This window comes from Solea senegalensis, linkage group LG8, assembly GCF_019176455.1.
Source record: "Solea senegalensis isolate Sse05_10M linkage group LG8, IFAPA_SoseM_1, whole genome shotgun sequence".
NCBI classification, from domain to species: domain Eukaryota; kingdom Metazoa; phylum Chordata; class Actinopteri; order Pleuronectiformes; family Soleidae; genus Solea; species Solea senegalensis.
In genome coordinates, this window is record NC_058028.1 from 21,033,809 (window position 1) to 21,155,469 (window position 121,661).

Below are 121,661 nucleotides of genomic sequence, written 5' to 3' on the forward strand. Positions count from 1 at the left end.
TTAAATACACACACACACATTCAACCATTTGTTAAGCTACTAATCATGAACCTTGGAGGCAGCCAGTCACCAAATGCAACCCTTCAGTTGCAGATAGATAGTGTGCTGCACATGTACAAGTGAAAGTTCATCTGCCGCAAACAAAGGTCAGTGAGCCAAGTGGAAGTCAAAACAAGAGTTTCATTCTCTCATACAGTTGCATTGCTAGAAAAAGTCAGGCCATGGTTTGCTATGGTCTTCACAAATGTTGATTTCAGTGTTCTATAAACATTACATCTAATCAGACTCCTTTTTAAAAATATTTGTTTTTGTAGGCTTCCGGTGACACCATAAAATACTTCTGCTTTTAGTATTTGTGACTATTTTTAATTACAACACCAGCACTTGTCACATTAACCTTTAACAGAAACTTAGTTCTGTCTTCTCAGCAGAATCACAGTCAGTGAGCTTGGTACATGTGACAATATAGGCCACCCTTTGTCCATGAGCTCACATGAGGTGGGCATGGAAGCCAGAAGAACATGTTTCAATTTACCACATTTGTGTTTCTTTTGATCAGAATGCAGACATGGGGTTACTGAAACCATTTGACTGATTGAAGAAGTTGCTTTGTTATGGAATTAGATTTGTGTCAATATTTTCAAATAACACTTTTCACACTTTTTCATAAACAAAAAAAAAATGTATTTAATCATTCAAAAATATACTATTTTATTGTTTGAAAATACATTTGTTTTTTGTGCTCCCTAACTTGTTCTTTGCGATCCCTAACTTGTTGTTTGCGCTCCCTGACTAGATGTTTACCCTCCCTGACTTGATGTTTGCGCTCCCTGAAGTGTTCTTTGCGCCGTGGATTTTTGTTTGCGGGCGGGCCTTAGGAAGCTGTCTGTTGATTGGCTACTGAGTTTTGGAGCAACAGCTCAATGCCCCGGAAGTCGTCACAATCTTGATTGTAAATCAAATATTGATCAAAACAACTTCACAATTGACGATTTACGTCCTGCAGGCGTACAAGAGGAGAAAAAAAACACCGTTGTGGTCGTAGTCATTGTAGCACGGCTATACAGTTAGTTCCTCCCACTAACCAGGGCAACTGCTCATTTGGGTGACACATCCACAAACCTGAAACTCCTCCCGCTTCTCTGAAATCCCTAGTGTGGAAATATTTTGCGTTCCCTGTGAGTTTTGTCGACAACGTTGAACAAGGGTGTGTAAGCTCTGTTGTGACCATGTAGTAAAGAACAGGACATCTCTTTCTGCATGCATCATAAGGACATAGACATAACTACAAAAACAACTCTTTTGTTTTCATTTGGAGCTTCCTGACTAGCGCTATAGACATGTTTGTAGCATCTGACATGAGATATTATTCAGCTGGATTTAAACATTTAATTAATGTACAGGAACCACGCTTTGAAATGCCAAGCAGGTCGCAGAGCTACATGACTCTATGACCTCTCTTCTCTTCTTTTTACAGTTAGTTTCCAAGTTACTGGTTTTTGTTACATACATATTGTTGTATCATGACCTTAAAATCGAATAGAGGATTCGGAGAGTCGTGACACCTCATAGATATGCTAATGATTAAGTAAAGGCACACTTTTTAAAGTGTTCTCTGTCTTTCTGAGCCCACATCAAGGTTAGCGTGATTGGCAATGATGACACTGCGCTGCGTGTCCTGACCTGCCTCTCTGGTAAAACTGTTTTCCCCCCGTTGTTTTTCCTGTCGTTTCCCCTTTCCTCTCGAGTGTTTTTAGGCAAGGAAAGGATGAGCTGGAGGAAGAGGGCTAGGCAGGCAGGATGGCAGGCATTAGAGGACAGGCCAAATGTACTGTGTAACAATTTCACTCACTCTCTGTCACATTCTCACCCCCTTGTGCACAGTTCTGACACACCATCTTGCTTTCTCTGTTTCACAGAACCACACAAAGGCATACTTGTGTGTGATTTCTTTTAGGTGAATATATGTGTTTACAGCTGCAACTAACGATTATTTTCATAATTGATTAATCTATCGTTTATTTTCATAATTGATTAATCTATCGTTTATTTTCTCGATTAATCGATGAATCGTTTGGTCCATAAAATATCAGAAAACCTTAAAAAATGTTGATCGGTGTTTGTTTGTCAAACCTGGAAATGATGATGTTCTCAGATCAAATGGTTAACTTTTAATGATTTCTTTGTTATCCAGAGCAAAGAAATGAAGAAAATATTCACATTTAAGAAGCTTAAACAATCAGAAATCTTGTTTTAATCATGAAAAAAGACTTCAAACCTATTATCGATTATCAAAATAGTTGTCGATGAATTGTTTCAGCTCTATATGTGTTTCTCCCTCACTTCTTGCCCCACATTGCTGCATTCACAAGGGGAGACAGTTCCAGAGACACAGCCCAGACATAGTCATGGTGGTATGATGGAGAAAACTGAAGGCTTCATCACTATTATTCTGTAGTGCACGTATGTCTGTGTGCGTCACTAAAGGCAGCCGTTTTTGTCCATGTAGCTCCATTGCAACATAATAGAAACATTACATGCCAGCAAACACTGTCAGTTAGAAAATCACAACTCTACCAACTACCAGCATCTTTAGCACCGCTTTTTGTCCGAGGCGATTGTGTGTTTCCAAGGCTCCTGGTTGGGAAAGGTCGCTTGAACAAAGTGACGCTGGTTTCCATAGTAATGGGGATAGCTCCAGTCCTACCAATTCTGAATGGAGGTGACTTGACTGAGCTTTTTTCTGTCATGAAAATGTCTTATTGACAGGTTGCAGATGCAACACATTTCATATTCTGAGCTTGAATTTCCCACCTTTAGTGTTATGGACAGGCTTGGTCCTTGACATTTTTTTCCTAATGAATTGATTACTGAGTGAAGATGGTGGTTTGCAATGCTGATGTAATTCTTTCATCTAGAAGAACCGTTGCGCTGTGATAGACAAGATCTGAGGTATTTGTTTGATTCTGCTGCTTTGAAAATCCTTACTAGGATTAAAAACATGGCCTGTGCATGTGTGGGCCATATGGATACATTCACTCGCAGAATACGGAAACCTCAATCACAGTACAACTCTATCTTTAACAGTAGAACATTTTTATTCAGGTTTGGTTTCAGCTAATTCAACAACGTTAAGTTTAATCACTATTGTACTGATCAGCTGGATAATATGCTTAGTAGTTAAGTTCTCAGTTATTCATTTGAAATGATCCTCTATGCATTGTAGCTGTAGCATGAAGTCAGTCAGTGATGATGGAGGACACCTGAAGACAACAAGACTTGCTTCAGTCTGTGACTTAATTAATTGCTGTATGAAGATCATGTTGATAAAATTTTGATGAATTGTTTAGCTCTACTGGGTACCAATAGTTACTTAGGGTCGGTCATACTCTTTCATGTCCACGTGTCCTCTGAAGTCTTCCGAATACTAGATAACACAAACTTGAAACTTAGTCGTCTTCTGTGCATGAGGAGAAAACAGCATGGCAGACGAATGTGTGGTGTCCAGTTTTTCCACACTGTAGTATGTGTCCCCCGTCTTATACTCTCAGCCCGACACATTCAACTGAGTCATTACCACACAATCTCACAACACAGTTCACAACACACCAGTAGAACATCTCTGAGACGCAATGTGCTGACTCACAGTGTACGTACACATGCATATTATTCCCAGAAAGTGGTCCAGCTAGTGGTGACTTGCAATGGTGTTTCTTTGACTTTTTCTTAAACACCCATGTGCACATATGTGCGAGTTTAAGAGTCTCATGTGCTCATGTGAGTTAAGCCGGAGCATTATGTTCCTGTGAGTGTTATCTGTGTCACCTCTTGATGAAGGTTAACCTCATACATTATATCACTGCACCGCTCTGTGTGTGTGTGTGTGTGTGTGTGAGTTTGTGTGAGACACTGTAGACATTGCACCCTATATATACATATATACATCTGTTAAAGATCCCTTTTATAGTTGAGTAATGCATGGATTTTGTCCAGTATTAGAGCTCAAGAATCCTTGAAGGCGGAACACTGTGGCTTTTCAATAATTTAATATAACAATATGCTCTCTAGTGCGATATCATTTTATAGTTTTAATGGCTATATAAAAAAGGTTCAGTTTGTACCGACAGAAAGGTTATGAATTGAACAAACAAACTTTGGGTCATAAAATGTCATCATTATGAATCATTAACCTTGTGTGTGAAATGTGAAACTGTTTGTTGTATTCTGCCTATTCTAGATGTTTTATGTCATTTGAATGTAGCACTGTAGCAACTTCATCACTTCACAAATACCTCTGGTCTTTTTCGCCAGCTACAAGCCTTTTCAGAGGTTGTTGATTACTTTATTAATTGTTAGATTTGATATGATTGGTTGTGTATATATACAGTATATATTAGTGCTGGAGCGATTTGTCAACTTGCATAACTTCCTTAGAAGTTAGATGCTGACTCCTGGTCAAAGGATGGAGAACAAGCTCAAAACTCCCTCGCGATCATCTAAACTGTGGGAGTATTTTAGACAATGTGGTGATTTGTAAGCTCTGCAAGTTGGGAATGGCGTATCACAGCAGTACAACTGCTATGCAGGAACACCTGAAGCGAACTCATCCCGGAGCAGTTAGTCAAGGCGGTGGTAAAAGAGCACCACTTAACCGCTTAAGCAGAGATGTTTTATTAATTTGTCATATCTTGATATACATATACCACATTTTTAAATGTCTTGCCTCAAATGATCTTAAAACTATGTTCTGCAACACAGAAAGAGTTTTATTTCAAGTTCTGAAATAAAAATCTAATTTCAATATCACAGGCTGAGGTAACGCTGCTCTGTGCTGAACACTGTGAGCACCGAGTGCTCGCCTAAACGGAGATCTTCATCTACGACAACATTCACTGTTGAACTAAATATGTCAGATCTTGATACATATACTTGAATTAAACATGCTCTTGCTTTGCTTTATTTTGGAGAGTATTATGTTGGACTGTAAAACAAAGATTTCCAGAGTTAACACTGGGCTATGCTTTTTGTTTGTTTCATCTTGTTACATTGTTATTTGTAAGAGAACATGATTGAACAAAATATTGAAATATTAATGAGACAAGTTTTTGATATTTGTGTTGGGTTAATCCATTGTTATATTTATTAATAGAGTAATAAAATAATAATTTTTATTAGTAACCTCGAGAATATTTATTTTTCTCTTCAATTAACACCCCACATAACAAAGTTAATGTAGAGAAATAGAAAGTTAGAAATGAAATATCCTCACTCGTATTGCAAGGCATTGACTTGCAGCAGTTGCAGCACTGCTTCTTCAGTGTTCCTGGGCATGATGCCCCATCAAGCTTTGCACACCTGAGTTTGGGGATTATTTTTTTGCAAGGTTTTTTTTTTACTGCAAGTTCCCTCTACCTCTGTAAGGTGGGATGTAGACTGTCACTGGACAAGTCTCTTAAGATGTTTTAAAATTGGTTCAGGTCATAGCTCTGGCTAGGCCATCAAAGGAAGTCAGAATTATTGCTAAGCCTCTTGAAAACCTTGAATATTATAAGCCCTAATCGACATGATTGGAAACTGAACATTGATAGTGCTAGAATATATACATTCAGGGCAAAGTTTTTTTTTATGTTTAACTTTGGCCCTGTGTTAGTTTTGTCTCATACAGTCTCTCACCTCTTCAAGGTGTAAATAAGTTTGTGTCTATTGCTCATATTTTATGCTGTTTATCTTGCCTGTGTGCTAATGATAATTTCAGTCTTGAAAGTGTACCTTCACCCACTGTTACCCACTGATTTATTTCAGTTTGTGGACGTCAGACTACAGGATTGAAAGATAAACTCATGTGAGCATATCATGACACTCAAGTATTCACAAGTGAAAGTATTGTGTCTTACAAGGATGGCTAAAAACATCATGGACGACTGTGTGAAAGTGCAATGTTGTGAGTGAGCATGGGACAACAAACAACAAAACACTAACTAAAGGAAAATTTATACTTTAATGAGAAGCAGTGGTGGAACAATTTAGAATATAGTGGACCTCCCTAGTCTAGATAATTATTGACAAACATCCGTTCTGAGAACTCTTCATCTGGTTTTCGATGAGGAAATCTCTTCACATTCTACACTCATTCTTTCCACAACTCTGACCTGTGTTCCAGTCCCTGTGCTGTCATCAGCATTCTATACCATTGAGGTGGTAGTTAATAAATGATGAGTGGTACAGGGGTTTGTCAAGACATGATGCACATTAATGCAACCTGACTGTTCAATCAAAATGTTATCAGACCAGAGAGACTTGTTTTCTCACTGAATACACTGCAAATGTTTATACAGAGGTCATCTTCGTCCTCTCCGTGTGTTGCCGTGTGAATAAGTCTCTAACAAGCTCCCAGTGATCAGTCTTTTAAACCTCTACAGTTTACATTAGTTGAATCGCTGCCATGTGCATCCAAGTCACATAAAATCTTATGATGTGTACTGTGAAGCTTGTGTATGGATGTGCGTGGTTAAATGTACAGTAAATAGACTCTGCTGCTGGGCACCAGCTGCTCTGTTATGGAGCTATGTTGATGTCACAGTCTTGTGATCAGAGGGGCTATGTGACACTTTATCTCATTACAGCCAGCCTCCACGGAGTGTGTTTGTGCATGTGTTTGTGCATGTGTTTGTGTGTGTGGGTGAAGCAAAATCTTTTGACAGTCATGGAAGCAAGTGCAAAGGAGATGGCTGCCGAGGTACACACTTAAAGTCTCAACACATTGTACTTTGACTGGTGCTAAACCTGGATGCCCAACATGGTCACATGTTTGTTTGTGCAGTACAACCACCCAGCTGCCATTGCCACTGATGTTTCTATGGTAAGATTAGGAGCAGTCGATTTGTCAAAACGGTGTGTGACATGTATTTGCTGCTCCAATTAATTTTGTTATTTAGTCCGTAATCAAATACTTTGGTCAAGGTTTTATATTCAGCAACACCAGGAACTTATTTTAGTTTGAAGAATATTTTCAGAAATCAGAAATACAAATGCTTTACTGATCCAGATGACACATTTTCAAACTATGTTTGCTTAATTTCAGAATAGAACAAATATGAGAAATTACATTTTGCATGTACGTCATTTGTTCTCTAATTTGCTTGATCATGTCGGCAGAAGCTGCATATGCAAATATTGCCTAGTTGGATCAGTTCCTCTGATTTACCTTTTTAGAGGCCACAGAACACCAAAACAATAACAGTGTTACATATACTTACAATGACTAGAGCACACCGACTCACCTAATTCGCCTCATGGACAACATATATTTATATCACGTTCAACGGTCACTGTGAACTCGCAAAATGCATTTTTGGACACATCTTAAAATGATGATAAAGTTAACTCAGAGAAACACAACGATTTGGATGAAGGCCACTGTCAGACTAGTGATGGAATAAGAAGTACTTTTCAATGTACTGAATCATTAGAATCTGTTAATTAAAAAGATTTGCTCACTGAATCATTTCGTCGGACAGTCACTGAACTGGAATACAGCTGAACGGGTTGTGATTCGGCTCACTTGCCAGCTTTTGGCAGTGCTGCCTCTAAATACACCAGACTGTTAAATATGGAGATTAATGCATGTTTTCAGTGTTTTTAAATATTTAAAACTGATCTACAGTTTGGCATTGTTCTTGGATTTGCTGAGGCTGTTTCTGAGAGTTTAAGCTGCTGAATATCACTACACGTTCAGTGTACGAGTAGCCAAGTTCGCTGATTCATTCACAGTACTTTCAGTGAACGAATCACTTAATGTACCAGTACACATACCGTTCCCTCACAGTGAGAGGACCTGAGAGGTCTCAGCCTGCTGTTTTTTTCATTGCAGGTTTCTCAATGCAGCCGAAACTATGAAAGGTGGCGAGATTAGAGTGCAGCACTCTGGCCATTCGTTTCCATATGGCCAGAGTGTAGTTTAAAAGTACCCGTTCTCCACCTCCTCATCACTGGGCAGCTGAGCTGCAGCATTAATGAGTCTAAAACAGCGGAGAACTTGACTGTGTGCGTCAGTGTTCGAACAAATCGTCTGCGAGCAACACTATGTCAGACGTTATGTGCTCTCTCAGGAGCCCCCTCTTGGCTTTCCCCCACTTCCCCTTCCTGTCTGTAACAGGAAGTCGACCTTGTTGGGCTTCAGTTGGACTCATCTTCGTGTCTGCTTTCAGGAAAAGGGAGCTCAGGGTGGCACTTGTGTGCTCACTGGTGCAGGACACATGGTTTATGTTTTTCCACACACAGACAGACTGCACTTGTTTATTTTTGGCAGGAGCAGTGTTTCGGGGCAGTCCCATTAGCTTTGCTTGGTTAAGTCATTAAAGTCGTCTATCCATTCTTAAGTGGCACAGCAAAGCTCCTGTCACACATCATCAACATCCACACTGCCGGAGCCATTGTCAAGGACTCATCAATTGTGCAAGATACTCTCTCGCAGTTGCAGGTCTATCCAAAGAAGGTCAAATGTAAAGGAAGCACAATGTTTTGTAATTCCCAGCTTGGCTTAAAAAATGCGAGTGATTAGGAAAATTATTTTCTTATGGAACTTTTCCATTATAGAGTTCTAGCACTGCTTGACTCTATTCATTTATTTTGCTTTTCCATTAGGGATAGTACCTGATACCTGGTGCTTTATTTGGTACCTGCTCTGGGGAGGTTCCAAGCGAGCTGAGACTATACTAAAATGTGATGTCAACAGACTGTCGGCCCCTGACGGAGTGTGTCGTCATCGGAAGAGTCATAAGCACAATGTCTGACCCAAGAATCGAACCCGCCATTTTTAAAAACTGTCAAATGAGTTACAGACTCAAGCTGGCCTTGTCTTTTGCATATGCAAGTGTTCCTACTAGGAATGGCTTGATAATTACTTTTTTGTGCCTGCTCCTGATATCACAACCATGTGTATCTAACTTTGTCTATCTATCAGTCCAATACAGCCAACTACAAAGCTGTTGGTGCTGACACTTTTACTTCTTGTCCATTTCAATCCATTTCAAAGATATAATTCTTCAACTGTATAACATGAATCATGTAATCTAATACATTTTTGGATTCTATCAGATTTTACTTTTTTTTTTTACTTCACGGATGGTAGGACTCAGGTGGAAAATACTGCATAAGCTAACAAATAGCTGAAAGCTAAACCAGTATCTGCTGGTCACTTACAGGCTGGAAGAGGGTTTATCACCACTTTGCATAGGCAGTCACTCTTTAATTCGATTCCTCACCAATTTATGTATACTGGGACAAGGTACTCTGCTTCATCAGCATGGTCCAACTAAAACCTTAGTTCAGCTTAAACTTTGAATGGAAATGTAGTGTCTGTACTCGGTCATTTTAGGCTTCATCTACATTATTCCACGTTTATTTAAAAACTGATAAATTCTGCTGTACATAGGCAGGTCGTCCACATTATTCCAACATTTTCAAGCCCCCAAAATTAAGAAGTTTCAACTGACTCTGTTTAGTTTGAAAAGTCCAGGGCTGCATTTTAGCTTACATAGAACTTTGAAAGCTACCATGGAGTTACCCTCATTCACTTCCTGATTCCTATCGGTCACACTTTCTTCAGTTTCTCCTTGTCATCTGTCTCGTAGTAGAAATCCATGCTCTTACAGTTTTTAGTACTGTTTCTCATTGGTGTTACTTCCTTAAAATAAGCAAACAACTGCAGAGAAGATAATCCGCTTCCTGATCACACCGGCATGTGAATGCCCTGTAGACCTGACTGATTTTGAGGCGTGTTAGTTTGGATGCAGATGAAAAATGTAGTTTTCAAATGAAAGCTTAGTAGTGTGTATGTCGTCTTAGACTTGATCTGACTCGCACCTTCTTTCCTCAATGATTTCGTAGCACTTGTCTCCTCTGTTTGTTGTGTCATCACAGTGATACTGCAAAGGTGCTGGGGCCATGCCCTGGAATTATTGCCGGTAATTTAAGTGTCAGCTAAATACCATTAACATTAATTTATTGCTTGTTTCTATAATGGCCCAAGATCTTGTGAACACTTAAAGAAAACCGATAAAAATAATTTATCTTTTATCTTTATTTCTGTCTTTCTGCCTTCCAAATCTTACACTCTCCACCACCACTTTACTCTCTCTCATCATTTATTCTTATCTCTCCCTCAATCCTTTTCTTGTCTTTGTGTCTCTAGGTGGCTATAAAAATAGTGGATAAGACCCAGCTGGATGATGAGAACCTGAAAAAGATCTTCAGAGAGGTGCAAATCATGAAGTTGCTGAAACACCCCCACATCATCCGCCTCTACCAGGTACACACTCGCACACAAAACCAACAAGAGACTAAGATCTTAAACCCGAGAGCTGTTGCCCAGGAGAAAACAAATGAAATATGTGTCGGTTTAACAGGATCTGATGTGTTGTTGTGCTTCAGAAATGTACTGGGTTGACGGCAGAAATGTCCCCATATGCTTTCGTCTCCCCCTCACTTTTCCAGATTCATGGGCATCATAATTAAAAAAAGAACCCTTCCCACACCTGTTCCAGCACTTTCACAACCCAACTTGTTTAGCAAATCATCTGAAACTCCTACTGTTTCAATCTAGTATGCCACATAATCACAAAAATGTACTTGAAATATTGAATGATTAATGTTGAACTTCAATGCTGTCAGATACTGTACATGCACTGAACACCTTACTGACAGCGTCTGTTCTATATAAATCCTCTTGTTTCTATGCCAAACTGTGCTTACTCATTCGGTTGCATAACGGGTGAACCACCCATCACTAGATGTTAGTCTGTCCGAGGGTCTGTTGGTCAACGTTTGTCATCTTTTTGCTTATCTCCTCAGGTGATGGAGACGGAGAGGATGATCTATCTGGTAACGGAGTACGCCAGCGGTGGAGAGATATTTGGTAAGGGGAGTTCCCCCCTCTTACCTTGTTGGATTGCCTCTGCTTTTGCAGCTTGCTTTTCCAGATCAAATTATGCAGAATGTGCAACATTCCTTTCCACATGTAACAGCCACTCATCTTATAATGTGATTTTGGTCATCCATCATGGTTTTCACTGGGGGTGGGAATCTTTAGGTGCCTCACGATTAGATTAGGATTACGAATCAGGGGCCACAATTTGATTATAAAACAATTAATGCATCTTGTCTTTGTATTTGTGAATCAATTCAGAATCATCCACGTCCAAATCGAGATGTAGCTAAGAATCGATGTATTGTCTCTTCTGTTACTAAGAGCTTTTATTGAGTTGAAATGCATGTTTCCAATGGTCTTTTCCACTATACCTAGTATTTCAGTCATGTAAATCATGATTCAAACAGAATCTAGTCCATTTAATGAAACTTGGAACAGCAGATGACACTGTGGCCTGAGAACCAGTGATACATTTCTGAACTGTGCTCTGTGTGTGTGCGCTGTGTGTAGACCACCTGGTGGCTCATGGGCGTATGGCAGAAAAAGACGCCAGAAAGAAGTTCAAGCAGATTGTGGCAGCGGTGCACTTCTGTCACTGTCGCAACATCGTCCACCGAGACTTGAAGGCAGAGAATCTGCTCCTGGACCACAACCTCAACATCAAAATCGCAGGTGCGTGTTTCACTGGGTAAACTTCATTTAGTGATTTCGGGCCATCTTGGCAATTGACAGTATGTGCTTTGGGGAGCATTTTTCCCTGTTTGATCCAATTTTCTCCTTTTACTCTGTTGAGGGGAACAAGGAGATTAAATCAACACCTTGTCTCTTGCCACCAGATTTTGGCTTCAGTAACTTGTTTTCTCGAGGCCAGCTGTTGAAGACATGGTGTGGCAGCCCTCCCTATGCTGCACCGGAGCTTTTTGAGGGGAAAGAGTATGATGGTCCAAAAGTAGATATATGGGTGAGTACTGTAACATTTCAAGAAATAGGAATCCTAAATGTCTTTGCCTTTTTAAACTATAGTACTTGAATTGAATTGTTGCCTTTAAATAATTATAACATCGTTGGAAAAACATCCCTTTCACTCACTTTCTTTTTTCTTGCTCTTTCTTCTCACTTCTTTCTTTTCTTTTCTTTGTTTCTACAGAGCTTAGGTGTGGTGTTATATGTTTTGGTGTGTGGCGCCCTGCCTTTCGATGGCAGCACTCTACAAAATTTGCGGGCACGTGTCCTCAGTGGGAAATTCCGCATCCCCTTCTTCATGTCCACAGGTAATAATTTCGTTTACCGGCTTCCAATATCTCGCTACCTTCTCCTTCAGTCCAGTCCATCAGTAGCTCAATATGCCACTGACTGAAACCGCTCTTGCAAAATAAATGATATAATGATGGTATAAAATATTTTTACTGCATTACAGGGTTTAAACATGTTTAAAAAATGCCATTAATAAACATCATGCTTGGGTGCAACAACAACTGTTCTATTTTCTCCTCTTCATAAAATCATAAAATAGAACAACCACATTCAACAATCTTGAAAAAACAAACAAAAAACAAGCAAACATATGCTTTATGCCTTTTTAAGTGGAGTCGTCGTGTGTAAGGATACATATGTTTGTGTACCTGCAGACTGTGAGTACTTAATCCGACACATGTTGGTCCTGGAGCCCAGCAGACGGTTGTCCATGGAGCAGATCTGTAAGAACAAGTGGATGAGACAAGGAGACCCAGACCCAGACTTTGACAGGGTGAGAATGTTTCTGTCTCAGTATTGTGTAATTGTATTCTTTTTCTGTATTTTCTTTTTTTTTTTTAAATGTGCTCCAAAGGAAATGTTACGGAAGTTGTTCTTTTGACTCACATCTCCTCACCTTGTTTTTCGTCCCCCTCTAGTTGATAGCAGAATGTACGCAGGTGAAGACGGAGAGAGAGACGGAGCTCATCAATGAGCAGGTGCTGATAGCCATGTCTGAAATGGGCCTGGACAGAGAGCGCACGCTTCAGGTTGGACACAGATTTGTAGCTTTCTTCACGAACTTGCTCTGTTGTATTTAAAATTTCAGTACAGCACTAATGATTTATATTTCTTCTTCTTTTTTTGCACTTCAGTCCCTTCAAACTGATGCGTATGATCACTACAGTGCCATCTATAGTCTGCTGGCTGACCGCCTCAAGAAACACAAGACGCTGCGTGTTGCTCAGCCTCCCCTGCGTTCCATTAGCTACCCCCTTAATGCTGTACAGGTTAGTTACTGACTTTTGAAATCACTAATAGAGGATTGCATCTAATATGTCAATTTTGACAATGATTGATAGTGTTGTAGAGTTTTTAAATTAACTCTAATCCCTGTTTCTAGAGTCAGTGAGTCACAGCTTTGTCTCTGCCTGCAGTCTACTGAATCATGTGTGCTTGTTTACACCGGGAATTGAATTCTTGTGGGTGTTTCTTCATTGGTGTAATATGCTGAATAGGCTACAAGGCTGATTGTGAGACCATGCAGAAAAGTGGATTTGTTGAATGTGGTCTGATTTCTCAGATGGTCTCTGAAGTGAAAAGTGTGGTTAACACGACTGTTTCTTCAGTCTACCTTACAGTAGTTGTCATGTGTATCCGCTGAATAGAGTTCATTGGCTTTAACCCACATCTGCCAATCCCCCTGCACTAAGAAGATTATAAGGAAATTAGTGCTGTCCTCACCTTGTGTGTATGTGTGTGCCCAGCAGACAGATCCACAGGGTAATCCAGTTAGCATGACCGTTCCCCACGTCCAGCTCATCAACCCAGAGAACCAGATTGTTGAGGTGAGTTGAGGTTGTCCACCTAGTTGAGTCACTCTGGCCTCACTACCGGTTCTGTTGTAATTGTGCTTGATAGCAACCAAAGATGAAAATCCCAATCATGGCTTTTGTCTTGCTGTGTTTGAAGGGTGAATTGCAGCATACGTCAACAGCACATCAATGGTCTATTGTGATATATTTCATATTGTGCATTTGTTTAGTTGTTAGTTGTTTGTAAATAATTTACACTTGACAAATACAATTTACTACTGCAAGTGTAACACAGGATTCATCTCGGACTATGATCAGACCCAAGCGTTCACACGTACAGTACGTGTACACACACACAGCCTCAAAGCTGACTCACAAACACTGTGAAACACAAGAATGTGTCAGAGTGCTGCATTGCAGCAGGGATTTTTTTAAGAGAAGACCTGGAATTGCTAAATGATAGCATTCGAATATGTTCAAAAATGTGTATTCTTTTAGATATAATTAATGCCTGCAACACACAAAGGCAAATACAAATGACTACATGCTGTATGTATGTGTTTCTCTTACTTAGCCGGATGGCAGCATGGCACTGGACAGTGATGAAGGAGAGGAGCCGTCTCCCGAGGCCATGGCTCGCTACCTTTCAATGAGGCGGCACACTGTGGGGGTACCAGACCAAAGGTAACACACGTAGCTTTAATTATTTGAAATTCATTAGTTTGATATACTGAACAATTGGTCACACAAAGTGATGGTTCACTTAAATAATCTATGACATATAGCAGACAATAGTGTAAGTAATGATAATAATAATAATAACACAACTTGACATTGAATGTTTGTATCACAAAACATTGTTGCCTCTATTAAGTTGCATATCAGCTTTTTATGTGCAGGTAACTCACTTTTAAACAATCAGAAGAACAATTTCTACTAAAATCAGTGATTTCTACTGTGATATTGCTGACTTCCTGTGCAGTGCTCTTTACATCTATGCTTTACACACACATTAAAACATTCTGAATATTGATTTTAGGGTGCTTTTAGAACAACATAAATGGTGATTATGTTTTGATTTTTTTGTACCTAAATCGTTTAAAAAAATAATAATGAAACAACCATTATTAGACTAAAACATTGAAATATGCCAATTCTGATATGTTCATATACTCAAAACGGACGGAGCAGACACGTCCACTTCACTTTGTTTCTCTAATGTTTGCATTTGAATTTGTTTGCTCAAAACCAAAACCATTGACTCCTTTCATTTCCTATCCTCTGTCCACAGGACAGAGATGCAGGAAGACCTTCAGAAACTGCCACCAGGTTTCCCACGAGGTGCAGTGCCCCAGCCCCCATTCCCTCTATTGGCCCCCAACATGGGCCAAATACACACTCTCATGCCCACACAGAGCCTGCAGCCCACACAACAACTGGAGTACAAGGTACAGAGAGTTGGTTTAGATTTTCAGTCTTTCGCATTGTGATTTGGAATATTTGGAGGTTAATTGGTTTACATACAGAAACCTGAAGTGTTTATGGTGCGAGGCTCTAAGTGTATTTGACTTTGTATACCTGCTGGTGCTACAGGAACAGTCTTTGCTTCAGCCACCCACACTTCAACTCCTCAATGGCATGGGGCCTCTCGGCCGACGAGCTTCCGACGGAGGAGCTAACATTCAGCTACATGCTCAACTCCTAAAAAGGCCCAGGGGGCCCTCGCCTCTTGTCGCCAGCCCGGTGAGTATAGATGTCATTCCTGAGGTTAAGAATTTCTGTATGTAAACTGTTGGAGTCCTGACCAGTATCCACTTTTCCTCTCACAGCACCCCATCCCTGCTGTAGCTCCAGTAGATGAGGAAGGTTCGGATGGAGAGCCAGACCAAGAGGCGGTACAGAGGTACGGTGATGGTTTTGGGTGATGGGATTTTTTTCTATTTTTTTTTTTTGCAAAGGTGCTGTCTAATCTGGATCCACTGGAAGACCTGTGACCATAGACCACACTTATATTTGGCTGTCAAAAATCCAAAATAGTTTAATTGTAATGCTGAATAAATGTCTGCATCAAAATTGTATATGTCAATATTTTAAAGGCCTTAACTACAGTAAGACGATAAGACGTGCAAAATATGGACTTTTGTATGTATTTAGTCACTTTAGTAAGTTAATTTAAAACAAAACACAATTCTATATTTAAACAATAACAGAGTTATGCAATGGAGGTTTTTTTGTTTGTTTTTTTAGACATTTAGAAATTTTAAGCTAGCCACAGGTGTGGAGTAAAAATGTGGTCCATGGTCAGGGTTTTCCAGCAGCTCCTCTTCAGACAGCAGCCTCCGCAGACTTCGCTGGTGTCCTGGGTTGCTGGGAGTGAGTGCCTTTAGGCTGCTCTGCTTTTTTTTCCCCCTGAGAGGTGGCCACTCTGCTGTGGTGCTTATCCCATCTCTCCTCCTTTGTCCATCGCGCAAGTGCCTTCCGCCACAATTCCAAACCAAATCTCCCTCCAAAATCAGCCCTCCTATCGCTCGAACTCTTTGGCCAAACACCTTCTTTATCTCCCTAATTTCAGCAAGTGCCAAATTATTCTCCTGACTTTCTCACTCTTTTCTCACACAGCTTTGCTAACTCTGAAGCTTGCAAAACCAGTGATTTCAAATGACAACCTGTCCAGTCCTTAAATTGGAAGCTGGGGGGTTGTGGAATCACTTTAAGCTTTAACATCCATCTGTGGTGTCATTTTACTTGTTTTTCTGATTGGCTAAGTTGATATGACTGATGGGCCCCTTGGCAGAGGTGGAAAGGGGCGGGCTTCCCCCCTCCATCTCCATTAGTCAATGAAGACAGAGAGCTGACCAGCGCTGCTTCCTGTCTCCCACCCTCACCCCCGTCCTCCCCCTCCCTGCGGCCCAGGTACCTGGCGAACCGCTCCAAGCGGCACACGACGCACGCGCTCATGAGCACATCGCATGGCGAGCCCTCGGCAGACTCACAGCGGCCCCAGGGCCCCCGCCAGAGGGGGGGTTGGGCCCCCGACATACACACCCGGTGAGGGGACACGCCCACTCCGAGTTGTATATGCACAAACACAACACACAAAACCTTACATAAACTTTGGGGCACATTAAGCCTAACTCTCTCTATCTCTCACACCAATACTCAAACACAGCTCATCTCACACACACACACACACTGCAGATGAATTGGTGAAGGTTGTAGGGTGTTTGTGCCTGTGAAAGTGTTGGAGGTGGAGAACATCTCCACACCACCTGTAAACCATACTTCATATTAACTGCTTCTTCCCTAAAAGCCTGGAAATAGCAGGTATGTTACTGGTTCATCCAGCAGAGTCTTTCTGTGGAAGCGAACCCTCAAACCCAAATTATGTTAGTCTTAAAGGAATACTTCACCGAATAGGGGTAGTATGTTTGAGAAATTCAAATATCTTCGTTCTTTTCTTTGCTACGTGGCCACCAGTGACACTTGGTCCTGTTAGCGTAACTGTTAGCAAAGATGGCGGACACTGTTTACATTCTAGGAATGAGGTCCCGTCCCGAAATAAGCGTGGCAGTTTCAAGCCTTGGAACAAGTGTCACTGGTGGGCGCGTAACTAAAAAAAGAATGAAGCTATTTCTCGACTCAGGGGAAACTGAGGTTGGGAAAAATACTACCCCTATTCTAGTAACGCAACACTAAATGCAAATCAGTGAATTATTCCTTTAAGTCTTAGTGAACATGTTTTATTGTGCTTTTTTTCCTGATCCTGTTATATTTACCTGTCCTTCATGAATATAATCTCCTTCCATCTCTGAGTAGAAGTGTTGCTGTGTTTAGATGCAACGGTAGGAAGGACCTGTTCTCTTATATAGTGCTTGTGCCTGTTATTACAGAAAGCCTACCATTTAGCGGTAGAATTGATGGTGTGTAGCCATGTCTTTGTTCATGGATTACTTGTCTTGGAAATGATGGATGAAGCCGATTTATGTTTTGATCAATAATGGATCATTCGTTTATGTGACCTTTACATCTGTATACTGTCAGTAAGTCAGTCAAAAATAACAAGCCGAGGATGGAGAAAGAAGTCTTTTGACATTTAAGTTGCAGTTTTACCCTTAGTCAGTTGTATTTATCTAATAATTAATCTTATCTTCCCGCCTACTGATCTTTTGGTCATGGTTATAATTATTAAGGATATATTCTACATGAATTTATTGCTCGTATCAGTTGTGTCAATCTTTAAGTCTTAATATTTCCTACAATTTGAAATATTTTACTGTCATACTTGCTGTAATGTATTTTGAAATCATGTGATGTGTCTTGTGTGTCTGCGTTTCGTCATGTTGCGTCTTTGTGTGTGTGTGTGTGTGTCTGTGTCTGTGTCCATGTGTTTTTGTCTGCTTCTTGTGGTCCCCCTCCTCAGATCCAGTTATAAGGACTCGAACACCCTTCATCTCCCCATGGAGCGCTTCTCACCTGTCAGACGGTTCTCTGATGGCGCCGCCACCATCCAGGCTTTCAAGGCTCATCTAGAAAACAGCAGCCTCATTAAGCAACTCAAACAGGTAGATGTTAATATCAAGGCGTGCCAGGTGAAAACAAGGAAAAACCTCAATGCCCTTCACTACTTGCCCATAGAACACTGACTTAATGAGGAATCTTCCCCCAATTTGGCTGTGCTACAAGTATTTGGTCTACACATACTTTGAGTCTCCATATTTTAAGATCAGTTGGTTTACTTACAAATTTAGCCTCTATAGTATGTCCCTAATTTTTGTAGGATCACATTCACAGCAGAGGTGAAGGACCTGATCATCCTGTGAGATTGTTATATCAAAATAACAACCAATAAATATTTTTAATGTAATTTTATCTTTTATCTTTGTGAAAGGAGTGGTTGATAACGTTTTTGATTAATACTTAAAAGAATCAGCCAGAGGATGTAATGGTTTTACATTCATGGTGATGATCATTGATATGAGCCGGTATGAAAACTTTTGTTACGGCTCTGAAAGCGTTTTGCATCACGTGCATCTATACTATGTCAACTACTGTCTATACTAGTGATATTAGCGTAAGAACTGTTGAGGAATATTTAGATTATTTGGCTCTGTGCATGTCCTGGCACAGAGCGAGACTCAACATAGGAGCTCAGTTCGCGGCTGAGACACAAACAGACTGCTGCCGTTGTTGCGGGATTATTAGACTAAAACATTGAAATATGCCAATTCTGATATGTTCATATACTCAAAACGGATGGAGCCACCTAACGCAGAGTTATCTTACCGTTTTTATATGATATGCCGTGTCTGTAGTCGAGCTGTGATATGCAAACTGTTGCTGGCAAACATTTCATGCAACTTTTTTCCCGCCATCTATTTTTGTAAAATGCTGCCACAGTGCTGATGTCTTTGACAAGGAAGTTAGTGGAGGACTGACTGTAGCCTAAAATGAAACGCTCATTAAATAAAAATTAAATAGAACCACCGCATGTTTTTAATCTATCTGTCTCTACTGGGTTGGGCTAAAAGATTGAAAACAAGGGGGGGGTGTTCTCTGAAGACACACGGTTACCTGTGAAACAGGGGTGCTCTTAAAACACCACCATTAGCACTTGGTACATTCTTCCTGATGAAATTAATCATAGACTGTATGAAATTATCACGGCAAAAAATCGACCATTCAGAATTGCAGTGCAGTTTGTTGTCCCGTCATGAAGCTGAAATTTTAAATTTAATTTTTTAGTTTTAGGCCAACAACTACTAAAAGACAATCTAAAGGTTTTTGATCAAGGTTGGAAGTTTTTGTCTTGAATTTTATATGTAAGCTTATGTTTTCACAGGTTTTTCTTTATTTGTCAACCGGAATGTTGTTACACTTTTGAGGCTCACTGTAATCCTGACGCACTGTGAACAAAATGTCTTTAAGCTGAGGTTAGTTGAGGCCCATCACCTGAGAAAACCTCAACGTACCTCTTCAGACATCACATCATCTGCAGGGACACTGCACTGATATTATCTCACCCAGAAGGAGGCTTAGGTATAGGGAAGAGACAATCGTCATCAGCGCATCTTTTTTTAGTGAGTGTTTTGTTTTAGACATGCACTGACGTGCCAGGATTATCTTAACATTCAAGGGTTAAGGGGGTTAATGAGGCTTGAGGAGAGGGTAACACACTCGACCTACATCGAGGCAAAACTCGCCAAACACACGGAATCCCCACTGCACTTTCTTCCACTAAGAGCGTGCAAGAAACTGGGTGTATACAAGCGTAGGGATGATTATATGACCTCAGAGTATATTATACATGTTGTAGCTGGTCATACAAGTCGGCAAGCCTGTTCTTTTCATAATTTGGGATTTCAAAGTGCTTGGGGGCAGCAGCTTTTCCTGTCTCACTTTTTTTTTTATTTTTGCAAAAGGAAACTGGTTCAGACTGGAACTCGGTGAAAAGATGTGCTTTAAGCATTTGCAGCACAATTAGTTCGTTTTTAATAAACGCAATCACTGCTGTTATCCAATGCTTATTTGTATGAATGCACATTTGAGCAGCTTTAGGCAAACAGTCAGTCAGGTGATTACACATGGAGATAAACCCAGGTTGCACTGGGAGATTTGGGGAAAAGTATTGCCTCTGAACACTCCACACTGTGAGACATAGGGTGGCAAAAGCATTGGCAAATACATAGATATTGCTCTTAAGTTCTGTAATCAACGTTATCCATGGCTATATATTGTCCCTTATTGCTGATGAATTGGTCTCTTGCTGTTGATATTTATCTTGCATTGCTACATTGCTTTGATGGATATAGTTCCCCTCTCTTTAAATTTTGATTAAGTTAAATAACTTGCACTGAATTCAATATTTTTGGTCGCTGTCTTTTGTTTCCAACAGGAGTGTGAGCAGCTCCAGAAAAAGTATGCTCTCCAGCAGGATGAGCATCTCCTGGAGCACACCCAGCAGCAGCATATCCTCTACCAGCAAGAGCAACAAATCCTCCACCAGCAAATCCAGGTATCTGAAGTGGACAAAAGTCACCATGGAGCCAGAATTACACTTATTTCAGGATGGTTTCACTGCTTTACATTTCTTCATGCAGGACAGAATGAGCTGCTTTACTCCCCAGTTAGTTTGTTAACAAATCACGTTATTCTGAACCTGAGAGGTAATGTATTTATCTTTACCTGCAGGGTCTGTCTTTAGGCCATGGAGAGAGCCAGCCGAGTCATCTAACCCACCAGCTTCAGAGGTGAACATGCGCACACGCACACATTACTCATCGGCCATTGAACAGTGAAGAATGAACTTGATACTGTGGTGCAGCAGTATCGACTGAAATGCTACATCACATAATTCTTGTGTTTTTTTTTTTCCTTTTTCCTTTCTTCTCTCCTTTGTCCTCTCTCAGATTGCGTATCCAGCCCTCCAGCCCGCCGCCAACACATCCCAGCAACCACCTCTTCAGGCAGCCCAATCAGAGCCCTCCGCCTGGCTCTGCAGGCATACTGCAAGGGCACGGTTAGTGACACCATTAAAATGCTTAAAAATGAGAGCGTACAGACAGTTTAAACTATCGCTTCACCTACAGTAGCTCCAAATTTAGCAACATTTACTGATGAAGTCGCATGTTGCAGGCTGAACAGCCCTCACTTTGTGTGGACCCTATGTAGCCTTCAATTAGCAACACAACTCAAAGGATGTGAAGTCCGTATGAAGTGGGCTATTGTAAGGACATGGTGGTCCAAAATGGCTGCCTTCAGAGCTGATCCGGCTCCTAATATGAATATCAAAGGCTCATTCTGGGGTAATGAAAAACAACTCATATAATCGGGTGGTTGTTTTTGCCAAATGAAAATAATTACATCTAAATTTACACATTGGACCTTTTAAATTATTATTAGCTTTTTCTTTCTTTCTTTTTTTTTTTTTAATGGATTTACCTTTTTTAACTGCATGCATTAGAAATAGTAGTCAGTTCTGAATTAAATAGAAATGTTTTGGGTTTTTTGCCACAGCTGAGTTAACATGTTGGTCATTAGAACTTATGGTTACAATATGATTTTATTGACTTATTGTAATGGTACATTAGCTATGATGCCATGTTATTGTTGGGACAGTAAATACAAAACAATCACTTGAAAGCAGTAGCAAGAAACTTAGTTGGTGTTGATGAGTGACTTTTTGCTCTAGTCATTTTTTCTCCTTGTGAAAATTCCAGCAGAAATTTGGTAGGTCATATCATGTCAACCGTCTGCTGCCTGTTCTGTCCTCTCCTATAGGTGGTCCGTCACCAGTGCAGTACCAGCACCAGCATGGTACTGCAGCACTGTACCAAGGCCAGAGTGGAAGCCCACCTCCCACAGGTTTGCCTCGAGTCGCTCACACAACAAATCAGCAAGCACCATCTGTCCGCCCCACTGTCCCATTGGCACAGGGTGTACCTCAACAACAGCAGGTGACAACAAGGAGCCGTTTAACCGTTTTCCTTTTATGTTTGTGCTGATGTTACATGTGTGATCGTATAACGTATCTATGCAAGTTCTGTAACTATTATGGCGTATTTCCACCAGGTCTACTCGCCTCGCCATGGCAAGTAGACCTGTAGCGTTTCCACTAGCATAGCACCTGGTACCAGGTACTATTTTAAGTACCTGCTCCGGCGAGGTTCCAAAAGCGTGCTGAGTAGGTACTATGTGATGATTGGTCGGACTGCCGGCCACTGACTGGTCAGAGTGCTGTCACAGAGGAGACGTCCGACAGAAATCAAGCCGAGCAGTGCATGTATAAAACGAAGTCACCGCAGTTTCATGCAGCCGTGCAGTGATGACTCCGCCCACATTGAGTAGGCAAACTAAACCGTGTTGTGCCGAGGCGAGGAGCCGGTGGAATACGCCATTAAATACTGGGCAAGAGGTGTACCACACACCCTGATGATAAAGATAATAGTGATGATGATAATTATTATCATTAATGATACAGGTTTTTAAATGCTCCCCGTCTCCATCTTCCTCTCTCTTTTCCATTCTTCTTTTCAATCAACTCACCTCTCCTTCACTAACCCCCTTCCTTCCTCCTCTCCTTTCTCGCCTCCCAACCCGGTGGAGGCAGATGGCGTTGTACTCTGAGTCTGCTTCTGTCAGATATTTCTTCCTGTTATAAGGGAGTTTTTTTTTTCTCTCCACTGTTGCCAAGTACATGCTCATTGTGTTCCTGTTGAGTTTCTCTGCAATAATTGTAAGGTCTTGAACTTACCAAGCAAAGTGCCTTGAGATAACGTTTGTTATGAATCGGTGGGATGCAAATAAATTAATTTGACTTGACATTGGTGTTAGAGCTGCAACTAACGATTCTTTTCATAATCGATTAATCTGTCGATTATTTTCTCGATTAATCGTTTGGTAATATCAGAAAACCTTAAAAAAATGTTGATTGGTGTTCATCAAACCTGGAAATGATGATGTTCTCAAATGTCTTGTTTTGTCCACAAACCAAAATGATTCACTTTTAATGATTTCTTTGTTCTCCAGAGCAAAGAAATGAAGAAAATATTCACATTTAAGAAGCTTAAACAATCAGAAATCTTGTTTTAATCATGAAAAAAACTTCAAACCGATTATCAAAATAGTTGTCGATTAATTTAGTAATCGATTAATCGTTTCAGCTCTAATTGGTGTAATGTGATTCTTTGAGTAATAGTTAATTTCAGCGTTGACTGTTCATACAGGTGACCATCCAGGTGCAGGAAGTGGAACTGGGAGGTGTGGCGCAGAGACAAGGTAGCTTTTTGTCCACACCAGGACACAGAGTTCTTGGGAAGCAGCTGAGTGCAGACAACGCCGAGATGCACAGGTGACCTCACCCATCCTGTCACCACATCACCTGATGGCTTTTACACCCTCCCAGCATTACCATTGGACTGTTTCTGTGTCATCTCCTTCCATCTTTTTTTTTGACACTCTTGATGATCTCACCTCCCGGCAATAATAGACACCTGCATGCTATTCTATGTATATATTTTTTTAAAACTTTTTTCTTCACTAATTTGTTTGTGTTTCCCCTTTCTGTCATGTTCACTGATTTATTTTCTGATTTTTAATTGTATTTTTAAGGTCTAATGTGTAATAATTAGTGACACCTGTTGGTGCGACTGCAGATTGCAAGAAACAAAGGACTCTTTCCCTCACCTCTCCCTTTCCCAAGGGTGACGGCGAACTACTGTGGCCTTCATTTGCCAAAAAGGATGTTTGTCCTCAACAACCTTGTCTACTGTCAACTGATGGTGATGCAGATCTTAGCTACATTGTGTTTCTTTGAGTTGTGCATCAGGTTTATGGTGGGCAGAGCAGTTCTTCAATTTCAAATTAAGCTTCTGCTTCAAAACTTAAAATGTACGCTCTGGCTGGTTTGTCCCCTTAGGCTGTCGTAAAAACATTATACCATGGATTAGTGAATTCGGTTAAAGCACCTAATGCTTAAAGGACATAAAAAAGGCTTGTTCTGAGGCTATGAAAACCAAATGATTTTTGTTTTGAAGCTATTTCACATTCATACAGACATATTTATTAAATTTCTGCCAATAAACTCCTAAATGTTGGAACTTCCAAAACCTTAGACAGTAACACTGATACTCAAACAGTACTGACAGTTAACTGAAATATAACATTGAGTTTTTCCCAAGATGACTTCTGAACACTTTCTCCACTACAGCACAACCCGGTGAGTTGTTGGATGTAGTGTTAGAGGTACAGTATGTGTTGAGATCCCAGCAGTTGAAGTAGGTGATCGGTCGTCCTGTGACACCTGATGTCTTCGTCCCATGAACGGTCCCCGTACCCAGCAGTGGCTTCACTAAGAGCGCACGCGATGGTCTTCAAAAAACAAATAAAAAAATGCATCATTTGGAAACATCTTAACACCGCTTAGTGAATTCTTGAACCTGGATCCAATGTGAAGTGTTTGCTAGGCTGCCTGTGTGTGGTGATTTTAACGAAGGCCTCCTGTAGATTGATGAAAGTGAAGGTGATGTAGTGGCATCCCAACCAGGACTTGGGTGTATGTCGCTATTAAACAACAGATGGCTAATTCAGCTCTACATTCCCTCTTCTTATCCAGTCGCAGCCTTGGCCGCTTCACATCGGGCTATGAACAGGCCCAGTTCAATGCCCATCTCATCTCTGGCGACGCTGCCTCCCGGGGCGCCTCCGGAGTGCTCAGCTCCTTCAGCCCGTACCTACAGGGAGCCTCGCTCAAAGTCCCCAGCCTAGAAGGGTACCAGGGCGGGGTGGTGGGGAGTGGCAACTATGGTACTCCCTCAACACTACAACAGGCCCTGCTGTCCCCAACTCCTTTGGACTACCGCCCCCCACAACAGCACGTCACCCCCACCCTGCAGGGCCTCCTCTCCCCCCGTCACTCTTTAACAGGGCACGCTGATCCCAGGTTGCCTCCCCAAGACCTGGCCGCCCTGCTGAAGAGGCACAGTCCCCGGCCTTGCCCAGCGCCCCCCACACCACCCAGCGGTCCGCCCCAGGAGTATGGAGAAATGTTGCTTCTACACCAGCTGAGCCAGGGTGAGAACTTGGAACCACCGACGCCACAGGGTGCCCCCGGAGGCCCGCACTACCTCCACCTCCTCCAGATTCGACCACCTGATGTCCAGCCACAGCAGCACCCAGCCCAGCCACCGTGCCCCAGCTTACCTTACTCAGAGAGCATGGAGGAGGACGAGGTGCCACCTGGCTACCATCACCCACACGAGGGCCTGCTGACCAAGGCAGGGGAAGGTCATGAGCTCCTCGGGCCTCCCCGCGGAGGCACCCCGCCCTATAACTCCCCGACACACAGGCATGGCGGCTATATAAGGAGTCCTCCAGCAACGAGAGGTAACATCTGTTTTATTGTCGCCGTGTAATTTACTTGCATTAAAAGAACTCTTCTCAAACAACTGAACACACGCTGTGTACTGAGCACACTCTGCTTTCTGTCAGAATCTGAGTGCGTGGAGTGTAGGCCCCCAGGGCAGGCCATGGAGGTGCCTGATCATAATGGTGTGGGCTACTCTCGAGGTCCCCAGGGTGACGCCTATAGGTCCCGTGGACAACTACAGCGCCACCACACCATTCAGACCTGCGATGATGCTTATGTGAGCTAAAGTCTATTGATGAATTACTTTGAGCAGATTGACCACATTCCTTTTGAAGGGCCCAACAATTAACCAGAGAATTAGCAAATCACACATGTTACAATTAAATTATTCAATTTTTGATTAAATAAAATATTTGGTTAAATATGAAACGATTGAAATGGATGAATGTTAGAAACAATATCTTTATCTTTTTAAGTGCCTGTCCTCCCATTACAGTGTAGTAGTCGATATATTGATGAAATCCCACGTGATAATGCTCTGTCTTCACTTAAAAAATGGTGTCACAATTCATTACGAGTAGGAAAGCAAATGCACCAGGGAGTCATGTTTATTTAGATGTTGTTTTTGAGGTATTGGTGCATGTTAATCACATCTGATCTTTAAAAAAAACATCAATGAGTCTTCATAAGGATTCATTCAGAATTCTAAAAATGGTTCCCTCTCTGGCTGCTCAGGACCAGGTAGAGCCCATGTCTGGAATGAGCCTGTTGGCTGGAAAGGCATTAAGCTCTGCTCGCATGTCAGACATCCTCAGCCAGACATCATTGACAGGAAGCCAGCAGCTGCACCAGCGGGAAGAGTCAGGTCAGTGTGCGACATGATATTAGCTGAAATACAGTTGTTGTTGTTTTTTTCTTTGGTCCATATCACTAAAATCTGTGTGCTCCTCCTAATGCAGTGTGTGATGTCGAAGGGGAGCTCCATGCAGCAGCGTGCTACCCCTCCTCCTGCACCAGTGACATGCTCCTCAGCTACAAGCCCCCAGACCTGCAGTACAGCATGGAGCAGGCTGGGGTCTAGCACAGGTACACGCACACAAACAGAACGAAGGGTTGACAATGAAATGATTGAATGCAGATTAGTTGTTATCTGGTGATAGAGACACCGGAATACAGAGGAGGGGATTTGGGATCTTCAGGTGCAGCAGGCCTTTGGTGTGAAAACCTTTTTTACATCATTAAAAGTTAGATTATACACAAAAGAAAAGGAGAAATGGTGGCTAGCATGAGTCGAGCAGCTCCGTGTACAACCACAAATTCAACAAGTGAACTTTGCTGTAGTTTGTGTGTGGCCTCAAACTGAATCAACTCCTCAATCTGGGAAAATCTGGGATTGGAGCCAAATCTTCTCAGGCACATTCCTTTTGGCACATCGTCACCTTATAAATCACTTTCCCAAACAGATTTTTATGGTTCTGTAGTAGTTTATATAGTAATCATTCATCAAATGCTTTGACCTTTTATGGGTTACTCAATATTTATTATAACAATACAGTGTTTACCCTCTTGGTTTGTTTCATGTTTTCATTTTACAGCACTGAACTGGTTAGCTTTTGAGCATCAAACCACATCAAACTTTCAACCAGTCGATCAATTAAATGAGTTCACACATGAATATGGCTCTTTAAATCAAGGGTTGTGCTCATCCAATCATGCCGTTATATTATTGAGGCACTTGAAACAGAAGCCGTCATCAGGAGTCTATGTGCTCCTGTAGTAGCTTGCTCAAGATTGTTCAACCCCCCCCCCCCAATCATTAAGGAAGTGCAAGTCGCTTGGCAGGTCTGACATATTCCTTTCAAAATTAAGGGCTTAAGCAGGATTATTTGATTTTCTATAAATAGCAAAATATGTGTGGACGACTGGTGTGTGTAGACTTTTTGGATGTGCATGCCTTAGCACACTTTCTGGTTACGTTCTTATGTGTTTTTTCCAGGAAACTTAGCTCTTGACCTGCCACTCAACATACAGACGCATTTAAGCAAGTGGCAACTGGTTGTGACATCACTCATATTGATATTTTGCAAGTGGAAGTTCCTACAACCAGCACCTATTGAACAACACTAGCTGTTATTCACACTGGTGTCCATGTCATGTGCTATTAAACAAGATCTGGAATGTTATAAATCAAGTAGACCTGCAACTAACGATTATTATCATAATCGGTTAATCTGTCGATTATTTTCTCGATTAACCGATTAATCGTTTGGTCCATAAAATATCAGCAAACCTTAAAAAATGTTGATTGGTGTTCGTCAAACCTGGAAATGATGATGTTCTCAAATGTCTTGTTTTGGCCACAAACCAAAATGATTCACTTTTAAAGATTTCTTTGTTATCCAGAGCAAAGAAATGAAGATAATATTCACATTTAAGAAGCTTAAACAATCGGAAATATCTTGTTTTAATCATGAAAAAAGCTTCAAACTGATTAATCGATTATCAAAATAGTAATTCAGTAATCGGTTGTTTCAGCTCTAAAATCAAGTGTGAATTATATAACCCTAACCCTTAGACAATTCCATTCAAAATGACAGCCGAGTCACGCTCTGACTCAGAATCAGACACAATGAAGTCTAAAAGTATGGTCTATAACATGTCTAAATGTTTTGTTGTGTATCAAAATCATTTCTGCACCCACACTAACACACTTGCAAACATACTGTAATATCCCACTGGACATGTGTGTGCCAGTGGAAACAGAAAATGCAGATTTCTTCTATTTGATTGACAATGAGGTTAAACTAAAATTGACAGTTGTGGTTTTAATTCATTGCTTGTAATTAAAAAAAAAAGTGTGGTGACTGATAAGAATCAGGTTGTTAACTGCCTCATCAGTGATTTTGGTTCATTCAGACCAAAACAAGACTTAAAAAATGAAGCCTTCAGCGTTTCAAAAGCTGTCATAGTGTTCGGAAAGTCCAAAGTGGTGTTAACAGCAGGTGTAACCTGAGCAATTGCAATGTGTTTCACTTTGTATATTTGGTTAACTGGGTACGTCATCAATTTTATGTTACATGAGAGGGATTAGAAAAAGGAATCGGCAAAATGAAAATGGCGAAAAGCCCCAGGACAAAATGACCACAATGACACCAGCTGGGTGATTTTTGCGCATGCCACACAAGATGTGCAGTTTTTCTCAGGGACAAAGTTGTTTTTTGATAAATGGAGATTTATTCAGTAGAAATTGTGACATTATTTGACTAATTTTATGGCAAGCTTCAGTTAAATTTTCACTTTATTGATTTAACACTGGATTATTTTCTTGGTTAAGTCATTATTTTTTTAATCAGAGATATAAAAATAATCAATTGTTCTCTCTTAGTAGAAATTATGACAAAAATATGACATCAAATAGCGTCAGATAAGCTATTTATCGCATGCTACTTGGTTTGCGATATAACCTGCGATGTAGACGGTTCAAAGTCCAGGTTCAGTTCAATATTCACTGTGTGATGGATTTCAAATGGAAAAAAATAACAAAATCTCTTGCTCCATCTTGATCTAATTTCAGTATTCCAATGTCTGAAGTATATGTGAGGAAGAGGAGGATGACGAGAGAGCGAATGATCTTATTGGGAATAAATCTGCCTCCTGTGCAAAGTCTGTAGCTGACTCTGCTCGCCCTATATTGCACCATTGTGTCGTAACGTTGGAGATGATGGTGTTTGAGACTTTGAGAGAAGAAAAACTAACCCCAAGCTAATGGCGTAGACACAACTGTTGAAAATGCTGTTTCTTCTGTTCATGTGTCTTCATGCAGGAAAGGATGTATCCTGTGTACAGCGGTCCATATCAGCCATCCTGAGTTGTGTTGACTTGAGTTGAGCAGCATCACACCAAACCCACCACCACCACCACCGTCGTCTTTTGTCCAACCTGGGCCTCGGGAGGGAGGGAGAGGGAGGGAGGGCACTCTACGTCCATCTGTATTGTCTCCGTCTGTCCCCGGGAGGGGACTCTGTATAAGAGAGGGAGAGTGTGTGGGTATAATCTTCAGTTGGGGAGCACAGGTGGGGCTGTGGGGGTTTCAAAGGTCAAAGTGCCAGCATTTTCTGCACAGACCTTCAGCACCTGCTGCTGGTCATCTCTTCTTTTCTTCACCTCCCGTCGCGGTTAGACTGCAGTTCCACTCCTCCCTCTTCCGGCCCCACAGCCTCACCCCCCCTTCACCACCTCACCTCACCTCGCCCGGCTCCCACCTGCTGCCGCCTAAAACTCCCGCGTCATCATTTGTCCTCTGTTAACTGTCGGCACACTTGGTCATGCGCCTCGTCGGCTAACGCAGCGATCCAGTCACACTCGGCAGAACATGGAGTCTAACGTAAACACACACTGCTGCAACAAATCCAAAGTATTCACGTTAGGTCTGAGTGCGCATGCGTGACTGAAAAGACGGGGTGAGTTGACTTGAAGTTGTCTGTGAGAGTTGGTCAGTTCCTCCCTCTCTCCCGCTCTCTTCCCCTCCATCCCCCATCCGCTGGCCTGCAGCAGATAATTCCAAAACGGGCCGAGATGTCGACGGTTGCGGCCCCTTATTGGCCGGGTGTTTTGGATCTCTAACAAAGCCGCTCTCCAAAGATGGAGCTCAGTGACATCGCACAGGACAAACCAGCTCTCATAGTTTTATAGTTTTTTTTCTGTTTCTCTTTTATTTTTGTTCTGGTATTTGTTTTTTTTTGTTTTTTAATTTTGAAATTCATTTTTACGGCTAATGTCCAAGCAGGCATTATGGTCAATATTGTTACTCTTGTTGTTACTGTTTTCTGTAAAATAAGTTTTATTATAATGGATATTATTATTATTATTATTATTATTATTATGTTATTAATGGAAAAATAGTTCTGTGTTGCAAGGAAGACAACTTTGTTCTTTGATTACTTAAATCTGCACTTTCAGTTCAAGCTGTCCTCTCTTGTCTGTTTCCACCCTCTGCACACGGCTCCTCGCTCTCTGTCATGCTGTTCACCTGTCTTTCAATTTACACGCCTGTTCATCCAACTCGTCTTACCTTTCTCTCCATCCTCCTCCCTCCTTTTCTATGTCAGTGACAGTGTATTGCATTGTGGGTAGATTTACCAGACATTTGCTCCTTTCCTTGTACAGTGATGCCATGTATAGAACGCTATTGCAATTTCTGTATCAAATCTATTCTTTTTGTTACTTATTTTCTTTTGTTTTGTTTTTAGATGTCGTTGGGGAGGCTTTTTTTTTTATATCGGTATTGTTTTTCATTTGTACTTTTGGATGTCTTCAAAGTGTTGTTTCTTTTTTCTTTTTCTTTTCCTTCGTTTGTTTCTTTGTTTTATGAATCGTTGAGATTTCTAGCCAAAAATGGACAGAGAGAAGAGAGACGCTGCTCTTTCTGTCCCGTAAAAAAGATTGTTCTTATTTGTTTTTAAATATTATTATTATTATATCGAGACACTTGAATAAGAGGAGAGTAATTATTTTGTGTTGCTCTTTAAAGTATCATTTCAGTCGTTGATGTTGTTGTGACTGTCATTCTTGTTGATGTGGGGCCCGTTTTTTGTTGGCGGGGTCGTTGGCGGCAGGTTATACAGGGTCAGGCTTCGGGCTTTGTCGGGGTTGGTTTGGGTGCTACAGAGACTTGACAAATAAACAGAAAGAAACGGTAAACCACCGGTGGAACAACTTGTAATATAGCCGACATATCGTCCCAAACGTCACAAGTGTGGGGACGGACAAACCCACTTCTCGTTCCCTCCCGTGCTGCCCTGCCATCCTCCCGCCGTCTTTTACTACATCGCTTCTGATCAGATGAAGCATTGCGGACAGGACGCCTCCTCGCAAGTTAACCTGTTACTATGGCAACTAAGGAGGACTCTACTACTGCTATTACTGAACAGCCCTCTTTTGGTTTTGTTGAACTTATGCCAACCCCTACCGCGAAAGGGGAGACATTTATGTCAGGAGGTGAACGCAAGACTGAATCGTTGAAACATCTTCCGCAGTGAAGGATCACTCGATTGCGGCCCGAGTGTGGATAAGTGTGCCTGCCTTAAAACACGTCCACCAACAACATCTGTGAATCCTAAGTTGAGTCGAACTACAGCGCAGGCAAACGGAGGCTTCAGCATACTGGAGGATTAAATATCAGCTTTTTAAACAACATTTTTATTCATAAACCTCTATTTATCCTCCCATATACAAGTACACCTGGATGTTGAGGTGGGCCAGCAAGGGGGGGGGGGTGGGGGTTGTCAAGATTTCTGCTTCACTTGTTTGTGTTTAAAAACTGATTGCACAATAACCTGGCTGCATGGCTGGCATATTGTTCGCTGTTTCCATCCGAGAGCTGCAGATGGTGTCATGCGGCGCTCGTGCTTTCCATTTTGCATCATGTCACTTCCTGTTTACCGGCATTTCGCTCTCAGACTCTCAGACTCATCATGGTTAGCCCTAGATGTTAATCTGTGAAAGCAGAGAGGTGCACACGCGGGGTGGGATGGATTCATGAAATAACCTTGATTAAATCTGTTTTGGTGCGTTTTCCCCCCCACAAAACGAAACCTTCTCACGTATGAAACATTTCCCTCCAGATCTCATTTGTTCCTCATGCAGATCTTTCCTGCACTTTTCTTGTTTACGCCAAGCCCAAACTTTGATCTGGTGGAAAATCACTTCTTTTACATACAGGAGAGGGAAATGCCTGTAATGGAAGACGGTGCATGTCTCGTGTCCCATGGCAGTATAGAAACTCTAAAATTAAGACCTAGAGGCTCCACTTTGTCTGATATTGTGACCAGTACCAGAGCCGTTGTACGGAGAGCAAAGGCACACAGGAAAAAGACGACATGAATTCAGAGACAATGGGGAGGAGAGCTGCTTTACACATCTCCTGCCTCTCTCGACTGAACCTTTACCCTCCTCTTCTCTTTTCTGTCTTAACCCTTCCATTCCTGACTTATGTGTTTTTTCCCTCTCCATCCCAGGCTCATTTCTCGACAAGCCAGCTCTCTGCTCCACCCCTTAGGTTTGTTTTTGTTCTTAATTGGCTCTCTCTCTGTCTCTCTCTCTCCCTTTATTTCTTTTTTTTTGTCATTTTTTTCCCATTTTGTTTTTTATGTTCATTTCTGTTGAGTACAAAAATACTAAAGTGCAACAACGATGATTAAAAGAATATCAACCAAACTGAGATGAATAAATAAATATATATAAATAAAGAAATAATTTAAAAAGCATGCGACTCGTGTGTCTTCTGTTTTGAACACAGCCGCCTTGTTTGCATCACCGCAAGTTATCTTTTCCATATTGGACCACGACTGGCTGCCGGACTAGTTTTCTCACGTAAAGTCATGCGCGTCTTCTTCCTGTTGAAGCTTTTTGTTCTACTTAAAGGCCAACAATGCTGTTAAGATGATTTGTTTATATTATATTTATTGTCTCACGCATGCAGAGCAGGATGTGTCACAGTGCCTAACATGCCGGCTCTCTCTGGTGGACAAAGTGTGTAATAAAAAAAGTGTACTAAATTTAACCTCCTTTGACATTTTGTCTTTTGCAGTGTCTTGTTACTTATCGACATCATCTCATCTGCAGTAAGCTGACGGTAAGCTAATTATGATCAGAAACCACAGCTTTGTTTTTGTTGTGTTTGTAGTGTTCTGGATTACATATGTGGACTGTGTGTTTGTATAATCTTTAATGGAACTCTTTGCTCGTCAGTCTGGGACTGAAATCTCTGTGTCAACACATATTTGGAGCTTCATCTCCAGGTTAAAAGACTGGAGTTACCTGTATGTCTTGTTTACAGGCTGAATCTGGAGGTGTGCAGGCTGCACCTCATCCATCCATTGTCTACCACTTTATCCTCCACATGAGGGTGGTGCTGCTGCTGCTGCTGCTTGTGCCAATCCTCAGCCTCACACAGCTGTCTTTTAATATTTAAGCTGACGTTGCATGAATATTGTTCAATCCTTTGCTGACGTTCTAAAGAGAACTGATGCTATGTGGAAGATGAACACAAGGGTTATATGATATTAACCTTCCCATTATACAGATGAACAGATTACAGTTGTGACTGCAGTGCTCTGAGTGCTGCTACTCTGGTCTGTACAGCTGCACTGCAGAGTCTTTCCAGTCTGAAGTAACTGAGCTCAGAAACGACGAGCCTTTGGAGTGTCAGCTTTTGCATCTCAGCAGTGGTTTTAGGATGCAAGAGTGACGGATGATAGGGAAAACACGCGTTTATCTCTCTGAACTGACAGATGACTCTTCTATTTACCATAATGACATTCAATCCCCCTCTCAGATCATTAAAGATTGATGTTTTGCACTGAGATCCTTGACAACAAACCTACATAGCCTTCTCTCCTCTCTTCTCCTCTCCTCTGCACCTTATGCTGCCCTAACATGCTTCCTTCACCTTCTCCTCTCACCCCCTTCCCTCCAGCTCCTCAGCTATCTGCTTCTCACCTCTCCTCCTCCTCCTCCTCCCTTCCCACTCTCACAAAGTGGCGACAGTGTGACTGCCTGCCTGCGTCAGACAGCCCTTGCCAGCTACTGAACACTGCTACTCGAGTTGCCGCGTATACCCTGCAAAAAAGCTCTGTGTGTGTGTGTGTGTGTGTGTGTGTGTGTGTGTGTGTGAGGTGTGTAATTGCATGAGTGTACGCAGATGGGAAAGCAACTGAGTCAGGGAGGGCTGCCTCTCATCTCTGCTGTTACCACCATCCTTCACTCTCCCTCCTCTCCTCTGCTGCCATGGAGCTCGAGCAGGCTGAATCACAACAGCATCTGCACAAAGAGCTGAGGTAATTCTCGCTGTGTGTGAGATGTGGGCTTTCATTGCTGTATGAAAGTGCACACATCTGTACTGAAATGCCTGCATGCAGCATTGTAAAACGTGTGTGTGTGTGTGTGTGTGTGTGTAAAATGTCTGGTCCTCAGCAGCCTATCAAATTGCCCTGATTGTTATTATTGTCAGAATAAATACAGGATCCTCAGCCTGATTGTAAAGCACTATCACATCATATGTGCAAATGGTATGGATGATTTTACCAGTTGTATGTGTAGAATTTCTTTGTGTGTGTGTGTGTTTGTGTGTGTGTTTGTGTTTCCTTGATGCATCAGTTCCTGCTTTCGTACTCTGGTCACATGACCCAGCAAGCAACCACACTAGACATAACGTATTCCCCTGCACTTGCTGTATATAAATGTATGTATATGTATGTATATATATATATATGTATATATATATATATATATATATATATATATATATATATATATATACGTGTGTGTGTCTGCAAAAGACACGTCTGTTGTTTTTTGTCTTTATTGCCGCGTTTGGAAAGTTTCATTTCACGTTTCAGGATTGTTTTTCCAATAACAACGTTTAAGATTCTCTATTTATAATCTCATGTGCCCACAGAGGAATTGAGTCATGCCGGTTTGATGTCTCTTTTGCAATATTATTCGTCTCTGAGACTGCTGCTACTGGTTGCTCAGCATAATCGATAGACGTCACCGTGAGAGTGTTGCTCTGAACAGTCCACAAAGTAAGATAGACTCAGAAGAGTAAGTGAAATAGTCATCGAGGGAGTTCACAGTTTCAGTGTATTACTCCCACAACATTGTTAGACTGTGGAAATAAAAATCAGTTTATGATCTTTTTAATCCTCCCCTGGTGCCTACCTTTGGTACGTGGACCTTACGCCTACATTTCAGTTCAGCTGCAGGCGCCTTCATCAAAGTTTCTGGTGCATTATACTAATAATGCTTTTAAAGGCTGAACTGGCTTCCAGCTCATAAATCTCAAGTCCAGATAAGGATTTCGGTTTTATAAGCTCCACCTCTTTCCAACTCTGCACCTCCAGATCTGATAGAAGTTGACGTATAGTCTAATGGTATTACTGGTATAGTGGAGGATATGTAGATAGTGGAGTTTCCCTTTAAAGGAATACTTCACCGATTTGCATTTAGCTTTGTATTACTAGAATAAGGGTAGTGTTATTGAAAAATTGTGCTTCCCAGCCTCAGTTTCCCCTGAGTTGAGAAATATCTTCATTCTTTTCTTTGTTACGTGTCCACCAGTGACACTTAGTCCTGTTAGCGTAACTGTTAGCAAAGATGGTGGACACTGTTTACATTCTGGGAATTAGGTCCCGTCCCCCGTGTGGAATTAGCGTTGCAGTTTCAAACCTCGGACCAAGTGTCACTGGTGGGCACGTACCAATAAGGGGAAACTGAGGTTAGGAAGCACTATTTTTCAAAAATACTACCCCTATTCTAGTAATACAAATCTAAATGCAAATTGGTGAAGTATTCCTTTAAGACACAGTATTGCTGAGATTTCCAGATATTATGCTATTATTTTATTATTCATTTTGCCTCAGCTCGGGTAGAGTGAACCTAAAAACCCTACGTTATGATAATTGTTGTTTTCCATTATGAAGTATGATGTTAAGGAAGTGTAATGCTGCCACACGTACAAAAAAAACGAGATTTCTCGTTATAACAAGATAGTTTCTTAAGATTAAGATTTAGGTTATGGTATGGGTAAAGGTAAGATAAGATTGTTTTCTCATAACGAGAAATGATCATGTTATAACGAGATAGTTTCTCGTTATAACGTAATACTGAGCACCCCACTTTTTTTTGTATGTGTGGCAGCATTACGCTTCCGTACGATGTTTCTCACAGTAAAAAAAGAAGTGTGATTTCTTCCTCAATAGGTAGATGTGTGTTTACATGTGGTGCTCCGCTGGACCAGTATGAAGTGTGTGTGTCTGAGGAGGTGGGCACAGGGCTCTGCTGTCGTGTTCCTTCACACACTGGCCTTATCCTGGACAGGTGAGCGTCGCCTATTATACATTTATGGCATGTTGACGTCGTTACATCTGTATCAGGTCACTGGCTCAGATGCCGGGCCTTGCTCTGTGGAGTTTATATGTTCTCGCTGTGTGCGTGTGGGTTTATTCCAGGTACTCTGGCTTCCTGCCACTGTCCAAACTCATGCACAGGTTAACTGGTCACTCTAAATTGACCGTAGGTCTGTGTGTGAATGGTTCTTCATTTCTGTACGAAGAGATATATTTTTATAATAAGTACACACCAACAAGCTTTAGCATCCATAAATATAGAATTCATCATTTATAACAATAATAAATGGCTGCTTTAATCCCTCAGCTCGCTCCAGCAGGAGGATCCTCTGTACTCAAGCTGCCAATCAGCCTCCAACTACATACTAATGAGTATTCATGCGTTCTAAATAATGAATTCAATATTTATTAATGCCTAACTAATGCCTGATAGTGTGTACTTATTATAAAGTGTTACCAAAACACATGATTAATGCTTCTGACCTTTGCGCTGCTGCTGTACACACGCTAATGCACCCTCGGTCAGGTCTGATAGTATTGCTTGACAGAGCCTGTTTTCAGATGAGGGACGCAGCATACAAATGATCTTATGTTGTTTCTGATCGTGAAGGTGAGACAAAGGCAGAATAATAACATCAACAACTTCAAAGAAATATCAACAAACGTTGCACACGGCAGCTTTTAACTTGACATCAAGTCTCTGCTTTTACACGAAAACTTGCTAAACAATATCAATATCCTTTTAAATAAGTAAAAAAAATATGAATCATTCATTATTAGATATAAAAGCTGTAACACTCGAACATTAACCACAGATCTACTCACTAACACCTTTGCAATGAAAATTGATCACAAAATAAAAGTTTGTTTACGTGCTTGTTTTTTATCTATGCAACGTAAATGTGAAGTTACACCCAGTGTGTACAGTCGGAGTAGTGAGGTGTTTAAATGATTCTTTTTGTCATAATTTGCCATGAGCCGTCCAACATTGTGTCCCCACAGGTGCGATCGAGTCGGCCCCAAAAATCGACGGATGGCACCGCGCGGCGATGACGCTGCAGGAGAACATGACACACCGCTTTAACTGTCAGTCAGACGGCTGGGATCCCCACGCTCCGCTGTTGCTGACCTGGTACCTGAACGGCGAAAAGCAGGGAGAGCCGTCGCCCAACCGTGGGCGCCTGGTGATGACATCCAAGGAGGATTCTCCCGCCATGAGACCAGGGACCAACCACAATAGCACGTTCTCTCTGCACGCCAGAAAATGGGACAAGGAGCTCGTGTGTGTGGCGTCAAATCCTCGGACGGGAGAGAGCTACAACGCCACAGTCACACTCAATGTCCAGTGTGAGTAAAAGTGTTTCAGGGTTATAACACAGCTGTTTTTTCCTCTTTATACAATGAATGTCCTGCTGTCTCCTCTGTCCCTCCAGTTCAACCAGAGATCCTCAGAGTGAACGCCCACTATAGTGAAACCTCAGGCCCCGGCCTCTCCCTGTTCCTCTTTGCCTTGGTGCGGTCCAACCCGCCCGCCACCATCACCTTCGTGGACCAGTCTGGCCAGCTGGTCGCCAACACCTCTGACTTCCTCATCTTGGACTCCCGGAGCTACCCCTGGCTGACCAATCACACCCTGAGGGTGACGCTCAGTAGCCTGTCAGGGAATATATCGATGAATGCCAGCAACAGTGTGGGAGCGGTGCAGAACAACCTCACACTAGCAGGTGAAAGGCAAAGTGACAGTGAAAAGCCAAGTGAAAAAAGGTTGAACGAATCCTTTAACACTCTCCCGTTGTCTCTCCAGAGTTCCTGCAGTCTCGTGTGGAGGTGCCCATGCTGGGCATAGTGACTGGAGGGGCCATGGCCTTCATGGCCCTCCTCATCCTCAGTCTTATTGTTCTCTGCCTCATGCAAAAAAATCAAAAAAGCAAGTCCATTGGTGAGACTATGCAATTCTACAGTACATGGAGTTACTCGGCCGGATGATAACATCTCCTTCTTTTTCTCTTACAGACGAGCCAGTGGAGATTCTCATGACCAAGAAGAGGTAAACAAAGTCATCAGATTTCTGTGATTTGACAGTTAAGTGCAACATTGAACGGGGAATGTGGAAATCCAATCCGCTAGTGACATGATGACAGCAGATAAACCATAGAAGAAAGAATGCTAGTTTTACTTTTTGTCAAAAGGTGATCATTCTTTACACCTGAGGTGCCGCAAAGGAGACATTTCTTCCGTCCTTAGATTCATTATGTGCCCTGCAATGTTTTGTCTTGCCTCCAATAAGAAAGTGAATATAAGATTAGAACATTTTATCTGCAAAAATAAGGAAAATGTGTGACCTTTCCGGACAGTGAACAGTTCACATGTGTACGATTTATTTAAATAAGCCTTTTATATTTAGTTTAGGCAAACGTCTTGCTTTACAGAGGCTGCCATCTTGTGATTCCTTGTTTCTATAGCAACCCAAACAAACTGGCCCGAGTTTTTCTTTTCTTTTTTGGTAGGTGAGGGCCACCATAGTTGCCGAACACACTCAGGAAAGGGAGGAGTAACCGGAGAAGTCCTCTGGACCTTTAAGTACTATATGTAGCTCCTTTAAGCGACTTCATTCAGAGGCCGGAGAATAATTTGTTGCCTGGCTCTACTCAAAGATTACAGCATCACTAATGTAGGGTCAGCAGAACATCAGCACAGAAGCCACTGCACAGGGCTGAAAATGAAGGGTATGATAATGTGAATTTTGCTGCAAGCCAGGGTGGCTCTTGTTTCCCTGAAGATAACTAACTAAACTGTACTTAGTGTAATTGTACTCAAGAAAGTACACTTTTAACATAACATTCCCACCATGCTGATGTAATCCTATTCCACTTCCAAACTCTCTCGCACACACACACACACACACACACACACACACACAGGTCTGTGCAGCTATTCCTGGGAAACTGCTTTGTCCCCCATTCATTTGACCAGTCTATACAAAGTGCTATCCTTAACCACCACCAGTTAATGACCAACCCTAGTCTTAATCTATCCATAATTAAAACCTCAGTTCTACCTCATTAGGACCAAGTTTTGGCCTCTATACTGGTCCAACATGGTCAGTGTTTATGCCAAAAAAAAGGTCCCAAAGAGGTAAAAAATAGAATAATAGAATAATACACTATACAGAATACACAACCTAGCCCCTTACCCTAACCTTAACCATCACAACTAAGTGCCTAACCCTAACCTTTAACCAAACCATAACCTAAACCAAAATCTAATCCTTCTACACCTAAAACCAGGTCTTAAAAAAGCACTTTAAAGGTGGTATATGTGATTTTTGGTCCCCACAAAGTCACACCTTGAAGAACTTTCACACACACACATACTCACTCACAAGTAATAATCTCTAATAATAAAAGTGAAGAAGACTAGATTTCGGACTTCTTTTATTCCCACAAACACCTTCCGTTCACTGACGGTGCGTTTCCCACACCTATCGCACATTCATTTTTCCCCATCAGCACATTAGTGATCTGGCAGGAAAACACTGATGAAAGCGTTCTTGTGCGCTTATAAATACTTAATGTTCACCCAGGAGACCCGCAGCACATCTGAGCCAAGTTTGATATCTGTCCTCCATGTTTCCTGCACAGTGACTCGGCCAATCTGAAGGCGGAGAAAGCTGATAAGGTCCACATCCCGAGAGAGAACATGTCTCTGCCGTCCAACATGCAGCTCAATGACCTCAGTACTTTGAGAAAAGGTAAGAGTTGCCCGCAGAACGATGCTTTGCATTTTGCACAGATATTTCATATTGGTGTAATATGCCCTCAGTTTAAGTCATAGTTGCTGTAACTTTTATTCACAATAATAATTCCTACAGCTCTTCATCGTACCATGTTGTAGGATCTGGATCCCAGACTCTCAGCTGACTTCATACATAGTCTCTCTGTCATTTCTGTTGTTTTGTAACTATGAAGTTGTAATATACGTGTCGGGTAAATATAATAATAACACATTTTATAACACCGTACTTACAAGGATTGCAGCTCAAAGTGCTTCACAATGAAAGGAAAATAAAATTTAAAAAAGCAAATACAACATTAAATCACAAAACGGGGCGGAATGGAAATGAAAACGCGCGAGTCAAGTCATGTGGTTTAAAAGCCCTGTTTTAACTTTAAAATAAACTAAAAATGCAAATAAAACTCAGCACAGGGTGGAATAAAAAAGGAGCTAGTTTTAAGTTTGCTTTTAAAAATATCTAGTGAGCTGGCTTCCCTGATATCTAACGGTTGCGTGTTCCAAAGTTTAGGGGTGTAAGTAACAAAGGCGGAGGGGTTTGTATACAAGGAGGAGGAGCTTAAAGTCAAATCTAAATGTTACAGGGAGCAGGGCAGCTAAGACTGGACTAATATGCTCTCTTCCTGGTTCATTAGTAAACGAGCAGCAGAGTTTTGGATGAGCTGAAGTCTGTCAGTAAAAAGTACATTACAATAGTTAAGCCTGCTTGAGATTAAGGCATATATTAATTTTTCAGCATCTTTTCATATATATAAATTGTCCCACTAAAGTGGAAGAATGATGTCTTTGTCTAATCTGGCTCTAATACAACGCCGAGATTTGTAACATCAGATGGGAGCTAATTTCCTCATAAATATGTGACTTGATTCCTGTCCATGTAATATGCATTACCAAGGTTTGGGAATGTTAGTCTAGACATAGATGGTACATGATGCTGCTTTACTTAAAGCTGCAGTGCATAATCTTTAGGGATTTTTGTTGTTGATGTCATGATTCTCCGTGAACAGACATGATGTCACGCTGTTTGTAATGCCGCGTCCATCCTCTGAAAACAGGCTCTGTCACTTCTATCAGACGTGACTGAGGGAGCGGCTGACGTGAGATCATGAACAGTGAGAAACACTGAGTCGATTGGTCGAGCAGGACTGTGTGAACCTGTCTGTCTGACAGTGGTTCGAACGAAACAGACATTTCTTTATATTTAAAAATGGTGCACTGCCGCTTTAAGGGACATTGTAACTATGTATTCCAAAACATTCACATGGAAAATGAGATTAAATCCTGAAAAAAAGACTTGATATCCAAATGTAAGCATCAGCTTTTTCAAGCTGGACGAAATGAATGATTAATGGAGAGAATCGCTGTTGTCTCTACTCTTTATTTTAACTCGCATGGAGGTGAATGGAAATCATCACTGATCAATAAACATATATATATTTTTTCCCTTCATTGGTGTTGTTGTTGTTAACACCTCATACACTTGCATTCTCCTCCATCTTTCCCGCGGCGCTCCTTGTAGCCCGAGAGGCTTCGCTGCACAACAGTCTGGGAGCGAGGAAGGAAGAGGAGGAGGAAGATCTCTCTTTAGCCTACGCCGCCAGAGGTCAGGGAAATCCACTTTGATATATTTTTTTTTTAGTATTTATACTCGGAGCCGGCCCAAGGCACAAGCGATATAAGTGGCTGCTTGGGGCCCCAGATCACCGATAGTGTGTGGAAACAAAAACATTTGAACATCTTAAAGAAATCTAGATATCTTTAGAAGCATTCACATATCTAAATACTGTTTATTGTAAGTTATTTAGTTGACACATTTGTTCAGAGTTTTTAAAAACGTTAAACCGGTTTAGTAGTTTGCTGCAAATGCAATGTCTGCTGTTGTATTTTGTTATTTTTCAATGCATGTTCAGTATCACTACACAAATGCCTGTGATGTTAAAACAAAAACAAGAGTGACACTGGTTTGGTGTAAGTAATACTGCTATAATATAATGCAATTTATAACGTTATGTTTCTATCAATAATAGTCAAGCACAGGCGACTTCTAGGTGATTGGAAGGGGGTCCCAATTCAAATTCAGCTTAGGGCCCTGTAAAGGCTTGGTGCGGCCCTGTTTATACTTATATACTTTATACAATGATGATTGTTTTTTCTCTTAACCACTCTGAATTCTTTCCCCCCGATGATTCTCAGGTTTTGCCAGATATCCGATGGTAGGCTACATCTATAAGGTGAACAGCACAAGCAGCGAGGAGATCTGGCTCTGACTTACCTCAACCCTGACACACTCATGCATGCATAACCACTTCCAACAATGCATCTGTCAAAGAGGGTAAACTGCCAGTCGGTCATCCGTCACCTCTAAGCTGCGCCGGCGGGACGTGAGCAGTGTTTTGTGGGCCACGTGCAGCATCGACACACTCTGGCTCTCTGACCGAATGTCCAATTTGAAGTGCACAAAACAAACACGCCGACGCTTTTGTTTGCGTGTTGTGTCTCTCTACACATAAAAGTACTCATATAACGCAACGTTACGCTTCATTTTTCCACCTGTAACCACACGCTCATCGCTCCGTCCTCCATATGTCGCATCGTCGGAATGCATTTAAATGTCCTACGCTTACACCAGAATGTCCAAAAGGTAATGTATCGTATGTGCGGTTTTACATTCTGACAACTAACGCCTCGGTTAGGTGGCACATGATTATGAAGTATGTATTTATATATATATATATATATATATATATATATATATATATATATATATATATATATATATATATATATATGGACAATATACATATGTCAAGTACTGTATATTTGTATGAACATGTACACATGTACAAAAGAGTATGTCAAATAAAGACAACACTGACATTGGGGTGAAGGCCGGACTTGTAGTTGTAGTTTCATTGTCACTCACTAGGGGGCACTGTACGGTGATTTATGAAATGGAAATAGAAGAGGATTTTCATTGTGTGTGTGTGTGTGTAGCAGTTCAGTAGCAGGTGCAGGAGGTGTGATATTGTGATATAGTGCGTGGGGGTAAATGTGTGTACTTGTATTTGTTACCTCTTAAGGTCCTTTTCTGGCATAAATGCTGATCTTGTCAGGACCTGTGGTCCTCGCGGCGACCGAAACCTGGTTCTAATGAGGCAGAAGCTCTTTTCTGAGGAACTGGTTGAGTTCAGGGCTAAGATTTAAAGGTGGGGTTGGAGTTCTGCAAAAATAGTTTTTAGTTTAAGTTTGTTTAAGCTCTCCAAATCTATCTATCTGTGTGTGTGTGTGTGTGTGTGTGTGTGTTTCTACATATGTGAGCGCCAGGTGTTCGCTCTAGGTCACATGTCGTTGTGGCTTCTCTTCATACAGGAAACAGAATTGTGGTGTGCTCTCGTTTGTGCTTCTTCTTCTTCTTCTTCTTCTTCCTCTTCTTCTTCGCTCGGCTGTGAATGTAGTGAGTGTCACCGACAGCGGGACAAAACATTCACAACATGCAGAGAATTAAAGTGTTTAACTGAACACACACACACACACACACACAGTTGTCGTACCAGATGGAGCGACTCCAGTCAGATTGTTCACACATTTCAACATTGTCAAAACTAGAAAGGAAACATAAAAAGTATCCACACCAAACTGTGCAAAGTCAACAAATGTTACTGTGACAATCAATGTATTATTACTACTTTTTTTCCCATGAGAAAAACAATATATAAATTGATCCTCAATCACAGAGAGAAACAAAGAAGTGCAAACACGACGGTGTTGGCAGAGGTAACCATTGTTTTTTTTCTTCCTTTCTTTCTTTTTGTTCCTTTTAAAAAGAAGAAAACTGCTCCCACCAAGTATATAATCCATGAAATACACCACAGACGTTTCTAAACTCAATCAAAGCTGTTTTTATTATATACTTTTATGTATAATATACGTGTGATTGCGTTACTGATGCCGTATGCAGTCATGTGTCGTTTAATTTTTACTTTGCGTACAGCAGCTTTAAGTGTTTTTGTTAAGTGTTTTCACAGATTATAATGATGCGTCGTCTTTCCTGTTCAATTCAAGTCAAGTCAAAGAGAAGTTTACTTTTGGTGTAGTCATCTGATGGAAGTCACAGAGACACCACGTCCTCGGCCAATCACACTCGTGTACCCCTCACCACACACACACACACACACACACACACACACACGGTGTGAGACATTGAAGACACGTTGGAAGAGACTGGATGAGACGTTGACTGCAGAGACAGAGCTGCTCTTTTCTCAGGTTTAAATTCTCACATCTTCACATCTTACTGTGTTTGTCATTTATCTTCCGCTCTCTGTAACAGTCACTTAAAATGGTTGACTGGGACAAGAAAATGGTGCTCTTCCTGGTCTTCTGTTCTATTCTCGGTCTCTTTTTTTTTTTTAATTCACAGTGATCTGGATCATCTGTCGTCAGCAGAACTCGGACGAGTCGGTACACAATGAAATGCCAGTTAGTTTTGCCTTTGCTGCTGCTTTGGACACTGTCAGGTAGGCCTCTGTCATCCTCTTTAGTTTTTTTTTTAATTCAATAAAATCCAAATAAGGACAAATATCTCTCTTTACAACATCCTGTAAGAGAAACGACACCTTTGATGGTTTTGAATGTCAAATCGACCTCATTCATTTTGTAACGGACATACAGTAAGAAAACTGCTTTGAGGGATAAATGCTGTTTTTTTTCCATGTGTTTTCCTTCTGCTCAGGTTCAAACGGTCATATTACAGTGACAACTGAACCAGGTGGGATTCGGGTGCATTGTGGAGAAAATACATATACTACAGAGAATCAGACGTCTCTGGAGTTGCCTTACGAAGACGGAAATTCAGGAAACTACAAATGCGAAAACACAAGTGTCCCATCGCTCAATGAAGAAATCTACGTGAAGTTTCGAAGTAAGTTCTTTTTCTATTATGTCATAAAACAACGGGTATAATCATAATTCCATCAATTATACTTGAACAGTACATTATTCATTGTGTGTGTGTGTGTGTGTGTGTGTGTGCAGCCTGTGACAACTGCATTGAGTTCGACACAGGTTCAATAGCAGGCTTAGTTATTGGAAATGTGGTGGCTACGGTTGCGATCGGAGTGGCTGTCTATCTCGTTGCATCCCTCAGTGGTCCAGTTAAGGCTCAGAAGACAGGTACAGTATCTATCTTTATCATATATGTCATATTTTCTTGCTCGTATAATGAAAACATATTTATCAGCGGCGACTGGGGTGTATTTTAATGAAAAGAGAAAAAAAGCACTACAAAAATCAAAAAAAAAAATGGAATAAAGTGGTGCTTGATCGATGTTAGATCAGACCTGGTGATCTGTTCAGAGCTGAGAGAGAGACAGACACACACACACACACACACACAGGGAGAGAGACACGCACACACACAAGCACACAGAGAGAGACACACACATACAGGGAGGGAGAGACACACACACACAGGGAGAGGGAGACACGCAGGAGAGAGACGCACACAGACAGACACACACACACACACAGGGAGAGAGAGACACACACACACACACACAGGGAGAGAGAGGGGAGAGAGAGAGAGACACACACACACAGGGAGAGAGACACACACACAGGGAGAGGGAGACACAGGGGAGAGACACACCCCACAGGGAGAGAGAGACACACACAGGGGAGATGACAGGAAGAGAGAGAGAGACACACACAGGGAGAGAGGGAGACACACAGGGAGAGACACACACCACAGGAGAGAGAGACACACACAGACACACACATACAGAGGGAGAGAGACACACAGGGGAGACAGGGGAGAGAGAGAGAGAGACACACACACACACACACACACACACAGGGAGAGAGAGAGAGACACACACACACACACAGGGAGAGAGAGAGACACACACACAGGGGAGAGAGACACACACACACACACAGGGAGAGGGAGACACACCCACAGGGAGAGAGAGACACACACAGACACACACATACAGAGGGAGAGAGACACACACAGGGAGAGACAGACATAGAGAGAGAGACATACATACACACACACACAGACATACACAGGAGAGAGACACACACACAGGAGAGGGAGACACACGGGGAGAGACACACACAGACACACACATACAGAGGGAGAGAGACACACACAGGGAGAGACGCACACAGGAAGAGAGAGACACAGAGAGAGAGAGAGAGAGACATACATACACACACACACAAACAGAGGGAGAGAGACACACACAGAGTCTTTTGCTGTGACAGTATGATGTTGTTTTCAAACTAGTTTGACGTCCACAAAGGTTTATAAAGACATGATTGACTCAGTCATCACATGTCTCACCTGCTTTGGAGAAGACGTGTCCACATCTGCAGCTGCACACAAGAGCACAAAGTTACTGGACTAACATGTTTATATGTGGTTATGTGGGCCAGTCCGCTGGGCTGTGGGCAGCAGTCTTTGGGCCCCAGAGCTTTCCTATCTTTTGTATTGGATGGTGTCCCTGTGTGCATGCCCCACCATAACAAGAGTCTATGGATAAGATTTGTGTGTCCCAAAGGAACAGGAAACACGTCTGTACTGTAAACGAGTGAGACGGAACGTTTTTAAACTACATTTGAATGCAGATTACACGCAGCAGTCACGGTCTATATCACGTGTAGCTCGTTCATTCAAATGTTCCATGTTTCTATTAATGACTTTAGATGATTCCTAACTTCTTCTTCATGTGAGACTGGTGGGGCGGGGCCCTAGCGCCCTCTATGGACGGGCCGACACTGAATTATTTATGAAAGACAAGATGAATAAGGCCTAAGAAGCGACACTATTGGAACACTGACTCCACAATGTTGACAAACCCTAACGTCTCAATGTAGAAAAGGCTGTTTTGTGTTTTGAAGTACGAGGAACTCATTTGTGGCGTTGAGGGTCAAAACATGGCGGTATTTCAGAATAATGGGAATAGAAACACTCTGGGCTTATTGAGAATATCCTGTGAGTGTCCTTTGTTGAACTTTGCCCGAATGATTTCCCTCCTCTTTTCCATCAAACTCTGCGTAAAATCCCTGCAAAGACACTGCAGAGACTAGAAGACAATGGAGGCAGGAAATGACATTGAACTGTTGCCAGGATCTTGGGGCTTTGTCCCCGTCACACTCTTGATGTGCCTCACCTTTTTGCGTCACATGAAATATCATTGTGTTTGTGTTTGGATGTTGTTCCGATGCTTTGTGTTTTTACCGTCAGGAGCACCACGACTTCCTGTGTTTTCACAGAAAGTATAATCTGCTGACATTAGATTCATCTATTTTAAATCACGTGAAATGAACTCCTGGCATAAGTACGCAAGAGTATTAGGGCCACATGGAAAAAATGGCATGAATTCTGAAATTAAAGACTCATTAAAGATTCTGACTCATTCGCTAATCTCAAAATTCTGACTTTTTTCTCGGAATTCTGAGATTAAAGTCAAAATTCTGACTCCTTCAATCTCAAAATTCTGACTTTTCTTCCTCACGATTCTGACTTTTTCTTTAATCTCAAACTTCAGACTTTTTTTCCCCTCACAATTGTGAGATTAAAGTCAGAATTCTGACTTTTTATTTAATCTCAGAATTCTGACTTTTTCTTTAATCTCAGAATTCTGACTTTTTCTTTAATCTTTAAATTCTTGAATTCTTTTAGAATTCATGCTGTTTTTTCTTTTTTTCCTTCTTTCAACATAATATATATATATTTTTTAACATGTATTACACTAATACTCTTCCGTACATAAGCCTGTGCTTATTGAGTTCATGGGATTTTATAGTAAGTGATGAAAATAATAAAATATTAAAACCCAGTAGTTCTGTATATTGTATCTTATTACACATTAGGAATGCATGTGCAGATAGTTTGTGATTGTGTACATTTTTTTGACAACTTTTCATTAATGTCTTTGTCATATATTTATCCTCAGCTTCTGGTCGACAGCATAATATTGTTCCCAATGAAAGGAACAGCAGAGCCCCCAATGAACATTACCAGGTCAGATTGAGATGTGAAGCCCTCTCAACTGCAATATATGCTAGATTGAATGTTTGTTGTTCTGAAATAATACTAATATGTATCTATACGTTTAATCCCTCAGCGCCTGAAGTTCAAGGCCGGTGGTCAGAAAGACGAGTATGATGTCATTAAAAACAGAAGGGGACTCTCCTCCTGATTCACTCCCACGCTCATGTTGTGCGACCGCTGAAAACACACTGTACTGTATATGCTCTTCTTCTTCTTCTTCTTCTTCTTCTTCTCCGCTGCATCGCAAACATCAGTAGGCGCGTGTTCCTGTGGTCAGTGTTGTGGCAGCACGCCTGCAGATGTGTCGCTTGGTCAAAGAGTGTCGCTCTGCTTTGATGTCATTTGTCGTTTTGACATAGTATTACTCAGACTTACCACTCGCATGTTGAGTGACCTGATTCCTGTATTGCATTTGCTTATATTAAAAAAACGCGTAAAGACACACAAATTCTGTGTTTTTCTGTGCTTTCCTCTGTAACTAGGGCTGCTACGACAGCTAATTCATCTTAATATAAATAATGTTTTTTTTTGTAAACTTGCAATCAATCAACAATTACCCACAGCTGATACCAGAAGATAATAATATAATATAATTATAATATAATTATAATATAATATCATTTTATACACGTGTTATGCAATAAATCTTAACCCTTGAACACCGAAAGTATCGTAGGCGACAGGTTTGCGCAAGCACACTTTGCATTACCGTAATTACACATGGGATACATTCCAGCGGTTTCTGACAGCTATGAAGTTGCACGTCATAGCCAACGTGGTTATTATGGTAATTTCACTCGTGCCGTTGCAGGAAGCCGGCGAATCACCGCCTTTGTCACCAGAGAGGAGAGAATTTGAAAAATGCCTGTACATAGTTTCCCTTTTTTTGGCCTGTTTTTGGAGATTGAGACACAAACTCACACAAATGTCATTTTAAATATGTTTTCAAATTTCAAATTTAACACTACTAGTGCTTTTTCTAAATATAACTTTTCTACATTTAAATGGTTAATACACTATTTCAACATGCAGCAAACTGTAAATAATTGCCAGATATTGAAAGTAATACTGGAAAACTGGGAAAAAGCACTTACTCACAGGACATTTTCTGGCTCTTTTATGGTTGAAATAAGCAAATTTATTTTGTAGCCCAAAGAGTATCTCCAGCGATTCATCTGTGAGTGTCGGTCTCCTGGAGTGACTCGTATGTCACAGTGAAAACAACAAAAACTCAACTAACTATGTCAGGTAATGTAACGCAGCTTTGAGTGGTCTTTAAGACTAGAAAAACACTATATAAATACAGACCATTATACATTTTACTCACTAAATGTGTAATATTTCTTGCTTTTAAAAAAATTATAATTTTTTAAATAACTGTGATTCTTCTCAGTGTGGGACCAGTAACCGCTGAACTGGTCACGCACACAGTATGTCCAATTTTACACCTGTGCAACTTTCATAATAATATAGTGTATTTTTTACTCTCTTATTAGTCAGTGCAATTTTGTTTTTAATATCTAAATTTTCCCTGAGATTAAATGGTTGTTTGTCTCTATGTTACTGTCAGCTGAGGTTGGCACAGCTCCCCCCGCGACATGTGGAGGATAAAACAGTAGATGGATGAATGGATGTACTACATCTACATTTTCTTATGCATTACTTGCACATAGGTTCTTCTGTTGAGAGAAAGCAGCACAAAATGTCATTGTACCTGTGTATAACGACAATAAAGCTCATTCTATTCTCTTCTATTCCATCATCTTTAGTATCATTAGTCTTTGCCCCCTAATGATGAGCTGCCATAGGAAGTTAGAGAATCTTGACTACTTTTTCCACCACCTTGCACCCTGTATATATCTCAGTGCCAGGCTGTGTCAAAATGTCGTGATGTATATGGTAGAAAATTACACAATACGGTTAAAGACGAGAGGCTGTTTTTAAACTTTAAAATAGCATCAAAGGAGAGGAGGCGGCAGAGGAGAGAGGGGAAGAGATGAAAGGCCCGAGCTGACTTTAGAAGAAGCCTCCCCAAAATCTAAAAGCACTTGCTCAGACTCTGCTGTTGCACACACCAAGCAAACAGAAGAGCGAACGGGTTGCTCAGACGGCACGACCCTGATCAGCGCACACACACACACACGCACGCTCATGGTCACGTATCCACGCACACACGGATGCTCGCTCACATGACTACACACACTTGTCAGGCAGATGTAGGTCTGTGTGTGGGAGCAGTTTGACTCACGACAGTCAGATAGAGGAGCAAACACAACATCCCCTCCCCCTCTTTACCTCTGTGTTTCTTTGTGGCACACACACACACACACACCTGATGAGGATAATAGCATTAAGTGTGGGAGTATTTCCGCAAACTCCTCGCACCTCTTAGCTCATTCAGTTTGTGAGAATGTATCGTCATTAACACAGAGCAGACATATTTCATGACACTATGTTTCCAACTGTCATTTCCATCAGTGCAGCTGTGCTCTGTCATTTTGGGGGAAAAAAAACAAACAAAAAAACCCAAAAGCAAACAAAACAAATGAGGCCAAAACATGACACGACGTTTCCATCGCCTGTTGCAGCGTATAAGAAGCACTCTGATCGCGTTCAGCGTTGTGAAATGTTCCAAAGAGTTGTTAATCACTTGTTTCATGTAGATGTAGCGGTGAACTTTGCTCACAAACACACATGGGGAGACCTGAGCGCTGAAAGCGTGTGAATGGTGATTGTGAGCATGTCGCTGGCTGTGCTCCGGAAATGAGCTGCGGTTTTGAGGCTGTTTCATTAACTTCACACAGTGATATCTGCCAAAAGCATCTCATCTCCGTTTCCAACCGAGGGCACACAGAGAAAATGAAAACAATGGTGTCCGATATATTTATCATTGGACGTATCTGACCAAGAGGTTTTTTTATTTATTTATTTTTTTTACAGTGCTCTAAAACAGACATTAAAATGACATGAGATGAGGATGTTGCCTGCACTGCTATTTTTGTATTACACAGACAGCTTGAGATTGATAATTGAAACATATACAACATGGTTTCATGTGACATGATGAACAGTAGAATATATAAATACTTAGAACCCTGGGTCACATGTTTTGGGTTCATTTGGCATCTTAATATGCAGTTTCTCTCCTCCTTGTGTCCGTGGGTGTGTCTGTGTGTCTGTGTGTCTCTCAGGTGGATGTCAGCAACCAGGTGTCACACTGTGAGTGGCTCATTTAAAGTAGATTGAGTGGATGGAGCGACAAAAACACTCCTTAACCTGCACTTTGGGCTTCATCCTCACCTTCCCAAACGAGTCCTGTGGCGTTTCAAAAGCGTTAAATGTAGTTTTGGGCGCAGTGAGTGAAGATTGGAAAATGAAGTTGTTGGGCGTGGTAAGCTGCAGTGAGTAGATTCTTTGCTTTTGAGAGTTTTTGTTTACTTAAAGGAATACTTCAACGATTTGCATTTAGCTTTGTATTACTAGAATAGATGTTTTTGAAAAATTGTTCTTCCCAACCTCAGTTTCCCCAGAGTTGAGAAATATCTTCATTCTTTTCTTTGTTATGTTTGTTATTCTTTGTTGTTTGTTATGTGCCCACTTGGTCCCGTTAGCGTAACTGTTAGCAAAGATGGCGGACACTGTTTACATTCTGGGAATGAGGTCCTGTCCCCCTACGAGTGGCTCTAAAAAGTGCGGAATTAGAAAAAGAAATTATAATATAATATATAGATATTTCTCGACTTAGTGGAAACTGAGAAATGAACAAAACTGCTACACTTATTTGAACAGACTTTTGATTCATTTGGCTTTCTTTGGAAAGAGGAGGTGGAAGACACACACCCCTGGTTTCCTTAGGCTAGGGACGTAACAATTATATATCAGAAATATTCTTGACAGTTGTTTTTGTATTGTATTTAATCCTCTGACTGCTTCTTGGCTGCAGGCCTTCACTCTCCTTCCCTCCTTCCTCTTCACTTACTGGACATAAAAGAAATATGCATTATTTTTGTTATTGTGAGAGTTTTCCGTCATCCGATATGTATTGTATCATCAGATTCCTGCTAATTAAACAGCCTGAGAACATGCACCTCATAAACTGACAGCTGCTCATACAGAAAACATACATTTCTTTATTCAAAATACGACAAACAAGTTGTTTTTTTTGTTGTTTTTTACAGTACTCCAACTTTTTATATTAAAAATTAGACCAATTGCACTGGAAGCACAAAATATACACAACTAAATTAGAACATAATTAGCATCACAAAAGTAGATTTAATGACACTTGTGTTGGATTGAATTGGACTGTACAGCTGGATGTAATATACAGATAATATATAGGTGTATATACAGAAAAAAGACACAATATAAACACGGATGTAAATCACTGCGGTGGTGTTGGCACACAAAACAGTGTAAATAATGGATGTGAGTGATTTAAATTTAAATACATCAAACCAAAAGCCTGTGTGTGCACGGAGCACACTCCTGTATGTGTCCTTTGCCCATGCAGCCTTTACACCACGTGACCTAGTGGACTGTCTCGACTCTATCCCATCCTGTTCACGACACTGTAAGGGTCGTCGGAGCGAGTGCGGGGGTTCAGTTGCTGCCAAAACAGAAAGAAAGAAAGAAAGAGAGAAAGAAAGTGGTCTTAAATGTGTAATACATCGCAGTCATATTTGACTCGTAGGGTCTAAGGAAACCTAAACTCTTCACTAACACAATTTGTGAAAAACAAAAAGTCAGCACGGCGTGACAGTGAACGGAGCTAAATTTAGCCCCGCCATCATTATTTTGACAATTTGACACCTGTGATTTTCTGACTGTGACACAGAATACACCTGTATTCATCTGCGTCTCGAGGACGTACAGTGAATAGATGAGGCATATATTAGCAGTATGTATAAAGGTATAAACCCTAATGTGGAAATATAACCTACAAAAAAAACCAACTTAATAATACCAGGTGTTTCTTCATTTCACATGAATTGTGACTTACGATACAACAAGAGTGATCTTAATGTATTGATATCTTATGTCCTTTCTTCAATAGGTCAATAATGATAACTAGCATCTTTGCAATGTGTCCACGAGGGACTTTTGATGACACGGCTGGGTGTCATTTCTCATCGCATGTCTCTGTGTTGTGTTACGTTAGGTTATGTGGCTGCGCAGACATGTATAACATGGAAGACGACGGCGAATGCAGCACCTGGTCCAGTACTTACCTCATAAGGAGAAGAGGTGCTAGGTGGAGCGTGGCCTCCTGAACGAGCAGGTACTACAAGACAATAACAGATATCATTTCCATGAGTGTTTGTGACCTTGTATTTTCAACTTTACTCACAAGAGTGCTTGGTTATTCATTGTACATGCATTTAGACCAGGGGTGTTTCACGGAACTTGACCTGAATCAAACCAAAGCAAGTGACATCGGGGCCTAATTATCTAGTTTCTAACCATGGTATAATTGCATTCTCATGCTGTATTCACACCAAATCAATCTCTGTCGTGCCACGGGATAATTTTCACACGTATTAAGTCACCGTATTATTTTAAACATAAGTAACGGGCAATTCTTTTCACCGTCAACCAAAGCATTGTTGTGGGAAAGTCTGCAGAGAAGAAACCGTCGTCTTGTGTGGTTTCACTACACCATACAGAGCCAGACACAATGTGACGAGTTTCACCGTTAAATTCAAGAGCTTCGTATGGATGAGCGTCGCTTCTAGCGATCCTCACATGACGTTTCCCTGAGCGGAGTCTGGCCACTGGAGAGTGTGTGGCGTCGTTCGGAGAATCTGGCTGATTGGCCATTGTGTTGTTGCGTCAGTGCGATTTTCCCGCAAAAGTTGAAGGATTTCAACTCGAGCGACAGACACAATTCCTGCGATAGACACGATGGATGCAATTTTGTAAAGTTTACATACAAAGTTGATGTGTATCCCCGCACATTTTCTTGCCCCGGCCGATTTTCACGCCGCATCTGACGCATGAGTTGAACATTTTCAACTTTGGCGAAGAATCGCGGCGACATAATGGCCAGTTAGTATTGAGATTCTCCGGATGGCATCACATACTTGCTAGTGGCCAGACTCATAACGGAGGTAATAAACTGGGAGAAGTTGTGTCCGGCCACGGATGGTGCTGTGAAACCACACTTCTCCGTAGACATTTCCACAACAGACAGTGCAACAAAGTTTTGGTTGATGGTGCAAAGATACGACAAATTCTTCTGTTTAAAATCTGTTTAAAATACAGCAGCTCACACTATGTACACCAGACGCAACCTGAAAAATCGTGTCCGGTATGAGCACAGCATCATGCTCACAAACTAGTGGAGCTGTCACTGAAATGCTGTTGATGTGGAGTAACATAGCAAGTCTTGTTGCCCACCCATGATTTAGACACGTTATATAAATCCTTATTATATCAGGATAAACTCGATAAGGCTACATATGCACGTAGGTTATGCCTTTCATCCACATTACCCCGGCATTTTAGGGAAAATTTGAGAAAAAAAATCCATAACAATCAAATTGAATTCAATTTATCTAAAAAATGGAAAAGGTTTCATTGTGCTGCATTTAAGTATAGTTTTTGCAAAAAACAAATACCTAAAATATGCAATTACGTGCACTCGCTTCCTAATTGGCTCTTGTCGGCCCCCAACTCAATCAATTGTGACCAAAAAGCTCAGTTTCTTGTTTTTCTTAAGCAAACAACTACAGAAAGGAGAGTGCACTTCCTGTTTCCACTGGCTTGCACATGCCCAATGTAGCTGAATGTTTCTAGGTTTATAGTAAAGGTTACTGCTGGAAACACTTGTCTGGATACTGAATGTTTCACTTAAAATTCCATTTTTAAATGAAAACGCAGTAGTATGGATGTCGCCAGTACCTCAATATGAAATATTTTCAAGCCTACGTATTTTGAGTCAGTGGAACACCTGAAATAGGACTTACAAGAACTTTAGCAGCGGCATGAATTAACATACCGTGTCTTTAATCCACTGCAGTGACTTAAAAAACAACTTAAAATTCAGCATGTATCAAAACCAAATCATCCTTACTCGGCTAAGATGATTTGATTAAAACTCTAAGACTGAGTGAACGTTTACGTTTTGGAGTCTGTGCAGGTTTGGCTGAGCTTTTCTTCTTGGTGCACTTGTAGATGAAGAACATCAGAATCGTTGTCGCGACCACGTCCACAGTGATGGCCAGCAGGAACATAAACGCGTCGAGCTCCACACAATTTGCACACGCTAGAGAACAAAGACGGAACGTTAAAGGCGCGTTGGCTCAGAGAGGACAAGTGGTTCAGGAAGCACATCATGAGAAATGATAGGGTACTGCATTTTACTCACCCTTTCCTTTCACGTAGAAATAATATTTAACGTCTTTATCATTCTCTTGGTCCTTGTATATACAGTGGTACAAGCCTCTGGTTTCACTTTTGTAGATAGTGTTATAACTGTTCATATTACTTCCCACTTCTTTGCCATTTTTGTACCATTTTCCCTCCTCTGGACAGGTCATTTCGAACATCGCGCCATTGAATGTTACTGAGAAAAGACAAGACGCAAACATCCACATACACACACACACACACATGAGCATCCTTGTATCCAGTTCTTTTTCATCATTAAAGGAGGACAATGTGAGGATCCAAGAGATGAGTTGCATCGTGGTTTAGTACGAACGCCTCTGACGTTATAAATCATTTTCTCTCCCTTACTACACGTTCATCACACCATGAATGATAATTATGCAAGATACACATTTACCAAATCAACAACCGAGAAAATAAACGATAAAATAAAAGAACACAGTGAACGACTACAGCAAGTTCAACCAAACATGAGTGACTAAGAGAAGTGTGACCTCGCTACACAGATGTCACAGTTCTCCTACAAAAAAAAAATACAGGACATTGAACGCTACCAGACTATGCTTTTATCTAAATTCTGAGAAGCAAAATATAAATATGGGACTTTAAAAATGTAAAATATTTACCCATCCCAGTAGCCTTCGCGGTAGCTACGCACAGGAAGAGCACGGCGAGAGCAGCTTGAAAAGCCATGCTGTTGGCTTCCTGAAGATGACCCCTGCTTTTGATCTGGGCTTCGAGATGTGATTATTGTATAGAACTAATGTGAGAATGTCTCTTCTACAAGATGCAGATGGCATCAATCTGTCACCTCTGTGAAACAGAAAGAATAAATGGTGAAGACCACTTCCTCCACCTTCTCTCGCTCTCTATCTCTCTCTCTCTCTCCCTCTCACTCACACACACGCACACAAAAGATTGTTTTTTTTTTTCAAGTTGTAGTTAAATCTCCAAATGATGTAAAGCTGATGGAGAATGCTCTGATTATCAATATCAATTTACAGTTGCACACAAGTTCTTGTTTTCGGATTAGTTTAAAAATGCTAATTTATTCCCGCCAAGAAATATTTATATCTGAGTCGAGGTGTATTGTCTCACTTAACCAGCACAGTAATATACTGCATGACCTTACGACTGTGAAGTTGCAGTAAAAACTGCTTGTTTTTATAAAGGAAGACTCTGCGATATCACAGTAATAGGTGACATAACAGTGACAGCTGTCAGTACACAGTAGTTTACTATATTTAAGTACAGTATCTACATACACACACAGTCATTTGCTGTGAACGTACAGTCGGATATTTTACAGTGTATCTTTTTACAGGTGTTGGAAATGTCTCAGATGCAAACTGCTGCAGTAAATATCAACTTTATCACACACACACACACATGATAGTTCATAAGCTGAGAAATTAAATGAGAAGCTGTAAAAAAGAACTGGTTAACTGATGCCAAACCTGTGGCTCATCCTTGAAGTAGTATATTCCTGTATAAATACTGTATTTGACTGTATAAAACACACTTTGTTGGCTGTAATAGTATAGTAGTTTCACAAGAAAACACAAAAGTACAGAGTTATATTGTAAATTCTCACAGCTTAAGCCTGTGAAATCTTGGAAATACTGTATTTTGCAGTGTACAATTAATGCGTCAAAAGTTTGACGTTTCTTATGTTTACTATTGAACATTTTGTGTGTAAATATCTCGTCTTTGCCAATTCTTTCACAATTGGTGCAATGACACATGTTGACATGGGCAGACATAAAGATGAGAGAACACTCCACCGCCTTCATTTTCTTAAAGGCAAAGTGCAGCTCTGCCCCCAAGTGGTTCAAACCACTCTTTGCTCTTTATGACTGTTAACGTTCACATTTATTAACTAGGCTGTGTCTTTTTCTACCTGCTAAAACTATGAATTATGTATCTTTGAGAGAAAATGGCAGAGTATTGGGATTTTATTGACAAAATTCAGGTTCTGAAAATTTGGTTCCATATTTGATTCTATATTGTGTGTGTGTATATATACTGTATATATACATATATATATATATATATCTACATATATATATATATACACATATATACATATATATTTATATATCTAGATATAGATATATAAATATAAATATATGCAAACATAAAATAGCATACAGTATATACTGCATAATATTAAACCACGTTTCCAACATTTACATCACCAATAGAAGACAGATGGTCCTGATAAAAAAGTGCTGTAATCGAAAAAAATAAATGCCTGTAATCGAAAAATTCATGATAAATACAGAGGAAAAATATTGTAACCAGCAAAAGAAGGGAGTAAGTATAATATAATTGGTAAAAGTGGTAGAAAGTAGGGAACAAAAGATGCTTATGTTCAAAAGTGGGTGTTTTAAATGTTTCAAAGAGTGCATTTTTGAATGATTATTTTCCAGGGTAAGGGTTTGCGCAACAGCTGTGGCATGGCGCCACGCGCTTCACGCAGCAGCAGCGGCGGAACAGGTTGGGTGACCGTCGAATTCTCCGGCTCGAGAGTATGTTGGAAAGTCAGCAGCGAGGAGAGGGGGGAGACTTTGTTACTCCGCCCGAGAACTGTGGTGGGAGGGAGCTGAAGTGAAGTGTGTGAGGGCAGTGGCGAGTTGGGACGCGTCTTTGGAGAGACACGGTGCTGGAGAGGACCCTCCGTGAATACATGCTGTCATCCCTCTCAAACGAGACACATACAAAGACTTGTGGGTCCGTGTGAGTCGCGGCGGAGGCGTCTCAGTGGGTCAGTTGACTCTCCGGTCTGTTGGTTCGTCGGACTGTCCATCCAATGTGCGTAAAGGGGCTCTATTTCCTCACCGTCCTGACTGGACTCGCAGTTTCAGGTGAGACCCGGATTTGGGTTAGTTTGAGGGGTTTGTCTACATGTGTGGAATGAACTGTTTGAAGGTGTTGTCCCATGTTTCCGAGCTTTTCTAACTCGACCAGTCGAACGTAGTCAATATTTCTCATGCTGAGGATACAGTCATATCCCTCTCCTCCACCGTGCTTGTGTTCCACCACTTGTTTTCTCACACACCAGGAGTCATGTTAAGGTTTAACAGGACGATCCTTCAGAGACGCTCCCCGACAATCAAGGTCTGAGAGTGAAACCCTGATTGTGTGTCCATCAGTGAACGCTCCACAGGGAGCCCCATACAGCTCTTCATCTCTTTGCGCGCGGCCGTGCGTCATTGGGAAGTGGAGTATTTGGCACCGTTGGCACCGAGTGGGCCGCTCAAGCAGTCACTTGTGACAACTTGATGACTTTCTACTGTGGGCAACAAATCCTGCACGCATTGTTTATGCAAACTCGCTCCTTTCCGGCCTATTAATGTGCATCCGTGCTTACGTTCACAGGGACTGTTAAGTGGCCCAGTGGACGCAGATAAGTCCACCTGCTTCCCGCACAAGAAGGCAGGATATGACAGCAGGATCAGAAACACACAGCCATGTAAATAAACACTAATGGATCATGTCAGCTGGTTATTGCTCCGTCTAATGGAACACGTTTTAATCTGTTTCACCTTATGAGTGGCAATTCATTCAGCAGCCACCAGCGTGTTTAACCTTGAATTTATCTGTGTCCATCCCAGTAAAGTGGATTATATTGATTGGACTTGTCCATCCTCTGCCAAAGTGTCATGTAGGGGATTCTCAATAGCAGCAGAAAGCTTCTTATGTTTATAAGCAGCGTGTGCTTGCAGATTAGTGGATGAAGAGGTGTAGATGATCAAATAACAGCCTGTAGACGGAAGGTCAGGCGTGTTGTGACTGAGTTCAGCTGCTTCTCGCTGTTTTTATGGTTGGCTTCCGCTGCCTTTGGGTTTTCTGTGTTGATAAAACAAGCCAGCACACTCGTCATCTCGTCCTCATGGGAAACATGTCGTACAATTGCACTTACTCTATTAGGCTAGAATAATTCCTTTCCATTTCTCCCTCTTCTCGTTTCCCCTCCAAGACGTAGTCGGTTTTTCCCGACATGTTTGGCCATTTTCTTTTTGAACACATATGACTGTGTGCAACTGTGTAAAGAAAAGAAAGCTTTAGAGACGGCAGCATTTATTAAGTTTCTGAGAACAATAAAAGGGAAGGTCTCACAAATAAATAATACTTGGCGGATGTCGGAGTCGTTTTATGGATAAAAAGTGTGTCTTTCTTCCCTCTTGCTTCTGCAACCACAGCAAGTTTTGCGGTACCAGAAAATGTACTGTGTTTACTGTAAAATGTGTTTCGTGGTGGAAGGCGACAGACGTTAACTGTGAGGTGTAGACTATTGTGAAAAGGAGAATATCACTGAAAATAGAGACAATCTGCAGGTTAGTCTATATTTTCTTGTCAACAGGGAACAGGGGAAGAAACACTAGTTGTGGCAACAATTTTATAAGAACCTCTCTTAAATGTGATTGGTCAGGTCCAAGAGACTGCAGTGACACCATTGTCAGAAACAGGAGTTTTTCCTCACTCCATGTGAGGGGTCTAAGGATAGAGGGTGTCACTTACTGTACGGACTGTAAACCCCCTTTGAAGCAAACTGTGTTTGTGAAAAAAAAGTGCAGCCAAAAGCTTCCTTAAAGTGCACTTTTATTCCGTGAAAAAATAAAGCAATGAAGTAATTTATAGTCTGAGTGCCAAAATAAAAAAAATAAAAAAATAAATACAGAAGTTTCGTCAGACTAGTTTCGATCTAAACTGTTGAGAAATGAATAACAGATAGGCTGCCATGTTCAGTTTGTGGTTTAGTGTCATCATTGCTTTCATGGGGGGGGGTAAATGAAGGTCAATAAGGTTGAGTCTGACTCCCAATCGCTTTATCCGGGTACGTTTGTCTTTGAGAAATCTGAGAAATTCAACTTAGTACAATTTCTGTTTACATGTAGTTTAAAAGTCAATAGTTCAGAGTGTTGTTTTTAAAACAATCTATACTCAGAGAGGAGATTCAAGTAGTTTCTTGACATTGTTTTTCACCCTCTGCCGTCTGTCTTTATTCTTCCTTTAATTCTTTTCCTCCAACATCTCAACTTCAACTCAAACCAGAAACAGGTTCAAAGGCTGTTTGACGTGTGCCAACCTGTCCTGACTTACAGGTTTAGCACACACACACACACACACAAAGTGACTGTTGTCAAACGCAGCACACACTGGTTTATTGGATGTTGCCAGGTTGACAGGAGACAAGCATCTTGTTTGTGTTTAGCGGGATGTAACCGTTATCTCTGTGCCACGGTGTCTCTAATCTCGCCGCAATGATGGGTCAGCGGAACACAACAGAACTGTGGTTTTTTTCCGCTGCGCTCGTGCTGTGTGTGTTGACACACCTAGAGGGACGTCTGGCCTTTGTTTGCTGGGTTGATGGGATGGCCTCGGGGTGTGTGGAGTCGACAATGACACGTTCATGTGTACGAACACATCAATCCCTGACACAAAGGGTTCAGGGTGGCGGGCGCACGTATCTGTGAAATGTCGGATGGAGAGTGTGTGAAAGCGAGGCACTCCCTCTGCCTCAAGCTTATAAACCACAGGACTGCACTCAGCTCCGATTGTAAACAGGGATTTGAATTATTATTTCTATTTTTTCCAGTGAATTGAAAGTGTTCACAGGGTCATCTACGGTTTGCGCGTGGGCACGCGCTGAAGTCGACACATGGTCGGTCCATCAGTGAAGCGCTGCTATTATTGCAGCTGGACTGTGCCGTTTAATTGGACTATTGTTCTTGCTATTCCGAGTCCAAGGACTTCCGTTCTTTGAGCTGACAGTTCACAAACCCCGCCGTGTTTGTCTTACTGTTGATGAGACTTCTTCTTTTGTGTACCGACGTTGACAGAATTAGATTAAGTTACATTTTATTTGGACGAACATACTGCATTTGCATATTTTGTCAGCACGGTCACATTCTTACTCTCTGCAGGTTGTTGGCCTCTAAAAAAAACAAATTCTCAGTGCATTGAGTGAAATAAAGAAGCGGCTTGTGTTACAGAAGGAGTAGATCTGTAACCGTACTCACTTTTGTCCGCTGTTTCTGACTAATAAATGTTAACTCTTAATTCAGTTTTACTTGACACAGCGCTCAGCTATTTAAGTGAACGAGACCGTGAGCTGATGACTGACGGAGAGGGAGGAGGCGATAGTGGGTGGGGCAGAGAGTGGACAGGTTTCAGTCACACCTGAGCACTTGAATGAGAGGCGGTGCTTCACCAATTATTAGCCTATTATGTCATTGACGTGCACCTGCCTGGTTGTCTGGATGTGGTGTGAGTTAAATGCGCTGCATGTAATTTTTGCTGCTAGGGACACAATCACAGTCACAATTATAACAAAAGACAGAGTTTAATGACGTTAGGACGTTGTGACAAATAACACACAATAAATTGAAAAAACAAAAACAATAGCAACAGAAGATAACACATTAGCCAATGAGTAGCATGAATTATTTCCTTACTTAAATGATAGAAACGTGGATTTAACTGTGTTGGAAATGTTTTGGAACATTCGTTTCTTGACATTTTAATGCAGATTTGTTATCACTTATATGAAATAGCATGGCTGTCTGGTGTCTGACCACTTCTTGGTCACATATAATATTCACAGGACTCACAGTAATTCATTTCATCTTATTATTCCCTCCTGGTCTTCTCACATCCTATATAAAATAATGCTGTAAACGCTTCTCCAGAGCCACAGAATGTATTTCAAGGTTGTTTTTAAAAGCTGAATCCTTAGGACACAGGACATTTAGTCTGCTCTTGTTCCCCCATTACTGTTAAAACCTAAATACAGCTCTATGAACACACCTGAGCACTGCTCAAAATAATTTGTGACTACAATTTGGAGCTATGTTTGCTAGGCTTGTTTTTATGAAACAGAAAACTTTTATGACTTCTACCAAGGAGAAAACTGTCGTGCACTGTGGCTACAACAAAAAGTAAGAGCAAACCGACCCAAGACACAGGAATTCTACTAGAGAACAGATTTGCTCCGCTTTTACAAGACCCTGACTACTCAAAATAAAGGTCATCATCCAGCACCAGAGAAATATATGAGGCTAAATGATAAACTAAAAGGCTGCAGAAAGAGCAAACCACGGCCTCAAACGCTGATAGTGGGTGATGGAGTTGTGAATGAGATAAAATACTATTTGCAGCAACTAATGCACCAAAGTACTCTAATGACATGGTGTCCGACATCTCAGAGAAAATTCTGGAAATCACTGCTGAGCATCCAACAATGAAATCTCTTGTCATACACACAGGAGCACTTGATGTTGTCAAGCAACAATCAGAGGTATTGAAACAGGATTAATATGATCTGCCGAACAAAGTTCGATGTGTGAATACTGAGGTGTTTATCAGTGGACCTCTACCGACAGTTCGGCGAGGAGACGAGAGATTCAGCAGGCTTGTGATTTTATGGGAACGCAGACACCTCAACAAGTCAGGAGTACAGCTGTTAAGCTCCAACATTATTTTGTACAGTCAGTCACCAGCAGCCTCTGCCAAGGACAAGGGACGAGATAATCCAAAACAACAGAGAAGACGGCGTTCTGGAGAAGAATAGCTACCGCCTGAGATAAGGACTGACCATGAAAGACAGCACACCCAGAGAGAGGCTTTAACGTCATCATCCTTACCCCAACATGAGGAGTCTCCCCCAGCCCAAACAACCCAACATGAGGAGTCTCCCCCAGCCCAAACAACCCAACAGGAGCAATCAAACAATCCCCCAGCTTGGGAGACTCCCAACTTTTACCCTTCAGGACCCACTCAGTCTGGACTCCCCACTTCTGGATTTCACCGGCAGGATGAATGACCTTGTCAATGTCGGAATCCAACTCACACCACGCACCAATCCCATTTTTTCTCCCCTCAACTGCCCTCCTCGTCAAGCCCCTCCCATTCCACCACAAAGTCACCCCCCACCTCCTTTGAATCATATCATCTGTGAATCTGACTGACATGTGCCGGGTCCAGGCTGTAACACTGATAGCAATAATGTTCTCCCCCAGGAAAAGTCAGGGCCATATGGAGTTCAATCTCAATCTCAATCCCTGTGATGATAGGTAACAGAAGAATGGTTAAACTGGTGAGAAATAAAAAGGGTTCAATTAAATCTCCCATTTTATTAAGTACAGGATGTCAACATGTGAACTGTTAATCAGTTTTCTGCACTGACTACAACTTTTTTTATCATTCACGCAGACAATAACATGGACAGTAATGCTAAAGAACTCCCTGCTCCCTGACAAATAAACATTTGCTCGCGTGCCCCTTTAAGGTGGAAAGCAAAAAGCAGAGGTGTGGGCCTCGTCCACAGCGTGGTTTCCGATCGGTGTATTCACTTTATCGTTGGCCGAACCGTTCGTCTGGTCGGGAGCAGAGGTGGAAGTCACAGTGGGATTGGATTCAGTCTGACTCATTCCACTGCAGGACACTAAACATACTCGTCCAGCTTCATAGTAAATATGGGCAACAAAGTCCGTCTCTCAAGGTTTGCCTGTGTGCATGTAATGAGGTGGATCGAAGCACAAGCACTGGACCCCGCCATCCCCTGAGGAGTTTGTAATCCTGGGGAGAAGCTGTTGAGTCAGCTGCGTGGTGGGAGTGGAAGAGGTTTGATGGATTAAACTCTTATCCTCACTCACCCACTACACGTTTCCTGTGGACACTGCAGCCTGATGCATTACAATTGGCCCTGGAGGAAGAAGGTGGAGGGGGGGGGGAAGAAGTGAAGACGAGAAAGAGTTCAAAATAAGAGGCTTAAACTCGGTCCCTGTTTTGACTCGCCTTTAAAGACTGCAAAACTATAGAATACTTAAGTTAAAACAATACAAGTGTACGATACGATATCAACATTGCTGTATTTGTCTTTTTCATTCAAAGACATTCATGCAAAGTAATAGAGACTTTGAGTTTAGCTCAGGCCTGACTTACTTCAGTGCCACCTGCAGGCTGTATATGGCCATATATAGTCATTTTGTGCATTATTGAAAGTATTCAATGTGTATAAATCTTCTTCCCCAAAACAGCCTGCAGTCACCTGAGGACAATTTTAGACCCTGGCTGCACAATTTTTCTTCCTTCCATTCAGCTGTTAGGATGCATGGCTAAGTTTTGGTGAGAGAGCTTCACCTGCAGTGACTGTTCACATCCACACTGTAGGTGCTGGATGGGCTTGCATCACATCACAACATTAGGTTTCTCCTTCACTGGAACAAAGGCATGGGTACATACTGTACCTTCAGCAATAAGGCGTGTTTGCTTGTTTTGGCAAAACTGCATATTTGCCTGAAACATATAGTGCACATTAGGCTATAGTAAACACTTGTGTCCACTTCAGTGAACGCCCCCACCACCACCACCACCACCCAACACTGCCTCTTAACTCTGTGTCCTCCTCCTCCTCTGCAAACACACTGTTACCTGAACCTGCTATTCCCAACCCTCGGTCCAGCCCCACATGAAAGAAAGACATTGTTTTAAAAAAAAAAGAAAGGGGGGAAACTAACCTGGGCTTGTGAAACCTCTCACAAAGAAGAGAAGAGACTCTTTGTATAATCCATTGAGCTCTCCATTTCTTTTTTTTTTTTTGTCCCTTCCTGAGTGTTTCCTCCAAAACCGGCACATCAGAAAATGAGGTTTCCTTCTGTGGTCCCTTTGTTTGTGAGCCGTAATGAAGGGAGGTAAAGCATGAACACACACACCGTCTAGGAAGTAATGTAATGAAGCCAATTTCCTGATCGTGAGAGTCGGGGCAGTGGCTTGATTTTTTTCTGGGTCTCCAGCTGTGTTTCCTCCACTCTGTTTAAAGCTGTAGTGCCATCACTTTTGAACGCAAACGAATGTCCGTTAGATTCAAACCACTGTCGCGAGAGTTCACACAATGCACACTATCAGCGGCACGCGGCTCTCTCTGTGTTGATCAGTGTAGCTGTGTTTAGTGCTCGCGTCACCCGGCCACATTCTGCACACAGGAAGTGACTTGTTTTATGGCAACGGCAACATTGAGCAAGTAAAGTGAGACGAACTGGAAAAACTAATTGACAAAAGCTCATTTCTGCATATTGTAGTGACCCATTTACAGCCGTTTACAACACGTACACATACATCTTAACTACAAGGGCGGAGAAAGTTCAGCAAATGTTGCTCCCCCATGACCCATCTGTGGGTCCCGACCCAGTCTTTTTCTGCTGCTTTACTTAATAAACTAGAAACAGATATGGTGTGAATGGTGATGACGTGGGGCAGTACAGTGAGTTTTCTCTCAACTTGAAAAGTTGTGGGTTTGATTCTGCTCGATGTGTTGCCTTGGGCAAGACACTAAAGCCCATAAAAGATGAGTGATAGGAAATGTGCTGCACATAGATTTGCTGTATGAAAGTGTGAGCGAATGGGTGTGATGGCAAAACTGTAGGGTAAAGCAGCTTTGAGTGGTCATCATCAACACTGGAAAAGCGCTGTGTAGATACAGATCATTTCCCATCGTGGATGTTATGCTGTATATTTTTGTTTGAGTTGTGAAGGCAGCTCTGTCCCCTCTGATTCCCGCTTGTTCATATCTGCATATTTATGAGTGACTGCAGCACCAACAATTCCCCCAACTTATAAGGTGACACAGGTAAGGATATTGAGGCAGGCGTATTTGTTGACTTTGCACAATGCCTTTAAGATATTCAAAGAAAAACACATTTTGAAAACCAAAGAATGTTTGTTGAGCAGTTATGACAAGAGTTCAGCATATGAGGTAGTGTGTGCCTCGCTGCAGTGTGAAGCACACCCAGAAGGGCCTGAAAGTGCAAACATTTTGAAAAGCTATCCTTGGTAACGGTTGCTAAGTGCAGTGACTAAATCTGAAGAGATGCTTTTCTGTCAGTCAAAGGTCCTCATAGTTCAGAGACTTTAGTGCAGGGCTGTCAAACTCATTTTAGTTCAGGGGTCACGCGGACAGCAATTTTATCTCAAGTGGGCCGGACCGGTAAAATAATCGCATAATAACCTAGAAACAATAAGAACTCCAAATGTTTCCTTTTGTTTTACGTTTGATGAAGTATCTTTTTACAAAACACATTATGAACAACCTGAAGTGCAATTTCAACAATACTATACCCCAAGTTTACTTTACCATTTACAGGTTACAACCGACAGATCAACATGGATCTGCAAAGGCCCAAAACATTTAGTCACAGGTATCTGGAACAGAAAAATATACATTAGTATATAACATTATTTCTAATCACAATGTGCAATTTTCACAAATTCATTAAACCTGCAGGCCGGTTCGGACCCTCTGGCCCACGGACCGTATGTTTGACAAACCTGAATAAGTGAATAGTTTTGGTCATCCAGCACACTTAAAATTGTTAATTGAACTGTGCCATTCAGTCAATATAATGCATATTTGAAAAAAGCCTTTTCATTCTTTATCATATATATGCATATGTCGCACAATAGAAACAATAACTCCTGTCAAATGTGTGTGTAATGACACGGGATATTTGCATAGCCACATACTGCATGCAGCAGTGTGACGCTAAAGAAACTGGACAGCATGCGGGGGTGGCATTATGCACTTTAAAACCTGCCTTTCCTTGTTGACATTGGCTGAAATGTTACACAGGCATGTCCAACACGACGGGATACTTTCTCTGCCCGCCTGGGAGGGACAAACGTTGGCTGCCTGCCACGCCAAGTAAACCTAATCACACTCTCGTGGGCTTGGCTTGATGATTTTACAGCAGATGAAAGTATCTGGGCCTCTTTGGCTTCAGACGGGCAAGTGGACCAATGTATTTTGGCCCAATCGTGTTGACAGGTAGAAATAAAGTGCAATGAAGGTTCAGCGAGTTCATTTTATCATGATATATTGCATATTGACATAAATTATGGACTAATGCCAGCACCACCACATTTAATGGATTTTCACGCACACGCCAAGAGAGAGAGAGAGAGAGAGACTTTTTGAATACTGAACGTGGAATGTGACGACACTGAGTATAAAACATTAAAGAACAATGGAAGGTAACAGTTTACAACCTCTTCCACTTATTCCTGATAATGCCTAAAAACAGCTGGAGATTACATTACCGAAAATAATCACAAGGGGATACTGAGCTGAGGTGAAATGACACACGGGGAAGTCTTTTCTATAATTACCTTTGCAAAGTAGATTCTGTTTTTCACCTATCTCTGCAGGATACAGGTAGAGTGGTGAGGTGTGGACCAAGGACTTGACTGAACTTGACTGAAGTTCTAGTTATAATTGTCACTGTTTTTCAAGTCCTGGGAACCAGATAGCAAAGTTTTCAAACTTTTATTGATGCTTTGTATGACCCAAGGTTATTATTATTTTTTTTTTCCTTCTTGCTCTAACTGGGCATTGAAAAAACGGACCAAAGGAAACCTAATTCAAACAATAACCCATATTTCAATCAAAAAACACAATTGTGTTTTATTCCAGAAAAGACAGTCGCAGCATGCCGGTCAGTGTCTGCAAAATTTAAAACATAATTTAGATGAATTCATGCATTTGGCTGCACTCAGGTCCTGCCCTCCACTCAAGTAAATAACTCCATCTTAATAAGCTGTGAAAGCACCCCCTGTCTGTCTCTGCCTCTGTGCGCTGGGTGTGGTCAGCACTGGCAGGATGTCCAGACATAAACAAAGGACCAACTCAGACTGGACAGAGAGACGGGCTGGACTGGACGAATGGACGGACAAAGAAAACAAACAACAAATCAGTCTAATGCTGTCTCCTCATTACCGGCTTGCACTTATGAAGAACAATACGTTTCCAGCATTTCGTTCTCCTCCAGCCCCATTCACTACACTTCTTACTCATTCACTCAGTCACTCATACTGCTCTTGTGCATCGACTCATTTATCTCTTTCTGTAAATGAGCTAAATTCTGCATGCTTAATGCCTTCACTCATGTAATGGTACACATCCTTCTTTTCCAATTAGTCCCTGCTAATGCCTGATTAAACACTGATCATGTACTTTGAGCGGGCCGGGACAAATGGTCGTAGTAATGGAGGCACTGTACATAGTCCTAAATGTGCTCTAATTTCACTAATATCCACTCTGCCTTCAAAAAGACCCAATTAACCCTAATTCTTAATCAGCTTATTTCAGAAGACAGCATCGTTGAATTCGGTGGGTTTTCCGTTGCTGATTAGCCACACATACATCAATTAATTTACTGTAAATAGAATGATTAATTTTAATTGGGGGTAACTTGACCTGAAGGACCTGCAGTCTCTCCTGATTTATGCAGCATCATGAATCATTTCAGCACAAGCAGGTTAGACACTCTACTACAACTATGCTTACTTACTTATGCTTATACTACTTTTTCACTTCTGATACGATACCGATATTGCAACCAATGGGTTACATAAAGTTTAATCTTCAATATAAGAATATTGGATTTTTCCATGTGTTCATTTCATACAGTCTATGGTTAATTTCATCAGGAGGAAAGTACCAAGTGCTAATGGGGGTGTTTTCAGGGCACCCATGTTTCACATGTAACAGCGTGTCTTCAGAGAACACCCCCCTTGTTTTCACTATTTTTGATTAGCCCAACCCCCACAGAGTGAGTGAGTGACTCGTCCCGCAGGTAAACACGGAGCCCGGCCCCGCAGACATACTTTAAAGGCAGCCCGATATAATGCGATACTCGTTTTTTGCCTGATATCGGACAAATATCAATATCGGATCGGGACATCCCTACTTATCATGTACAATAATGCCGGAAAAAAAGTGTTTTATCTGCAGTAACTTGCTCCCCCTACAGTTTTCCATTATTTTTACAACACCATGGTAAACATCCATCCATGTGTCCCCTCGCTCGTCTTACGTGATTTTCGTATTCCTGTAGCAGCATAAGAACACTATGCTTGTCTCATGAATGTGGTAGAGCTGCATATTTATAAACAGGGTCTATCAGTTCTGACGGTGCACAAAATAACGCCACTGCTGGACCAGCCACCAAAGCAAGAGCCTCGGATAACAGCACATAGAGACGGGGTGTGACATCACATTAATACTCTGTTTACTCAGCGAACGTTTGTTCCCTGACATCATGTGAGGCTGAATGTTTCATATTAGACTTTTAACAATAAGCAGATCACAGTGAAGCTCAGGCAGTTTTGTTGTTAGGGAAATTAAAGCGTTGACCTGATGATTGTGCTATGTGTTGGAAAGTCAAGGGATTCATAATGTCAATACAATTCATCCCTATAGGGCGGGCGTGATGGGTGTCTAACCCAAATCACCTTTTTTTTTACATTACCCCAATCCATGTAATAGCTCATAAGCTTTTTCTCAAAGTGAGGAACATTTGACACATTTTCATGTAATCCAAGTCTGGTGTGGCTAAAAACAACTATACATATTTTTAGAAGGAGGCTTTTGCTTGATTACAGGACGGGTATTGTTGTGAGACATACAACTCTGCCATTCCCTCCCTGTGTCTTTGCCAGGCTTCACATGGAATATGAGATGTTTACTTGTTGGCTCAGATTCTCAGACTTGTGCTGAGATTTCACACACACTAAGCCTACGGGGGAGTCATTAGGTAAACTGATACAACCAGCCCTGATGCAATCTGCTTAATGAGTGTCCTAAACACATGAAGTTTGAGCCACTAACTCCAGCATTTCTTTACACTGAACTTAAGGGAACTTGGCAGCCCGTGGCCAAGAGGAAAGGGAACTTGGCTTGTAACCAGAAGATTCAAGTCCCCACCAGGTCAAAAGGGCTGGGGTACCCCTGAGCAAAAGGGCTGGGGCTCCCCGGGCGCTACTCAGTGTGGCAGCCCACTGCTCCTAATTCTAGGATGGGTCAAATGCAGAGAATTAATTTCCCTATGGAGATTAATAAAGTATATATTCTATTCTAAAGTGAGGGTGTTGGAGAATGTGGAGAAAGAGGAGACCTCTCGAGTCGATCCATTGGAGCGAATCTTGTGCTGACATACAGTCAAAGATGTGTTTTATTGTTTTTGTGAGCAGTGTAACTGCTGCGTCCTTCATCTGAAAACAGGCTCTGTCAAGCAATACTATCAGACGTGGGCATGCCACCAGGCAAGAAACTTGTGTTTTTAAGTATTAAGTTTATATATACAGTATATACAATGCAGTGCCATGTACTGAATCATGTTTTTTTCATTCAAGGAAAAGTAACATATTGAGTCTGAGATAAACTTGAAAATGAGCAAACGCAGACTCTTATTGCTGTGTGTACACTGTCCGTAACACTCACTCACTCACTCACTCACTCACTCACGTTCCTCCCTGGTTTCATCAGGCTCATTTAAAACACTTAGAGCTTAGAGCACTGCCAGCGCCCAGTGATGAGAGAGAAGGCTGTCTGTTTAATGCTGTGTGGCGGCTGTCTGGTCTCCCTACTCTCTCATCCCAGCCCACAGGAAACTCTTTCCAGCCTGATAAGGAACAGAATGTGATGCCCGAGGAGCCAAGAACATGCTGATATTTTTCCCAGTTAACTCTGACCTTAACTGCAATTATAAGGAAGAGGAAATGATATGGCCTAATTTGCCTTCTTTCCTCGACTTCATATTTCTGCGCCTTGAGCTTCGTGCTATCTTGCTTTTAAGCAGCGGGATAACCCACTTCATTTTATTTAACCCACATTTTAAATTGCTGAGTAGAGCCTAATTATTTTTGGGACCAAAGCCTTTATGATACAATTCATATTGTGCATTTTTGCGAATCCTTTAACCATTAACCAGCTTCTGACTGCATCAGTGAAAGAAGGATGAAACATGTATTCATGTGATTGAGTCCTTGTTTACATGTTAGTCGTTAGGCTATATTTGAAAATTGATGTTTTCCTCCTTTAGTTAAGCGGGAAGGAACTGGGCTTGTAACCAGAAGGTTGCTGGTTCAATCATGGGACGGGCCAATGGCTGTGGGGCCCATGAGGACCAGATAAATGTTGCCCACTGGTCCTATGCCTCGCTTGTGTGTGTACACCTTCACACCAAGGTTATTATAGTTAACGAAAACCTAAATGGAAAAAACAGAAATAACTGAAATAAAACTAAAAACTAGAGTGTATAAAAAATATACTAAAATTGTAGTGAAAATGTGCTTAGTTTTCGTCTTTGTAAATTTATTTCATACATAAGCCTTTTGGGTTCATATGAGATTGTTTTCTCTTTTATGCACATTTTGCACTTCAGGTTACTTTCTTGTTGACTTTTTTATTTGATTCAGGGATGGTTGTTCATCTGTCCTAAGACATTTTTAAAATGGCAAAAACTAAGCATTTACAAGAAACAAAAAGTAATAAAAACTAGCAAACCCACTCTAAAAACTAATTAAAACAAACTCATTTTAAAACAAAAACTAAAAACTATTATAAACTTGCTTCATCCACATGAAAACACAAACCCCAACTATTATGTACAGTATAAGCATGGTTATGTCCAGCATGCAATGGTAACAGACAGGTGTGACTACACATCTCGCTTCATGTAAACAAATGTGATGACATCGCACGTTGACGTTGAACAGAGAGTGGCGGACACACCGCAGTGTGATGTTCCAAGCCAAAACCTCTGTTTTCCGCTGTCTACACCTCATACACACTGTGAGTGGAGGAAAATATTCACCCTGACAGGAGTTTTCCAAAATGTGCATTTTCAGTGGACCAGCGCTGAGTCACAGTTTCTGTGATGTTGCGGCTTCCTTATATGGAATGTGTAATGACGTTAGGGCTGATCCTGGCTACTGTGATCACGCTGGCTCAGGCTATGCTGTAGCTCTGCAGATGGATTGTCCGCTGTGTGCCAGGACATTGACTTAAACAAGGCCAGACATGGCTTCTGATAATATTGGAGCATATGGAGGTGTCCCTATAAATAGTCCAGGTGATTTGGACTCGGCAGCAGACACATGGACTTCCTCTGAGACTTTGAGCCACAGTCACTGTACATTGTCACTGGGCAGCTTCAGAATACAAGTTGGATGAAACAGGACTCTATGACAGGGAGATGTGATCTGTTGATTTCTGAGGGTGTTGACCAGCTGCCAGGCAGCAACTCAGCATTAAGACAGTACATGCATGTGTGTGTAAGTGTGTGTGTGTGTCCTTGCTAGGCACACCCTGGTGAGCTCCATCCATCATTATATAGCAGACCCAAATTGTTGCCAATATCGCTGTATGCTCTTTCAGTCCATTTCTTCTCCGTCTAATAGATCTATCATGTAGTGTGAAGATTGATATCGTCCATATTCATATAATATACAGCAGACTCTCGTTTTCAGCCCTGCCTCAGCCGCAGCCGCGCAACTCAAGTGGGTATATTTGTGAAAGTGTCACAGATTTGTCCTCCTGACTGGAAATCAGGTGACATCAGGATGTGATGAAGCATATTTCTTAAGGGCGTTCACTTACGGCTTGTAGATCTAATCTCATTATTTCAGCATTTGGACATATCTGCAGAATTGCAGACTGTTCTTTGCTGTGTATATCTCGGATAAAGCTATAGTGACAACTTAGAGTTAGGGATTTTTCTTGCAGCAGCTCTGCGTAGGCAGAGGCAGGGTCAGTAAGTGCACTGCATGCACTCACTGAGCTGGAAATTACTGTTGTGGGTGAATTCAATGTGCAAGTCTTTGCTGCTGTATTTTTTTTTGTAAATGTAGTTGTGTTTCTTTTACAAAGCTCTGATGTATGCATTGCATTTATTTCTGTTCTATGCATTCTGTTTTTGTCTTTGTAAGTAACCTCTGCTGCTGTGCCGTATGCTTGTGTTTCGCAGGCGTGCTGCGGGTCAACGGGATGCGTGTATACACATCTGGGGAAATGGAGGCAGTCAATGGCACAGATGCTCGTCTCAAGTGCACATTCGAGAGCTCCGCTCCCATTAATATCAACTCCATTGTCATCACGTGGACCTTTAGACCTCTCAAACCAGGACGAGAGGAGTCGGTAAGTGTGTGTGTGTGTGTGTCTCTGGGAGAAAGTGATCAAACCTCAAACCTTGTCAGTGTGTCAGGGATCATCCACCCCCTCAAAAAACGGAGGAGAGAGGAGGTGATGAGTCATCTGGCTCCCTATGGAGAAGCTTAGACAGCATATGTCTCAGTGTGTGTGTCTGTACCTCTGTGTGTGCACATACTGAGAATAGAGGGAAGAAATAATCAGCCATTTCTCTCTGAGAACAGAAAATTATTCCTCAGCTTTCTGCTTGTGACTTTCTGTCTGTGACAATCCAACAGTAATCTGTCTCACTGTTGCTACAACCCCCTATTCTTCGATAGGTGTTCCACTTCCAGCAGCGAGCCTATCCGCCTACAGACGGCATTTTCAAGAAGCGCATTGTTTGGGCCGGTGACATCATGGGCAACGACGCCTCCATTATAATTCGTGAGGTCAAGTACACCTACAACGGCACTTACATCTGCCAGGTCAAGAATCCGCCAGACGTTCACGGCCCGGTGGGAGAGATTCGACTCCGTGTTGTCACTACAGGTCAGAAGATTCATTTATAGACATATAACCTTCATTTCCCTCACCCCCGTCTTTCCTGGGATGCAGCATTTTTTGTTTTTGGGGCACTTTACAAAGGAAGGACTGAGTGACTTTTACTTCACTTAACTGAGCCACTTGGTGAAATTAAGCTAATGAGCATTGTCCCAGGAATAGAGGAATTTGCATCTCTGGTAAAAATGAAGTGGACGAAGAAGAAATTAACGTCTTCACCTGATTTGATTAAACACATTAAGAATGGGGTACGTTTAAAAGCACTAATAAATAAACTGCGATTAACTTAGAAACATGCAAACCAGTCAGTTTTGATTATCAATATATATGTAAAAGCTGAAAACTGTTATTAATATTAATATGAATAGTAGTAAAACTGGACATTATAGCTGATTACGGATATTTGTTTGGGACTTCATTGCAATCCTTGCAGTGTTTCAGCCTGGGTTAAAGCGCTTGACCATGTACAGTAAAATAGCTCTGAGCAGTAAAAGCCCCTTTGTTTTGTCACGTAAACACACTCAGTCTGGTTCTCGTTTGTTTCCTTCTCGCCTACAGCGTCTTTCTCTGAAATTCTACGCCTGGTTTTGATCATCGCGAGCAGCATCGCCGGCGTGATCATCCTCCTCGTCATCATCGTGTCTTGCAGGAGGTGCAAGAAAAGGACACAGAGACACCTGGAAGGGAGCGAGGAAGCGCCTCGCAAAGAGAGAAAAGACCCCACTGCGTGGTAAGACCAAGAGACAGGCAGAGGGGAAAGGAGAGGGGGATAACTCTGTCTAACTCTGGGGATTGGGGCATGTGGTGCTCTTTCTTGGGGCCTGGGGCACTTTTCCTTCTGGACACTTCACTTCCGCGCTCCTCTCCATCCACAGTCCGGTCACAGTCGCAAAACTGGACCAATGTATGGGCAGCTGTCACTAAGCAGAAATAAAATGAGAATGTGCCTTTGTGTAGAAAGCTGTAGGTGCTGAACTGTAGCCCAAAGTCTTTTATATCTTTTATATCACTGTACATGTGCCTTTTATTTCTTGAAACTCTTTTATCAGTTTATTTGTAACTGTAGACACAGTTCCTGTTTAGAGTCAATGTTTTGCTGATGTAGATGAAGAACAATGGTGTATTACTCCCCAACTAATACACTATCACTCCCACTGCATACGTATGCAGTGCAGCCCCAATGCATGATACATTGTTTCAACAAGCATTACAGAGTCTGAAGGATAAATGAGCACCTCAATGACCACATGATGGGAAACATCATGAAACCCCATTCAAAGATTTGCAACGTTCCTATTTCCATTTCATTTCACTGCTGAGGTTCTATTGCTTTGTATTTCTGACACACTGTGGTGTTATGAGACTGATTTATCTCGACTGCTGCAGCAGTAATCAAAATGTGTTAGAGTAACCATGACCTGATGATGAGCACTTGTTGGAAACAGACGTTTCATTCTCACATAGTATTAGATCAGCACTTTCTATATTGTATTTTATTTGAATTGTATTTTTTCATTGAAGTGGCTGATTGTTGTTTTTTTTTTTTTTGTCTCATGGCCCATTGTCTGTTTTGAACAATGAGCTATTTGGTCATGTTTTCTTGGGCATGTGGGTCTGCTTTGCTTCTCTCTTGGGTTTTCAGATCTCTCTGTAACAGGTGATACATCTGGTTCCTGTGTTGCGATAACGCAGGCACCAGTTTTAAAAAAAAACAACCCTCTCTCCACTGTGATCTCGGTCGAGAGACGAATCCGTTCACGTGTAGCGATTGTACCTTAATCAGATGACGATGTGTAAACAGAATGATCTTTGGAACCGAGTGAACTTGTGTGACGCTAACCCCTTTGTCCCTGCTGTTTGTGTTGCTGTCTGTTTTTTCTGTCCTCTCCCGTTTTGTGTCACTTTTGTGCATTCATGTGCATGAATAATTCATGGACATGTCATGTGTGTGTGTGCTTGCTATGCTGTCTCCCCTTTTGCATGACCTCCCTCTGTGTGCATGTGTCCCAGCCATCCATCACGGGCCGTCCATCTCTACATGTCGTACACATCCATAGAGATGGACAGTTCAGATGGCATGATCTCAGAAGCCAGCACCAAAGACCCGAGCTCCTCGGAGGAGGAGGGCCCAAGCTCAGATGATGATGATGGTGACGATGACTCCGACTGAGGATGTGGGAACAGACAGAGAGACAACAACACTGATGTGAAGCCAGCCAGGAAGTTTGCTGGAGGGATGCCTACACGGCATATGGATTAAATTCCAGGATTCTGCTAAAAGGAGGCAAAATCAAAAGAGTGCTGTTGTTGTTGCTGCTGCTGCAGTGTGAGAAACAAGCACGCTCTCTCTGAATAGAGGGAAAAAGGAAAGAAAGTTTTGTGTTTAAGTTTCCACTGAAGAACAGTTTGGAGCGATGCCTTGGCGATGGCTTTGAAACAGAATCAAAAGGAAGCAGCAGTCTGCTTTTGAAAGTGACCAAAAATATTCTGGAGTGTGAAGAAATGCTGTGTCAAACCAGCAGGGCTTATGAAGTGAAAGGCAATATGTTCCTGAAGCTGGTTCAGCCTCAGTTATGAAGGGGAAGAGGGGCAATTTTGTGTTCAATAAGATCTTGTTAATTGTCAGGAGTCAATATTAAAACAAAATCAGCAACAACAAACAATTGATTTCACCAAGGACGCTGACATATAGAGTACTGTGCGTCCTGCAGTAACAGTGAGGACAGTCATACACGGCCCTTTACTTTTGGTGTACGTCTGGAACTTTTAACAATGAATTCTATTTTTTTTTTAAAAAGCAAAGAATTTGTTAAAAGCTTATATGTTCCTCCACAAGCTGGCTGAGTCTATCAACACGTCACATCAGATTACTCGGACAAAACAAGCACTGATGTGAAGTTTCTCTCATTAAGGCCACATACTCGATCGGTGAGCGAGAAATCGCACATGAATGCACAGTCAGATCTGAAAACCCTTTGACGGCAAAAATGTCCTTGAGAGGCTCTTGTCTCACTGTGTGCGCCTGTGAATGCATCAGGTCTACTAACAAATGATTGTGATTTTTTTCTATTTTTTACTTGTGTGACATACTTTTCTACTAGATGCTTTTTTGTTGTTGTTGTTGTTGCATTCTCTTTTTTTTTTTAGATAATACCAGAGGTGTTTTGCTCTGTTATTTTGAAATGTCATCGTATTTGTTTGTCATAGAGATTTTTATTAAAACAAAAACAAGATTTTCTAATAAAAAAAATGCCTTTAAATCGCTTACCACATTGTGTCGCATGCATTCCACCACACAGAGTGCATTTGCGTAGACAACAGTTGGCCCCAGAAACAAATAATAGCACAACCTGACATGATTTGACACGGCTCATCTATTATGTAGGAGAGGAATCTCATTATTCAACATTTATTATGCATCATTATTTTTAATATACTACCGCCAGTTGTGTGCTTATGGTGTGTCTGTCTGTAGAGTACTTTTCCTTGTTTACCTGTTTACATTTCATTGCATTACTGTTAATATCACGGCAGGGATTTGTTGTTTAATTTGTTTCAGGCTCAATATGTATTACATTAGCCATGCTGCCTTTGTGACTGAAGTCTGGTATTGCTTGTTAGATGTTCATGGACATGAATATGTTACTGTGACTGTGACTGTGTGTGTGTGTGTGTGTGTGTGTGTGCATGTGCGCACTGACCAAAGTCTGTCCCTTGGGTGCAGCTTTAGTTACTGACTGACAGTACACACACTGTGTGTGTGTTCTCGTATTTGTTACCTCTTCAGGACCTTTTCTGGCATAAACACTGACCTTGTCAGGACCAGTATCCCTCATGGAGACAAAAACCTGGTCCTAATGAGGCAGTTATTCAGAATTTGTATTATGGTTAAGGTTAGGGATAACCGTAAAGAGGTAGCTGTGCAGTCCTGTGTGTGTGTGTGTGTGTGTGTGTGCACTGGGTCAGAGCCAAGGATGACTAACAATAAAAAGAGGGACTGTCGAGAGACCTTGTTTATCCAAAGCTAAAATAATTACATGTGCATTGCTGTTGAACTAGTGAGACAACACTGTTGTCTCTAGATAATCTCGCTTGTGTCATCACAGAGCTTCTATTAATTAGCCTTGCAGAGTTTAAACACTGGCCTTCAAATAACTCTCCCACATCAATAAAAACAATTTGAGTGTGGAAATGAACATGTTTAGATATTCAGGGATTTTCGTAAGAAATGACTTCACTTAATCATGATAAGAAACACATGGCAGTGGTGTTTTTGAAGCACGGCCTGGCTTAGTGAATGAAGAACGGCTCTCTAAATCCTCTGAATGTTACACTTGGCATCGATGCAGCAGAGGAAAAGAGAGACAGTAATGCATACTGTGTTATCTAGTGCGAGCTCTGTAAAGTGACATGTAATGAAAGAAATGAAACACGCAGAACACAGGGAAAAAAAAAAAACTATGTTATATATCATCATCACAGCTATGTCCTCCCCTCCTCACACAAATAGGGCAGTTCAGAAGCGAGTCATCGTAATGCTGCAGTGTGTAACCTGTGGGGATTTGTGCTGTTGTCAGTGTTATTATTCTGCCTCTGTATAGAAGAGAAACACTTGACTGAGGGAGCGTTTGTGCGCATACACCAGTGAAGCACATGAAGGTGGGGACAAGACACGTTTATCCTGTCAAACTGAATGACCGACTATTTGAATCGACTTTGGGAATGTTGCCGAGCAACACAAGATATAAACGTCACCATACTGAGAAAAAAGAGAGAGTTGTGCGGGGCTGATCAACACTGCGTGAAGTCATTTGACAAGGGTTTGAATCTAATGTTGTGTTCATGTTTGAAAGTCACACACTACAGCTTTACATGCGTGCGCTGCATGGCTAAAGGATGTGGAATCTCAAAAGTACTAGATCAGCTGTTTCATGTGAAAGTGAATGGATGAATTCCAAAACTGCACAGCGGTTGCCAAGAATGGTGGTGTTTTGCTCACCTGTTCCCTGGTGGTTGCCTCAAGGCCTTGTAGGAATTTGGGGAGTAAAGGAAAACCTACTGCACTATCAAGTTTCACATCCCACAGTTTATGTTAGTTAAAAAAAAAAGGAACAATGACTTATAAACAGTCCAGATTGAACAGTTTCACAGTAATTTCTCATCAGGCAATTCAAAGCTCTTTCCCAACAACCATTCCTTGTTCATGACTCAGTAAATACAGCATTGTCCAATATGTAGCAACTCACGTAAAACTATGTCAAAAGAATAGATTACTGTGGGCTTTGTTTAGGAAAAGACGAAATGGAAACTATGTTCTTATCCTCCCTGCTACTTTTTTCTGACTTGCTTCATCTCTCTCTCTCTCTCACCTCAGTCTGCATTCCACACCTAAGAATGGGTTGTACCTGGCACAGTGTTGTGGAAAAGCACTACATTCCGTCACGTGTGTGTGTGTGTGCGCACATAAACACAAAAACATGGGCTTGGCACAACAGGTTGCAGAGAAGAGAAAACAGAACTCCTTACTTGTATTTATTGGTATGAGCAAATGTTCAAATCCATTCACTGTAAAGGCGGGGGGTCCTGAGTGAACTGTACAGAGTAGAGTCCATGAGGTGAGTAATATAACCTCAAAGAAAGGTTAGAGATTATAGATGCAACTTTTCATCAGCTTTTCAGCACAAAAGGTTCAGGAGCTGATGAAAAGTCAAAAAGACACTCCACGTCTTTTTAGACAAAAGATAATAGTGACATACACCGTCTGGTTGCAGACTTTAAATCACCTTTATTAGTCCCCTCCAGTGTTGACAACAGAAGAAGGGGTCTCTTGTTGGCCAGAGTCGCCAGAAAGCCTGTTATTGGGGAGAGCGTTCATTGTTGGCGAGAACATTTCAGCGGAAAGTGATACCACGCTACTGTAACCACACAGGAGACCCCACTCTCCACCCTCACAATACATAACACAATGTAGAACTGTGTGTTCAGGTATCCAGGTAAGACCTTATCTTCTACCAGAAGATGCATGGCAAGCAGATCAGATGTAATATGGTTGGCACAATGTAGCACTGTGGAGCACAGAAATTGTTGACGCTCCCAGGTAAGGCAAGTCCTGTAACTCAGGATCTATTCAAGCAAAAAGGAAGTGATACCCCTGGCCTCATTGTGGGAACCGTTACATAATATTATGAACAGACACAATGTAAACACTGTACCTATGACTGGAGGCAGGGAGGAGGACACCTATGCCTCTCATCTTCATTTTATTAATAGGTGGACCCCGAGCACAAACAAGGAACAGGTACGTAAGCGCTAAATCTAATCAGAATGTTATCGCACCTGTGATGCTGGATCTTTCTTGAAAGGTGATTAAAAAAAGTAATAAAACAGAGACATAATTAGTATCATCAAATCTGCCTGCTCTGGCATCTTGTGTAACAAATACACAGGAATAATTTCCACATGGTCTTTAGTCGATTAGAAGCCAGTTATACAGTAACTCACAGACTCAACTTTATTCATTGTTGTTATTGCTTTTCACGTTTGCTTTTACTTTTACTAACTCATAAATTCTTATCAGACTCAGACAAACTATTTTGCACAAAACAATCATCTTTTTCTGGGAAATGATTTCAATATTGTGTTTCTTCTAATGATGCCACAGTGGCATGTGTTTAGCACTTCATAAACTATCTGGCCATGCACAGTAGACTGTATTTCTGTTAATTGAATCAGATTATAGCACACAGCTGATAAGTACACTATATTACAAAGAGCTAGGCCCAGAGAAATAGAGCTTGCTGCTCCCGTTCAATATCCTCCGATGTGTCATGAAATAAAACGAGGTCATGAAGCACGACTGAACATCTCTCCTATCAGGATTGAGGAAACGCTCCTGGCAGACCAGATGGATGTGAGGATGTAACTGACAATCCAGAACAAATGAAGATGTAAATAAACTTCAAAAGGACTTCGTATAAACACAGGCGAGTGAAACTGAACCAGTGATGGCTAGGAAAAACAAATATCTTCTCCCATTAGGGATAATTACAACAGTAATGACAAGAGATCGGGGACAGGGATTGCAGAGTAATATGTCTAGAAATAGCAGGGGAGACCTGTTACACCATCCATGATTTTGTACCACGGAGAGAACAGAAAAACTCAGGCCTCAGGCCTCCACACAGTGAGTTCATATGAGGGGGCAGATATGAGAGAATGTATTATATATTAATATGGTTCTATTTTGAACGAGCCTGTGTCTGTTTTAAAGTCTCGTGCTCTTGCTCTCATGCTTATTATCCACATGCTTACATTGAAGTTAACCTGCCAAAATAAACACAATATAATAATAATAATAATTAAGAATGTTAAATAATTGTTTGTTAACAATTAACTTATCATTGTTTAATTGTTATCATGATTACATAACACTTTTCTAATGTCATTAGTGATTATCTACTCATGGCATTTGTTATTGATTAGTTAATCACTGGGTGGTTAGGCAGTGATTCATGGAGGCTGCCTTCATGTGCCGTCATGTCTCTACAGCAGTAGAACAACATCCTTTCTAGTATGTGACGGCCACTGGAGTGGGACTCCTCCCTATCTTACAGTCTGCATTCTGCAGTCTCACCATGAGATGTCACTGTTTTTTACACACTGGACCTTTAACATCATTTAACAGTGGTCAGAGGCAGAGCACACCAAGGCATAAGTAAATTAAGTGGCTGCTCCAATATTACATTTTAACATATTAAAGAAATCTAGATGTCTTTAATTTACTTGTTTAATCCAGGTTTAGTTCAGCATGACACAGGTCATTTATAGAGTTTTTACGTTTTTGTTAATAATAGTCAAGCACAAGCTGCTCCGAGGTGGGCGGTGGGGGGGCAAATTCAATTCAGCTTAGGGCCCCATAAAGTTTTGGGCCAGCACTGGCCAGAAGTCTGGTAACTATACTTTCCCATTTTTGTAGAAATAAGGTTGGAGACCTTTGTTGTACAGATTGAGAATCAGAAGTGCTACTTTATTGAACCCTTTCCTAACAAAGATTCACAGCCTATACTACTATTGTATAATAAGAAAAATAGATACAGAATAAAATAAAGAATAATACAATATTTTACATTACATGTTGTATACATACTTTAATCAGTATAAGTATAGTTGTTAATATACAACAACATTAAGATTGAATGAGAATCTTGGTTGAATTATTGACATATTTGAGGGTCACCACCTTGGTATGTTGTGTGTTATTTTAGTCCCAGTGCCCAGGCCGCAGCTCCGGCTCTCACCGCCCCTGCTCACTTCCTGATACACCTGTTTGTCAGGTAGGAGTCAACCTCCAGTCACAAGGAGCAGCAGAGAGTCTGAGTCATGTCAGGACCGACTATGGACTCTGCCGTAGCCAAGTTCTGACTCTTTTTTTTTTCTGTTTTCTATCGTCACACGAGTGAAGCTGTTTTCCCACATTAAAATGCGTCGATTATGTGGAGGGATTGTTGCTGTGGACGGCGTGTCGTCGTCGTCGTCGCCGCCGCTGCTGCTGCTATTCTGTGTGCTCGGGTGTTTGGGTGAGTATCCAGGCCGAGGCTCGGCGTCCATGTCGCTGACAATATAAGTTTCAACACTCCGAGAGAAACTGTGTGGTTAGTTTACGACCAGCTCCGTGTGAGTTTCAGTAGACCTGCACTGACGCCGTGGTACCTTTTATTCAGGCTTTAAGCGTTTAACGTCTCTAACCCTCACTATTCGCACGTCATTGCCTGTAGGCTAACTTTTAAACTCAAATAAACAACAGGTGTGTAGTGAAATACGTATGCAGGTCCGTATAAGCGCTAGATCTAACGCCATTTTAAGATAGCCCTTACGTTAACGTAACCATGCTGACCTTCTAATAAAAACAGCCTTTAAATATGCAGTGTTTTAGATTCACACATGAAGCAAACATATTATACTGTGAACGAAATAAAGTAAAACATTATGAATTTGCCATGGTCTACGGCATGACAACTGTTGTAAGTCATATTTTTGAATTCATTATTGAATTTTGTAGGAATAAGGCAAAATAGCTCACACTCTGTGGGTACAGGACTTTTTGTTCCACTGTTGCGAAGGTCGTGACAAGAACACAGTTTCTGATCATTTTTTGCTGTCATCTGTGAAACATCCAATAGTTTGAATAAATAAAACGGATGTTTCCATGATGTTTGTGTATGTTTTTATGTCACAAATCTTTAAATGTAAAATAATCTGGACACCCCTAAATAAAACCTCCTACATCCTCTCTGTCTGGGAATAACTGGTAGAAAGGATTCCTGATGGGTCACCATCAGTTACTGTGGTCAGCGTAGACTATTGCCAGGCATTAATACCATAACCTTGAACAGTTATTTACCTTCTCTTGAAAGCATTTGGCCAATTACAGAATAAAAAATAATACCTACAATATACTTATAATAATGGCTACTAGTGCTGGGTGTATGTACTGTATAGGCATGGTGGAGCAGTGCCCAACCAAATAATCCTGCTGTTACTACACCCCAAAATGTAAAATAAATAACGGGCTTAGTCGGGACACAATTAAGCAACATATTCTATTACACACCTAGTATGTGTGTAGGAGGATGAGAATCATTGTAGTGTGTCTGGATATGATAAACGTTTCACAATATTGTTGAGCCATTTTTTTGGCCACAGTGAAAGCAGGGCAGCACAATGTAGTGTGGTCTTAGTTTGTTTTATTTATTAAAAGAAATGTCCAGACATCTTGTTATTTGAGAAAGCAGGTGTAAACATCACCACTGATGAGCTGCCAACTTCCCAGTCCCACCACTGATTCCTAGATTTTCAGCGTCCTTCTTGTTTACTTGAAATCTTTCACAGCTCCTTTGCCTGAGTTTCACTTGTATGACGTGATACTCTTGTTTGTGCTGATGACCCATCTAAGGGGGTCTTGAAGATGATTCAGAGTGATCACCTGAGTGTGTTTTGTGTAAGATAAACTTTGTCCTCACTGTTGGGGTCTTTGATGGAATCAGTGGTGTCTAAGATTAGATATGTCTGCTGATTGTCACGCTTATTTTGCTCTCACTTAATCCTTGGTGAACAAGTGGTTTGAGGTGGTGGGTGAGATTTTGAAATGTGATAAGATGCTTTAATTTAGGCCCAGAAAAAGCAGTGTTTAACAGTCAGTGGTGGGGTTTTAACACTCAAATTCATTTTTAAAGGAGGGTTTCTCAGCAGGGGCCAAAAGAACAGCAATAAATAATCAAGAAGATTGCGATAATTTGTTTTGTAACACTTTACACTATTTTTTCATTCATTCATTCATTCATTCATTGCACACATTACACATAGCACCACAGCATGTGCCAGTTATTTTTTTTTCTGTCAGGCATATACTGTATAATCCCTATTCACATGCTGCTGGCACAGCTGCCAGGACTAATTCACAGTCAACTGAATATTTGCAATTTTGATTTTCTGGTCAAATCTCATTTGAATACATTACCTTACACTTTGAGGAAGAGAGAAGGACATGTTGAGCTTGTTTCTAAAGTTTGCTTTCCATTATTAGGTTATCTAATCTTTTGTCCCACCTGTCTGACATAAATGCCCACCACAAACATCATAAATGTTAGTGGTGGGAATCAGTTGCAGAGTTGGTACATAATTCAGTTCAGTCAGAAATTTCTCTATAGCTATTGTTTGGACAGTTTTAAGAGTTAAACTGCAGAGCAAGTTTAACTCCACTGGATACTTTTAATTATCTGTGAATAAGTTGGAGTAGTCAATTGTTTGATATTTCATGATTCTGAAATGCAGTTTCTTTTCAGATTTGACAATTACGATATTAATAGTTAAAGTTATTATGACTCTGTAAATATAACTTTAATTTATTATTTTGTCTCTCTTTTGGTTCCCTTGGTTGATCTTATAGCGTTTCCTTTACTGACATTTTGTTTTGAGTGTTTTGCTGTATGTTTGGAAGTTGCCATGTCCCCAATTCCATGAATTGTATGTACTATTGTGATCTCACTGACTTTTCATGTGTCAACACAAGGTGGACATGGTCAGCAGTGTTATGCACCTGTCAAACATAACCATGTTTGCATTATAGCTAAACTTGTTAATATGCTGATATTGGTGTGAAGCACCATACTCAAGGTAATGTCACCAAGCTGCTGGTGTTGCTGTATTTTCCACAGCTTGTCCAATATTGAGTGTCAAACAAGTCTTTTGTTAAATAAGCCATAGCTCATAGCCGATATGCTGATATTTGCTTGAGTGCTTGGGCTGATTACCGATACCAATACGGATACTGATTTACATGTTTTTCCCTGCACCCACTTACTAAGGTCATTTAGTCTCTTCTGTAGTGAAAGTAACTTATATTTTTCATACTCATGTTGCAGCAGATGCAGATATTCATATTCTTCATTATGCAAAATAAAGATTGAAAAAGAAAAAGTGTTGGAGAGGCCACCAGCATAGAAGTCAATAAGGTAGCAGTCTATTCAGACTACTGTTTTAGTCATATTGTTGTGTTTGCTGATACAGTATATGATCATTAGAGCTGCAATGATTAATCGATGAGCAAGACGACAATAATTCAACTATTTTGATAATCGATTAGTTAGTTTGATGTCAATATGTTCTGTTTCTTTGCTCAATATAACAAAGAAATCATTGAAACTGAATAATTTCAGTTTGTGGACAAAACAAGGCATTCAAGAAAATCATAATTTCCAGGTTTCGTAAAAAAACAATCAACATATTTAAAAATACTCAATTAATCAAGGAAATAATCTGCAAATTCATTGGTTATGAAAATAATCGTTAGTTGCAGCCCTAATGATAATACATTTTAAAACCAATTTCAGCCGATACCTATATCGTGTGGATAACGTCGTGCATCCCTAGCCATCAAGGGTGCATTTGTGGTTTGTGGATATAGTCTAGCAACCTCTTAAGCATCATTTATCATTGTAGTCTCCTCAGGTCCTTCAGTGTTCTCAAGAAATAGATATCAATGAAAAAACACCCGGCAACAAACACAGAAGCAAAATGTGTAGCTTTATCTGTAGTTCTAGGCCCAGGACAGGCAGATGATTCTGTCAAACACAACAGAGAGACTAGTGAGAACAGTTCAGTTCTTTTAGGAGGAATTTGCTGTGGTGTCACTTTCACGTTACCACTGTAACACTGTTTGCACATAGATTGTATCGGGTTTGCTTACAGCAGCTGAAGACACTGTCACCCACATGAATTTGTTTTCCCTTCCCTTCCCCTACATCAAAATCTGCACATATCACACATCATCCCTCGCATTCTTTCTTCCAGTGCCTTGCCTGGTCTCCTCCATCACAGTGAGTTCACCAGCAGAACTGCATGCATCTAAAGGGGACACTGTCGAATTGTCCTGCACTTTCACTTCTACCAGTAGGCCAACCAGTAAGATGACGGTCGACTGGTCCTACAGGCCCCAGAGTGGAGGGCCACCACAGACAGTGAGTACAAATCAAGGCTGTATTATATATTTTTTAAGTGTCTTTATGCACATTTGCAATGTCATTTATTGACTGAATGCAGATGGTTTGCAATTGTGCATTGTTTTTTTTTATTATGACACATTTGAAAGTGACAAGTGACTTATTTTCTTAACCTGCCAGTAAATGGTCTGCATTTATGTAGCAATTTTCTAGACTTGATGACTGCTCAAAACACTTTACACTATTTTTTCATTCATTCATTCATTCATTGCACACGTTACACATAGCACCACAGCATGTGCCAGTTATTTTTCTAAAGTTTGCTTTCCATTATTAGGTTATCTAATCTTTTGTCCCACCTGTCTGACATAAATGCCCTCTCTATATGGAAAATAACTTTAAATTACCTGTAATTTAAAAGTTATTTCCATAAATTGTGAGTTTGATAGTCATTTTAGTCAATGGCCATAAGATGGCATTGGTGTTTTTTTTCCAGAAGGAAAACATTGTTGTGGAACTAAAATAGAAATATGCTTCTGACCCATTATTGTGAAGAAGAACCAAAAATACTAAAGATCCATGGTAATGATTGTTTTGAGTTGAGTTGGTTGTGGCAGTTTTATATAAAGTTTTCCGTCATATATAAACTTTTTGTATTCTGTACAAACATGACTTGTTTGATATTTGGTTTGTTTACACTATTGACCAAACGTCTGTTGATTTCTGTTGTGGACTCATAATTACATCTGTTACAATAAATATCCCCTGAAACAAACACAGATCAGGCTTAGTTGAAATAGAGATACTATGTGTCCTGAGCTATGTGCCTTCCAGCCTGGCTTTTGACTTTACAGGAGCTTCCCCCAGAAAAACCCTGCTGGTCAGCTGCCTTAATATACCGCTTCCTCTGTGGTGGTATCATGGTCTGGAAATACGTCCAAATGTATCCATCCCGACTCAAAACTGCACTCAGTCCTCTAACCCCACATACTCTGGGTTCAATCCCAGTGACCAATCCACTAAAGATCCACCACATAATTTAAGCTGTTCCATTTGGACTTGAGGATAACCATCAAGTGTGGTTCTGTGAAATTGCATTTGGAGCATGGAAATCCATAGTGTGGTAGCTGCAACTCCATATGCCATCATCTCCTATAGGAGCACTTAGACTTAAGTGGAGGCTAATGTTTTGTGGCTGTGCTTATATGGAGTGCTGTTGGTTTAGTCATTAAGATGTTGTCTTGTGTCAGAGCATGTATGGGGAGGAGACGAAAACGCTCTGCATGTCAGTTTGTGCATATGCACGTGTGCGTGAGTCAGCACATGGATGGTATTACTTAACAAAGCTTTCGTAGAAAGGTGTGTCAACAGGGAATATTGCCGGTATATCTGTGGACTAACCGTCCAAGCTATTTTCTTCTCTTTATCAAATTGCCAGTTTCCTGGATGGAACCAAGTTTGGAAGTTTCTAATTTCTAATTTACAAGCCTTCATTTACTTTCCATCCAATTCCATTAGCCATTTGGCCTGTTTATTGGCCTGTGTGTGCCTGGCTGTATATCACACTGGAAAAGAGACCATGAATAAGCATGTGTAACGCTCCATCAGAAAATATAATTTTGCTGCCAAAGCTTTAGTGTCAATCTGAAGTGCTGCAGTGCTTCACTGACTTGTATAATTACTTCAGTCCTGATGAGAATTCATTTTGTAGATTGGAGAAAAGAAGCTGAATGTTCAATCAAATATCAGTGGGAGCGGATGATAATTATTGGATTTTGGAACTAACTGGAAATTGAATTCTGCTGAATAAGACTAAAATGATCCATTATCCATTATGAAGACGTCAAACCCTAAGTTGTATGGACAGTTGTCAAGTCAGGGGAAGATTTTGTTTCAAATGTTTCAGAGGTGACCCCAGTATAAAACAATCTTTCATTGCATTGTTATTTACTTTTTAAACACTTTTTTTCAAGTTTGTTTCAAGACTCCACAGACTCTTGTGTAGTCACTAACTTCAAGCTGCTCTCATGTGCCATGTCCTCAAAGGATCAGTCGTGAGTGAATAACATTGCAGGGAGAAATACCTGTTTTTTTTAATCTTTGCTAGGCTTTTAGTCAGTCACCGCGAAATGCAGCAGATAGACACATAGCTGTAAAGACATAAAACCTTATCACTATTTGTGAAGTACTGTTCAGGTGATTCCGTTGTTTGGAGATGGATAGTTTTATTGGGAGGCCATATACAGTTATTCTTGTTGACAAAGCTCATAGTGTGTAAACCACAACCTATACCCCATGCAGCCTAGACCATTGTCTGTGACTGTTCTAATATGTTTTATGTATATATGTGTATATATATATATATATATATATATATATACATATATATATATATATATATGTGTGTGTATGTGTATGTATATATATATGTGTATATATGTATATATATGTGGAAATCTGCACAAGCTGCACGTGTTTCACAGCATAGTAGGCAGTAAAATTCATCTTTCACCACAGTTTAGTCATCTATATCTGTCGTGCATGTTACAAACACAAAAGGTCCTGTATCTGTTTCAAAGTAAAAGCCCTCCAGCATTGCACCTCCCTGATTCCATTCCTTTTTTCTTTTTTCTTCTCTTACAAAGCTTTATTATGGTGGATGTATGGTTTCACACTGAACAATCCTCGTATTTAGTACAAAGGTGTATTTAAAAAAATATGTTTTATGATTTTCCAAAGCAGACACAATAGAGAAAAATATTTGTGTGTGACAACATTTTTTCTTAGCTCGCAGTGCTGCACCTAACATTTCCAGAGTATCCCGTACATTGATTAATGCGTGGCGACAGAATCAGCAGTGACCGTCATCAATTGATTCACAATGTATATTGTACTGTTCATTCACTCTCTCACACACATGCATGCACACACAAACTAACTGCTGATTTGTCTGCTCCTTCTCTCCACACATAGCACATGCAGCCTAAATCAAATGCGAAGAACGATGTTTGTTTCTCTGTTGTCAAACTATCAAAATACCCTCCAAAGGCTTTAAGGGTAAAAAGCCTATGAACCAATGAGTCAAACGGATTTGTAAGGTTGACGTATCGTTTTCAAAATAAAACACAGAGAGCACTATAAGAAGTCTTTGTTTGAGTGCACTGTCTTTACACAGTACAGTTTTTAATATTTCAAGTTAAATGTCCCACATTCACACTTTTTAAATTGAAAAAAATCTCAAATTGCAGTGAAGTGCAAAAAAAAATCCATAAATTCAGGACATCTATGACAGAAATCAGATATTTCTACTCTTGAGTTTTGGAGAAATTTCTTTGAATGAAGACAAACATTTCCTTGCAACTTATTTTTGTTAACCATCGTTTACATAAGTCTGAATGCATGTGTGAAATGACAAAAAGGCAACCCGTAAAGTTACTGCACTGAAGGCTGTGTGTTGAAAAATGTGGGTGCACTGAAATTTTGTGCAACCAATGCGAAAAGTTCACACATCCAGTGTGAACCCAGCTTTTGGTCTGGTCTTGATGGGATGCAAAAACATAATTTTTGAATTAATTAAACAAAAATCTGATCTGCTTTGCTTTTGAGAGAAGAGGTGAAAGCCATGCAGCAGTCATGTCCTCCAATATTATGGTTCAACTCTTCAGTTTTTCCTCACAGTTAGTGCAAACAACAGCAATTTCAAGTCTTTAATGGCACACTGTGCAGTGACCCCCAAATAATCATCATTACTCAGAGAAGTCCAGTGTTCCCTGTAAGAGTGCTGACCTGCGTTTGCTCAACCATCTTCATTTCATGTCTGTAAGGTTTCTCGGTCATGTTGCCGATATCTACACTGAAAATATAGAGCTCTGGACCACATGTGACTCTATTTTTATGAACCGCTGTGTTGGTAGCCTCTGATGCAGAAAAAATGAACCAGACCATTGCTGAATTCAACCTGTCAGTTCACTGCACACTTTAAATCCCCAGACATCGACCAATACATGGCAAAACTTGACAGATTGAATGTGAATAAGATCCTCACAGTGTATGGAAATAACTGGAGAGGACATTATTCCAGACCTGCAATATGCTTTTTTATGCTTGTTTGTCGGTTCCCATTGCTACACTTTGTGCTGCTCGCTCTGAGCATGTGTCATAGCAGTGATTTACCTCTGCCGTCTCTCTGGATCTGTGGGGATCCACAATGGCTATCCACCATCTTCACTTTTATGATGTAAACAGCCAGCAAAGAGACAAGTTGTCTGACATATTGCCTGATTTATGTGTTGTCTAGTAAGCAAATTAGCTATTCAGCTAACTTCAGCATAGACCTGGTTCTGTACATGGTCAACTAAACTAAGCTAGTATACATCTGTAGAGGTGAACTGCTTTCTTGTTACCTTGGTTGTATGACATCAGCTACTGTAGCTCTATAATTTGTGTATTTGTGACACAACAGTTCCTGTCAGGGGGGTAAGAGTATAAAATGTGCCTCCTGGTTTTTATTTGAATGATTTCTCTGTCCATCCTTCTCTACAATGCTCATGTGGCCACAGTTTCCACTTTGAAGTTCACTAAAATATTGTTACAGGTTGGAGGATAAAGTGGTAGACGATGAGTGAGTGAACTCCAGCATATTATGTTGGCGAGCAGCACTGGCTGTTTTGCATCGAGCTGGCATTCCAACTGACGAGTGCTTCTGTGGTAATTAATTCAGCTTTGCAAACTGTGCATATTTAGTTTTAACCTTTGATCTGTCAGACTCAGACAGCTTTTTGAACTGAAAAGTTTCCTCCTCAAACTCTTCTTTGTTTGCCTCTTCAGCCAGAGCAGGTATTGTGTTATGAAGCTTTAAATAATTAAAATAAATCACAATGAATAATGGGTTTGACAGGGCTAATAGTTACCAATAACTGAAAATAAACTATATTTCTGCACACAATGAGTACAGAACAACTTTTTCACCTTGGTTACTGATGACTAATCACATACTTGTTAAGACACAAACTTCCAGATATTTGTTTAGTCTGTGGAGAAACATCCTGAAGAAAGTCCACAGTTTCCTCTTCTCCACCTACACTCCCGGCACACTCGTGCCTTGTTTTAGTGAAGCTGGGTCAGCTTAACGTGGGAGTAATGAAGAGAATCAGACTGATATTATAAAGTTAGTTTTCATATATTTTTCATTATATTCTTTCTGCACATGCATATTTTTTTTGACAGTTGCTTGATCAGATGTTTATTATTATTTCCTACGCGGAGCCCTCTTCACTCTATTAAAACATAATGTAAAGTAAATGTCCCACCACCATCTGTGCCACCACCAGTTGCTTTTGACACTATTCTGTAATTATTTTTACTATACTTTTCCTAAATTAAAGAATAATTAAAAAAGTTGGGAGATTACTACATGTCTGAGATGGGGGATACTTTGCTCACTGTGTGGTCGCCAATCCTTATCCAGTTTCTCTGATTGTTCACTGTGTAAAGGCATTTTTCCTCTATATAGTTCCGGCGTGCCTCACTAAATACACCAGACTCCTCCATTAAATGATGAGATTTTGGACATTTCCTTGCTAAATGTTGGAGATTAGTCTGACGAGGTCACGCATAGCATCGGCTCAGCTCGCTTGGAACCTCATCTGAGCAGGTACAAAAGTACCAGGTACCAGGTACTATCGCTAATGGAAAAGCAAAGTAATCATTTATAATAAGCAGGGATATGCCAATATCACACTCAGTATGGGTATCTGCTATATCTTTGGATATCGAAGAAGAAGGGGAAAGATTTTTAAATCCCATACCATTCATTAATTCTTAATATGGTTTAAATGCAGAAAGCTGCTTGTAAAGCTGCCAGAAAGCTGTAGCATTAGGTTTTTAAAATAGCTGGTAAATTCAACAGTTAATTAGTTAAAAGGATTTAAAAAAGCAAGCCCTATGTTGGACACAAACATAGGTGATATTAGGTGATACAAGTGATATTAAGCCATCCCTAGTAATAGGTGTATTTCTTTTATAAAATTAAATCAACTCAAGTGAATTACATGGCATTAGTGGTCAAGGTAGAAATAAACAAACAGAAGGCATAACTACTGGTTAAGATGGATGGCACATTTCCTGATTATTTTTTTTTAACAAATTACATTTTTCTCTTCCAGTTTTTCCATTTCTCTTCACGGGCGTTCCTCCCACCTGATGGTCAGTTTGCTGGTCGTATTCAATGGCAGGGGAGTCCTGCACGCGGCGAAGCCTCCATTTCTCTGGTCAATGCCACACTGAACGATAACGGGACCTTCACGTGCTCAGTCAGAAACCCTCCCGATGTCCACGGGTCCCCGACTTCGCACACTGTACTGACTGTCACACCAAAAGGTAGGAAAGCACTTAAACACACTAGTATCTGGCACAGGGAGTTCCGGCTGGCCTGTATCCACTTTTTACTAATTTTTACTGAATTCTACACCATAGATGGCAAATGACACAGCGGTTTGCTCCAGTGGAGCTAGTAGTCACACACAAACATCTGTGTGTGTCTGTGTGTGTATACATATGGGGGAAGAGAATATCTGAATACGCATCTAATATTCATTTGATCATTTTAATTCCTTTTAATTCCTGCAGCGTCTTCGACATTGTACACACTTGATTGTGTGTAATGTCAGTTGTCAAATCCAGACTCTTGTGTTGTTGTCTCTCCTCTGCGCTTGTCCTGGCTTCCCCCCGAGGTGTTTGGATTTTGTTTGTCCCACAGTTAATTGTGTGCTGTTTGCTACATGCAGAGTTGGAGCTGAGAGGAAGCAATTTCAAGTGCAGCAGACTAATCCAAACATCTCCCGTGTGTTTGCACACGCTTGTCATGATGTTAGCTCTGCTTCCTCGTTCGTGTTTGCCTGCCTGTGCTGTCAGCAGACTGTTGATGGTTACATGCAGGGGGTAATGTGTTGATGCACGTTTGCAGTCGTTATGATCATTTAAAATATTGAACTACTGCATAACAAGAAGTTTCTTTTAAGCGTTTGCATATTTTGGGATATAAGAGTTTTCTTGTCGGTGGCTTTGATTTGACTGTAGAAGAAACACAAAAAGCAGCATAGGAGTTCCTATGTTCATCCTTCAACATTTTGAACATTGGATTATTATTTTGATGTTTAAAGAAATGTTTGCTCTCATTTCTATTTTTATTACATTTCATTGCCTATATTTATATATTTGTCATTTTCTTATGTTTGAATAAATTAATTAATTTGTGCAGGGAACACGATAAATACGACTCAAAAATATGTAAGTGGAGCACCCACCAGCACTGCTCAAGTGAGCATGTTTAGATCTTTTTATTCTATTTCTTCTATGCCAAGAACGTAAGAAGACACTGTTTGCAGCCAAAACACACAGCAACGTTCATATGTAATAGTCTATTATTGTTCAAAACCTATAAACTGGTATGTTACTGTTTACTCCTGTGTACCCGATACGTGTGTTCTGTTCATGAATACTCATGGAAGTGCAGATGTGCACGATCATAAACCGAGATCCCACCTCCTCTCCCGCAGCCGCCAGTGTCCGCTTCTCCGATGTCACCGTGCTCCTCTTCTTCATCATCGTGCCTTCTGTTGTCATCACCCTCATTCTGATTGGACGGATAATCTGTCCCAAGAAAGAGCGCGGCCAATCGAAGGCCTACAGATCACCCATAGAGGTCACGGAGGGGTGAGTAGATGTGCTCAACTAATCACTGCTGTCGGTCTTCAGGGAGTAGTGCCGGTCACTGCAGGTCGTGGTGGGTTATGGATGTGCGTCTAAATCGCCAATTTGATAAAGATTAAACAAGAGTTTTAAGTTGATTTGAGGGTTAATTTCAGGAGGATCTGCTTCTTTGGGAAAGGGAGAGCCACGTCTAAAACCCACAGCGTCTATTAGCAGCTTTACAGTGGAGAAGTCACACAGGAGCTGGTATTTGCTCCTCTGATTTGTGTAATACATGAATATAAAAGTTGAACAGGTATTATGTTGCATGTATGACTTGGACACGAGTATAAATGTAATAATAACTCATGTTCTCTTGGGAAGTCATTATGTTATGTGAGCTTTTTTTTGGTTTTATTTCCTTTTGTTTACTATTTACACATAATTTCAAATAACCCAGTGTTAAGGTTAAGACCACATACATTATACATAAGTGTCTTCTTCCTGCAGGAAATGTGAAAATGTGTCATGTATTCTTTCCATTTGTTACACAGCAGATTTCTGTCTCTTTTAGTCTGTGTTATTTATGTTCCGTGGCATGTGAATGTCATAATTGTCATTACTGACCATCTGTTTCTGTTTAATTCATCAGGGAGGAGTACGCCGTCACCCCCTCAGTGGCTCAAGCGAAGAAGCTGACATGCTGCGACCTATATTTTATGGTACATTATGGAACGTTTCGTAATAGCATGTCTTACGACCCATGAATAACTTATTGAGACGTGTCTGCGAGACTCTTCTCGCATGTTTTATATATCCTTTATGTCTGGAAACTGGACCGGTGTGCGTGTGTCTGTCTGCATGTAGCGTCCACCTGACTGTCTCTCTTTTTGTGTGTCCAGGACTCGGAGGATGAAGAAGCGTATTACAACCTAAAGAAGAGACCTCCCATAGATGAAGGCTATGCCGAGTCTCAGTGCTAGAGAACCCCTTTTGGACCTACTTGTGCTTTTCAAAACACGTGAGGTCAAGAATGTAAATCCAAATGCTGGAGTCATGTCTTCTGTGCCACGGTCAAACAGTCACCCAGTTACGTCGGTGATGTTTACTTTGTTGACCCTCCATGTTCGTTCGCATGCTCCTAAATTTCTGAAGGCTTCTGATTAACCAGTACCTCAGTACCAGCAGAGGTATTAACTCCTCAGTGTGAGAGCTTTTGGTTTTGATTTATTTGAAGTTATTTGTTTTTTTGTGCCTGTCCAGCATAATCGGGTGTAAACCGACCCACAACAGGCAAACGCAAAGACCTCGTTCAGTCCTGGTATTAACATCTGTCCTCAAGGACCCAATCATGGCCAAAGTACAGGTCTTGAATGAGGTCCTGATGAGTCCTGAATGCAACCTCAGATTCGTGGTTTGAGGATGCATTTGTCCACATTTCTGCGCGTGTAAAAACGCGATGCGTCCTCAGGACAAACTAGTTATGCCTCTAATTAGCCCTGATACATTTGTTTATTTGCAGGCACCACAACAATGTTATCTCTGAACACCACATTTTTTAAATAGTTACAATTTCTTTAGTGCAAGGAGATCTACTAAAGCTCCTCTCATCTCACTCTCCCTTTGTCAGACACACACACAAACACAGAATAATGTGCTGACAGTCAGACTTGTTAGAAAACATTATTTTCGTCTCGCAAACAGTCATCACGTTGGCGTGTGTTTGAATATTACATAATACAGGAGACACATCCAGGACCCATTTCGCTATCTGGTCGCAATGTGATCACTGATGTTAATCCCAGGCCTGAACAGGGCCAAGCGCAAAAGCACTATGTATATTTTTTATACATCTTGGATGATTTAAAATGTTTGACTTTGTTGTTGTGAAGGAGATAAGATTTTGTTAGGTCTAATTTATTGCCTGTGTAAAAGTGTGGCTGAATGAAATCTCTTTGTTGAGCTGCAGTGTATTGTTGCTGTTCCATTCTAAATATTTTGTAAAAAATCAATTGTTTAATGTGGAGCATTAGCTTTAATCATGTAATAATATTTATACATAACTGTACATAACAGTATACGTTAAATATGTCTATTCTTATATTACAATATAATATAGCAGTAGTAAATATGTGAGTATTTTGGATACATATCTGGTTTGTGTTTTTTTAGAAACGTAAATAAATAGTTATTAATAAGCAGATTATTGTGGTTTTAAGAGAAAGAACATGATTTGAAAGATGCTTCCAGTGAGTTGTTGATAAGAATTTGTTAATTTGATGCATCATGGTTTAGAAGGAGATACCATTTTTGAAAGCTCATAGCAAACCACCATTTTTCCCTCTGCTGTCTCTTTGTTTAGTCTGATGCAGTATTTATGAATGGGTCTCTTCTACTATTTATGAATGTTCTTGAATATTCCTTAAAAGGCTCAGGCTGGAGTCGAAGAGCATCGTTCGCAAATTGCGGCGGCATCTGTCTCATCTATGCAGTCGTGGGACCAGAGAGATTTATACAAAGTAAAAATAATCAAAAGCCTCCATTGAAACACACAGAAAACAATAGGTCTTCATTCAGTCTCATTTCTTTTCTGTTTCTCATTCCTCTCATTCACACTCTCAGGGCTTTTAATAATTCACACACACCTATGATGAAAACATCATCATTCCCGCTTCATCTGAACTACCATGGTAACAACCTACTGATGTCGGGTGGAAGAAATAAAGCTTTTTCAGCCAATATAGATTTTAGGGAGGAATTATGCAGATTTTTATTGGCCCCCGATGATTGGATGTAATGTTATTACAACATGGTTTATCACTGACGTTTACTGTCTCTGATTCCAGTGTTTGTTTGCATTTTCAGCTGAGATTGTGTTAAAAAAAAAAAAAATCACAACATTGAAATACAAATGTTTTCACAGCCCGGTTATTATTTTTATTTAGTAACACATGGGAATATGTGGGAGCCGCAAAGTTCAGAAAATGACGAATAATGTTATCATTTTGAACACGAGGCAATAGAACTCACAAGCTTGAGTCTCCTAATACTAAAAAAAAAGAGTGAATTTGTTGGAGCTGGCCGAGCGTGATGACTTTGCAGTGTCGGTGAATTGCAGTTGTATTAATGTTCACTGCAAACGACTGATTCTGTGCTGCCCCATGTGGCCACTTCTACAGTATATTTCAGGATAATGTAACGCTCGGTTTTCCAGGTTCCTGTTAAGCAGAAAAGACTACCAGCGACTTTATACCACAATCGTATTTTGGTCTTGGATCCATGAAGAATGGCAGCTCAGCGAAGGTAGCTGGTGTGCTTCCTCAGCATAAAACAGATGCTGAAGGCATCATTTGGTGCTGACGTTGCTACTCCATCAACCCCATGATCTTTTTCCTAAGCGCTGTGACAGAACTTCACATTGAAACACTGAGCTTTCGTATGTGATAGACGGGCGTCTATACTGTAGCGCTGTCTTTTCTGTGCCACTTTCAGATGGCTTAAGTTGTATTTGTGCTGTCATACAACAAATGGATTTGTGCTATTTAATAATTTTCCTTCACACTCCACAAGCAAAGATTTCACAGAGATATTTAGTAGTGGCTTTATTGCGATGATTCCCTCTCACTTTTCTCTTATCACATTGTTGTTCTCATTGATTATCCACTGTGGTTTTTTTTCTCTCCCCAGCAATGCTCAATAAAATCTGCTGCATACTGAATCACTGGCTTCCACTTTCTGCAGCTTCCACTTACAATTGCCCCACAGGGATTGTTGTTGCAGGCTATGCTACAGGTAGCGTTTCATGAGTGAACAAAGCTCACGTATGGTAAGTGATCGTCTTCCAGTCGTTGTGCTCATCTTCTATGCTTGATGTTTGATTTGTGAGGATAATCATAACGCACAAAGCCCTGTGTTTCTTATTTATCGTCCAACCTACACATAGACCAGCTTATTCATTACAGATGATGTGTTGAGTTTAATTTGATATTCCCTATGTAAATAGCAGCTGGATGGCATGTGATTCATACGGTCTTTGGCAGATACAGTGACCTTTCACTGTGCAAATGAGGAGCTTCGTCACCACCAGCCTTAAAAAGCACAGTGTCGATGCACAATGCAGCAAACCAATATCTCGCAATGAATTCATATTCAAAGGTGAAGACTGTCGTGTAAAAATAGCACTGCGGAGAAGTTAAAGCTGTGTAAAAGAAGTGGATTTGCTTTGACTCTGCGGCACACATTTTTTCACATATCTTCATTTTTTACTCAAATAATGCATAAAATGCATAAAAAAAAAATAGGACAGCTAACAGTGCTCCATGGGGGAGCGTGCTCCAATAAATACCCTCATTAGATGACACTGTGACTTCAAGTGTTGTGGGTAGCAATGAAATGGAAACGTGATGACACACTGTGAACCGGGTGTCCCATTTTTACGACTCGAATCTTAATAATAATAAACCACATTGTAATCACGGCCGGCGTAGTGGCGGCCCACAGTGAAGTGATGCCAGAACATGCCGTACTGTGCCTCGATTGTTTTCCTCCATAATATTGGCAGAACTGAGTGACAGTATTGATCCTGCGGTCTGTACGGCAGCATATTCAGCTGCTTAACAGCAGAATCAGATAACTGGACATGGATTAGCATACTAAGGCATCAAGATAAGGGAGGCAGCGACTTTAGGCTGGGTCAGTGAGTCTGTTGCTGGCCGACCTGCTGCAACTGTAGATGTATTGTTTTCAAAGAGCAGCCAACACACACACACTCTAACTGGTTTGTGCAGCTATCATGGACTTCCATTTATTTGGACAGCTAAACCAAAGCATTATCCCTAACCTTATCTATAAGGTTGAGGTAAGGTTTGTACAGGATCAATGTTTGTGCCAGAAAAGGTCCTAAAGAGGTAATAAATGCATGTGCACACACACACACACACACACACACAGTTTCTCTGTCTCTAATACAAATGAATATAAATTAAATTTGGGCCACACGGTTCAAGCCCAGGTTGGAACAACGGCCTTTCTGCATGGAGTTTGCATGTTTTCCCCGTGTGTGTGTGTGGGTTTTCTCCGGGTTCCCCAGTTTCTTCCTACAGTCCAAAAACATGCAATATGGGGATTAGGTAAATTGGACACTCTAAATTGACCGTAGATGTGAGAGTGAGAGTGAATGGTTGTTTGTCTTTATGTGTGGCCCTGTGATGAACTGTCCAGGGTTTACCCCGCCTATCGCCCTGTGTCGTGCCCTCATGTGGAGGATAAAGCAGTAGAAGATGGATGGATGGATGGATAAATTACATTCAAAACATCGTCAAACAAGTTCACACGACACTGATCAGTTCCACACACCAGTCTCCATGCCGTACACAAAATGAATGCGTTTACGCCTCGACTGACAGAGGGAAGGCAGAACCGTAACATCTGTGTTAGAAAAGCACAAAAGCTGTGAATAGACAGAATATGAACCTTGAAAACTCTGAAAGGGTTAGTCTGATGTTACTTCCTTGGCTTAAAAGTAAGAGAAGTTTTTCCCTAATCCTTATGGTCTGTCTCTGTGTGTGTGTGTGTGTGTTTGTGTGTGATAAAGCTGCAGCAGAGGATGTGGTCTTCCAGACAGCGGCATCTCAGTCACTCGCTGCAGAATCTCAGGTCATGTCTTGTTTTTACTTGAGCTTTTGATTGTGACCACTGGGAAACTATCGCAGCAATAACTGTATCTTTAGTGTCTTTGATTCACTGCTCGGCCAAGTCCACGTGCTCCTCGCGCGTAAATCGGGGCACATAAATACTTTATTGCATTGAGCGGATTTTAATTGACGCCGTGAATCATTTTCACCAATTTGTAGCAAATGACGTCTGCTGACGGATTATGTTTGCATCGAAAACACAAGTAAATAATAGAGATTACCAAGTTATACACGGATGGATGTAATAGAGTGTTTCATCATGTTTTTGGCTTTCTCTAGGTTCTCTAAATTATTGATTCATCAACTTTGTTTGAGTCTCTACTTGAGGCTTTGGTGTTTTTAATAATTGGTGTAGAGTTTGGTGGACATCTAGTGCTACAACTATCAATCATATTCATTATTATTATTTTTGAAATCCTTTAATCAATAACAACATAAAAGTGGCATTAAATACACATCGTAGTTTTCCAGATTTCAAAATGACATGTTCAGTATGATGGACTAATGTGTCTGATGATAGTAAAAGATTAAATATTCATGTATAGGAAGCTTTAGTCATTAAATATTTGACTTGTACAGATGTGAACGCTGATTAACTGGCTTGTCGATTCATGATTCCGTCTTCCTGTGACTCGTGACTCGTTTGAACTTTTCCACACACTGTTCATTCTTTTCGCGCTGCAGATGTTCGGGAGGTTGGATCTAGGAGCAACTTGTGGGAATGTGCTCAGAAAAAAAAAAGTCCGTTCCCTTGAGTAAAGCACTTATCTGTGAGTTATTCCAGTAGAGTGGCCCGTGGGGAGCAGTAAACTGGCATCTGATGAGTATGATTGTGCGTAACTGTATAGAATTGAAGCGAGGGAGTGCTGGGAAAGATCATGCGCACTCAGCAGAACATAATGACAGAGACTGTGTCATACTGCAAGCCCGTACACCGAGATGACACATAGTGATGATGTAGTACAGCCAAGTAATGGTGCTAGATTTTCCTGTGTGGTTGCTCTGACCACCGGGAAAGCTGTGGCTCAGCACGGGAGGTTAACAATTTCACCTCGGCGAACTGGATGTGGCGTAATCCTGTGAAAGGGAAGAATAGCAGATCACAACCCCCCAGGAGTCTTTTTTTTTTCCTTTTATACTCCTCTTCCCTCCATCCAACCTGCCCTCCATTCCTGTGTATACTGGTACCCATCATCCCTTTCTCCAGCCTCATTTTGTCTGTAGCAACTGCAGGCGCTCACCAGTGTCAGAGCGGGGGTGCAGGCTCTTCTGACACCACAATGTGTGTGTGTGTGTGTGTGTGTCTGTGATAGGAAAGACAAATACAGTGTGTGGGTGTTTGCATGAGCGTGCATCTGCCTGTCTCACTGTATAGTAATGGTTATACATGCACTTGTGGGGATAATACCTGCCCATTAAACCAAACCTGTGCGCAAATGTGGGCACAGAGTCAGGGGGAAAAAAAGGGGGGAGGAAGAGAGAAAGATACATGCAGTTTCCCTCTCTTGCCTGTCTGCCACACCCAGTCCTCCTGCTTCCTCCTCCCAACTTCATCCCCCTCTCTCTCTCCATCTCTCTTCTTGTCTATCTGTTGGTGTTTCCATGAGAACAGAGAGAGCGCTGGTATGGGGGGCGGGCGAGTTGGTGGTGCGGGTGACGTGTCCTCAGTGCACATTGTGTGTGTGTGTGTGTGTGTGTGCGTGTGCATGCATGGTGCATGTGCCTGGCGTTGATCACAGCTCTCTTTCACGCGTCTCTCTCCTGGCAAGAGCTGTTCCCGGCTGTGCCAGAAAACACGCTGTCGGCATCGGCCATGTCAAATTTGCAGACGCACAGAACTGTACAGGCACACACACGCACACACACACACACACGCACACACACACACGCCACTCACTGATCTGAGATCCATAGTAGAACATGCAGTCTGAGACAGCACCTCGTGCACGTCAAAGGGGAGTGGATATGCAGAGAGGCGTTGGTGCTGTGGAGATGAACAACATTAAAAAAAAAAAATGGACCATTAAAAAAAAAAGGCCAAATATTTGACTTATATAGTCAGTTGTTCAGGGAGAGTCTTTTTAGGGTGGGGCCGCAGCTTTTGATGAAGCCATGCTGAAAGAGAGGAGGAGGAGGAGGGGGGTGAGAAGATGTAGAAGAGAGGAGTGCTGATCTAAAAGAGGTGGTGGGGTTCATAACTATGAGTGAGAATTGGTGGAGGGTGGGGGGAATAGTGTGAAGCGAAGATGGGAGGAGAGGGAGTGAGGGCTAGGGAGGGGTTTAAAGGGTGGGCTTTTAGTCATTGTCAGGCAGCCAGTAGGAGAGAGAGAGAGAGGGAAAGAGAGAGAGACAGAGAGAGAAGGAGGTGAGTCCAGGCAGACCAAGTGTAGAGCGTGTGTGTGCAAACTGGGATGAGTAAATGCGCCGAGCAGCTTAGCTGTTGATACAGCCAGAGAGAGAGGGTGTGAGAGAGAGAGAGAGAGAGTGTGTGAGCACGAAAGCAAGAGAGAGAGAGAGAGAGAGAGAGAGGGTGAGAGAGAAGAAGTGAAAGGGAGTAAAAGGGAAGAAAGAGGCAGAGAAGAAAAAGGGAGGATACTACAACTACAACTATGCTGTGCTGCATAAGAAGAACCAAACCGGTAAACTGCTCTCATTTGCTTCTTCAGTCATTCTGGCTTTTTTCTCCTCCTTCTTCTTCCTTATGATAAAATGCTGCATCTTCAAACGTGAACTTTATGACTGTTGTTTTGTCTTCATTAGAGGATAATGTCGGTGTATTTTCCTTTGACTCTGGGCCTGGTTCGTCTGAGCAGAAGTGTATCACACTGAGCCCAGACACGCCTAGTTAATGTGATTATCCTGCATGAATGGATGTTGCCACAATGCCTCTCACATCTCACACTGTACTTGCAAGAGAGGAGCAAGACTGTGACTTCATTTATGGGCGGATGGGCATTCCCTCGTATTGATCAAACACTCGCAAAAAGTGACAGATTAATGAAAAGATACCTGATCGATTCTGTATCGTATGTGCTCTTAAAAGCTGGAATACTCCCGCATTTATTCAGCGGCTCGTCTGCAGTCGACACATTGTTCCATTATTGTAACTTAGACAAAATATGTGCTTGTAAATGTTGCTCTAAATGTATGCATTGTTTCTTTATTTCTTTATTTCTTTATTTCTTTTACTTCTGATGTCTTGAGCAGAAATTGATGACACAGGAAAGTAAATTTCCACAGTGATGAGAAAAAAGGGTGGGGTACGGATTGAGTGAGCAGCACCATCATGTCAACGGCCTCGAGGGAATATAATGGGAATAAATGAGTCTAAATGGATTATAATAGTCCTCCAGCTTAATAAGTGGATCCTGTCAATGGAGGGTATGGTGAAGTATGCACTCATTTAAAGGGTGCGAAAGGGTGGTGTTGGCTAGCTTATAATAACCCAGAGCCTATTCTCAGTGGCAGTAAAATAATAAATAAAAAAAGAAGGTGTTGCATGGGTGCGGGTGGGTCTGGACAGTGGAGGAGGAGGTGGCATTCTCCTCCCTTCCTCTCTTGTAGTCCAGCAGCTATCATAGTGGTTTTGTTTGTGATCAGGGAACCAGTTCTTGGTAGTATCTCAAGAAATAATTCTGATTTAATCTGATTCATAGCAAACACTGGATTCTGATAGGACTCTTTAAATGTCATCCTGCATGAGTCATATCAGCTGTGGCAGGGAGGGAGAAGCAGAGGGAGGAAAGAAAGCAAGTGTTGCCGGGTTGAAAGACATGCGGGGAGAGGAAGATGCAAGAGAGATTGACAGGAGAGATCGAGTGGCAGGGTGGAGGGTGGTTGGTGCACATGGGGATAGATGGAGTGAGGTAGAGAGAAGAAGGGGAACCTGGTGGGCATGGAAAGAGAGGTGGAAAAAACCCACAGGGAGGGAGATCGGGGGAAGGTAGAGGGAGGCATGCATGCAAGAAAAAGCAAGCAAGAAAAAAATGCAACCACAGAGTAAAAGTACATGGGATATTACAAATGGAAATGGTGACAGAGAGAGGGACGATGGGTGGAGGAATTGAGCAGGTGCAAATGTGAGGAAGAATGGGGGGGGGATGATGAAGGAATAGAAGCCGGCATGCTGCACTCTGCAGACCATGTGGGTGAGGCACCGGCTTTTTCCCACAGTCGCATTAACACTGTCGCTGCTTCGAGTATCACAGGGAAAAAAGCATCCACCCGCTCTTGCTTTTCATGAGCCTGGGCATGAATTCATCCAGACAGACTCAGTGGTCTTCATGTCTTCATGGACGGATGAGCAAAGAAGGGGTGGTGTCTGCTTTATTGCTGTGGGTGCTGCCATTGTGGTGTTAAGTGCTCAATCGGAGTAAAACAAACGACGGCACTTCACATTTAACTCTTCCCCACTATTGCCCCCAGCCTCTAGCTCTGGATTTATTTAAATTTAGAGGGAAAAAAACTCAACCCCAAGACTTATCAAATCCCACCCATGTCTGCTCTTTTAAAAAGTGCCCATCCACCTCATTTCCCCAAAGACAAGCTCCTTAATTAAGACGCAGACTTCAAGCTTAAAGAAAAGGATCTCCTCTTGTACCGTGGCTCCTCGTGCCCTCAGTGCCCTCTCCCTCGGAGCCAAAGAATTAGCCACAGCCCACATCTCCTGCTTCCTCCCCCTCCCCCTCTCCCAAAGCACCTCATCCAAACCCCTGCCTCTCTCCTCCAGCTCCTCTGCACTTCCACTTGCCTTCTCTGCTCAGCACCTTTCTTCGTCCTCATCCCCTGGCCCCCTATGCGATCAGCGGCAATTGCAGAGCCTTTGTTCAGACAGAGAGCCGGCGTAATCGAATTAAGAGGCTGCTCCGGAGGATGTAATGACGCTGGCATATGGCTGCTTATTAGGTGCTGTGGTGCATCTTTTCCCAGGCTGTCGTAAAAAAAAGAAATCCTTTAACATTGCTCATCAATTCCCTGTCAAAAGGAACGAGAGCGAGAGCGTGAGAATGAGAGAGGGAGCGGGGGCTGTGGCAGTCACCACCTGAGCCCTCCTCTCCTCATCTGCAGGAGATAGCTGGCTAAAAGGGTGTGGTGCTCTGCTGTGTGTGTGTGTGTGAGGAGCAGGAGAGAAGAGTGGGGAGCAGTTTGCTCAGTGAGAAGAGTGAAAAACTGACAGAAAGAGAAAGGAGATATTCAGAGCATAGACAGCAGCTGTCTGAATGATTCCTGCAGAAAGCAGACAGACACTGGCATCACGCCGGCGTGTTCAGGTGAAGCGTGTGTGTGTGTGTGTGTGTGTGTGACACCGGCCGAGCTGATAGAATTACCCCTCTGCGTATATGCAAACTGTGGCAGTAAGACACAGAACAGGGTGGTTTTTCCCCATTCCATTTAAATGAACACTGTATTTTATGACTTACATTATCTTTAAAGAGACTTCAGCCCCCCCCCGTGCCTGTTTATGATAAAAGGGGCCCTGTGTAACTCCACTGTTACCAGTGCAAATACTACCTTTTAATAATATTCCTCTCAGCAGCATTTGATCCAAAGCTGGAAGGAGCAGGGACGTGAAAAGGGAGTGTCCTTTTTTGAACGGATTAATCAGGTTTTTAAAAGAAAGACGTGATTACGATGCCTGCTTAATGTGTGCATTAGAGTGAGCTGTGGTTCTGTGGTCATTCAACCAGCACCACGTCTCCCCGCCTGAAACATGTCCCTAATGGCACTGGCAATGAGGCAGTGCGAAGGTGGTGGATTGTTGCTGTGTGTCAACATTGGGGGATGGTGTGTGTGTGTGTGTGTGTGTGTGCGTGCAGTTATGGATCTGTCGGTAAAAACCATTGACTCTGGGGTGTGGTTCTCACGACAGCCGTGCCCACCCAAGGACAGAGACAGGGAGGGGGAGAGAGAGAGAGAACACAGACCACTGCCGATAGGTAAAGCCGTCAAATAATGTGCTTAAACATTTTAGCACAGCGATTTATTACTTTTACAGGACATGGTTTTGTCCTTTGGTGATTGGCACTGATCATAACGTTACTAACTGTTCCATTCCCATCATGAAGACAGCTGTTGCTCATGCCCCCAGTGCCCTGTCAGAGATGACAGCGACTCTCCAATGTTGCTATATTGAGAATTGCATAAAATGGCTCACAGTCATGTGAGAAAAGGCCCATTATATTGCACAAATTCCACGGTTTGCTTGCTAATAAGCACACATTTCTCTGGTTAATGGGGTGTATCTATGGCAACCAGAAAGGCCGTGTTCATAGAGGAAGCACTGCGGGCTAATTGCAAGAAGTAATTTGATTACCCTGATAATGCAAATATGTTGTCTCATCGCAAATTAATCAAGGAAGCCACAGAGTCTTGGTGTGAAGGGAGCACGTCTTGTCGTGTGCTGTACCCTTGGGAGGCGCCGCTGTATTTATGAATGAAAATGTGTGCCGCACAGACGAGTAACTAAGTAGACGAGCGCCTGTAGGAGAGTATGTGACCAGGGTTCAATTAACAGTCACAGTCCTCACGGAGCCTATATGGAAAACATTTGGTGCAAAGTTTTCCTTTTAAACGAGATTTAAAAACAGACTTTTATGCACTGCACCACTGGTGAGTATATATATATATATGCATATATTACAGCGGCGTGTCATCGATCTTACAGTACATGGTAACATATGACAGGAGTCAGACAGTGACAGAGCAGCACCTTTTTGAAGAAGTGACGCACAGACAAATGTCAATAATTCAAATGATGATGCTACAGTTGTGGTCCAACCATGACGGTAATCTTCCTTCCCCTTCTCCTTACACTGTTATGAGATCACTTGGCAGTCTGCTGGTATTTTATTACATTTGCACTCTCACACACACACACACACACACACCCAGATTGCTAAAGTAAATGACATCCCCTTCTGTTCCAATAATGATGTCATACCCTGGCCATTCCAAACACCATCATCCATCCCTCTCTTTCTGCCACCCCGTCTGACTCACAGTTTGCAGTAATTATATTAAGTGTTAAGTGCTCGGGTCAAAGATTTTAGCAATTGTAAGCACCTATGAGATCAGAAATAATAATAAAAAAAAAAAGTCACCAGAGACCTGCGTTCTCATTCAGAGCATAGGGTGTGCCAGTCTGTCTGCCTCCATGCCGCCGATCTGCTCTCATAGCACTGCACCTCTTTGAGTTTATTGGGACTATTTAAAAAACTGTATGTTTTTTTTAAGGCGAGGAGCAACAATATTCCACTCCTTTCACAACCTGTGATTTTATAGTATTTCTTTTTGTATAGGTTTTAATATTGCATTGCACTAAAATTGCTTCAGGAAGATGATGTATTGGATTTATACCCCGAGCCCAAGAGTCTGCTGCGAATAAAGGTGGAGGAGGTGGTGGCTGTACCGTGGCCTCGCTGCTCCAATATTGCAGTGACACACTGACCCTGAGGAGGACGTGTTGGTTTAGGGCCTCTGGCTCTTAAATCATGTCTCACCAATGTAATTTCTCGGCAACTGTCCAAGTCAGGCCTCGTGTTTAATATGGGAATCAGGGAAGGGACACATGGCTGCAGCAGCCAGTGTCTTTTTCCACTTAGATTCACTGACCTTTAACAAGATGCCACTGCACAGTGACACTAACATACACACCTATAACCCCATCAGTCCTTCTGCTACATCACACGCTCCTCCTTATCCATGCTGATTGCTCCCACTGATTTATGAGTTTCTATTGGCCTGCTCCCCCCCGAGGGGTCCGATGAACTGCCAATCAGGGTGACATATATTCTTTCATAGCACCAACCAGTAGACGTGATGAGTTAGCACTCTGGTTGTCAAGGTAACCTTTGATGGTTGGGAGGGGTATGGCAGTGAATGCTGAGGAGATTCTAGGCAGCTGGTTCCCTAGCAGCCAGAGATGGAGCTTTAGAATGCTACTTCACCTCAAGGACAGAGATGCACTCATTATTTTGGAGAAAGAGCCTCAGTTTTTGAACATCTATGGGGTTTTTTTTTCTGCTCGCAGTTTTGTGGATATTCTCAGCAGAGAATGCAGCAAACACGGATGCGCAACTTTTTAAGTTTATTCACCGAATCTGTTTCCCGCAGCCTTATCAAGAGCACAATATCCACTTGATGTCTGAATTAAATAAACCACAATAACTGCCCGGAGTCATGTTGTTTGTTGTGCCATAAATCCAAAGTGTATCTAATTCATTATGTTCAGGGAATCAACGCCGACACAAATTCCTGTGATTCATCACGGCACTAAATCCCCCCTTACCAGCAAATGACATGACAAAATATTGTACCTTTATTCTATAGTCAGAGGTTCCAGACCAAGCTGTGACACACAGAAAGACCATTTAGATTTAGCAGTTTTCACATATTTATCATTTGGCTTGCATGCTCTGACAGTTTGTGTTTGCCTCGTGTTGCTTATTCACATTCATTTAAGATGCACATTTCAATCTTTGGATTAGTTGAACCTTGGCTAGATAAATATTTTTATTTTTTTTAATTTGTTTGCCAATTCATTTTGAATGTATACTGATTCATTTTGTTTGCCACTTCCAGTGCTCATCATTCATTCCTTTATTTGATTTGATTTCTTTTCATTAGATTTATGACTCATAGCACAGCCCACTATTTGATGGACAACTATGGAGGCAGTAACTCAAGGTAATATCACGGAACCCCTTTCAATATTACATGTGTTGCCCCTTTTCCTCCTAATCTTGCTCCTTTTCCAGTCCTACACTTATACTTAATTTCAAAAAAAAAAAAAATCCTGAAACCCTAACCCAGTTTTTCCAGTCTATGGTTCTCCAGTGAAACCCCAACTCATAAACTAACTAACAACTACCTCTCATAGCACATTCTTTTGTCACTTTCCATCTTCTGACCTTTCACTTGTGCATCTTTTGTGGAATTGTACACTCAAAAAAAACAAAGTTTGATTACTTGAATATGTGGGATTATCATCCCCAAGCGGTACATGCCATGAGTAGTTGTATGTTTTTATGTGACAGCCCACGGTCAAGTTTAAAGGATTACCCATTGCTCCCTGGGCGCAGATCAGTGCTGCCCACTGCTCCTACACTGCTGTGTGTAAAATAAATAAAGAAGAAAAAATAACTTTTGTAATTCTAAAAATAAATATCAGTACTACAGTTCCTTGTGCTGGTTTCCAATGGATCTTCACATGAGCTTATGGTTTTTTTTAACAGCTGTATTCTCTTTTGTCTGCCAGGTGGAGAAAAATGAGGATGTGGACCAAAAAATCGAACAGGATGGCACCACCAACAAACCTGAGGACAAGGCCCACAAGGCTGCCACCAAAATACAGGCCAGCTTCCGTGGACACATAACTCGGAAAAAGATGAAAGGTGGAGAGGAAGACAAGGACGAAGACAGTCCTGCGGCTGCAGAGGAGGCGACAGAGGGAGGAGAGAAGGTAAACGGAGATGAGACACCTGCAATCGAGGAGGAAGCTGCAGGAGAAGAGGCCAAGAAGGAGGAGGAGACGAGCCAAACCAAAAGCCCAGTGGCGGAGAAGCCAGCGAATTCTCCAGCAGCTGCCGCCGCTGCGTCTCCTGTAGCGGCTGCGCCAGCTGCTGCTTCTCCTGCGGCCGCCACGGCGTCTCCCGAGCCCCAGAAAGAGGAGCCAAAGGCTGAGGAGAAAGCTGAGGAGAAGCCCAAAGAAGTGGAGGCCCCGGCGGTGGCAGCCAAGAGTCCCACGACAGCCACGGCTGAGGAGAAGAAGGAGGAGGAGAAGAGTGAAGAGAAAAAGGAGGAGGCCAGACAAGCCGACGTGCCTGCTGCTGTCAGCTCGACAGCCGAGAAGGAGGAGCCTAACCAAACAAATGATAAACAAGGTATGCAGGATGTTCCTACACTTTATCAAAAAAATAGGCTCAGTTCAGAGGAGGATAGAACCAGATACTGGTGTCCCGAGTTTGAAGTAGCATTTTATACAAAGATAAAAAATATTCTCGACACTCTCACCAATCAAGAAGCAATTTACTCCGTGTAAAAATGGTATAAACATCAATACGTGAGTTATCCTGTCGCCTGCTTGGCAGGCATCACAGGAAATAACTGCTTGTTGGGTCTGTGGGATTTAACGCTCTTTGGCAGCGCTCCACCATTCACAGGTTGATGCAGAGGTACGGCTCCATATTTGATTAGACACACAGTTGCATCTCGGTCTGTGCAAGATGGGGGGAACTGTATATGGATGAGGTGTGGAGACTGAGGATGGAAGCGTTGGTGCTCAAACGAGTCCAGCTCAGGGAATTGGCACGACTTCCTGTGCTTCTCTGAAGGGCTCGTAAGATTTGAGTCCTGGCACCAACACGGTGCTTCAATCATTTACTGGAAAGACAACACCGACAGCGGTGGATTGATGACCGCCCCAAGCCTTTGGCGCGCGCGTCACAGTCAAAACATTGACGACGACCTGACAGATTTCCCGGCAGTCCATCACAAAATGTCCTATTACGGCAGAACGTACACTCCCATAAAGAGAGCGAAGGTCATGAAACGATATGGCAATGCTGACAAAATAAACTTCCACAACATGCACTTGACATTAACCCATATATCTGGTCCAAGGACTCTCTGACTGGGTCAGACAAGTAGGTAATGGAGCATGCTCAGTCTGCATTAGGTGGAGAACACGCACACACACAGGTTTGCTCAGCTGCACAGCCTAAACAATGTATTATCCCTAACCTTAACCATTACTAGTTCATACCTAACTGGAACCTTAACCTTAACCACAATTAAAATATTAGCCCAATTAGCCAGTTCCAGTCCTCATTAGTACCTGGTTTTTGGTCTCCATGGGGAACACTGGTCCTGACAAGGTCAGTGTTTATTCCACACACACATACATGGACACAGAACTACATGGAAACTAGGTCACCTAGACAGCACTCTCTTCCCCTGTTGTCATAGTTACCACCTCCACGGGATAGCTGGCCTGCATGGAACAAAGCCGTGATAACAGGTGCTCTGATTTAAATGAATGATTAATGATCCTTACCGGTCACAAGCCGCACCAGAGAAGCCTGTCGCAAACAAAACAGCACTTGACAAAGAGCCGCACATTAACAAACCCACTGCTGGCCATCATCTGCTTTACTAACAGAGCGGACTCGGAGAGCAAATGAATATTTATAACAAAGTCACTCGGCCAGGATTTGTCAGCACACAGACTGTGTTACATGCAAGGACGCCAGGTACTCTGATCCGTCTGAATAATTTACGATGTAGTCTGCCTTTGATCCAGATTCTCCATTAAGGATATTCAGCTTTACTGGCCCAACTTAGTTACATCCAACCAAGTTGCTGGCTGTATATCTGACAGCGTAATGAATTATAAAATAGCACTGCGTACTCGCACAAAAGGAAAGAAATGAATTACTTTTTTTTTTTTTTGAAATCCCCACCTATTTTTTTAGTTGACGTTCACTGAGTCAGATTTTAATTAAACGGAAGAAATGCAAGTATACATTTGGGATCACACCCCCAAGTTCATCATTGTATTTTTCAAAGTGTATGTCAATTTCTCAAGGACAATTTTTCAATTTGTCCATGAAACATTTGGGAAACATAATTCATCCTCTCACTGCACAACGTTCAATCAAAATTTCAATCAAATCAATTTTCTTTGTATAATCCAAATCCTGGTGTGTGCATAATGGGTAAGAGACACATCTCCATGTCTTATTTGAAAACTGAACCAGCCTTTATTTAGAGTCAGTAATGTCTCTGTGGTAAAGTAAACGGGGACGGCACTTTGTGTCAGAAAGCAGGAGCGACAGGCGCAGCGTTGTACACTGGGCGAAATCATATTTGCATCTCACAGGTCAGCGACTGCTGAGACGGACGTTCACGAGTCTGTCACGGCGGCTAACAAGCTAATTACCTCTTACCTGCTATGACTCATGCTGTCTCGAGTCACACATGATTACACACAAACTCAGGCTCGCGCACGCACACACACACACACACACACTTAACACAAGCAATAACACCGACATGATGGCCCCACTTCTTTCTTTCTCTGCCTCCCTCCCTCCCTCTCTTGCCCGCCCTCCCACCCTCTCTTTCTCTCTTACACACACATGCTCCATCACCCCAATCTCCAGTGCAATGATGTCATTCTTTCATGGCTGCTCCATATCTATTAAAAGAGTATGAGATCACCGAGATATGACATCACCGCTCTCAGGGTACTTGAATAATAGATTTTGGTCAGACACAATAAAACGGATGACTGATCGCGTGATTACGTCTTATCCACGATTTATATATATATATATATATATATATATATATGAAAGTGAACTTTTTAACTTGGAGACTACAGCAACATCTAATAAATGAACAGCAGAATAACACGTTGTATAGGATTTATAAAGACCAGAATGACACGTGAATGTGATTGTTATTCAGCATCATAGCATTACAATTCAGAAAATGTGGATGTGACAGGCGGAGATGCCGCTGTTAACATCTCGATGTCAGTTAAAGTGTTTCACGGCTCCATTAGGAGCACTCTCTTCCTGTATTATTTACACTGCCAATTTCAGACGTTTCGCCGCGTCCTCTGAATGACACGGCCCTCAGCTTTAACGCCGCGTGAGCGTCACGGAGTCGTTCCGTGTCAGATTTCATTTTTTCTTTCTCTTAAACCCCACCTTTTATCCGTCATCTCTCCTCCTTCTTCTCAACCACTCACAGATGCTGCAGAGGAGTCTAAGGCGGAGGAAGCCGCCCCGGCGGCAGACGCAGCGGCGGAGGCCACCGAGTCCAAGAATGACTAAGGGAAAGTCGAATGCAAAGAAAGCAGAATTAAGAATGAAGAATAACATAACAAAAACAAAAATCTAAAAAGGTTGCTCTTTGCCTTCCCAATGAGAAGGCACTCCGTTTCTATTTGTTTGTCATTTTTTGTGTGGCAATGATTTTCTCATGTTGGGGGGAGTTTCCAGCGTGATGTTTTTTGGCTCAAGCTAATACTTTGAGGAAGTGGTGATGATGACGATGATGATGTTGTAGTTGATGATTATGGAAATATGATTGTTATTCTGATGATGATGATGAAGATGGTGATGATGATGATGATGATGATGATGATGATGACGGGGACGAGGATTTGATTTGCTTCATCTTCACTATTTAATGTAAATGAAATATCTGTGGAACGACCGCTTCCCAACTGGAGGTTCACACATTTAAAATGCATTGACGATGCGCCACATTTGATTTGCATTGCAATGCACTTTATTAGTCACATTTAGGTATAATCCGTTTCGCAGCGACGTGCACAAACATGGTTTCAAACATTGCTACCCTAGTTTTCGACACGGCACAAGTGTACTGAGAACACAGCAAAAGTAGATAAAGTACGTGACACACACTGGATGGAAAATAGAATGTATAGCTAAATGTGTGACATCTCCACTTGGACGACTTTGTCCTGAATCCAAAAAAACCCACACATAGGACAAGAATGTCACTCTCTCTCTGTTCTGCTTGAGTCATTCAAGCTTGGTTTACACCCCTTTTACATACTCACATTTATAATAAAGGACCTGTTGCCATTTGAATGACATGATCATACAATAAACTATAGAAATCTGCTATAGTATTGATGTAACTGGCTCTTACATGACGATTTGTGTTCCGCCAGCCAACTGTGAGAACAGTAGCATGAACCATCGAACCAGATGCATGATGGGAACTCTCCCTCTGAGAGGAAACTTTTTCGCAGTCACAAAAACTTAAGAGGTGTGGCGGCTTCTTTTTGATGTCTTTGGTGTTGTTATGACAGTTTATATGAATTGGAAAAATACTCTTGCACTGATGTTACAAGAAAAAAAAGGTTAAAAAAAGAAAAATCTTAACAAACGAGCAAACACAAAAAAAATACTTTTCCTATGTTTCAGTGAGTGCAATGTCCAGTTTCAACCTTATCAAGGAGTTCAAACTTGTGAGAAAACATATGAAAAAAATAAAAATGGTTTCAATGTCTGTTTTCAAAATAAAGCAAATGTGCCAATTACCACCATAAACTGTGCCGTTTATTTAAAAGAACTGTTGGAAATGACTCATTACACTTTGATCAGTGATGACAACATTGTTTTAATTTTCCTATGAGTGCTATTCAAATTAATAGTTCACATTTGGAAAACATGCTTATAAATCTAATACATCTTTTACAATTTATCTTAACATGAAGTCTGTAAACAGTAAACTGTCTGTAAACAGAAATCCATTTTATAATCTGTCACAACCAGATTGTGAGACATGCTATGCAGACGGTTTGAGAGCAAATGTTTTTCAGCTGATCTGACGGGGTCACACTTACAGGTGAGGGGAGGAATTCTTTACAAACGGAAATGAATAACCACTCTTTTTTTAAGACGAACTGGCACCTGAACATTAAAAGTAACAAATAAAAAAAAAAGAGAGAGGATATCCCTTTCTCACCTCTGCAGACGACTTGAACAGACTGCACTGGATGGAGTGTCTATGTCACTTTAGAGGATACTGTAAACAAACAAACAAACAAAGCGTGAATATAAATATGTGTAATTTGACAGGGGAAGGTGGAGACTTTCTTGGCCTAAAATACTGGAACCCCAAAATCAATAAAAACACAATTGCGGGTGTGAAATTCAAGACAATAATAGACTGTGTGGTAAGTATAGGTATACATTTGATGGTATGCAGACTTTAGGGTATGATCACCGTTCGCAAAGTTCAAAGAGACATATTCCTCTCTATTTTACTGTCTTACTATTCTTACCAAATTACATGAAGAGACTAGAGAAGCACGAATATGCAAATTGTTTCTGGAGACTAAGAATTCAAAAAGATATTACTCAAGGACTTCTGACTCGGAGTCTCTTCATTACTGAGAGAAATCACTTAAAAGACACATTGAAAAGCACATGACGTATTTTATGATAGGTTTAATGTATTGTTTTCAAACATAACTCAGTGTTATTATAATAATAATGATAATAATAATAACAATAATAATAATATGATGATGATAATGCTGAACGAAATACTATACTATGACTTTTTTGACCAATTTTGGACAACATACTATGCTATGACTTTTTAGGTGATTTTGGACGACATATTATACGATGACTTTTTATACGGATTTTGGACCACATACTAAACTATGACTTTTTTGACAGATTTTGGACCATTTACGGACGACATACTATACGATGACTTTTTGACTTTTTGACCGATTTTTGGCTACATACTATACTATGACTTTTGACTGATTTCCGCTACATACTATACTATGACTTTTGACCGATTTTTTGGGCGACATACTATACTATGACTTTTTGACAGATTTTGGACCACATACTATACTATGACTTTTTGACTTTGGACTGACATACTATACTATGACTTTTTTGACCGATTTTGGACCACATACTATACTATGACTTTTTTGACTGATTTAGGACCACATACTATACTATGTCTTTTTTGACCGATTTTGGACCACATACTATACTATGACTTTTTGACTGATTTGAGGACATACTAAACTATGACTTTTAGACGTTTTGGACCACATACTATACTATGACTTTTTATACTGATTTTGGACCACATACTATACTATGACTTTTTAGGACACGAACATACTATACTATGACTTTTTTGACCGATTTTAGACCACATACTATACTATGACTTTTTGACGATTTTGTACATACTATACTATGACTTTTTAGACTGATTTTGGACCACATACTAAACTATGACTTTTTCGACAGATTTTGGACCACATACTATACTACTACCACATGACTTTTTGACAGATTTTGGACCACATACTATACTATGACTTTTGACAGATTTGAGGACCATACTATATTGACTTTTTGACCGATTTTAGGACCACATACTATACTATGACTTTTTTGACCGATTTTGGGCTACATACTATACTATGACTTTTTTGACCGATTTTTGGACCACATACTAAACTATGACTTTTTCGACAGATTTTGGACCACATACTATACTATGACTTTTTTGACAGATTTTGGACCACATACTATGACTTTTTAAATGATTTGGAATGACATATATACTATGACTTTTTGAAGCGATTTTGGATCACATACTATACTATACCCGATACATTTTGACTTTTGACCCGACATACTTTACTATGGCTTTTTTGACCAATTTTGGGCAACATACTATACTATGACTTTTAGGTTTTAGGACATATTTAATGACTAATGACTTTTTGACGATTTTTGGACCACATACTATACTTTTATGATTTTGACCACATACTATACTATGACTTTTTAAATGACCGGACATACTATACTATGACTTTTTGACGATTTTTTGACGACATACTATACTATGACATTTTTGACTGATTTGGACGACATACTATACTATGACATTTTTGACCGATTTTGGACCACATACTATACTACGATTTTTTTAAATGATTTCGGATGACATACTATACTATGACTTTTTTGACCGATTTTGGACCACATACTATACTATGACTTTTTTGACTGATTTTGGACCACATACTAAACTATGACTTTTTCAACAGATGTTGGACCACATAATATTGTGACGACCCCGAGTGGCCGGGGTTGTGTAGGTGTGTCTCTCTCCCTTTCTCTTTGTTTCACACAGGCAATCAGGCAGGCAATCAAGCCTATGCATCACAGGTGTGTGCAGTTACTACAGAGGCGGGGCTGTGCCTTAAAATCCCAACAGTCCAGCCGTGCTCGCTCTCTCACCATTTCCAGCCTGGCGTCCTGCAGCTCACATTGTTTTGTTCTTAGTTTCACATCCAACACTCACACACATCCATACACCTGCATTTAAAACTGATTCACCTGATTACAGATATAGGTTATGTTTGGTTTAGCTTGTTATGTTGATTGTAAATAAATGTTAAATTGCCAGCATCTCTCTTGTAGCTGTTGTTTTGTCAAGTCATCTGAGCCAGTCTTGACAAATGGGGGCTCGTCCATTGTAAATAATTTGTTTGATTTGTTTGCAGGCCAGGGAGAGTTCTTTTTACCAGTCAGAGGTCGGTAAGTTACTGAGTCGATGCACATGTCCGGTGGTTCCCGGTAGGCTTAAGGACACTTTCTCCTTTGGGATTGTGTCAGTTTGTTTTTTTTGTAGTGTTGTGGGGAGCGGCTAGTGTTGGTTGCCTTGGCAACCTTCTCGGGGGCACTCCGTGGGGTCATGTGGTCCCGCAGGTTTTGTGCTTAATCAGCCCGCTGCAGAACCGCATGAAGACTAGGGTAAGGTTAGTAAGATCTGGGTTAGGCAGTTAGGGGAATTAACCGGGTGGCTTTTGTGTGCTCAATTGTGTCTATCAGTAAGGATCTGACTCTGAAGGTGAATATGGACAGTTTATCAGCTTTTTATGAAGCGCCCAGTGCAGTGTTTCTGGACTCCTGTAAAAAGGATCAATTGGTTGAAATTGCTGAGTACTATGATATAGTGTTACAAGAGGGATTGCTTAAAGATGAGCTTAAAATGTTTGTTTTGTTATCTTTGTTTGAGAGAGGTGTGTTGCAGAAAGAACCTGCTGAGGCAGCGGCCTCGATGAAGCCGGTGTTGGTGAGGCAGACTGGTGTGCTCTCGTTTGAGCAGCAAAGGGAGCTGTTGGAGTTGCAATTGGAAGTCGAGCGGACTAAACTGAGGGTTTCTGACCGCAATAGAACGTCTGTTGGTGCGTCAGGGTTTGCAGCCGACCGTGAAGCTAGAGACCTGACGGCGAGTCTGCGCCTTGTGCCAAAGTTTAATGAGCGGGATCCAGACACTTTTTTCATTTTGTTTGAGCGTGTAGCCGAGGCAAAACAGTGGGCAGATGCGGATAAAATTCTCCTGTTGCAGTGTGTCCTCACGGGCAAAGCACAGGAGGCGTATTTGGCTGTGTGCGCACAGGACAGTTTAACATATGCATCTGTAAAATCAACTGTCCTTAAAGCATATGAATTGGTTCCAGAAGCGTATCGCCAACGGTTTAGATACTGGGTTAAAGGAGATAAGCAGACAAACGTTGAATTTGTGCGTGACTTATTGACTCACTTTCACCGCTGGTGTGCCGCACAAAAAGTTACCACATTTGAGCATCTGTCTGAACTGATTGTAATGGAACAGTTTAAAAATGTTGTTCCTCAGCGCGTAAATGCCTATTTGAATGAGAGGGATCCAGCTACAGCACTTGGAGCGGCCGAGTTAGCAGATGATTTTGTTTTGACACACAAGAGTAGTTTCATTGAGATGCGTGCAGGAGCGGGGTTCGAAGGCAGTGATGGCGGCGTTACACGCCGCAGATTTTTTAAACCTACGCCGACTGGGAGAACGGCAGCTTTTGTGCGCCCTGAACGTTCCAATGTGTGTCATTTTTGCCGTGGAGAGGGTCATTGGAAAGATCGATGCCCTTTGTTAAAAAATAAAAATGCGTTTACCCCAGGTCCGGCCATGTTGTGCACAAGCGGACGAAACAAGGCCGTAATTGTGGATGACAGTGACAGGTCTGGGTTTGAACCTTTTATTATTGACGCACGAGTGTCCTTGGTAGGCAGTGACGAGTGCGTTAATATTAAAGTTTTGCGTGACACAGGAGCTAGACACTCATTCATTGTGCAGTCGGTGCTTCCATTTTCCAATGATACACAATCGGGTGATTTCATTGTGATGCGTGGTATGGAGCTAGGCTTTGTACCAGTGCCGCGACATGATGTGGAGTTGGACTGTGACCTTGTTAAAGGTGTGTTTTCTGTGGGTGTACGTCCAGCGTTACCTTTGCCAGGTGTCTCAATGATTCTGGGGAATGACGTCTGTGGCGGCCGAGTCTGGCCTAGTGGTCCTCCGTCACCTGTGGTTGTGTCCAAACCGTTAGAGGTGGAATCTGACAGTTCAACGCTGCAGGTTTTTCCTGTTTGTGCCGTGACGCGCTCTCAGAGTAGCCGTGAGTCTGTGTCCTCTGCTGGAGAGGTGAAAGTATCTGGAGAACCAGTGCCGTTTGATTTGCTCTCACTTGTGTCAAAAGATGAGTGGGTTAAAGCACAAAAATCTGACACTTCGCTGTCCACGTTGTGGGATCAAGTTTTGCTGCGTGGTCAGATAGAAGAGGTAGCTCAAGCCTATTTTGTTCAGGATGGTCTCTTACTCCGTAAATGGCTACCTTGTGATGGAGACGTTGTGGGTGAGCCTGTGTTTCAGGTTGTGGTGCCGCAAGATTTTCGGTCGCTAGTTTTAAAAACAGCACATGATGAAAGTGGTCACTTTGGGGTGCGTAAAACTTACTCGTATGTCCTCAAACATTTTTTTTGGCCGCGTGCCAAGAAGGATGTGGCTGCATATGTGAAGACGTGTCATGTCTGTCAGCTGACCGGCAAACCGAACCAGAGCATAAAACCCGCCCCTTTGCAGCCTATTCCTGCGGTAAGTGAGCCCTTTGAGCATCTGATTATAGACTGTGTTGGTCCATTGCCTAGTGCTAAGTCAGGTTGCAAGTATTTGTTAACGGTAATGTGTCAAAGCACTCGTTACCCTGCTGCTTATCCACTTAGATCCATCACCACTAAATCTGTTGTTAAAGCACTTTCTCAGTTCATCTCAGTGTTTGGGATACCAAAAGTCATACAAAGTGACCGAGGGTCTAATTTTTGCTCACACATGTTTGCTCAGGTGTTAAAAACACTGGGGGTTCGCCATAATCGGTCCACTGCATATCATGCGCAAAGCCAAGGCGCATTGGAGAGGTTCCATCAGACGCTTAAATCATTGCTGCGTGCATTTTGCACGGAATTAGATCGGGACTGGGAGGAAGGTCTCCCATGGTTAATGTTAGCGGCAAGAGAAGCAGTGCATGAGAGTACGGGCTTTAGCCCGAATGACTTGGTATTTGGGCACTCTGTGTGCGGACCGCTGACAGCGTTGAAAATGGGGTTGGTTCCCACTGAAGCTCCACGAAATTTGATCGACTTTGTAAATGGGTTTCGACACAAGTTGTTTGTGGCAGGGATGTTGGCTAAAGAGAAACTGGGGCAGTCTCAGACCAAAATGAAAGCTCATTATGATCGGGGTACAGAGCGCCATGAGTTTAGTCCTGGGGATCAGGTCCTGGCTTTGACGCCGGTGGTTATTTCACCTTTCCAAGCTAAATTTTCTGGCCCTTATACTGTAATAGAAAAGGTCTCTGATTTGAATTATCTTATAGCTACACCAGGTCGAAGAAAGTCTTCTCATCTGTACCATGTTAACCTGCTAAAGCCGTATTATCAGCGTTTGAAAGGTGACAGTACCATAAAGGGTGACGTGGGTCCAGTGCTGGCTGTGGACACTTGGAGCGTAACCAAAACACTAGACAGTGTTCCTGAGCCTAATGACAGTTTGGTGAGTGGCAGATTGAAAAACTCTGATTCTTTGTGCAACCTGGACTCTTCATTAGCTCATCTGCCTGAGTCACAGCGTGTCCAATTGGAGGAACGGCACCCCTGGTGGTTTATACAGACCACAACCCTCTGACATTTTTGGGTTCCTTTAGATCCCCAAACCAGAGACTCGTCAGATGGTCGTTATTTCTTCAGGGTTATGATCTTGACATTCGTCACATTAAAGGGCAAGACAATGTCCTAGCAGATGCCTTGTCTCGGGCACCTCTGCCTTGAAGTAGTAAAACCTTGTCAGGGGATCAGTTGATCATGTTGTTTTTTTTTGTTGTGACCCTTAACTTTTCTCTGCATTTTCTCTCCTGCTCAGCCAATGTTTCAGTCTCTTAAATAGGCTTCCCGGTACCAGGTTGCGGAGTACTGGGACAAGTGGGTGAGTTTGGGTTGGGATCTGCAGAAAAAAGGGGGTAATTATTTTTCATTATTTGGTTATTGAAAATATTTGGTGGTGGTTTTTGTTGGGACGGTCACTCTTTTGAGTTCCCGTCTTAAGGGGGGGGGTGTGACGACCCCGAGTGGCCGGGGTTGTGTAGGTGTGTCTCTCTCCCTTTCTCTTTGTTTCACACAGGCAATCAGGCAGGCAATCAAGCCTATGCATCACAGGTGTGTGCAGTTACTACAGAGGCGGGGCTGTGCCTTAAAATCCCAACAGTCCAGCCGTGCTCGCTCTCTCACCATTTCCAGCCTGGCGTCCTGCAGCTCACATTGTTTTGTTCTTAGTTTCACATCCAACACTCACACACATCCATACACCTGCATTTAAAACTGATTCACCTGATTACAGATATAGGTTATGTTTGGTTTAGCTTGTTATGTTGATTGTAAATAAATGTTAAATTGCCAGCATCTCTCTTGTAGCTGTTGTTTTGTCAAGTCATCTGAGCCAGTCTTGACAATATACTATGACTTTTTTGACCGATTTTAGACCACATACTATACTATGACTTTTTTGACTGATTTCGGACCACATACTATACTATGACTTTTTTGACCGATTTTAGACCACATACTATACTATGACTTTTT

The 121,661-nt window shown here is 41.5% G+C and overlaps 7 protein-coding genes across 11 annotated transcripts; 6 read left to right on the forward strand and 1 right to left on the reverse strand.

Annotated features, from left to right (window-relative positions):
• The first annotated feature begins 10,196 nt into the window (after nt 1-10,196).
• sik3 (SIK family kinase 3) lies at nt 10,197-29,804 on the forward strand. Of its 3 annotated transcripts, none has more exons than XM_044031667.1 (25): nt 10,197-10,309; nt 10,852-10,915; nt 11,438-11,599; nt 11,764-11,888; nt 12,075-12,198; nt 12,556-12,674; nt 12,820-12,930; nt 13,036-13,170; nt 13,648-13,728; nt 14,270-14,379; nt 14,987-15,143; nt 15,289-15,438; nt 15,525-15,598; nt 16,609-16,743; nt 18,116-18,257; nt 20,588-20,707; nt 20,884-20,942; nt 21,102-21,211; nt 21,973-22,148; nt 23,418-23,542; nt 24,806-25,575; nt 25,681-25,835; nt 26,294-26,423; nt 26,518-26,644; nt 29,382-29,804. In XM_044031667.1, exons 1-24 carry the CDS (start codon nt 10,268-10,270, stop codon nt 26,637-26,639), a joined length of 3,498 nt encoding a protein of 1,165 aa, XP_043887602.1. In that variant the 5' UTR covers nt 10,197-10,267; the 3' UTR covers nt 26,640-26,644; nt 29,382-29,804. The 3 variants fall into 3 exon arrangements, with proteins under 3 accessions (XP_043887602.1, XP_043887603.1, XP_043887605.1); XM_044031668.1 differs by having other exon boundaries at nt 13,651-13,728; XM_044031670.1 differs by lacking the exon at nt 16,609-16,743.
• A 3,334-nt stretch (nt 29,805-33,138) lies between these two features.
• On the forward strand, nt 33,139-43,011 carry LOC122773191 (transmembrane protein 25). 2 transcript variants are annotated; one of them, XM_044031671.1, is made up of 9 exons: nt 33,147-34,395; nt 36,319-36,436; nt 37,468-37,812; nt 37,899-38,189; nt 38,270-38,404; nt 38,479-38,512; nt 40,107-40,216; nt 41,777-41,860; nt 42,451-43,011. In XM_044031671.1, exons 2-9 carry the CDS (start codon nt 36,358-36,360, stop codon nt 42,522-42,524), a joined length of 1,152 nt encoding a protein of 383 aa, XP_043887606.1. In that variant the 5' UTR covers nt 33,147-34,395; nt 36,319-36,357; the 3' UTR covers nt 42,525-43,011. The 2 variants fall into 2 exon arrangements, with proteins under 2 accessions (XP_043887607.1, XP_043887606.1); XM_044031672.1 differs by lacking the exons at nt 41,777-41,860; nt 42,451-43,011 and adding an exon at nt 41,313-41,706 and having other exon boundaries at nt 33,139-34,395.
• A 1,340-nt stretch (nt 43,012-44,351) lies between these two features.
• Nucleotides 44,352-48,764, forward strand: LOC122773099 (T-cell surface glycoprotein CD3 gamma chain-like). 2 transcript variants are annotated; one of them, XM_044031493.1, is made up of 6 exons: nt 44,352-44,523; nt 44,678-44,774; nt 44,990-45,178; nt 45,292-45,429; nt 48,219-48,286; nt 48,390-48,764. In XM_044031493.1, the coding sequence occupies exons 2-6, from the start codon at nt 44,726-44,728 to the stop codon at nt 48,462-48,464; spliced, it is 519 nt and encodes a 172-aa protein (XP_043887428.1). In that variant the 5' UTR covers nt 44,352-44,523; nt 44,678-44,725; the 3' UTR covers nt 48,465-48,764. The 2 variants fall into 2 exon arrangements, with proteins under 2 accessions (XP_043887428.1, XP_043887429.1); XM_044031494.1 differs by having other exon boundaries at nt 44,352-44,774.
• Nucleotides 48,765-52,467: 3,703 nt separating this feature from the next.
• LOC122773083 (T-cell surface glycoprotein CD3 epsilon chain-like) lies at nt 52,468-56,580 on the reverse strand. The gene is made up of 5 exons (XM_044031471.1): nt 56,335-56,580; nt 55,686-55,883; nt 55,440-55,583; nt 53,548-53,600; nt 52,468-52,925 (listed from the first exon to the last, which is right to left on the reverse strand). The coding sequence occupies exons 1-5, from the start codon at nt 56,399-56,401 to the stop codon at nt 52,866-52,868; spliced, it is 522 nt and encodes a 173-aa protein (XP_043887406.1). The 5' UTR covers nt 56,402-56,580; the 3' UTR covers nt 52,468-52,865.
• A 1,625-nt stretch (nt 56,581-58,205) lies between these two features.
• Nucleotides 58,206-77,032, forward strand: LOC122773887 (myelin protein zero-like protein 2). Its single transcript, XM_044032868.1, has 5 exons — nt 58,206-58,575; nt 73,516-73,685; nt 74,018-74,228; nt 74,799-74,970; nt 76,251-77,032. The coding sequence occupies exons 1-5, from the start codon at nt 58,521-58,523 to the stop codon at nt 76,408-76,410; spliced, it is 768 nt and encodes a 255-aa protein (XP_043888803.1). The 5' UTR covers nt 58,206-58,520; the 3' UTR covers nt 76,411-77,032.
• Nucleotides 77,033-82,560: 5,528 nt separating this feature from the next.
• On the forward strand, nt 82,561-96,627 carry mpzl3 (myelin protein zero-like 3). Its single transcript, XM_044031431.1, has 6 exons — nt 82,561-82,816; nt 86,589-86,755; nt 92,902-93,115; nt 94,294-94,450; nt 95,079-95,148; nt 95,329-96,627. The coding sequence occupies exons 1-6, from the start codon at nt 82,720-82,722 to the stop codon at nt 95,407-95,409; spliced, it is 786 nt and encodes a 261-aa protein (XP_043887366.1). The 5' UTR covers nt 82,561-82,719; the 3' UTR covers nt 95,410-96,627.
• Nucleotides 96,628-102,440: 5,813 nt separating this feature from the next.
• gap43 (growth associated protein 43) lies at nt 102,441-114,125 on the forward strand. The gene is made up of 3 exons (XM_044032801.1): nt 102,441-102,758; nt 109,376-110,000; nt 112,876-114,125. The coding sequence occupies exons 1-3, from the start codon at nt 102,729-102,731 to the stop codon at nt 112,956-112,958; spliced, it is 738 nt and encodes a 245-aa protein (XP_043888736.1). The 5' UTR covers nt 102,441-102,728; the 3' UTR covers nt 112,959-114,125.
• Nucleotides 114,126-121,661: the final 7,536 nt, after the last annotated feature.

Coding starts and splice junctions, on each gene's coding strand:
- sik3 (XM_044031667.1), top strand. CDS start 10,268: ATGAAGTTGCTGAAACACCCCCACATCATCCGCCTCTACCAG. Junction 13,729..14,269: donor CAGAGAACCAGATTGTTGAG/GTGAGTTGAGGT, acceptor TCTCTTACTTAG/CCGGATGGCAGCATGGCACT. Junction 22,149..23,417: donor GTGTACCTCAACAACAGCAG/GTGACAACAAGG, acceptor CTGTTCATACAG/GTGACCATCCAGGTGCAGGA.
- LOC122773191 (XM_044031671.1), top strand. CDS start 36,358: ATGAAGTGTGTGTGTCTGAGGAGGTGGGCACAGGGCTCTGCTGTCGTG. Junction 36,437..37,467: donor ACTGGCCTTATCCTGGACAG/GTGAGCGTCGCC, acceptor GTGTCCCCACAG/GTGCGATCGAGTCGGCCCCA. Junction 40,217..41,776: donor CCTCAGTACTTTGAGAAAAG/GTAAGAGTTGCC, acceptor CGCTCCTTGTAG/CCCGAGAGGCTTCGCTGCAC.
- LOC122773099 (XM_044031494.1), top strand. CDS start 44,726: ATGAAATGCCAGTTAGTTTTGCCTTTGCTGCTGCTTTGGACACTGTCA. Junction 44,775..44,989: donor GCTGCTTTGGACACTGTCAG/GTAGGCCTCTGT, acceptor CCTTCTGCTCAG/GTTCAAACGGTCATATTACA. Junction 48,287..48,389: donor CCCCCAATGAACATTACCAG/GTCAGATTGAGA, acceptor TTAATCCCTCAG/CGCCTGAAGTTCAAGGCCGG.
- LOC122773083 (XM_044031471.1), bottom strand. CDS start 56,401: ATGGCTTTTCAAGCTGCTCTCGCCGTGCTCTTCCTGTGCGTAGCTACC. Junction 55,884..56,334: donor CGCGAAGGCTACTGGGATGG/GTAAATATTTTA, acceptor GTCTTTTCTCAG/TAACATTCAATGGCGCGATG. Junction 52,926..53,547: donor GCACCTCTTCTCCTTATGAG/GTAAGTACTGGA, acceptor CTGTTTTGGCAG/CAACTGAACCCCCGCACTCG.
- LOC122773887 (XM_044032868.1), top strand. CDS start 58,521: ATGTGCGTAAAGGGGCTCTATTTCCTCACCGTCCTGACTGGACTCGCA. Junction 58,576..73,515: donor GACTGGACTCGCAGTTTCAG/GTGAGACCCGGA, acceptor TGTGTTTCGCAG/GCGTGCTGCGGGTCAACGGG. Junction 74,229..74,798: donor ACTCCGTGTTGTCACTACAG/GTCAGAAGATTC, acceptor TCTCGCCTACAG/CGTCTTTCTCTGAAATTCTA.
- mpzl3 (XM_044031431.1), top strand. CDS start 82,720: ATGCGTCGATTATGTGGAGGGATTGTTGCTGTGGACGGCGTGTCGTCG. Junction 86,756..92,901: donor GTGGAGGGCCACCACAGACA/GTGAGTACAAAT, acceptor TTTCTCTTCCAG/TTTTTCCATTTCTCTTCACG. Junction 95,149..95,328: donor GCTGCGACCTATATTTTATG/GTACATTATGGA, acceptor TTGTGTGTCCAG/GACTCGGAGGATGAAGAAGC.
- gap43 (XM_044032801.1), top strand. CDS start 102,729: ATGCTGTGCTGCATAAGAAGAACCAAACCG. Junction 102,759..109,375: donor GCATAAGAAGAACCAAACCG/GTAAACTGCTCT, acceptor TTTGTCTGCCAG/GTGGAGAAAAATGAGGATGT. Junction 110,001..112,875: donor CCAAACAAATGATAAACAAG/GTATGCAGGATG, acceptor AACCACTCACAG/ATGCTGCAGAGGAGTCTAAG.